At 39.4% G+C, this 144,179-nt stretch overlaps 1 protein-coding gene across 1 annotated transcript; it reads right to left on the bottom strand.

Moving 5' to 3' along the window:
- Nucleotides 1–43,489: 43,489 nt before the first annotated feature.
- Nucleotides 43,490–117,993, bottom strand: KCNN2 (potassium calcium-activated channel subfamily N member 2). The gene is made up of 8 exons (XM_064438847.1): nt 116,821–117,993; nt 116,419–116,514; nt 96,574–96,992; nt 66,411–66,552; nt 53,288–53,398; nt 50,663–50,790; nt 45,701–45,770; nt 43,490–43,819 (listed from the first exon to the last, which is right to left on the bottom strand). The coding sequence occupies exons 1-8, from the start codon at nt 117,991–117,993 to the stop codon at nt 43,532–43,534; spliced, it is 2,427 nt and encodes an 808-aa protein (XP_064294917.1). The 3' UTR covers nt 43,490–43,531.
- Between the last annotated feature and the right edge of the window lie 26,186 nt (nt 117,994–144,179).

The following is a 144,179-nucleotide window of genomic DNA, read 5'->3' as shown; positions in this document are numbered from 1 at the left end:
ACTAAAGCTTAAAAATTGTGACATAAACATTGCTATCCCTATTTCTACCATTTTTCAGATTATCTCCAAGCTGTGAAATCTGGACAATGCTTTAAAACAAAAAACCATGATGAAGTCTTGCTAAAAAAACCCTTATAAAGAGACAAACAGAAGTCTGGCAGGTAGACATTACTAATGTTTGGGTTGTTAAATGCCAGATTTTTCAGTTTAAGCTCATTTCTATTTTTAATGCAATCTAATGACTTCATGCTCACTGTAGTTCCATTTCTGAAATAATAAATATTACATCAGCTAATACTAATAAATATTGCATTCAATTACAACAATAAATGTATCTTAGTGGGCTAATTTGCTCTTTATTGGCGTATTTCCAAATTGACGATTCTTATTAATGTTAATGAAATTGCTAGATGGCATCCAGTGTCAATGGACACCTTGGCAAAAATGACAGTCTGTAGTAGTGTACCACTTCATCACACATGTATGTAGTTAAATTTAAAAATGCAGCTTGAAGAGCTAACTAAATTAATTATTGCATCTGAAAAATTAAAAAGTTTTATCAGCCTTTTGGCTTCTTTGCTACACAGCCATCACACAAAACTTGCCTTTGCATTTTTTCTTTGTTCATCGTGTTTTTGCATAATAAATGGTATGACATTAATATGCCTCTAATTGCTAAAGACAAGTTTTAGCAATTGTGTAATGCATGGAGTAGTCTTCTGTATAGAGGTAATGTATAAGAAGTATATATGTAGTCATGAGATTTCTTAGAGAATTATATTTAAGTTACCTTGCAATTAAATATTTTCTTATATGTTGTTGTGATGTTCATTTTGTTTTTTTTTTAAATTTCCTGATCTTCTCTCATCCAAATCTGGCACATAAACTCGGTAGTTGTCACCAGAAAACGGCACTCAGACTGGCAGAAACTGTGACCTGTGCAAGGTAGGTGTTCCTGTGTATAACATCTCCTCTTATCCATTCTTTGCTTCCATATCTCCATCTGTAATTTAAGGAAGTTCTAACCCTTCACAGACAGGTCTGGGAAAAGCAGTTGCTTACTTCTGGCTGAATTTTTGGATGCCTTCAGTTGCAGAAAAAGAAGAGTTTAAAAAAGATGCTTGTATCTATTGTATGAAATCCAAGTAGAAATATCTTAAGAGTCATGGCAAAGAAAATATATATAATACCAATGAGCTAATAGTCATATTACTATTTTTTCAGCAACAAACAAAGACAGTCCTTAATTTCTGAATACCTTTTAAAGAGGTTTATCATGGAAGGCTCACAATTACCCAATGAAAATTTTGACCTGAGAATCCTTGTTCTCTTTCATTGTACTTCCCTGAGAACTGCTATCTGACGGACTCAAGAAACAATCATGCCCTGACGTTTGAGTAGTCTCAGAGTTTCAAGCTATGCCTCTGAAATCCTTAGCTTTCTTTAAGCAACGTGTTAGTTATATGACATCACTATACACAGTTTAGATCCTCTTCTTCTGTATGTGATCGTTTAGTTGTAGGGTGAGTCTTATTTAAGCATTTATAATTTCACTACAATGTTGACACCTTTCTTTTGGAAAGAGCCCACAGAAGCCTCACAGTCTGTCTGCATCCAATAGTAAGACTTTGAATTTTCTGGCTAATATGCACTGCCTATTTTTGCTGATGAATTGAAATGTATTACAATTTTAAAAATATTAGAGACTCCAGAGATGGAAATTACCTATAATATTAGAATAGCCTTTTTGCTTCTGAGCCTGTACCATACCTGACTCTGCACAGTACTTTATCCAGTATTATGTTTTGTTTAGTTTTGAAGTTCTACCATTTTCCTTGGGAGCACGCCCCACATGCAGGCAAGGTAGTGAATTGTCATGAGCTATACCTTGTATGTCTTACACTTCTCCTCATTTCAGCTGAGCTAATACTTTTAATTACATTGCTTTATACTGTTCTAATTTCATGTCCATTTTCATAGTCTAAGCAATTCTCAGCCAAGTACATCTAGGGAATAACTGCAAACTTTGCCCATCAGAGTAGAGAAAAAAGAGCGTAGCTTTTTAATTATTTGGGGCAGAGATTCTTTTTGCATCTGTGGTTTACAGTGGCAAGCATGGTGGATTCTAGTCCACAGCTGAGTTTCTACATAATGCTGCAGCACAAACTAATATTACTTAATAGAAGTAGCAGTGGGTAAGGACATCTTTCAAAGTGGATAGGTGTGTTATGTAAGGTAGGAATTTTCCACCAAAATGTTTTTTTAATTTATCTGAGGAAGTCTGACATTAGTGACTGGTACTCAACCTACAGTGTGCACAGCAGGATTATAGCAGAGGTTTTGTATGTCTTAATGTTATTATCGTGAATGTTCAGCTGCAGTGCACAAAAGCCTACTCTAGTGATGTTTGATTGCTGAAGCAAAAAAAAGGGCATGGAGAATTACCAAAGTGCTAACCTCTTAATTATAAAACCTTGAGAATTTTATGTTAAACCAAACCTCTTACCCAGTTCTTTGATAATGCCTATAATTTACTCATAAATACAAATTTGCTATTTTTATGTTCTGTCTTTTGTAAAACTGTAATGGTTGTAATCCATAAGTGGTTGTCTTAGATATGACCTGCTTGAATACTCTGTATTGTTACGGTTAATAGTTATGCTTTGACTCAGCAGTGACTCAACTGAATGATTCCTTTGAAGTACTAATGAACACACACATAAAGCACATTTAATGTGCTATTCTTTGTTATACATGTATATTAAAAAAGAGATAACTATATCCTGTGGATAAATGTATTGCATTCTACCATTTCTGGATAAGATGAAATATTATTGCTATTTGATCTCTGAAAAAATTATAAGAACGTTAATCTTTTTCTAGTTTTTTCAATATTCATATCCAGAAAAGCATGTAGTTATGGTAGCATCTAACTATTCATACTGCAAAGCTAGATTTACTGCAAAATTTATACAATAGTTGCACTGCAACCAGGATCGGAGAGAATCAAACAGTGAATTAGACTTTAGTAAAGCCTTTGACACAATTTCCCACACCATTCTTCTGGAAAAACTGGCTGTTTATGGCTTAGACAGGCATACTCTTCACTGGGTACAAAAATGGCTGGATGTCCAGGCCCAAAATTTTCTGGTGAATGGAGTTAAAGCCAGCTGGTGGCTGGTCACAAGCGGGGTTCCCCAGGGCTCAGTGTTGGGGCCAGTTCTCCTTCATATCTTTGTCAATGATCTGGATGAGGGGATAGAGTGCACCCTCAGTAAGTTTGCAGAGAACACCATGTTGTATGGGGGTGTTGATCTGCTCAACGGTAGGAAGGGTCTGCAGAGGGATCTGGACAGGCTGGATCGATGGGCTGAGGCCAGTTGTATGGGGTTCAACAAGGCAAAGTGCCAGGACCTACACTTCGGTCACAACAAACCCATGCAATGTTACAGGCTTGGGGAAGAGCAGCTGGAGAACTGCCTGGAGGGAAAGGACCTGGGGGTGTTGGTTGACAGCTGGCTGAACATGAGCCAGCAGTGTGCCCAGGTGGCCAAGAAGGCCAATGGCATCCTGGCTTGTATCAGGAATAGTGTGGCCAGCAGCAGTAGGGAGGTGATCATACCCCTTGTACTCAGCACTGGTGAGGCCGCACCTTGAATACTGTGTTCAGTCTTGGGCCCTTCAGTACAGGAAGGACATTGAGGTGCTGGAGCGTGTCCAGAGAAGGGCAACGAAGCTGGTGAAGGGTCTGGGTCTGGAGCAAAAGTCTTATGAGGAGAGGTTGAGAGAACTGGGGTTGTTTAGCCTGGAGAAGAGGCTGAGCGGAGATCTTACCGCTCTCTACAGCTACCTGAAAGGAGGTTGTAGCAAGGTGGGGGTTGGTCTCTTCTCCCAAGTAATGAGTGATAGGACAAGATGAAATGTCTTCAAGCTGCATCAGGGGATATTAGGAAATATTACTTCACTGAAAGGGTTGTCAGGCATTGGAACAGGCTGCCCCGGGAAGTGGTTGAGTCAGCACCCCTGGAGGTATTTAAAAGATGTGTAGATGTGGTGTTTAGGGACATAATTTAGTGGTGGAGTTGGCAGTGCTAGGTTAATTGTTGGACTTTATGATCTTAAAGGTCTTTTCCGACGTAAGCAATTCTATGATTCTACGAATTATAACATAAAACACATGGGTAATTTATTCCTTTATGTATCTTCTTAGGAGCTTATACGGTGCTATTAAAAGTGATATCTGAGAACTTACAAAAAAGTACAGTTTCAGAAAACAGCAATGGAAATGCACCAGAGCTATCCAGAACTAGGAGGACAGAAAGTGAATCCAGGCATGATTTCCTAATCATATAAAGAGGTTCCATTCACTGTCAAATCTGTGCTTTCCAGTCATACGGTACTTAAGACCAAAAGGAGTTAAGCACCAGAAGTCCCTTCCACAATACTCTTGCAAGGAAAAGGCTAACTGGTGAAAGAAGCAGAAAGGTCAAATCCTCTGACAGTGCAGACCAGCATTGCACTACAGATAACAAGACCCTAATGTTCACTCCTGCTACCTGATGACGTAGTATACTAGATATACAAATAACATGTATTTGCTATGACTGTAGTTGTTACAGGCAAAGGAAATCCTTTCCTTTCAAGAGAAGCAAAGTGATATGTATGTTTGTCAAGTTTTGCACTGGGTGTAAGAGGATTGCAGGTGTGGTTTTTGTAACCTGCACAATGCAAAGCACAGATGTTACAGCCTCTTTTCAGCCCAGGCCTGGCTTGCTGCAGCTACTGCTGCTTTCTGACTTTCTGAATCCTAATGCCCCATCTTGGCAGCAAGGCCTGCATCAACAGTCTGGGAATCCCACTGATGCCAGCAGTGGTTTTGAGTGCCTCCTCCAAAGGAAGGTTTAGTTTTTTGGATTATGCCTAAAGGGCCTAAGGAGAGGAAGATGGGCTTGTTTTGTGATAGAAAGGAGTTATTAGGGTCTCTGAGCTGAGAGAGGAACAGGGGAAGAAACAGAAAAAGACGAAAGTCAGATGCCTTATATTTACTACATGTAGAATAATCCACTGTCCTCGAGGTGAAAAATAGTGATGTGAGAGTTATGGTATCCAAAGTCCAAGTGAAACATCAATGAACAAGTGAAACACTGTGAACGTTATCTCCCTCAAAAAACTGTCCACATTTGAAAGCCCTGCCTTTGTAACCTACCTCAACTGACAGTTTTTGAAAGTAAATATCCAGCAGTTCTATGAAGAACAGTGGGATATGTCCCCATGTTGGAAATATCACCTTTCAAATCTGATTCATTCATGAAGTACCTTGAAGTCTTTCTCCTTTGGGAACAATTAGTTCAAAAACAGAGCAAAATGTCCTGCAGACGCTCGCTGTCTAATAGAAACCATTCAGTAACATCATCAAGGACGGTATCACACAGTCTGCAGCCTTTTTCTCACTTCTCATTCAGACAAGGAGAATGCTACATGCTCATGCTGCAGCGTATAACTGGCAAGGCAGCAGCAGAGCGGAGCACCATACCTCTCTGCTACCAGCTATGACTTGGCAGGATACAGGCGTGCGTTAGAGCACTTCCTCTCATCAAGTGCATAGCTAAAGTGAAGTGATATTTTTTCATAATACAAAAATAAAGTCTTTGAAAAGGAAGAGTTTTGTGAATATCTCGCTTACCCTTTATTTCTGCCCCCCTCCCAGTGATAAATGAAGGATGGTAGCGATTTTTCTCTGTTAAATATTTTTTAATGTTCAGCTGATTTTTAAAGAAGCTTTTATTATGAAGATAGCACTTTTGGGCAATCATTTGTTTTCTTTAAGACTGACTTTACCTTCATGACTATCATCTGCAATATTGCTTTTTAAATTTGCTGAACATGCAATAATAGGATTAGTCTCAAGACATTTTTTTAGTTACAATTAATTATTGGTTAAAGTTTTGTAAAATTTATTTTAGAAATTACTTCTGACTACAAAATTTGAAGTTTGATTTCAGTTCCTGCATGCACAATATAATGTTGGAATTCACTTGCAGTATCAAATCAGTGATTGATTTTCAGTTAATTCAGTCGTAAAGTTCTTATCAGCTTCTACATGGACACTTGTACAATTTGTATACCTATCACCAGAAATATAAGTATCACCTGCTGTACTCTGCACTGATGAATAAGGTACCAAGAAATTCTTCCAGTTTTTCTTATCCCTCTCACAGCTGTTGTCTTAATGGCAAGCATATCCCTTGGTGAAAGGGAGGACAATCAAGCACCTGTGTATTCTAGTAATCTGTTGCAACCAGAAGAGGCTGCAGGGCCAAGGTACAGCTGTATATGAGTACAGACAATGCTGAGGGTGCTCTAATTGATTAGAGAGAATAGACTTTGCTTTATTCCTCATCCCATCCTCCTTCCCACATCTGTGAAGCAAAATCAGGGGAAAATGCAAGGATTAGTTTGTGACAGGAATTTTCAGCAATCATGAATATCTAGAATCCTATCAAAGTACAAGCATACCTCTGACTGAATGACTAAGAATTGTATATAATGCCCTTTATTTTACCACTAAAAGTGAAAAGCATATTTTCACAGTTATGTATATAAATTTGTTCAGTACAGCTGTATCACAGTAAAGTCTTCTAGATGAAGAACTGACCTCATACACTTCTGTTATTTTACTTCTGGGCCCCTATCATGATACTGAGCAAGAAAGGAGACATGTTATCTTTCTCATTGAAAGGATGCAAATTTGAGCCCCAGAACCTTACCTGGGTTATGTATATCTAAAATAATTCTTAACTTCTAGCAGCTGTGGTTAATGGATACACTTAATACTACAGCCACCTGGTTAAACATGATTAACTTCCATAGCTTTCAGGTTGTCAGTGTCTGAGTCAGATACTTCTGAAGCATTCAGGAAGACTTTGTTCTTTTTTGCAGGTGGGTGAAAGAAATTTATTCTGCGTCTAGAATAGCTTTATAATCCTGTTCTCTTGATATATGGAATTATTTTTTGTATCCTAAGCAGCAAAACTCTGACAGATGGGAACTTGATTTACAGTCATAATTCCTGGAAACAAAGCAGTAGAGAAACAGATGCCTTTTATTTTCCTGTTACTTCCAATTTGGAGACAGAAAATACCTAATTTATTAATCTGTTGCCTGAGTAGGAAGTTATGGTTTACTGTATAAATATGTGTAAGTGAAAAATTTTGAAAAACATTTCACTGACCCAGTAGAGAACAGAGTACAGACTTCTTGCTTTGTCCTAGCTACTAAGCATTATTTATAGGATAATCAAAGTATTATGTGTTGTAAGGACAGGAGGTGCTTCGTGTCTGCCTGCAGAAAAAAATCTAAATTAAGAGAATGTTTGATAATTGAGGCTTCTTGAGATTCCCGTATCCTTCCCTGAAACTCTTCTATAAGTCTGCATCACTTCTTAAGCAGAGAAATTCTGGTTTCAGGGTGACTTTGTTTCTGTTCAGTAAGAATTAAAAAAAAAAAAAAAAGCTATTCCTTTTCCTCTCATTTATTTCAATCTAGACCTTCCTAAAACTTATTATTAGATTGCCTATTTACTGGACTTGCTCCCTTCCAATTTGTCATATAAAAAGTAAGAATTAGTAAACGTAAGATGTTATAAACACAAAACTATTCCTTCACTGCTGTTCAGTAGTCAGGCAACAAAAATGATCATTTTGGAGGTAAGATTTCCTGAACATGCATCTGTTTTGACATCCTTGGCTGTTTAATCTTTTTAACGTTTGTCTAGTTTATTATAGCTGTTTGAGCAATAAGATTTTTAAGTATTTTAAAATGATATCTAGACTTCTTGCAAAAACCTCAGGACAAAAAAAAAAAAAGATTAATTTTGACCCTAATTCTGTGAAGAGACTAATAATGCAAATTATTTAGGAATCAAAGAATGATTGAGGCTGGCAGGGACCTTTGGATGTCACCTGGTCCAAGCCCCTGCTCCAGCAGACCACCTACAGCTGGCTGCCCAGGACCGTACCCAGACAGCTTTTGATTATTTCCAAGGATGGAGACTCTACTGCCTCCCTGGGCAGCCCATGCCAGTGCTTGGTCACCCTTTCAGCACAAAAGTGTTTCCTAATGTTCAGAAGGAAACTTCTGTGTTTCAGTCTGGGCCCGTTGCCTCTGGTTCTGGCACTGGGCACCACTGAAAAGGGCCTGGCTCTGTCTTCTTTGCAGCTTCTCTTCAGGTATTTATATACATTAATGTGATCCCCCTGAGCCTTCTCTTCTCCAGGCTGAACAGGCCCAGCTCTCTCACCCTTTCCTCCTAGAAGAGATGCTCCAGTCCTTTCATCATCTTGGTTGCCCTTCACTGGACTCTCTCCATTGTGCCCATGCCTACATCATCATGGGGAGCAGAGCACTGGACACAGCACTCCAGGTGTAGACTCACCAGTGCTGAGTAGAGGGGAAGGATCACCTCGGTTGACCTCCTGCAACCCTCCTCCTAATGCAGCCCAGGATACCATTCACCTTCTTTGCAGCAGGGACACAATGCTGGCCCATGTTAACTTGGTGTCAGTCAGGACCCCAGGGCCTTTTCTGCAAAGATGCTTTCCAGTGGGGTGACCCCCCAGCATGTACGAGTGCCTGGGGTTTTTCCTCCCCAGGTGCAGGACTTTGCACTTTATTTTGAACTGTATGAGGTTCCTGTCAGCCCATTCCTCCAGCTTGTCAAGGTCTCTCTTAAATCTTACTTGCTCTGCTAAGTGGTAAGGTCATGCTTGTCAAGGTCTGTTTGAATTCTTGTTCAGAGTATCTAAATCCTGGCAGTTGACATCCTTTTAAAGTCATTCACATTGGCTACATTTTAGTGGATCTTTAAGGGAGAATTAAAAATACAAATGAACTGAGTGGTCAATTTCAATATAGTGGCTTCATATCAAGAATGTTGAATATGATATAAAAGGAGCAGTAGAACTACTCAGCGAAGTGCTTGACTGCCCAGTGTTTTAAATAAAAATTCAAAAGCCTGTTTTTCCTTCTCAATTCATTCCTCTGTTCAGCACATATTTAAACTTTTCTTTCTTATGTGGGTGTCCATTTGGTACACTAATGAATTAAGTAAAACTCATACCTTTTACCTACAGAAGGCTTGTGATATTCTTTCTAGCATTTAGAAGTCTATCACTCATCCTTTACAACAGTTATCTTGTATAATCTGCATACGAGTTGGAGGTCTGTGGGATTCTCGTTCGCATGGAGAGAACACTGGATCAGTCCCTCTGTAGACAGTCGTCTAAAAATCTTGAGGCATTGTGATTGCAGGCGTGGGCCCTGTGGTGTAAGTGTCATGTATTGCTGTGCAGTGCAGCAGTGAGTTCCCATGCCAGCCTGTGCCCTGCAGCCTGCTGAGATAATGAAGTTCACCAGAGGAGGCAGAGCGTGGCTGGCTGGTGGTGGAGCTCATGCTTTCCTTTAAGTAACAAGTAATATGCCAGTAACTATGGCTGTTTACTGAAAATCGTTCTTAAATGTAGTAAATACAAGATTTTGTGGTTGGTTCTTTTCCCCCCCACCAAAATAGTTATACATGTGATCTAGTCTTGAAGGAAGAGAAAACAAAGAAACTATGCTGTGAATTTCTGTCAGGTACTAAGATAAGCATTAATGGCAGATTGCTAAAATGCTCATTTTCCAGCAAGGAAGTAGCATAGTTATTTTCCCAGTAGAAGATACCTCAGAGGTGTAATGCTGGGAGGTCCTTAATGGCAGCTAGTGGAAAAATCATGCAGAATATCTGTTTTAGTGCCAGACTTGCTAGGCAAGTCTTGCTGGCTATCCAGGAGGGTGAGGCTGGTGTGAGCTTACCCATTGACTCCTAGGATAACAATCTTCCTCTCAGTCTTCCCTTTAAAACTGTTGAGGCTATGACTCTCAACTTTAACTGGGGCTTGATATTTCATAAACTATTTATTCCCTTTCCATCATAAAAAGCTAAAGCTTCAAATTCACTTATTTGCTTCAGGATGTTAGTTTTTAATAAAATTATTGGTCCTCTGGCTATTTTGTCGTGAAACTCGGAACATAAAAGATGATGACCTTTGGATTTTTCTCTAATGACTTCCTCCTATATTAAGGATTTCTTTGAATTCCCTGGTGAAATGAAGCACGTCAAAACAGCAACAGGATACTGGTTATGTAGTAATAGGTTTGCTAAGCCTATTATTTTTTTTTTCCAGTTTATTTTATAGCCTGTTGAGCACACCAAGGAATAGGTCCTTGAAAAAAGATCGAAAGATCCCAGCAACCTCAGAAGAAAGATTTTGGAGGTCATTTAGTTTATTACACTGGCAGTACAAAGGTTTTTTTCGTAGTGTATAAGTAGTGCTGTTACAACTTAATTTTAAATCCTCAAGCACTGCTGTATGACTTGTGATAGGGTCTCCATCTCTTGTCACTCCTGTGGTGCAATATTTCATTGTAAAAATAATAATAAATAATAAGGGAAAATTTTTCCCCCCAAAGATACCTGGAACCTTGCTAATTTTTACATGACACCTTATGTTAAAAGTCATCTACAGTCCAATCAACCTCTCAAAATCAGTAAGAGTAACAAGGTGTGTCCTGAGGAAGAGTCACAGTAGTGAGTGATGTGGACTGTGGCTTGGGCCATCATTTCAGGGGTGCTGGAGCCCTGGAGCAGCACAGGATGCTGCTCCATTCTGAACCTTGGAGCCTCTCTGCAGCAATCAGACCTTTCTTGAGGTACCTGTATGTGCATTTCCACAGGTTCCCTACTCCAAGTAGGTGGATGTTCATCTTGTTCCTCAGCTCCAATCCAGTTCACCCCAGACCTGAACTCTGCCTGGCTGCTGCCACCGGAGGGGCCGACTCTGTTAGCTGTGCTCACATTGCACGCAATTGGCATGAAGGGACAGGAAGAAGCAAGCTATTCTGTGGACAGCTTGAGCATTTATAGCAAACAATGGGAACATGAGAAGGAGATGCAAGGCGTTAGCCAAGTATGGATGTTTGATACACAGGACTTTACCTCCAATGTGAGAAGTGGGAAGAAAATAAAAATGCTGGGGAAGATGCTGATAGCAATTAGATTTAAGAGAAGGAACAGTATGCACAAATAAGAAAGGATGTGGAGGATGAGAGAGCAGAGGAACGGATGACTCAGGCCTGGACATGTGACTTAACCCGTGGCACCACAGAGACAAAGCTTGTGTGTTTCCTCCTTTCTGCATGCCCAGTCTGAGTGCTCAGTCCTGCGCTCTTCACTGTAGTAGCTGCCATGGAAATGATAGTGCAGCACTGAAACCTGGAACGTTTCTTAGTTTTGTTACCATAGGACTCCTTAGAGGAGACTGGAAGGAAAGTGGTAGAGGAATGTGCTTTTTTTAGCAGTATGGTTGATTTCATACACCCCCACCCCCCAGCCCCCTTATATCTATAATATCAGACATACATATTTCTGGATTAGCAGTTCTTTCTTATTTTTCTGTAAGGCCAACTTCTCCTTAAAATTCTTCTTAAACCAGTGATTTTAGATTACTGATTTTGTTTGTGTGTAGGCAGTACAGTTTTCTCTCTTAATTGCTCCAGTTTGCCTTTATTTTCCTATAAGGGAGCATTCTAGAGATAAATGCTTTATTTCGTGTACAACCACAATAAAGCTGCTTAGACAGAATTTGTGACTTCCTTTTCCTCTGTATGAGAACCAAAACTGTGCTACTCCTTTTATAATACCCTGTAGCCTTGCAGATGTATGCATTTGCTATTTACCATTGCTACCACAATAAATCTTTTAGCTGCTTTACTGTCCAGGTTCTTCTATCTTTTCCAAAATCTTCTTCCCTGTACCTCATTGAGAAAGAGTTCTTATTATGGGTAGCAAGAAAAACAATTGCCTGCACTCTTTTCAGTTAATAGCTGTCGTGGTTTAACCCCAGTCAGCAACAAAGTACTATACAGCCGCTTGCTTACCCTTCCCCTGCCCCTGTGGGATGGGGGAAAGAATCAAAATTAAAAAAACCCAACGCCATGGGTTGAGCTAAAGACAGTTTAATGGCACATCCAAGGAAGAGAAAATAATAATAACAACAGCATATATGAACAAGTGATGCACAATGCAATTGCTTACCACCCATTGAACAATGCCCAGCCCAACCCTGAGCAGCAGTTACTGGCCCGCTGACCAGCTACCCCCAGTTTATATAATAAGCATGGCATTATATGGTGTGGAATAGCCCTTTGGCCAGTTTGGGTCAGCTGTCCTGGCTGTGTCCCCTCCTATTTTGTTGCATACCTGGCAGAGCATGGGAAGTTAGAAAAGTCCTTGACTAGTGTGAGCACTACTTAGCAGCAAGGAAAACATCAGTGGGCTATCAGTATTATTGTCATGCTAAATCCAAACCACAGCACTATACCAACTACTAGGAAGAAAATTAACTCTATCCCAGCTGAAACCAGGACAACAGCATTTCTTCTTCCCTTCTTACTTTGGCTTTAGCTTGTTAATTCTTCCAGAACTAGCCAAGTATCACTACTATTTTGAAAGTCAGAAAGTCAGTCCCAACTTCTACAGCTACATGATTTGACTTAATACATTTTTTTAAAAAAAGTTCAGATAAGTATCTGAACATTTTCTTCATTGATCACCTGTTTCTAGAACTTCTAGTAGTCTTTATGTAAGGATGAATGCATTAGTGTTAAAAAAAACCAACAACACAACCTTGAAACTTTGTGATGTCCTATCCTCCTTTGTACTCATAGTTTCAATACAGTGAAGACTTCCTACCTCAGTAATTTTTGTGCATTTTCCTTTTCTTAGGTGCTTGTATGCTTTTAGAGTTTTGTCGTATTTTTATGTAACCAAAGGTGAGTATCCTGCAGACCTTCAGGGACACTCATTAGCGTTTCCTATGGCTTATGGATTTAAGCAAAGCTTTAAAGAAATCTCCTATAGTAATAACAACAGTTTGAATTTTTTGTTGCATTGGTGATCTGTTTCTCTACAGTGTTGGCCTACGTATTGCTTAAGAAAAAACACAGAGTCTATATGAATTCAGGTCCAGAGTTCCAAGTAGGAACAAAACAACACAAGTTCTTTATAGCAAAACTATGAGATATGATCAGGAGTAAGAGCAGGATTTGAGGTGATATCTTAAGGGACAAGGTTAGTGTTACAGAATTCTGCAGTGGGACCTTGTGATGGTTTTAGGGGCTGGGATCATGCTTAAAGCTAGATAAATGAACAAAGGAAACATAGTCTTAATTGGGGAACTATGCACCATGACTGAGGTCACCAGTTCAGCCTATCTACAGCTCCCAAAGTGAAATTTTGAATCATTTCACTGAGGAAGGGTTGAAATCTTTACACCTGAGGAAAAGGACTATAACAGCTGTGATAGACCCTGGTCCTGCTAGAATCTATGTGAGTACTTTGAATTGCAAGACAACTTTTCCCTAAGATTTGTGAAATCCATGACACAATGGTGGCATTGATGGGGTGGGAAGAATCATGTATGAATAAAAGTAGCTGCAGGTAAGGAAGTATGGCCTTAAAGTAATCGGTTCAACCAGTTGACATACCAGGCCAAGGGAAAAAGAGTTTTCATGCCCTTCTGAAACAGCAAACTTGAAGTGAAGTAAAATTTAAGTTAGTTTGTTATTCAGCTAGACAATGTCAGGGATAGGAGTTTGTTGGTGTATGTGGCAGAAGAGGAGTCAGCAAAGAGGAAAATGACTTGGAATCAGCTGCAGCTTAAGGAACTGTTGCCTCCAGCTGGCTGCAGCTTCTGGCAAGATGAGTCCCATCAGGCAGGTGTCCAATGCAAAGGGATGTCCAAGGCCCAGCAGGAACACATGGGAGCATTTTTCAAGACCTTAACTTATGGATGGAGAGCCTGCTTGCACAAAGGAAGACCTGAATGAGAGCTGAAGACCCTGAAGTTTACACGAGTAGGTGCTGAGAAGGCACCGTTATACCTATTGAAAAAGTGACCTGGTCTGTGGGACCAGCTAGCTCCTTTTGTACTTTCCTTGTACTTTTGAAGATGTAAATGAAAAAAGGGTTATATTTTCATCTTGGGTGCTGCCATATTTCTGATATATTTGTTGTATTGTTACTGGCAAATGTCAAGATGACAACTTCCTACAATCCCTGTACAACTGTTCAGCCATAAGTGAGGATGAACTACGCAATTGCAGCACCTAAGTGCTGGGTCCTAAATTTCAGTGCTACTGTTTATGTTATGCTACTGTTTTAAGCTCACTTTATGGTGAGCTTAAAATATCTTCAACTCCCATGTGGATTAAAATAATTAGAAAAAAAACCAAAACAAAACAAATTTAAGCATTGTGAGAAGATTATTAGAAGCACTAAATAAACACTTATAACTGAAGAGACCTACCTCAGGATGAAGTATGCTGTGGGATTTGAATGGTGCTCATTGCCAGGTTGCAGCATTGGAAAAACAGACATTTCAGACCCTTGAGACTTCATGGTATCTGAATTTAAGGTATGCTAAAAGTCATAACATCCAAAGGCATATTGGCATCAGTGAGGTTGAAAACTGTCATAAATTGTTCAGTGTGGTCCAGGAGAAATCCAGGAATCTGGTGTCCACTATGAACAAAATTAACTGAGAAGCATGTGGTATTTTCTTGTCTCCAAATGACTGTCAAGTGTCCAATTAGAGGGAGAAAAGTTTTCATGCAAATATATTTTGTCTCTAAGTAGAAAAAACTAAGTTGGCAAAGTCTATGACTACTGTTGTAAGTAGTGCAAAATGCTAATTTACTGAGAACTTCTAATAAAAAATATAACCTCCCCTAAGACTCCCGGAACGTAGATTAAAAAGGGCGACTGAAGGACACAATCTAAAAGCTGAAAATAGCTGAAATAAACCCAGAAGCACTGGTTAACTCCACAGTAGAAAAGGAGATTGACAAGTCTAGGATATCATCAGGGAGCAAACACCCTGCAAGAGCTGGGAGTGAGAGCTGAGGGTGGCAGGAAGGCCAGCAGGACTATGCAAGGATCAGCTGGTGTATATAGCCACTATACCCCAGCAAGGAGAGCAGTGCAGGGCTGGGACATTGACCAGGGGTGGCCAAGGGATCTGCAACCTCTGCACCAGCCCCACTGATGAGGCGGGTCTAGGGTCAACCAGGAAGCCATATCAGGAGGTCAGAGACAGCAAAGGGCAAGGGCCCGAGCTGGTAGGCAGCTCACAAGGGAGGACGGAGAAGGAGAGGCATTCAGTGAGTCATCTCATGGCTTTTTCTCCCAAAACAGCTGTTTTCCCAGCAGTTTTGTCCAAGCCTGCCCCTCGGCAGAGCTGACCCTGAATGCAGGCAGCTAAACACTTGTGACGCAGGGGGAAAGCATTTAAGCCTGTTGGTGCTCTTAGTGCCTGACAGATACTGACTTTAAAGATGTCAGGACATGGAGCTGTTGTCAGTGTCATGTAAGTATAAATAATGCAGTCTTGTGTTAACTAACATTAATGCAGAAGACCCAAGAGAAAACAACTAGTACAGTTACAAAACAAAACCATGTAGAGAGATATTTTAATGAAGATGATGGAATTGTTTATGTCCCAGTAGCTTTTAATGTGCTACACAAGGAATGGGATTTATTCAGAAGTATAAGATTTGTGGTCTTATAAACCTCTTTGCTGTTTCTGGCTGCTTCTTCCACAATCATAAAACTGGATCAGCACAGTAACCAAGTCACTCAGTGATAAAATCCTGAATCGGGCATGATATGTGATCGTGTTCTGAAGCACTTGCTAAAGGATGTGGCAGAGAAAACAGATAAGACAAAATCTTGTCTTTCTTTCATTAGCCAGCATAAATCTAGCCTGAAGCCTGCTTATGCAAAATTGATCTTTCTGTGAGAATGTGATCTATCCAAGTTAATACAGACTGTGCACTACATGGCTGCAGCATTTTCTCATCCTGCACTGGGAGTCCAAGAGCTAAAGGCACAGCGTTCCTAACAGTGCAGCGTTAACCCTTTGGTTAACCATGGATTTGATGCCCCTAGAATCCCATCTAGATCTCAGCCAAGCCTGATGTTTACACACATACTTTACCTTGCCTTGAAAGAGACAATGTAGTTACTGCTATGCAAATATGAAACATATTTAGAACAGAGGTGGAATTTTGTTCTTTCATGGGGTTAGAAAGTGAACTGCCTCTAGTTCATTAGTGTGAACTTGTTTTTTAAAGAATGTGTTCCTTTCAATCATGTCTCTTTTTTTTATTAAATCTTTTCTGAATTAAGTGTAACATTTCAAACCCTTTGTGAACCTTTAATTTCAAAGGATGATGCAGGATGATTTCATGCTGGAAACCATGAACCTAACACATCAAGTGTGGTCTCCACAATGATGAATTCATACCTCTGAAGGAAATATCCTGAAATGCTGTGTTCTTCTACATTGGATTTTATATTTCAAACTCTAATTCTGGAGGTGTTCAGGCTAGTATGGGAAAAGATAAAGGTTTCAGGATCAAGAAGCTTCCGTTTTAACATCTCGGAGGGCTATAAGCAATTCTAAACCATTTTTCAATGCAGAGTAGAAACTGAACTGGGAAAAGATCAGTGCTAATCTCTGTAAAGTGTGAATCCGTACCGGACAGTGCATACCAAGAAGCTCTTTGTATAGAGGTGTATGATAAGGACCCAAGACCTGAGGTTGTTTCCTGCTGACTTGATGAAACTCAGTATGGGGGTTGCTATTACTAAGTGTTAAGGAAGAACTACCTCCTTGAGGCATAAGCCTGTGAATGTCTGCAAAAAGCAGAAAACTGAAAGGAACTCCATGTGCATGCACAGACTTAGGTCTTTGTGCTTCTGCACTGTCTTTCCATCACTGGTTTGCTGTTGTATCAAATTCAGTGTCCACATGTAACTTGTACATTTTACTGGTCTCAGGAGTTGAAGTACAGGGGCAGATTTGTTGTTGCACAGCAAGGTAATTGGAGGTGACACAAACAGAAACTAAACCAGCCTTCAGTGCTCGTGAATAGGAAGAATGTAAGTAAGACCTTAGTAACAAAATTCTAAAGAAATCTGCCTTGGTTGAAATTTCTCATAGGTAGAGTAAGGAAGTTGCTCAAACAATATCAAAACATTGCATGCTTTCCTTGTATATTGTGATAAATGGAGTAACCTGTACCTTGCCACTCTGCTGGGTGCCTTGCCTGTAACTCTAGTGGTGGACTGCAGACGTATGGATCACAAAAAGATGCCAGGTGAAAATCATCAGCTAATCACTATTTTGCCTCCCTTATTGTCTGAGCCTCTCCCAGTCTTCTTTCTGATATCTGTCTCTCTTTTCATTTTAGTAATGCTGAAAGGAGGTGAAAAACCCTAGTAGAATAACCAAATCAGAATATGAATGTGGAGTCCTACTGATGTACCTGAGACTTCTAGCACTTTCAGAAACACCTTTAGAATTACATTATCTTTATTCATTCCAACCCACAGCTTTTATAATCAGTGTTCCCTTCTCCAAAAATAAATACTAAGGGCAGGAAAAATGATTTAGTATCTGTTGGAATTAGAGAGACAGTGGAGAGAAGTAGTGCCTGAGTAAGTCACTGTTGCGGGTATTTTTATTTCCCGAAAAATAAAACTAGCCTTCTGTTTTTGGTACTAAAGTTTGTGACTGTATCAGATAGTTGCTTTTGCCTTTTCTCATTCCCTGTCTCCTTGGGAATTCTGTTCTCAAAAGGCAATAATAGCTTCTGATGGAAGTCTCTGGTAGTACAGTACGATTACACATAAGAGTAGTATCTCAAACAACAAGTAGAAACTCTATAGCTGTGGAGAAAAGTGCTTCTGAGTTTTTTGTTTTATTTATTTTTCTGCTGGGGAAGAAATTTGATGGTGACAGATCTCAAAGTTAAAACATATATCTTCAAGAAACAGTTTTGCTAAAGAATAGATGTCTTTCTAATTTGCAGGTAGAAATCCATTCCCTGCGTTAAGCTTCCAGGTGCCTGACTTCTTTGTCATGTATCCCACAGGGAATCTGACCGGGAAAGCAGACTTCACTGGCTCCAGGGCTCTGCCTAATCCTAGGAAACTGGAGAAACTTCTGAAAAAAATGCCCCACTGTTGCCCCAAACAGTATTTTGCTTTCTGAAACCACATTCTGCATGTAGCACTTGGGCAAAAAAACAATCCTTCGCTCTGATTTGCCTACCTCTTTTTTTTTTCTTTAAAGCATAGGGTGAGCAATGGGAGAGAAGAGCCTTTCTTAAATGCTTGCTTCCTTCAGACCTTTTATGTTATATTTCACTCTGCTTTATGTGCATGTTGAATAAACTTTGTCAGCAGTTTTAATTCTACTTATTTTATTTATCTTGCCCTACTATGAATGTTTTTGGGGTGAGAAAAGGGAACACTTCAATATAATTAAGGCATAATATTTGGTTTAGTTCTGTGGCCACCCAGTTGACCTTAGATTGCAACAAAGATTTTCAGAATGGGTTTGAGAAGACTATGTAATAACTGTGCTCAGCAATATTAACAAATATAAGAATTTTCGGCTCTCTTGCACTTTTGAGGGGAGGGGGTAGGTAAATCTGATCTTGCCTCTGAATTTGTATGCAACTGAAATGTGCAGTCTTACAAAGTCCTCATGATGACTTGGAGATTCATTAAGGAAGGTAAATTTTTTTATCTGCAAAGGTGTAGGGCAGGACCAATGCCAAAGCCCACTTGCTCTATAATCACTGTGATGATCTCAAAACACCTGAAGAGTAACTCTTGCTTATCCTGCTAGGTGATCTGACAAAGTAAACTTGTGAACAGCATACAGTCTGTGATCAATACAGGCATGTGGAAGAGTTGATTGCAGTGATGAGGAAAGCCACTTTCAGGTATTTTTTTTTCAGCTTTTCCAGGGTTAATTTATCTCAAGCATGCTATGCTCAAAGCTGTAATTGTTCATATGTATTCATAAGTTGCATCTCTCTTCCAGGATAAAGGTAGACTTGAGCTCTCCAGACCAACAAACTACAAAGATTATCAGAACTCTCACATCAAGAGAGAGCACACAAAATAGAACGAGCTAAGGAATAAATATAAAGCACGTAAATGAACTTGAGAAGGGTTGTCCTCTGTCTGCTCTTCCAAAAGCAGCAAGGGACTAGTCTTACACCTAGGAAGCAAGTCAAGTGTATGTGGAGCAATGTCTACTGGGCATGTCAATACATATGAAGCACAAGCCACTTCACTGTACTTCATATGAGAGTTGCATTACCTTCTGAAGTCCTTGATGCTTACAGTAATGTCTAGAGCTTATGTTGTACTGTGCCAAATTACTTTCACCAAATAAACATAAACAAGTCCTGATAATAGAAAACTTGTGTTCTACTGGAAGAAAACAAAGAAAAGGTGGGAAGTCTTTCTTAAAACAGAAAAAAAAAAACAACCCCAAAACCATGCTTCTGTGTTTCTGTGGTTTACCGTGATCCTTTCCAAATACAGAGAGTTTTGCCCTGCCAGATCTAGCCCACAGTATTTGGTATGTGCACAGAGATGTTAATAAGTGTAAAGCAATGGCTTCTTTGCAGTGTAATTCTTGCCATATGTATACAAAGGAAGCCAAGAGATGCAGTGGCATAACTTCAAGAAGGCAAAGGCTTCTATGGAAACACAGCAGTTCTCACACATGGAAAAGAATATTTGGCAGATGTTCAAAAGCTCTGGAAATATATTCCCCACCTTCTGCGCAGTGTGGTGGGTGCTTTCTAAAATAATTTGCTGAGAAAGAAGGTCAGCTGGGACAGAGTAGAGTACAAGAATATATGAGATGATTTTGTTAAATGAAAATGGAGGCAATAGGTTGGGGAAGAATAGAGAGCCTATCAAACTAAGAACTCCTTTTAATAACAGAGTGACTTCTCAATAAGGGGCAGTAGTGACAGGCCTTAGGGTCCAGCCCTGCTGCCAGTGGGACTCCTGTCAATATACAGCAGTTGTTGAAAACAGAGTCTTGTCAAAAATGTGTGAAAAACTGGATATATTTGTCAAAACAGGACTGTAATGTGTGTGTTATTAAACTAGTATAATCCTACCAATTGCATGGCTAAATGTTAAATTAAATTAAAACATGTTAAATTTTTTTCTTTGGAAAGCAAGTGTGAGTGGTGTGTGGGCAACTCAATGCTTACACAGAAACAGCTGTATTGTTTGAAAACATAGCGTTGCATGACAAAAATTTCTATTCCTGAAGGAAATTAGAGTAAAAAAAAGAAATAAAAAGGTTGAATTTGAAAGATGAGATAGCTCAGTGTAGAACCATTTATATGCCAGGAACTTGCAGTAGTTTTTCTGATTATGGAATATGGTGCTGCATTTTTTAAAAGCAAAAAACTGCATGCTTACCATAGCAACCTTTTTACTACAGAGTTCACATGCCAAAAAGATACACGGCAACTTGCTCAAGAAACTCCCACATATGCCTTGGCAATATGACATTATGTATTTGTAAAGATTTTGCAGAGATTGTTTAAAGAAACTATTCCCAGCATCTAAATACAGCTGTTGCGTGAGAGAAGAGGAACAAGAGCGTTTTCTGTTCTTCCTGTTCAGCAAAAAATTATCTCTTAGGATCACAAAAAGTGCAAAGATTTGGTGACCCAGATAGCATTTGACTTTTCTGTTGTGCTGAATGAAAGTGAATAGCAAAGTAGCAACTGCCTGATCCACTGGAGCTGATCAAAATGAGCAGCACTTTGAAAGTGCTCTAGATTAGACTAACTTTCCTGCATAGACAATCCTCACAAGTTAAAGAAATGAAGGTCTCCTAATGGGCACTTAATTCACTGGAATGATTGCAACCAGTCCTCAGTGAGTGTGTTCAGAGATTTCTGACATGTTCTGAAAACAGAACCAAAATTATTGGTTGATTTGATACCTACGAGCTATCAGTGCAACACAGCAGAACAAATAAGTGAGAGGGAATGTCCCTTCCCTGAAGCAGATATAATTTGAGAATTCATCCTAATTTCTGTTTTTCAGAACTCCTGGGATCCCACACAGGCTGTGCAGGCTGATTGTCATGCAATTTTAGAGGGAGGGTGAGAAGACAGATCTGCTTTTCATGGATTTCCCCACCTGCCGCCCACCACTTAAACATGAACAAATTCTGAAGGAATCCACCAGGCTGTCATGCTTTTCACCCCTGGAAGGCTGGCTGCTTGTTAGCCCTGCAAAAGAAAGTAGGCAGGGGAGGGCAGGATAGCAGCTGCTCAGAACATTTCAGGAAGGGCATCCTTGAAAGAAAGTGCAAAAACAACCATGGAAGTGGTAGCCTGGTGCATCCTCCAGGTAAGATTGTGATGTTGATACATGATATGTCTCTCTGGCTCAAAAGTTGATTTGGTTTTAAGACACCTTTTGTTAGGGACCAGCTGCTCCACAAGTGCTGGGAACCAAGGGAGACAGGGAGGCAGGCAGAGACATGCCCTCACCGAAAAGGACACAGGACCACAGCACCCCAACAAGAAGAGCTGCACAGGACCGGGACAGTGAGGAGGGGCAGTCAGGGGACCTGTGGTCAATGCTTCAGTGCCACCAATGAAGCTAGTAGGAGGTCAAACCAGGGAGCCAGGTCAGGGGACCAGGGTCAGCAAGGTGTGAGGCTAGGAAGCACACATCTGGAAGATGGCTCAGGCAAGGACCGAGGAGCAAGAGCCTGAGCTTAAATGCAACTGCTGAGCCAAGGAGGAAGAGGTGCTCTCACAGCTCTTTCTCACAACACAGCTGTTTTCACAAGAATTTTATCCAAGGCTGCATGGCTGCACCATGCAGAGCCAACCTTGGACACAGACAGCTAAATGCTGAGGAGCAAAGTGGAAGGATTGCAGTCTCCCCTCTTCACACAGGGCTCTGACATCCTGCATCATTTTTAACATCTTCTCAGTTAATTTTTGAATTTGAACAGCTTCAGCCTCATGGTAATATGATATTTCATGGGTTCTCTGTTATACTTATCTTTCAACCCACTGCACTACAGATTATGAACCTTGAAAACATACTGCAAATAGCAACGTATCAGGCATACTAATAAAGTTGATTTCCTTGAAATGCTTGGTTGCCAGTAAGCAGAATAAACCTGCATTATGAAGTTATGTTTTTCTGATTTGCTCCTCACAACAGGGCATTGCAACTGCAGAAAGTATTAGAAATGGAAAACTCTTAGCCTTGTCTTGGCTGACTTGCCTCCAGTACAATGTGCTGCCAACAGAGATCTGTGATTCCCTGCTCCCATTCCTGCTGAGTCTGCTCTCCAGTTCCAAAAATGAAAGTGGCAGCCACAGTCCTCCTCTGAACACTTCTCTTCCAAACATCCTTCTGGCACTACTTCTTCTAGTAAACCAAGCAGCAGAGAGAGATGCAACAGAGCAGCTGCAGTAATGGAGATGGAGGCTTTTTTGCAGGCATGTGGAGGCGGCAATGCTTTGCTCAGTCTTAGCCCTAATGCTGTGCTGTTGTGTTAACTCTGTTTGTTCCCATGTGAGCTTGAGATGCCCACATTGGCAGATACGTGCAATGTTGTGAGAACTGAGTTTGAAATGTTGTGAAGTGTTCAAATGGAACATGTTATAAATGTGGAAAGTATTGCTTAAGTTATGGGCGCAAGGACTGCTTATACTCAAATGAGCCTGACAGTTCCCAAGAATGAACTCCTATCTTTCAGTTTCCTCTCTTCTCCTCTCCCTTTTTGACCTGATGGAGTACCAAAATGACCAAGAAAGTAGAAAGGTTGGATTTTGGGAGCATACTATACTGACAGCTCTGTATTTGTTAGGGTGAAGTCAACTTTGATTTGAATTGGTGAGGAAAAATATCCCTCTTCTTTTCCTTTTTAAATGTGCCATCTATTATTATTTGATGTCGATTTATTATTTTTTTTTAGCTTTGGGTGCTGTGACAAACAAGGCTGGTTCTGACAGACCTGTCTAAATGCCATCTTCCTATAAATACACCCAGGAGCAGATGCAGCCCTCATGTTGGTGAGTCAACCCTTGTCCTGTCTCGTCTTATGGCAAATGACAGGCGTGAGACTGCAAACAGAGCTGCAGACAGCCAGCTAACCTCTCCTCTGAGGAGTGCTGCAGATCCAGTTGAGTGCCCCTTTTCTGGCTGATGGGATGAGAGCACTAGGGAGCTTGGGACTAATGCAGGGAGAGAGCTGAGCCCCCGCACTGTGTTTCTTTGCTCCTTTATTCTATCCACAAGCTGCTGGTTTGGGTTCAGTGCTGGAAAAGAGTAGAGGGAGGGCTAATGATACAATTCTGGAGGCTGTCACTGTGCGGAACTGCTGTGATTTGTTCAAATCCCTTTTAAGTGCTATGCTTCTCGAATGCCCCGAATCAAGGTAGGGCCCTAGATTGCCAGTTTGCCCTACCCACACATAGCTAACCTCACTTATTGCAAGTATTGCAAAATCTGTGCTGCCCTTGTATGCTCACATGATTTGTGATATCTGTGCAAAGAACTGTTTGGACTTTAAATGGCTTTATACTCTCTGGGTGTTTTTTAACTGGGTACGCATGTCCTCTCACCCTATATGTGCCAGCAGTTACAAAAAGAGAAGCTGTGGCAGGTGAGCTAGATATCATGCAGAATGCAACCGCTGCTCTCAGGTGGCCCTTCCCAGGATCTGGGTGTGTTGTGTTTCTGCAGATGTCTCATCAAGGAGTTCTCACATCCTTTCATCGTTCCCCCTGGTTTAGATCTTGCACAAGTTTTTGTAGAAGAGAATTTCTGGCCAGTACTACAAAGCCAATATTACAGTCTCTGCATAACAAAGCCTCCTATTTGTATTAATTGCGTATCTGGAAAATTCTGTAATGTATACTGCAATTCTGCATAAATGTATAGTGGCAACACCCAGAAAAATGGCTCAGAATTTGGAAATCCTTTTACAATACTTATAGCTGTCTATTTTATACCTCATTAGGGAAAAGCAATGTTTACGAGACTCCTATGCTCTGTTCTCTGGAGCAGAGGAAGTGGAATGTAAGGTGGTTTAACTTGCATTGTAAGTAAACCCTTTTTTTAAAAAAAAATATAAAAGGTCAAGTGTTGTCTCCCTGGTAGTTAGTCTGTTGGCAGCTTCAGTCACTTACCAGGGAGAGGACCACTATCAGTTCTTGACAGTCTGGTGGGTTAGTCTTATCAAGAAATCAAAACAGAAAAATGACCCGGGGGGGGTTTTAAAAATTCCTCTGATCCTGGTGTTGAGAGAATTCTTTCCTGAGGCTGAAAAAACTCTCTGCGAGGAGCTTGCAGTTTAAAAGCACTGAAGCTGAACTCCTCAGACACAGCTGCTCTTTACAGGCTATTTTGTTTCACAGCCTTCCCTCCAGTGCAGTTCAAGTTTCATGGTGATTTCAACAAGCTCTTGCAAACAGCTGCTGCATTTTAACAGAAAAGACTTCTGGTTTCTGACATTGCAGAGCTTTCCCTCTGAGCTCCTGACAGAACGGCTAATTTTAAAAAAAAAAAGTGTGGTATTTCATCATTATCTCATTTTCAGAATATGATTTTTGGGACCAGTCTGAGCTAATTGGACTTCCCTTTTATGACACTGGGATTGATGGTATTTATAGCAACTTAATTTAGGTTTTCACTTCCCCAAATGGATATGCTGTTAATACTAAGTTTAAAGAAGTACTTGGATCTCCCAGAAGGTTCAGTTTTCTGGTCTAGAAGGCTATTGTAAGTGGAATTTAGCCAGCTGCTGGAAGACAGCCTTGTGCTCTCAACAGTCCAGTCAGTGAACTGGCTGTAGTGTTTGTTTTTCTCCTTTCTTAATCAATTTGTTCATGTTAAACTGCTCTGGAATTTCAGGCCACTGGCAGAAATGAATGTGTGCTCTAGGGCTATGGACTTGTGAAGTTAAAAACAATTCTTAGGTGCTATAATATTTAAATGACGGGTTTCTTTTGGGTGTGCTGTGTGTAGCGAGGAAAGTTTTTGCACCTCATGATGATGAGCATCCCCTTGCTACACATCTCCAACTCCCCCACTCCAAACCTCTTTAAAAATGAGTTAAGCTTCTTTGATACAGGTGCTGATTTGAGATAGCATGTTTGTGTTCTCACGTTTTTCATTGTACCCAGCACTTGCCAGTAGCTAAAAGAAAAGCTAAATTAAAATTACCTGTCACAGATTGAAGACAGTTCAGAAGCTGGTCACAGTATCATCACCTGCATTTTGTTAATGAGCCTCTTAATCTCCCATATGTCACACCTTGCCTTTTCAACAACCGGTTACCTTCCAGCTGCAACCATAGTTTCAGAAAAATGTCCTGTTGACGTTTTATGATCTCAATCGTAAAACAGGAGCTTTTCACAGACTCTTCATAAATTTATAAAAAACTTTTCAGGTCAGAATACTAATAATTCCAGATTTTTCAGTATTTTGGCTGTGAAGAGACAGATTTTTTTAAAAAAATAATCTTTGCAACTCTTCAGTGATATCTGTCCTAAAGCATCAGTCATACTGTTTTATTCCATTTTCTTGAGTGCTTCCAAATTCACTAAGGAGAGTGAAATGGCCATTGTTAAGGGTTTAATAATAGTGGCCAAACTCTTGATATTCTTTAGAAATTTTCCTCTAGAAATGGATATTTTCCACAAGAGAAAAAAAAGTGCAGTTGTTCCCTGTTGTGTTTTCCATTACTGGATCTTCATGTTAATTCTTGGTTGTAGTCAGCATTGTATCTTGTTCTGCAGCTGCCAAGGTAATGCTTCACATGAGAAGAGGTAGAGGGCTGCTGCCTACAAGGGAGACTGTAGTTAAGATATATTTTGCAATATGATACTTAAACTTATTTTGCAATATGATGCTTAACATTCTTACTTAATATGCACTTAATATGAACTTCATATTTTCCTTTTAACATTAACTTATTTTAAGAAAAACAGTTATGCAGCAACTCAAGTAGATTCGATTATACCATCTAGGCTTTCAAACACATTTGAAAGAGACTCCATTTCTCTGTGAGAGAATACAGTAATAAAGGCAGAACTATTTATTTTCATGTCTAATTTACCTTATTGCTGAGGCCTTTTTTTTTTTTTTTTTCTGTTACTGTCCTGTCAGCCCTTTTTCTCCAGGAATCATTGAAGTTACTGGAAGGACAGCTGAGCTTTGTTCTTTCTGCAACTAATTTTATTAGCAGACAAAAGAAACCTTCCATTTCAAAAGATTGTGCAGGAGGACATCTGTCTTCTTTATGTGCTCTAGTGCTAAGCAACCCTTCCTCTTGCATTGCTGGTTGTCCTGGATTTGCTTTGGAGAAGTAAAAAAATGCACTATCTTCCATAGCCCTTCCTGGTTTTTTTACTAAAGCTTTACTGAAATTTGAAAGATTCAGAAAAACTCCTTGAGATGGGTACAGGGTCTGAACTAAAGTCCAACCTATTTAAGAGGATGGGGACTTAGTATCTGCAGTGACAACAGCAGATGATTCAAATACAGTTCAAATTCAGTTGTCTGGAGGGTGCAGCCAAAGAAGTTGTAGTTGATTGATCCTATTACACAATGCATTTTTGTTTACATTACAAGCAGCAGTTTCACTTATTTACAGAACACATAAAATAACTAATTTAGACAGGATTTTCAAAATTTAGGAGGGTATGCTGTTGCAGATGTGAACTACTATCCATGTGTTACAATATGTGAAGCATCAGGAAATTTGATAGAAGCTAATACATTCTCCAAGCTCTAAAATTAAGCTGGTAATTTATGCAGTGGCATGTGGGTTTAGGAGCTATATGTGCACACTTTTAAGGCCAACATGAAGAAATCAATATTTCTCCACAAACTTGCTCACCCAGAAGTGTGTGACCATGTAACTGTACAAAGGTTAATATTAAGTCCTGCTAACAGCCCTAAAACTTTGATGTTTATTTACTGTGTTTAGGAAAATCAAAGTGTACCTTGTACTACACCAAACATTTGGTTTATTTATTGACATCTTTTTTCTTTACAATTATTCTTCACAAGCACCATCCTGTCAATTTATATTTTTTTCCATATGTGGCAAATGGAAGCTAAACAGACATCCAGATCTAATGAACTGGGCCCTCTACTAAAAAATCTTGAGGAAAAAGTGTTCTAGAAAGGATACTTTGTAACTGATGTGCCAAAGTAATATTTGCAAGATTTTTATTTCCAGTGAGGGGTTAATGATACCTGGTTTTTTGGATAAGAATTTTGGTCTGTTTTAGTTCTTGCATGTACGAATGCAATGTACATCCAATGCATCGGAGTAACACATGATTAGTGTCTTCAGAACTGTAGACTTACACTGCAGAGGAGTCAGTGTTGGACACGACTGCCAGGATGTGCACAAAAAGCTGAGAATTAGTCAGAATACCTGTGAATTTTTGCCAGTTTTGCATATGCAGAGGAATGCATCCAGAAGATAAAGACATGTTTATTGGATGTAAATCTTTAGAAGGGCACTACTGTGGTGGTGGGCCGCCTTCTCCCACAAATGCACAGGTTTGGGGTGTCTGGTAGATTGGAGATGAGGGAGGAGGGAATTAAAATCTTCAGCTCTGTTGTCACACTAAAGACAATTGCACAACTTATTTCCCTTTCACTACCTACCCTTCAGCCTTCACGTCATAAGACCTTTAGGGGGAGTGGGCTGAGGTGTCCTACAATAACAGTGAATATACAAACATTAAAAACTCCAGGGAACTGCCAATGCTTTCTGAGTCGTCCTGTAGTTCATGCATTGAGTGTATGGTAGGAGTCTACAGGCAAAAATTCCTTCTTTTCTTCTACATCTTCTATATTCATACACAACAAATACTTGTGTATGAAAGGAGCCTTGAGGAGACATCTGAGCTAGACATCCATTTTAGGATTCTCTGCAGTTGTAGGGGAATGAGATTTTGTGACTCAGGCAGTGGTTCCCAGTTAGTTCTGTGTTACCAATAATAGCAATAGCTAGCTAGCTAGCAAGTTTTGGTTCAGACTAGTACCTCTGTAGGAGTATATAAAGTGTTTTGACCTGGCTTCCTACAGCAGTGAGGCATGCAGGAGTATACAATCCATCAGTCCCTTCTTTCCTCTTGAAAGAGTTGGCTAATTTCAGAAAAATTTAACAACGGAATAGAAGAGTAAACCCAAACATTTTTACAAAGCTTCTCGGACCTTAGCAGCTGGGAGAAGAGAGGACCTATTACTGTACTGCTGGTGAAGGGCTGTAGCATGGCAGCATCCGTGCAAGAGCTGGATCCTTGTGGTCCCTCCATGCCTGGAACTGTTTATCTGTGAATCTTTGTGAATCATGTAGAGGTTGTTGAGTGCTATGTTTGGAGCAAGGTGGAGGGCGTTTTCTGTTGTTGTTGGTTTGGTGGTTTTTTTTTGAAGCAAATGATGATATGAGACTGACTGGTCTGGAATAGTGCACCATCTTTCTTGGAACAGCAGACATATTTCAGTCATCTCTTCTAGACTCCTTTGTGACAACCACACTAAAACCACCTCTCTGAAGTTTGGTAACAAGTTAATAATTGTGCATATCCAGCTACACATGAGGAAAAAGGCTGCTGAGGTTTACAAGCATCCATGACAGCTCCAGTTTGATTAAGTTGATGTCCAGCAGGCCACTGTCTCCTGTCATATGATTGTGCCTGTTCATCTGAAAGACTCAGCTGTGGTCAGGGACCCTCTTTCTGCTCTAACAGCTGTATTAAGACTTGCAAGGATTTGTAAGGAAAATCCAGAGATCATTAAAGGATTTTCCAATATTCTTGTCTAACTGGCAACCTCTCTGGCTGCCTTCCCTCATGGGGAAGCAACTGTGCAAGACTGTAAGAACTGAAGCTCTTTGGCAAGAGATTCAAAGCAAAGAGAGAAATTGCACAAAATGACAGGAATTACGGAACAGAAAGAAAATATCAAAGATTAAATATGCAGGTTAATTTTAAAAATATATTTTTTTCTTCTTTATCCTTGTAAATGGGTTGTCTACAATCTTAACTTTGTATTTGGCTTTCTTAATTTTAGATAGACAGCAGGTATCAGGTGACTATGGTATTTGGTACCTTTCCAAGCTAGTCATCATGCCCAAGGAAATTGCAATGGATTTGTAGGCAGACCTCAAAACCTGAAACCAACATAAAATGAAAAGTGAGTGGGAAACTCCATATACAGCACAAAAATCCAAAGCCTTACTAACAGGGTTTAGAATTTTTGCACTATCACTTGCTACGGTCAAACAGTCTGCTTTGGACAAAAGATATCTTGGGCCAAAGGCACTATCTCTGTACAGGGTAAAAGTGGTACTGATAAAATTGGTACACTGACATATCGGCCCTTTGAAAACAATAAAAGGCAAAAAAAAAAAAAAAGGCAGGCAGGATCTGGCATAAGGAAAGCTTCAGTCATGTGAGAGTTGTGCACTTCCTTGTTTATCCTGTGTGACCCTGACTGCCAAAGTTAGGTGTCAAGGATTTGCAGGCAATGTATCTGAAAGGCTATGTCTTTTTGAAATATGATATGCAAATTCTATGTACTTAGCAGAGAGCTGCCAAGAGCTTGCTTGTAGAAATGCTGGTAGAGCAGCAGGCGGCCTATCAGCTTAGGGGTCCGGTCTTGATTGAGACCTTCAGATTCTGCCATAGTTTTATGAGGTGAATTTGATGGATGAGTTTCCCCATACTTTTAAACTTGTATAGACTTAGATATCTTTGGGACAGCATAGGGATAGTGTCACTGCATGCAGTGACATCCAAAACACAAGTCAACCTAAATCTATGCCCTATTGTCAACATAGATTATTTAGAATACTAGCAAAAAAGAAAAAAAAAACAGAGAAGGTGGCACATACTTTCAATGATGTAAGGATGGGTTGTATCTAATGATCACACTTACTAATTTCAGGAGCCTATTGCTTTGGTGTGATGCTTTCTGCTTAGTGTTCTTGTAGATGTCCAATAGCTTGAAGCAGAGTGAATATGGTAACTGCAAAGATTAACACATTTGTGTAAAGAAATGTGATTTTGTGCACATAAAATAAAAGCCAGGGAAGTACTCTACTGTTACTGAAGGAAAACAAATGAATAATGTATAAACACCTCCATTAAGTGAAAAAAAAAAATTGAACCTTAAGGGAAAAAATACTCGAAGCTGTACTTAACTGTAAAAAGATGTATTACACAGTTGAAAGGTTCTGGGCTTTTAAACAAAGATGTAACTGACAGAATAAGGTGGTAACTGTTCTAGGGGTTGAAGAAAATAATGCTGAACATCTCATGCCCTCTGAGCTATCCCATCTGCCATGTCCTGTCTCCTCACTAACAAAATCTGCTGGTATGATTAGTACAGAGGACAAATTATTTAATGAAGTGTTGTTCTTCTTCATGACAGAAAAAGTGGGGGAGACTTCTGCTGAATTGCAAATGAGTACATGGCTGAAATGTGCCCAACGCAAGTATAAACTACTGTTATTTCGTTTGTAGGAAAATGCTACTCTTATATTTGCTGCAAAACAAGGACTGGGCCAGCATTTCCAAGAATACTCGAGTCCTGTACCTTACCAGCACACTGTAGAACCACTTTATTTACCATGAATACATTTGAAAGACTTAATTCAATTTTTTTGTCTTTGTTCCCATACAGAATAAAATCAAGTGGTAAAAGATGATGTGGTGCTGAACTATTTCCCCCTGTCCTCAAGACCTGTGCAGTTAGATGGCCTCGCAGATCCTGGGGACTGCAGCAGCAAATTGGCAAGGGCTCTGTGCCATCCCCCACACAACAGCATAGTTGTGTGCTGAGGAGCCACACAACAGCCATCGTTTTTATTTCCTTTTTCCTGATGGCTGTTATTTGCTAGAGCTGCAATAGTAGTAGACTTCCCTTCTGTCCTCCTGGGGAAAAAACATGCAGCAAAATACCTTTGTTCCTTTGGAAGATGTAACAGGTCATGAAGATCTAGTGTGTAAATATGTCAGATTTTTACAGGACTTAAGAAACTTAATGCTGGCTGATAAGTTGAATTTGTATAATAAGGGAGGTGTATTAATCTTACAACAATGACAGGCGTTTTAGAAAGTTAAATCTTAAAATTATTTATTCCTTTAAGTATTGAGTCTTGACTGATTTTTATATATATGTGTGCATGTGTATATATATATATGTAAACTGAAGTTTGGGTGCTCCATTCTTCATTAATTTTTACTTATTTTCCCTCCACTACTGTCAGGGAACAGCCGCATACTCTTTTCTTACAGTACAATAAGGCCAGCAATTAACTACTCTGACACAGGGTGCCAGCTATTTAATTTTCTAGTAGTCGCCTCCTGGCACTACCTGACTTTCTCAGAAGTTAGTAACAACTGTTAAAAATCCACCGCGAGGATTTCTAGTTAGCAAGTGGGCAGCTGCTGCTGAAGTTAACCTTTGACAACTTGTGGAAACAAGAGAGTCCCTTCGAGAGAGGAGTGAAGGAGCTGTTCATTTGTAGAGAGCTGGCAGCAGTTGTGTTAACTAAACTTCCAACAGAGCTGAGAGTCGATGCTGTTGTTCATTAAGAACTGAACAGACTATTTCACAGAAACTGGTAAATATATTCAGAGTTGAAAGGCTGTATCTGCTACAGGTAAAACAGCAGTGGGTCTCAGCATCTGATCAAGAGGTGAGATGTAGTATTTACTCTTTCTGATCCTGTTAAACCACTAAGGGCTTTGTCTAAAGCCCATTGAAATCTGTTTAAAAGGCCATCATTAATCTAGAATGACTTTGTTTCCAAAATACTTCTGTGGGGTTTTTTGGGGGATGGTTTTAATTAATTTAATTAAGGTTAATTTAATTATCCATTTTAATCTTTCTGAATTCTATCCCCTAACTATTCCCTGTTACTGGCATAGTGGATATTTTTCCTCTGGTTCTCTTTCTTATAGAACTGACAGGGGCTTGCTCAAGTTAGATGAATGTAAATTTTCTGTAGTCCAATTAATTTCGAACTTTCTTGGCTGGGAGGAAGAATGAGGTGTTGAGTTAAGAAAAACTTGATTTCAGATCAGTTTATGTGCCATGGGTTCATTGGTTCTCATGCTAGACTTCTCCATGTTTGTCACTACTTCAAGAAAATACCAATGACAAGTGTGTGAAAGTCTGAAAGAAAGGTCATCAACAGTGAAGCAGGAGCCATTTTTTTGTGTCAGATTTGAAAGGATCATCCATATTTTAAAATAAATCTTAAAACTGCATGGACTTTCTTTTTCAAACAACAGTGCTTGTCTCCTGCCAGTAATTCAAGGAATATTGAAATAATGCAAATCTGCAAGAAGGGAGAAGCATAACATGTCAACTTATCCCATGTACTTCTTTCAGAGTTTAGTATAGTTGAAAACAGTGATGTGGCATAAATATTTCAGCAGCAAATCCCTATGTGATCGCTTTTAAGTGACTGGTTAATGCCCAAATGGTTGCATGTTAGAAATTACCTACGAAATTGCTGAACCTCTTGTAAAAGAAACCACTTACAGCATTTTACATATCATTAAATTCTTGCAATGTTTTAAGTGAAAAGTAAACAGCAATAATACTGATGGTTTAAATTTTCCCTTCATTTAATGTATAACCAAGTATTCTAGCATTTTTGTTTGTGTGTCTACTACAAATATTCCTATATTATGCCTCTATGTTATGCTCTGGGAGTTTAAAGAGACCCCATTTGAGGGGAAGTGAGGTTTAAAAAATAATTTTAATGATATTTTAGAATGAGGGATCTCAAAAGATTTTGTATTTTGTGTATCTTCTCCCAGGATAGTCAAGTCTAGTGGAACACTTAGACCTGAATTTGGCATCCGAAGCATCTTGGAAAATAACAGGCAGAACTAACTCATCATAGAAAGATGATGTAGTGGGCCAGCTAGGAAGGATGGTTAGAAGAAAAAGGCCCAGCTAGACAAAGATAAGTAGGTATATTGGGGTCTGGGGGAAATAATTTAGGCATTTAACAGGAAGTACTTCTTCCTAATTGGGTGCATCACTCCGCTCCTCTTGGAGTTAGGATTTTCGTGTTACATTCCACTGTCTCTTAAAGTACAGCTGAAGAGGAGACTCCTTATCTCCATCTTACAGTAATGAAATTTGGAGTTTAGGCATCAGCTTGTGTGCCAATAACCTTCACAACCTTCACTCAGTATCTAAGACTGTAATGAAAGTGGCCAAAACAATCTGATGGGCCTGATTCTAAGACAGGACATGCCTGATGCCTCTCAGGGCTGCAACAATACGAGGCACAAGTGGGCAGGTCAGCACGCTGGCCAGGTGCTGCCAGCTACAGTCAGGGAGCAGCATCATGCATCCAGGCAACATAAAAACACCTGCCAGACAGAAGTTGGTGCTCCAACGATCTGCTGGCTGATGGGACACATTTTGGTAGTGTTCATTTGTGGGTTATTACTGTGCTCAAACATAGTACTTGGACAGGTAAACAGCAATCTGTGTGTTGGAACAGATCAGCATTTACGCTCATAAAGCTAAAAGTATTGTTAACCTGTTGTGCTGGAGATGCTATAAGTGTTTCTGAATGCCGACAGGGCAATGAAGCTACTAGAAAGCAAAAACATTGAACTTGGTAGGGCAGCCTGTGAAACTGCCCGTCTTCACTGCTGGCTCCCTGTGGGATTAGTCCCCGAAGTACAGAATCATTCCATTATTCCTGGGAAAAAGACATATTATTTGTTCATTCTTTCTGTTACATAAGAATTTTTAAAGCAATTATCTTTTTGCTTCCTCTTTAAAAATTGTTATAGACTTTTCATTTTTTTCCTTTCTTTCCCGCAAAACCAAGGTGGGGATAGAAAATACCAGCACTAACTTCACAAGAGGCATTTAACAATGGCATTATTTCTCACAGCGCTTCTGGCACTTGCTTCACAGAGCTGCTTTCTGTCTGTTTGCATCCAAATCCCACCAGACACAGCTTCCTTTTTTTCCTAATATTACACTTCCAAAGGGTTGCCTGGTGCAAAAGTTCAGACTGTCTCTGACTCCAAAGAGGAAGGAGCAAAGCACCAAGTCATCAGGGCTTCCTCCCAGATAATAAGATAAGAAAGAAGCTGAAGGGAAATATATACTTTGTACTTTCTATGGGGATCTGAGCCTAGCCTTCCTGCTTTCTAGGGGACAGTATCCTGTCACAGGGAGAATGAAGCTGATGGATGGGTAGTTATTAGAGCATGCACCTGGAAAGGAGTAGAGAAATCTGCATCCCAGTTCCTGCTCTAAGAAGTATCTTTATGTTTGAGTCATCTGAGCACATACAGGAAATTAGACAGCTGAACCAAACCACTCTGTAGAAATGAAAAGTCTTTTTTCCTATGAGTGTCATTACTACCCAGCTTTTGGGTTAATTGAGAGGAGAGGAGAGGAGAGGAAAGGAAAAGGAAAAAGAAAAGGAAATGCCTTCCTTTTTGGCAGAGGCATGGAACTCCAAGTGTATTTACAGGTGTGGGTGATGTACATCCATCCCTGAGGGGATAGAAATAAAATCTCAGGGAAAAAAGTGGTATTTCCTACAGATCACTTTGGATAGATAACTTTATTGTTCTCAGTGACTTCCCTTCTATGGGAGAGTTACCTAGCAGAAATGCCAGGGCTTGCAGCAGAAATTAATTTATTTGCTGTCAAGATTTTCTGACAGTCATCTTGCAAATTACTTGGAGCAATAATACACATGCAACTTCAGGGAAGCTTCTGGCTCTGTTTAGGTGAGTTAAACAGAGCAGTGGGGTAGTGCTTCTTCTTTCACAAGACCAAAATCACCTCACCCTTTGCTGGGTTCCCTTGTGCAGTTGCCTTGTACATAGCCTTGGTGGTTAGCCTATTTATCATGCACTCAGCTGAACCGAGCCAGAACTGTTCAAACAACTGTGAAACAACTTGTGAAGCAATGCAGGGTGTGCTATTCTGTAGCTCCTTGCAGGGCAAATAGTATGAGTCAAGGCTGGTGGAACTTCATATCCTGAATTGTGCACTCAAATGCCACCAGCGAGTATTTGGCAATTTCATACACACATAAGAGGCATTTTCTCCACCAACCTAGAAGGTTACAAAAGGCCTCTGCATCTGACAATGTCTTTTTCACATCCACTAAGCAAAGATCAAAGGGGGGGGAGAGTGAAGACAGCTTTAAAAAAAAGAGGGAGACTTTGCCAATCTGCTTGTCATTTAGAAAAAGCTTAATGTATAAATGTCATGGAAACAAGCTGTTCCTACTGAATAAAACCAATACTGTTCATCATATTTCTTCTTTCTTAATCTTTTTAATGCAAAGGAAAAAGAAAGCAAATGTTAAACAGTTAAGAGCAAATATTTTCTATGGTAGCAGTCTAGCTGTCTGTATTTTTTTTTGTCTAGTCCACTTTGAATATTGTATCCTACAGCTGGAGATCTTTGAGCAGAAAGATGGCAGGGGAAGTAGATGTTCACATGGTCAAATTGTGGACTACAGACAGATGCCCTTGTGCTGCCACCAGACACCAGACCGTGTCTACATTATCTGTAGATATGGTCCAGGGCTTCTGCATGGCAGATGTGCACACAGCCTCCAAAGGACAATTCAGCTCTATCCATTGCCTACGAATAGACAGCGTGCAGGCTGCACCATTTGAAGATCAAACGCTTAATCTGTCCTATTTCTACCTCTCTAAAATATGTTGCAAAACTTATTTGGAAAGCCTACCCGCTACTTGCCCATTTCTCTTCTGTTTCCCTTCTGCTGAAGAGTATCTGCAATTCTGGAAATGCACATATTTAATGTTGCTGTATTACAGCAATTGCTCCAAGCTGAAAATAAATAAAACTGAATCACTAAACACATTTTATAGGCTGGAGAAAACAGGGTAGCATATAACCTGAAATAAAACCCTGAATAAGGGAGTTCTGGAAAAGCAGTCTATTTCTTATGTACAATTTTTATGTTTCTTTTCACGCGCTTGATAACTGAAATAAGTATGGTCTAATTTCCTACCACTGCCTGATTAGCTTCCTCTGTGTGTAGATTTTAACTAAAAAGTCTGAAAGAACCGAAACCCTTCCAGCTATTCCTGCATTACCTTCCAAAGTAGCTTGGGCAATCATGGGGAAGCATCTTCTTCCCAGACCTGATTGGGGATGATGAGCTGAGCAGCCCGTAAAAGGTGTTACAGCACCTGCTGACTAGGTGGGTTCAGTGGGCATAGATATTTTCTGGCATGTCTATGGAAACAGCCGGGCAGTGGTGCCAGCTGAGCTGCCTGAAGTTGATACACTCCTCAGCGGGTCCTGGGCCCAGCAGTGGGAGGTGCTTTCAACGTGTGTTGAAACCACAGAAAATGCAGTGCATTTGATTCATCGTTATTAGCCAAACTGACTGAAAGCTCTCTTTTAAGGGAAGTTAATGAAGCTAGGTGGCTTGCTAGCACATTTCAGCCTTGGGACTGTATTCTGAACTTGCGTGCTTGGGAGTAAATCTGCAGGTCTTTTTTCTCACTGTCATGCAGCACAAGTGAGATGCTGAACTCCATCCAACAGAGAAATCAAGAAGGGTTAATTGACGTCTCTCCTTGCACCATTTTTCCCCCCTCTAAATTTTTTGGAAGTAGACTTCAATGTTTAACAACTTAAAAGCTAAGCTCCTAAATCTCATTGCTCAGCCAGAACACCTTACTAGAGTTTATTCCCCTCGAATCTTGATAATTGGCACTGGTGGAGTGCTGTCAGTTTCAACCTCAAAAGCAGGCAGCTGTCTGAAAGGGTCCTGCTGAGTGCCACAGCATTGCCCTGTGCTTGCAGTGGAGCAGCAGACCTCATGCTTTCCTCACAGCAGTGGCACAGCCTGTCAAAATGAGTGAGGTCTTATCACGCTTGAGATGTGGTGGGAAAAGCATTTTTCAGTCCGTAAGACAATTTGTGAAATATAAGAATTTAGTGATACAGCGATGCAGGAGCAAGAACAGATGGAGTCATGGTAACCCTCAGGTTACAAGCCACTGCCCTGCCAAGGGGGCCACGACCACCTTCAGATTGGGTCTTGCTATCTGCTCTCTCCAATTACACGCACTGGGCCAGTGGCCTCTCAAGTACCCCTCGGCCACTTCACCTTTCAGATCAGTACTGGCAACTCTGTAACGGGGACACTGACAGAGGCAGCTGCAGCTCCCCGTGTTCAGCAGCTGCTGGAGGAAAATGCATAGAGCAAAATGTTGAGGGTGGGCTGGAGCAACAGAGGGAGTGTGGGTGGCATGTACTGTTGACAGACCTTTTAACCAAAGCGTGTGTGTGCACGTGGGTGTGTGGTAAGCGATGTTTGCAAAACTAAAATCTTGGAGCTCTGATTGTTACTAAAACATTACCCAACCACATATGTGCCACAACCATTTGAAACTGCAAGTTACGTTTAGGAGTGATTCTTAAGATAGATTTCTTGTTCTCCCACATGCATGTCAGGTTGATGTTCTGACCATTGAACAGTTTTAACTTCTCCAGCAGGGATCTGGACTCAGTCACTCTCAAGAGGCAGAGCAGTGTCACACTTCATTTTGCACAGATTTGTGCTACTCAGCACATTGTGTAGTTTGGGTGTGTGTGGTTTTGGTTTTTTTTTTTTTTGTTTTGTTTTGTTTTGTGTGTTTTTTTTTTTTTTTTAAATTCTGAGTGTGCAAAACTTCTCCCAAAGTTTTGGGTTTTTTTAATTGATTTTTGTTTGAGACCATTTGAAACCTCTTCTCTTGCAATTTTTCTGGAGCACAGATGCCTGTCTTATGAGACAATAATCTAGGACAAGCTCTTTCAGGTTTTCTCCTCATTCCTATTAGAGTTTGGAGTTCTTTGTTAAAAAAATGTTGCTTTATTTCTGTATGATAAGCAGTCCTCACACTTCTGTAATAACTTGACTAGTTCTCCATATAAGGTGGTAGATAGTATTAAACACAGTGTGTCCCTATTGTTGATTGTCAGGAAATATAATTGCTCAGTCTCTTACTTTTCATTGATACCCATGACTGACTTACAGACCTGGAGTGAGGCTTCATTTAAACCTCTTCTAAGCTCTAAAGCCTGTAGCTGGTCCATTCACCTACCCGAATCTTTCAGCTTCATTATTAGTCCTTGTGCCACATGATGTTTGACCATTTATCTTGACTGGAGGTGTTCTTCCACTCAGACACCTGCTTTGTTGTAACAACATAGCAGACCATGTGGCTTCTCTTTAGACTCAAGATGTTTGGAAATGCAGGTGTGGAAGGCAACAAGAGGTTAGAATAGGCATCACTTTAAAGTAGAACCTTTTCCTCTAACTAAAAGCTTGTTGCTTGCTTCATGAATAATTGAAAACAGTCTAGAGTCTCCTAAATATTTGAAGATACTAATGGGTTTAAGTGAATCTGAATGCAAGGGAAGTTAGCATAAAACATTTTATGCTTCGCTTCTCCATCTGGTTTGGTCACTTGCCACGTTAGATTGCAACAGGTTCATGTTTGTGGCTTATGGTTTTTCTTGCACTGCAGCTGTGTTGCAGAGCCTCTGTTATGCAGAAACGCTTTCCATTCCTCTGCAGGAGAATCTTTGTCATATAAAAGCCTGAAAATTATTGACCTAATGGAGCTTCAACTGTATCACTGCAATAAAGTCTAATATACAGAGGTATGGTCATGCTAATTCTGGCAACTGGCTCCATTTTAGCTTTCTCAGAGCATGTCTACACACCCTAGCCCAGACTATGCTGCACCTGCTCCATCCATGTGCTGTACTGCCCAGCTGCAAGCAATTCTTGGCATGGAGTCAAGTGTCTGCATTAGGTTTGGTGATATGCTAAGCCATAAGTCTTGCACAGAGTTGAGTAAATTAACTCTCCTGTTTACTGCGATCATCTTGTGCATCAGGCTGATCTTGAGAGATGAGGCTTGTTTACTCAGTGCTGTGCTCACTCTATAGTGAGTGAAAACTGTGGTTTCTGGACCAGAGTTGACATGCAGATGTTGAGGCACTTGGGCAGGTCAGAGCCATACCTGTGCACACCTAACTGCAAAGTGTCTCCAAAGCATATCTTTTTCTTTAATGTGTCAGTCATGGAAAGGGCAAAGATATTTATAGATACTCCTTACAAGGTTTGGAGAAAAAAGGCTAATGGACATTACAGCTCAGTCTTCTCTGCACTTGTGCTAACAGGTATAGGATTAGATTCATAAGCCCTGATTGAGAGATGTAGGTTAATTTTATTATGCATACACATAGTTCCACATACATAAATGGTTGGCTCTGAATGTGTGTAAGCTCCAACTCAGGGCTGTGCTGATACGGCAGCGCTCTTCCTGGGCTACAGCTGGCTTGTATCTAGGTAGCCAGGAGTGCTGGTGGAGGAAATCTGTGACTGTTTTCTACCTGAGCATGTAGATATGCCGAGGCAGGGGTAGGTTTCTTAAAGTGTGACACAGCAGTGTTAGCTCTTTCCTCCCTTCCTCTTTATTGGGCTGCTTCTCACCATTTAATAATTGAGAGGGGTGGACTAAAAAGGCAGAAGGACTTTTAAGGACTTTCTTTTGAAAAAAGAAACAATATGAGCAACAAAAAATTTGGCAGATGGGGAGAACAGATTTACTAATCAGAAAATCTTCCTTCCATACCAGGAATTTTTCTTAACTTTTAGTTAGGGAAAAGAGGTTTCAGACAATTTCCATTTGTAGTAATGGTATGGGTAACAAGTTTTATTCTCAATATTAGACACTTATATTTAAACCATTTATTCTTTTATGCTCAGATATGCTTTTAGTGTGGGGTGTATCTATTTGTATGTTCACATATCTGACATGGAAGCAGTCTTATAAACTGAGTGGCAGTAGTGTGCCTGTCACCTATCTTTGACCTCTAATGATGACAGTGATTCAGACCCAGCCTGAGGAGCCACAGGTTTTAAACAGCTCACAAGGAAAGGTATGGACTTCCAGAAGGTGTTCAGAGCTCCTAAGCTGGATGCTTAACTTTAGGATAGTGAAGCTCTTTCCACATTGGATCCATCCTTATAGAGCACCAGGAGGTAAAGCACGGCTGAGTCGCGCAAGTCTGTCCAGCAAGATCTGCAGGCTTACCACAGATAATGATTTGCACAGTTAAGAACTGCTAAGTATTTACAAGTATAGTATATGTGAAAGTATTATTCTGATCCTGCAGAAACTTAAATGTAACTAAAAATACTATTTAAATCAATGTACTTAGTTTTAAGCATGGAGAATAGGGCTATTTGTGACCTTAGATTTCAGTCTTTACAGGCAAGATACCTCTGCTTGGTGTCATTAAAAATGCAGGGATTAGCAACAAGACTCCAAAGTAACAGATAAATAGAATTGGTGTCTGGAATGCAGTGAAAAGGAGAAGTTCAATAGCACCTGAAAGCTGAATTTTCCTATTGTGATCATTTGTAAACAATCTTTCAAAGAAAAAGCTACGTTCAACTGTGTAAGCAGTTTCAGAGATCTGTCATAACTCTACTTTTTCCTTTTGATGAGCTCATACACTGAACACAGTGAGGAAGCTTAAGTTCTGGAAATAAAAAATCAGTAATGGAATTTGTGGTACTACAAAACTCAGACAAGGAAAAGTTTGAAAAGAGTTTTGTATCAGGAGTAAGAAAATAAAATCCATGCTGCTTTGTGCTCTCCTGAATATAAGTTTAAATCTTTCTTTTCTTGAACTGGATTCACATGTAGTGCCTAAGTGCTTTTCAAAACCAGGTATTAGAAGAAAAGAATCATTAGTACTAAAAATGCAGATTAAATATTTGTAGTGAGTTTTGCAGTAAATTAAGGAACTGGAGTATTCCATGGTGTCATAATTTGTTGTTTGCTTTAAAAACCAAGAAACAAATTAAAATTTGGCAGGTTGCTACAGAACCCTACTGATGGGGATAGTCCTGGAACCTCTTACAGCTCTGCTTGCATAAAGCTGCTGCAAGAATTTAGTAAATTCAGACTCCTGAGTCCTACTGTGTAAAAGAAATTGAGAGGTGAAAAGATGACAGTTGCTCTTTCACATCAGAATAAACCAGCTCAATACTTATAGCTAGATCTTAATTCAAACTTAACTCTGACAGATTGGCAGGAATTTTCAATGTGGAGCTACAGTTCTTTAAAAATCCAGTTGTACAATCCAGAGGACAAAAAAACCCCGTGTCTTACAAATATAAAAAAGATGTTGTACACAATGAAAGAGCTAGTTCAAGTTGACATGACCAAAAGGAATGTATTCAGGCTACAGCAAGTGTATTTCACATTCAATGACAGGAAAAATACTCTAAACACACACAAAAAAAGGGAGAATGGACAAACAAAAATCTTCAAAATGGAATTCTAAAACTTGACTAATAAATTCCAATATTATTAATTACTACTTCTACTCCTGCCAAGAGTATAAAGCAGGTGGCCTCATGACCACTCAAAATCTCATCTAGTTTAGGACTGGGCTAGTACGGTATTAGCACTATAATATCCATAGTTTCTTTTGGAAATAAACTTCATAAAAACAAAAGTAGAACTGAAAATACTGTGTATACTGCTTGTTATCTACAGTGACAAAATATCACAGTCTGTAAAAAAGGCAGTCCAAAGGCATGCAACTGTCCTACTCATCCAGGGGAAAAAATACTGGAAAGTGTTTTTTTTTTAAGTATCCTTCTCAAGGACATAAGTGTTTGGAGAAAATCTTGACCTTTTCATAAACAAGCAATGCCTCTGGATGTAACATATTTGTTAGTTATGCATTTTGTAGTCCCAAAAAAGGCAGACCCTTTCTATTAAATAGGCCTAAAGTGCCTGCTGTTTTTCAGTGCCTGCTTTTCAGATTAGGTAAGTGGCTTGGGGAATTTTTGTTTCTGGAGAGAGCAGCACTTCTGTCTTGTCCAGCATGGCTGTGCCCTGACTTCCTGCACTACTATCTTCCCTGCCTGTTGCTACCATCCAGAAGTCACAATGTCTCATTGAGCAATAGGCATTTCCTTCAACGTGCATGTTAGTTACTTCTAGGCAGACATAGTGTTCCTTGGAAACAGTCAGCCATGCCTACTTGATATGCTTAGCTATAGTGTCACCCTCATCTGTAAACTGGGGATGGGACAGGACTAGTATATTTCATAAATAGCAAGTACTATAAAATGTTTCATAAAATCAAATAATTTCCTGTTTATCATTAGGAATTGTGAATAAAAGTTGCATGTGCTGAGCATTTAAGCTCACCAGGTTTAGCTACTCTGGAATAAAAACCAGAAGAGAAGTCAGCCAAGAATTTTTTGTAAACGTGTATACTATGCTTTGTGGCTTTTGTTTTTTAAGAAAGCAGGAGACCTTATTATCTGTGTGTGAAAGTAAAGTACCACAGATACCCCACTACCGTAACTCCAGTCTACAGCAGGTTTTTTACAACAGTTTTTGGAAATATTGCTAAACGTGTCTTGCTAAGCATGACTACATAGCATAAAACATGGGGATCACCCAACTGTAATGTATACAGACACTGTGCTGCCATCACGCAACTGTGTATACTATAAATCCGTGTGTCAGTCATTCATTCCAGAAGCATTAAACAGAAAAAAAGGGAGTACGGAATATAGCAACCTAACACTTTCAAAACCCAAATTGCATTAATAGGGGACTTCCAGCTTGGAAGTAATGCTTCTGTCTGGACATACTTACCTGGCATAACTAAGAGACTCTGAATAAATGAACAGGACTTTACCTGTGCTTTGTGCATGCCAGTAGCTTTAGAAATAGTCAGTTTAAAAGATCTTTGCCATGGGCATTGCATAAATAATTTTATATACATACGTATATATGTATATATATTATCTATGTGTGTGTGTACAATGCATGTTAAACAAAAGCCCTAAGAAGATTTAAAAAACCCATAGCATACTTCATAACTTATTTTCTAGGATAAACTATTTTTAATTAATCACTTCAGAAATCGAAGCTGCCAGTGACCTTTTAAAATGACTATACATATACAGCACACTGTTAGATGAATATTGATTTTTTTCCCCCTCCACTGCAAGCAAAGTTTTCATACTGTGAGAGATAATTATTAAGCTTCAAATTTGTTTCTTAAAAGCTTACAGTTCGGCCTTTTGATTGTGAGTTTTTTTCAGTTGTTAAGTCCAAGTAACCAAGCAACTATGTGCAGAAATTAACCTTTTTATTATATTATATACTGTAGTAGTAAAGTTTGTTTGAAGTGCATGAATAAAAAGTTAGTGAAATTACAGGAGGAACAATCTAATATAGCAATAATAGGTGCATTCACTGTGCATCTGAGAGGAGGAGGGGGGAAAAAAGAAGAGTTTTCACTCATTTTGGCCTAAAATGTGTTCAGGTTTCCAGGATTCTGATATCAGAACCCAGATAACACTGGTTAGAACCATAGGGCTTTACAATAAAAGCTAAAATATTGACCATATGATGGCAAAAAGTCTTTATTTTGTGGTTAACTTATTCTCTTCTAGCTACTCTCTGATGAAGTTGGTGGTGCTGTGGAGGATGATCTCCTTCTTCTTGACAAAGATCGTGATCGTTCAGCACTGTAGGCAACGTTCTTATCATAATTTTGTATCTGAGCCTCGAGGAAATCCCTCTGTTGCTGGCTGATTGTCTGGCTAATCAGTCCAGGGAGAGCTTGAATGCTACCAATTAAGGTTTCCAGTTTAGTTTCCAGAGTAACAATTCTCTTCTCAAAATCTTCGCTTCTTTCATTTAAGTCAGAAATCATGTCATACATGATGTTTTGAGTCTGAAAGTAGAAGGACGTAAACAAAGGTTTAGAGAAACCTTACAAATATTGTAACAAGCAGCATAACTCTACAAGGGTTTGTAAATGCTTTTGCACTTCACAAAAGAAAGAAAAGGTATGAATGTTAATATCTAGTCTTGTGAAATAATTTTCCTTGTAGGTTCACAATAAACTTTCTACTAAATTTGTTGAGCAGAAATGTAATATATTTTGAGTAGCACTTTAGCTGTCAAGGTCACAAAACACAAGATCTTTTTTGGAAGTTCAGGTGCTTAGAAATGCACCGTGCTAAGCTTTGTTAACAGTCCATTCTGTACACCACGAGGAGACCAAAGGCTCCAAAGCCGTGACCCACCCTTGGCTCTTCTGTATTTGCTCTGGTTTTAAACACTGTCATTTTTCTAAGCAGAACACAGATATTGTTCATTTGCTTTCTCCTTAAGCTGACCAGGTTTTCTTGAACTGACTGTATTAAGAGTAGTTGGATGGATTGTTTTTGAAATGTAGTACAAGGAGTAAAAACTCAATTGTACGATTCTCTGCTTCTGTGTTCCCCAATCTATCTGCCCTCAACAACACAGTGTTTGGTTACGGCAAGTATATAGGGTGTACTTTAAAATGCTATTGTGGTCTGTAAAAATGTAATCTGAAATGTGTTATTTCATAGATACTTGGAACTGGTTAAAAATAATGACTGAATTTCTCCATCTGATAGACTAAAACATCAGATTAGACTTAAACTAGAGTCAAAACTGGATATACTTCAATAGACGAACTGGTTGACGTTTATAAACCCTCCAAAGGGAATGAAAATTAATTGAATGATTGGCTGCCTGAAGTAATGCACTTCAGTATCAGACGAGTGTCAATAACTCATTTCTCTGCCCCCTGTTTCAAGACGCTAGCATAACTCTTGAAAACAAAATAGTCTACATTAAATAGTATCTGAAAAGCCCTTATCAGTTGCCAGAAGCATTAGGCTGAAATGTATTTTCAGCAACTGAAGCTGTCACATGGTTCTCTAAAGCAAAAGGGGAATGAACACTGAAGAGTTTAATCTTTGCTTTGATGCACTTTAAATTGAGGAGGGTTTTGAGATACATGAAGAGGTGTACAAGAAACCCGTAGGAAATGTGCATTAACACCTCTAATGTAGCCTCAAATTAAGATCAAAGTAACTGTTAAATACTCAGGTCTAATGTGAAACCTGGAATGCTATCAGCTGAGCCCTCCAACTCTCTAGTTATTATTTTATATTAATGAAAAATCCCAGCAACAACAGACAAGCAGTTTGCAACAGAAAAGCCTCTTTTACCACATCTCAGATGGCTTTAAAAATATTAATAAAGCCTTATGATATAGAAGCAAAGTAGGCAGCTATTATTAATTATAAAAACTTGAACAATTGCAGACCTAAATTTACTTTTCCAAAGTCACTGTTGAATAAGACAACAGGAATAGAAAACCAGAACGTCTAATTCCAGTCTGCATGAGAGCCTGTGTACTATGGACCTTCACAGCACAGTCACTATAACCTGATGGGAAATCTCTTTACTACACAGCACTACACTACTATGGCCCATTCACAGTTCAGCGTTTACTATGACCACTGCAGTCACTTCAGGAGCTCTCAGGATCAGCCTGTGATTGTGAAATCTTTTTCAAATGTCAAAAAAAAAAAAAAAAAGGCGAATTCAAACTTTGGTCAGAGCCATAAAAAAGATATTTCATTCAGTAGGTGTTACCACAAAATACACACATACTTTCATTTTCTACAACTAACAAGCTTGTTAAAAATATTTGCATTTATAATGCATAACATTTTGATATGCAAACCCTTCATTTTTAAAGGATGAATGTTAACAGTAATTGCCTACTAACCTTTGCCAGGTCCACCAAAGTGTTGGCTTGATCATTCAGTTTCCTTTGTTCCATTTTTACACTTCTTAATCTAAAAAGTAGAGTTTTAAGTCAGTTTTTTTTGTGTATGTGGTCTTATTAGGATTTCTAAAAAGCATGCACAAAACTTACAAGAGCAAATAACTGCATGGACAATGTCTTGAGTAGTTTGTGTAAAGTCAGAATTGGTCATGTGCCTGCTACAATGAGAAGCATGCTTCTTCAACACCGCAAAAAAGGAAAGAGCAAGGAAATGTGATGTCCTTGAGAATACCATTTGCCATGGTCAAAGTTGAATTCAGAAGGGAGGTAATTTATCCAGACTATATGAAAGAAAGCCAAAACATTCCTCAAAGCCTCAGTATCGTGACAAGTAGATATAGGAAGAAACATAGAACAACTGTTTTTTGTCATTAATGTTGTAGCAATCAAGAATCTTCCCATGCCTACATGACTAGATACAGGTATTAGCCCTGTTCTGTCGGAAATGGATTGGGTTAGCAGGTGTTTGAACCTGATGGAAATACAGTGATAAGTGAGTTTCTCATTACTTTAAACAGAACTTATATCTGACCAGCAGCTAAATAACCAATGTACTTGCCAATACATTTGATTTTCTTACATAATTTGTGAATGTAAAGATGACTACATTTTAAACTTACATTAGATATTCCTTTTCAATGTACTATTTAAATCACAGCATTGAAAAACCGCAGCAAGGGTATATCTTTCTCTTTGATGCCTACCTATCTGTGTTGGTCTCTTCTCCCAAGTTACTAGTGATAGGACAAGAGGAGATGGCCTCAAGCTGCATCAGGGGAGGATTAGATTGGATATTAGGAAAAATGTCTTTACTGAAAGAGTGGTCAGGCATTGGGATAGGCTGCCCAGAGAGGTGGTGGAGTCACCATCCCTCGGGGTGTTCAGAACACATGTAGACGTGGCACTTTGGGACGTGGTTTAGGAGGCATGGTGGTGCTGTGCTGATGGTTGGACTTGATGATTTTAGAGGTCTGTTCCAAACTTAATGCTTCTATGATTATTGTTAGTTACGCACATTCTTTGAAAGATATATACATGACCTTTCTTACATGTTCCCTGAAACAAAGTCCACGTTTTTCAGATTAACTGCTAGAGGAGTGTTTTGTAGATGTGATTTTCACAAATAAGCAATTTTGCCCTGAAGTACAAATCATTTGTTCAACATTTCCCAACAGAGAAATACTTGGACTTCCAATGACTTTTCTGGCAGCTGTTCTGAACAGGAAGTAGCATTTTTCAAAAACAACATATCGATTTATAAACAATGTGTGATACAACACCATGCAGTCTACTCGTATGTCAAGGGCTAACCAAGCTCACCATTTTGTTAGCTGTCAAATGAAAATTTGGCAGCATTCTGTGGCAGGTGGATTGCTAATGCCTATACCTATACTCTGACTATTTCTCAGTGATGGCGTTACTTAGAAAGCTAGTTTAAAGAAAGAGTTCTTGGAGATATTCCAAAATCAAGACGTTTCTGTTCGTATCTTTAGAAGTTACCAAGCATTTCCTTCCATATGTAGGCTAACTGTCATGAGAAAATAAGTGGTGAAGAGCGAAATATCTTTTAAAACACATGGAAATAACTCTGTTATGGTAGTAATAAATTGTTCACATAAAATTGACATTCCAGCAGCTTGTTACTGGAATGTCATATGCTCTTCTTCCCCTGTAGGCTTCCTTCGGAGCACAACATAAATGCAGACTGTGTGAATGGTGCTTTCAAAGGCTATGAGCTGGAGCTATTCTAAAGCAAAAAATATGGAGGAGTCTTCAAGGTATGGAGTTATATCATTACAGTCTCAGAACAGAGTAATTACTCAAAGGTAAGCATGTAATGATTTGGCTGGAGAATGATAACCCTAGTGTTTTGGTGAGCATCTCTCAAATAATTTGCAGAATATGTGTTTTCTGCTTTTCTTAAGATTCATTGACTCATCTGTTTGCCAGTTAGTATTTTAATTTTAAAATTCCGATAAATCCATTGTTATTGTAGCAATACAAGTACCAGCGGACACCAACATGATAATTCCTCATGGTAACCAACCCAATACCTATCACAAATTGGAAAAATGTATCTCTACGTAATGGCAAGTCTTTAGCTGCAGCAGCCGGATTTAAAGAAAACTGTCAGACTTTCGTTCCTAAATTCATTAAGAGAAAATATGAAACATCTTGATTTTATGAACTTCACTTATCACAGCAAAAGATCATGATCTGGACCGCGTTTCCATGGCAGCAATCAGACCACTGAGATTCACAAATAAAGACTCTTATTTTTTGCATGCAGACAGTGGTAAATTCTGCAAATTTAGAAACGAACAGCTTATACAACTTACTTCCGAGCTCTATTTTCATTTTTGTTGAAATAAAAAGACAAAACAAAGGAAAACAAATTGTAAAATATACTAAAACAACCAAATGAGCACAGTGGGCTCGATTCAGCAGGTGGGAAGTCCTAGGGAGTTGCTGCTACTTTCAATCAGTAACTGCCTGAGGTGGAGTCTAACTCGCATTCATGATGAAGGAACCTGCAATAGCTTCAAACCTTGCCATTAACAACCATCTGTAGATCTTCTGATTCATATAATACATAAAATGCCTTTTAATAGTATCATTTAGAGTGATGATTTCACCTTCTTCTTACTTAGTGTGCATAAGGAGCAAAAAAGACAGATCTACTGAAGGCAGTTTTAGAGCTATGACCGTGAGTTTGAGACTGTTATCACTATCTGCTTTAGTTTCTTGTATAAAACTGGACCTGAAACTTCACTCCTTTTATTTCGCGCTCCAGTGAAATGGTTGGAAAGGTGACGGTGGAGGATCAATAAAAACCTAAGAATCTGGAAAACTGAAAAGAGCCATATACTGCCATGAGTCACTTGCGAAAAGTCCAAAGATGCAAAGGCAGAAAAAAATAATTTTTACCCATCTACTCTGCTACAGATGGAAGAAAGCAAACTGCTAAGCAATGTTTTAATCCATGGCACATTCTTCAGCATATTGAACAAATTATCTTGTTTGTTTGTTTGCTTAAAGACAAAAGTTTTGGGAGTGGGATGCGAACCACTAAAGGACAGAGGAAAATGCATTATTAACATAGCTGTTCAAAGTTTGGCTGGCACACCTAGGAAAAAATTACAGCTGCCATCTTCTTCACCCCACCTGACTAATGAATTTTTAAGGCAGGTGCAGAACATCACTTTACATCCTGTGAAGCTCTTCTGCGCTTGAATGATATATAAAGCTGCAGATCAAGCCTGCTGTGCTTTTTAGATTCTTTCAAAACATGTGTGCGCACACGTGTGCATACACACACACAAAAAAAATAATCAGAAAAGTTAAAATGTTAAGGAATAACCATTGCAATCAAGGATTCAAGTCCAGCAAAGGATGCACAGGACATGCCACCCTCTGTCCCAAAAAACCTGTCACTCCTCTCTGCCTCCCAATCCTTTAAGCTAAGCAGTATAACCAAAGTTGGAAAATATACCTTTTATAACCACATAAAAACGTCTCAACTTTTGTAATCTTTTTATTCCTTCAAATATTTCTGCAATAGCACAGTAATATTTAAACCTGCAAGTTTGCTAAATATAATATAGTAATCAAAGTTTATAGAATACTTCATGCTGTAAGCTTAGCTAGCCATTGCTTTAAAACATTGCTATGAAACAGAGAAACAATGACTGTTAGCCTAAATTTACTAACAGGAAATATGATAACCTGGCCTTTCCTTCCTGTCTTTCCTGCAAGATGACACATAGGTGTTCTTTTCATGATGGATGCTTCCCTCACATCTCATCACAGGTTGGCTCAGACACAGACTCACACTCAAAAGTTATCAAAACATCAGTTCAAAATTACACTTACTTAATTTATCGACATCTCCCTAGTATCGCATGAAAACTAATTTCATAGGCTGTACAAATGGCTGCCTCAGGCTGGATGTGGACATCGAATAGATCAGACAAACAGTGGCATGGGTCCTGACCACTCCTCAAGAAGAATCTATGGTTCCTGAGGATAAAAGTCTCTTTTTTTCTCCCATGTAGTCCAAGGAAGAGCAACTGAATCATTGTGCAATTCTGCTGGTTTTGATGTGCTTTATGACAAATATATATTATGAATTTTAGATAAATACATATAGTCTGGCTATACCACAATTCAGCTTAATCCTACTACTGGTTACAAATCTCAGACTTGTTTTCAGTCTCTCAAGATTTCAGTGGAGGGAAAGAACTAATCTGAATCATGCCAGATGTGCTCAGAGGTCACACAATGACTGTTGGCATATACTCCCATTTTCCCGAACAGACGTCAAGGGTCATAGCTGACACACTAACATTTGATTCTACGCACTGAGAATATATGGTGGAGAGAGGCAGCTAATTGCTGTTGGGCTGTACAATGACGCTGGATGAATATTCTTTTCATTAAACACTATGTACATACTCACAGGCTCTCTTACATAATTCTGATTTTATATTATTAAAATATCTACTAGAAATGAACTTTTAAAATTTTTTTTGTCTATTGTAGTTTGCATCTTACTACCTGTAAGCAAATACATAACAACAAAGGATAGTCTTAATGGCAAAAGCCAAAAGAAGTCTTAGATCATTCAAGAAGCATGAGAAACTTCTAATAAAATATAAAAAAGTTTGTTTTACACCATATTGGGCACACACACCCAGCATACTTCTATATTTTTGTAAACAGGTAATACAGTAAAACTTTATCTTTGTCTTAGCCTTAGAGAAAGCAATGTTCTATGAAGGCAGGGGGAGAGAGAAGGGACGAAGCAGGACGGGACATGGGTACTAACAGTGACTATAAGGGAGAGAGAAACTAAGAGAGAGGATAACCTGGAGAGGAAAACCAAAGCAAAACTGTACTTACTGATGAATAGCTTGCAAGAATTTGCGTTGATGTTTCCTTACTTTTGCATGGTCTATCTTTTTAACCAGCTTTGTGTTTTTATAAATTAACCATGTTTCCCTGAGTACATTGGCCGCTGCATTTTTCACCTGTTTAATAGAAGAAAAACACCAGGCTGACAAAAGTAGCATTGTATCACATTTTGTCTTTTCTAGTATAAATTTCTCTAACACGCTTAAACCTCTGCCTAACTATGGGAAGTGGGTACCTCAAGAAGCTGCAGTGATGAGGGCAGAAAACAATAACTGGACGAAGGGGACTGCTGAACAATTTCTGTCTTACTTATAAACATGATATTGGGACGAGCTCTCTCTGCATCGGGGAATAATTTGTCCCTCTTTAAAGAGCTAGCACCGTTTGGGATTATGGCAATATAAATTACAGTGAGAAAATTATAATGCATTATCTGTATGGTAATTAACAAAATATATTTAATAGGATCACAACATTTCTCTGTTTCTTGGTCTATGGTTAGTACCTTTTCATTCTCTAGTAATTTAACATCCTTTAAATTTCCAGACCTATTTGAACATAAGTTTTTTGTTTCCATTTTTATTCTTGTTTCTTTTTTACCTTTCTCTGAGGAGATGAAAAATATCTTGTCAATTAATGTGGCCAGTGTTCTGCTTCATAAGTGCTTTGAATTATTTTTTTAAATGAGGCTTTCCATAAAATGTTAAAGGTAAGAGTACCTACAGTTCCTTCTTAGGTCCTCCAAAATTTTCAAGAATGCTTGAAAACAGCAGACAAAGAATTTCAATATAATGTTGATTAATGACAATTCTGTCATTAGGTTACTTGCAAAGGAAAACTGTCCTTACTATTCATCTTTATTTTTTCTCCCTCCAACTTTATATCATGCTAGTCACTGCAGCATCAGAGCTAAGTCAATGTCTAAGTAAAGGCATTGCAGGAATGCCATGCAGTAGTTCTTCCCAGCAGAGGTCCCCACCTGGTACCTGTGGAAGTGTTGGAGAACCTTGGTCCTGACATCAGTGGCAGCACAATCACATTTTAGAGACCTCCTTAAAACCTTTACTTAGTCCTCACATTTCCACAAGGTATTGCTGCTGTCTTCAGGCTGTGAGGAAACCTCTCTAGTATCTGCGTAACCTATTTGTGACCTGATGTGCATGTCAGATTTGTTTTCCTAGTTTGCGTTTCATGGGTCTGAAGCTACCAAAGCACCACTTGGATACAGTATGAGACTGTTATTTAGATTTCTATGAAGGAGAGCTAAATAACATAAACTTTAAAAGGCACAAAATAACACCAGACTCAAAATCAAGCCAATCTTTACAAAACCTTTTTCCCTCCTGGGAGTTATTTTGAGCTCAGCTGTCGGATTACACTAGAAAAGTGCCTGTGTTAGGGACAAATTCTTGTCTGTGGTCTAGTATCAACAAGACTGTAAGTGACTATAACAGGGGTGTAAATGAACAAGTTCAGGTAGACACCTCAAGTCAGACACCCTTTACACCTATACAGTAACTGCCTTCCCACCCATCCTTAGTCTTTCCCCACAGTGACTGCTTAGGGAAGATACAGGCTGTTAGTGGTGACCATCATAGAAACAGGGAAGCAGCACAACCAAAGCAGTGTGCTGACATGTCCTGGAAACACCGCGTTTAGAGACATGACCTGTGGCAGCGCAGCCCGGCACTGCTGCATGGAGCTGTGCTGAGGCAGCCAACCTCCTTCCCACCCGGAGCAGAGCCATGGTTTCCAGCTCATGCATCAACATCCCTCTCCACCCATCTGTAAGGACAACCTCTGCTGAGTTCCTGTTGTGAGTGTAAGGACCTTCCTCTCCGTTTTGGCTCTTCTCAAGAATGAAGATTAAACAAGTTGAGAGGACTGTGTAGCTCCTGCTCATTTTCTTGTTCCCTCAACACTAACCTGTTTTATTTCAAGAAAGGATTTCTACCGCCTTGTTTACTGCATTCTTTCATTTTCCAAGATGTTATTCTAATTTAAGTTATATTTCATAAGGAAAATTTTAAAATATTTTTTATGAATTCTAATCATTTCTAGAGATTTCTTTTAAATAACCACTTCTAAAAACATTATTATCTACAAATATCTTTCAAGGCACTTTAGTACTGTGTGCCACTAAGTGAACCCTGTGTTGAGTACACAAAGCAATTGGAAAGACTGTCTGACTCACAAACTGTGAATACGTCTTTTTCTTAAGAACGTCCTTCATAGCTTGAAATTCTTGTGTGGATCAGTCATTTCACCTGTTTTATGTACAAAATTTTTATAGTCTTCTCATATGCCGCATGAAAGTTTTTTAGTTTAATACAATAATCTTTAGTTTCACAGCATTTAACTGTTGGTTATACCAGTCATCTTCCAGCTGCAAGGACCCTCTATAGAAGAATACTCAAATCCTCAAAATCTGATGACAACTTGCAGTTGCCCTCAATTCAGAGAAAGGCTCATGGCATTCGATTCCTCCTCCTTGCAAAATCACACCTGTGCAAAAGTTCAGTAAGCGAACGGAGCAGAAGACTATTTAAAACAAATGCAGAAATAAATTAACACACGTTTCCTTTTCAGTTGTGAATATAAAGTGTGACTTACTCTTTTAGTTAGCTGGGTGTCCATCATGAAATTATGCACATGTTTTTCAGCTTTGGTAAGTTCTAACTTCCTTGCCACCACAGCTACCACCAGGGCAGTGCACCCAGCACCCTGAAAACAATAAAACAAACCCCCAAGATGTTACTACTGCATTTTGCAGAGTTTTAGTGGAAGTTTCTCCTTTGCAGTAGAAGTATGGCAGGCATCAGGTGATTCACCCCTGGTAAGTCTAGTGAACACGCTACAGCTATTTCAGCTCAGAGTAATCGGAAAAGTCAGTAATTACAGGCTGGTAAACTGTCATGGCATCAAAATAATTAGTGAGCAGCATCATTTAAAAGTTCTGCTTTTTTTTTTCTGCAGGGGTTGAAGATTTGAACACATCCCATTTATAGTGCAGAAACAAAGAGGGTGATGAAAAAAACTTTTAAAACCCAGAATATTAGTAAATAAATGCAGAATACCTTGTTCTTAACAATTGCCTCAAGGTTACACCAATTGCTAAAGAAGAAATAAGATTAGATTAGTATTTTGCATACAAAAAAAAAAGTTTCTTAGCATTTTCTGTAGGGCCTAAAAATAATCATAAATTTAGTATTTAATCACTTTAGTATACTTCTCTGTTGTTCTGTGAGTCGTACAAAAATCTTTTCCTATAGTATTTATGCTTATCACTGTTTAAAATAGCACACATATACAAGACCATTTATTCAAAGCTTGGATGGAGCAAATATCAGTTTTCTTATTTGTGCTTTGTATATGTATGCATATGCATGTATATGTATGGACACGCGTGTTCACAACAGGACAAAGCCAGTAGGTGCCTGTTCCTTTGAAATGACAGTGCCTCTACCAGCACCACAAATTCAGATGTTTTCTTGGGGGGGGTGGAAAGGAAAGAAGGCTAAAATGATCCAGGTAATAAGACATATCTGGAAGTATCCTTTACTTTAATAAATTCTTCTGCCTTGTTTTTGTTTTGTTTTGTTCTGTTTTGTTTATCTTCGCAGGTTCTTTTTAAAAAGGTACAAAATCACATTAAATATACAATGCTGTGTTTAACTTGCAGGTTCACCTCAACCTAGTTGTTATTGCACCTGTGTCAGTTACTCTCCAGTATAAAGCACACTGAAGCTTACCACAATCTTCTTTGCAGAGCTTTCTTCCACTCTCTGTATTTCTCCTATTAATTTACTCTCTCTCCACTCCCCTCCTCTGTAACTGCCTTATGCTCTCCAGAAAATCCAGAAGAAATCTCTGAATCTAGCTTCCAAAACACAAATTCCATTAATAAAAACACAGGGACTACAAATTAAATTAACTCATTGGTAACCCTTATTGGCATAGTGTCCTCAAAAAAATTAATCTGCTGCCTCTACTTACTTATCCAATGAATTTTATGAAAGTCTCCAATTAATTAATTAATTCTCCGTTCCCTGGTAGATTGTTCCAAGAAATCCATCTGCTCCCTCACAAACACCTAATTCTCTGCAATTAGTTCTCAACTATCAAAGCTTCTATCCCCAACAGTCCCTTGAGTGAGTCCCTTGTAATTTTGCTACATTTCCTGTCTCTCTCCTGTCCTCAGTACTAATATTTCTAGCTTTGCTATTCCTTCTCCCTCTGCTCTCCAACCCTGTGTCAATAGAAGTTAATAGAAATTTACCTGAAGTTTTGCTCTCTCCATGAGATGAGTCAAAATGGGGCTATAAGTTCCTTTGCTTCCCCAGATCCCAGTAAGAGTTAAAAAGGAAGATGACAGCCAATGCACTTAAGGTGAAGGTTGAGGCCTTCAGAAATGCACTGAGCCTCCTGAAAAGAGGACTAGGAAGGTGATGCTCTATCATATGCCTTACCTCCCTGGAAAACAGACAGCTCTCCTTTGGTCTCCTTCCTGTGAAGGAGGGCAGGAGGGAAGTGCTAATATGCAGAATACTTCTCTGTAGGCAAATAAATAAATAAATAACCCTATAGAATAGTAAGAACATGAAGAGAAAAGCAGACACTTTTTAGCCCAGTATGTCAGGATAACGGGACCAGATGTTGATTTAATGACATGAGTTCTGCCTTCTTACAGCAAGAATGCTAAAATGGAATGAGATTGTTTATTAACACCACTGGCAAAGTGGCACAGAACAGCTATTGATGCCAAGTTACAAGGGGAGAGAAATATTAGATCCCCATTCCCAGCCTGCCCCAAAAAGGCTAGAGGAATGGTGACAGACAAAATGAATTTGGTTTGAGTTTAAATCATTCTAGCCTTTGCGATTAACTCTCATGCTTTTTATAAGGGCTGTATGCTGTTAAAAACAGTAGCTTTATATCTCATGTGAAAGATGCTGCCTGCAGCAGCAGAATATTATCACTGGTGAGCTACGACAACCACCTCTGTGGTGTATATGCACCAGTATCTTCCTTATCTCCAGGACAGGTTACTGCAGTGGCGAAGTATTCTACGTTCAGGTTACCCCTCTTGGCTCTCTGGGATATGATGGGGTATCAGGATATCAAAATGAGATCTTTTAGCATTTCTGCAAAAGAGGGAAGTATTGTGTTATCTGCAAGTTTGTTTCGCAGCACCTTGAAGTAAAACAAATTACACTCATTCTTTAAATTACTAACAGCTTACAGAAATAAGACTGAAATCCCACTTAAAGTACACGACACTAATTAATGTTTCATGTTACGGTGCTCTGCACTACTATATTGCTTCCCTAAAGACCTTAACATCAATAAAAATACTAATAAAGTAAGAATTATTCCGAATTGCAGAAATGAGAGAGGCAATACAGTTACTTTAAAATGTTCACTTTGTAGGCATCATACTTGCTATGTTTTTGAATACCCTGATTCACACAAAAAATCAGCTACATGAATTCAATGAATTCATACTCATATGCTCAGGGTTTTCTTTGTATCAATACTACATAATGCAGCGGCTACCTTTTTATTAAAATTACTTACACTAAGTAAAAGCACAATATAAAAAGTGTTATATTTTATTACTGCATTTTATAATTTCCAACAACATTCTTTTTATACTGTTTCAAAGTAAACAATAAACTAAACACTGCTTCAAGCTCTTGCTTAACTTTCAGGGGAATTATATATCACACAAAGGAAATGAAAAAGGCAGGAATATATATATTTTCAAGTATCAAGGCAGTAATCAATTCTACTTGGAATTTGCACTCCTCAGCCAGCCCCTGTCCGCCTCTCGGATTGCAGAGTTATTGTAGTGTATTTTGGCTTGGTAAGCATCGTGATTTTAAGGGCATTTAGGACTCCCATTATGTCAAAATTTGATGAAAAAGAGAATGAAAGAATGAATATTCATAACATTCCCACATCAGTCCACTGCAGTTTTAGCTAGAGATATATATGTATATCTGAAAACTACCAGCTTCTACCCCATTGAACAGTCCATTCAAGATGTGGCTAAGGTAAAACATGAGAAAGCAAGCGTCAGATTTCAAAGAATTAAAAAGCATCAGTTTGTGCTAGCTAGTAAAACTTCATAACTACATACATCAGAACTAAAAAGTCTGACTTAACACTATTTCACAAAAAAGTGAAAAAATGGCCAATATTTAATTAATTAATGTTGATTATTCAGATTTTCAGTGATTTCAGGCAAATTTGATAACCAGACAATTCAGCTTTCACAGTTTCTCAAAACTGCAGAATTCTTTTTCTATGCAGTAAAGTTTTGTATGTGTTCACACGAAATGAAGCATTAAACAGTTACAAGATGTGTTGAGAATTTAGACATAGCTGTTAAAAAATCTGGACACATATTATTACAACACATGCAGTGTAATCAACTTGGGCAAACCAAAGTTAAAGTTTGAGAATGTTGCTCATTTACCCCATTTAATAGAAATGGATAATAACAGAATTAACCATCCATTATTTTGATTTCTTCCAAGTACTTTATGATCAAGGGTTTGCTAGCAACCACCAGTTTTAAAAGCTGATCTACTTGAATTTTTCTGTTTTCCAGAAACCATGTGCAGGCTGAACAAACTTATCCACTAAACCAGGAGAAGCCCTTATAGATTGTATATTTAAAAATGGGCTTCTCTGAAACAAGAAGACCAGGACTCTGCTGATGAGCTCTGCAATGTCTATCTTCTATTTGCAAGGATCTGAAGATGAAGCACATGAATCTCATCCTGATGCACAATATTTCTTACTTGATATGAAACGGTACATATTAGCCTTCAATGAAAGCAAGAAGTCTGAAAACAAACATATGACACATCCTCAGGCTTTCAGACAGGCAAAGCAACAAACACTGGACTGCACAGTGGCATCAGATCTCTGATGGAGATGTAAAACTTGTGTTTGTGAGCAGTACAATTTTGAAGCAGAAGGTTTACAGCCATTTACACTGGACAGAACTCGCCTTGACTGTCAATCTGTTTAGCTGCTGTCCTGTATGAAAACATTTTGAGGTATCTGCAAACAACTTCAGGACATTCTTAATCTCTTTAATTCTAAACATGCTGCTCCTGTTCAGGACAAAGAATGATGCCTTACGTTCAAATGCTCATGTGGGTAAGCAATAGTCCATGAAAGCCCTCCTTCGGTACACTTTTTGATGCCTAGAATCCAAAGTAAGTTGCCCTGATAGAAATAAGTGTATATGCATATTTGACTCACACATACACTTACATGCTTGTTAAATACTAGTAGGCTAATTATTTCCTCAGTTACACAAGCCTAAATGATGACTGATGTTCCTTAGAAAAATGAATGGAAGAATGGACTAAGCTGAGGGAAAAAATATGTCAACAGGCATTGGCTTTTTGACATAAAGTCTATTCTATTTGGAAACAGAAAAGAAATGTGAAAGTCATTGTATTTTAAGTTTTACTTTAAATTTAGCAACTGAACAAAATGCTTAAGCACACCCATCAGAACAAAATAGCTATTACTTGGTGTTATCTTTCACCTTACCCTTAGGCATCATAAACTGCAACTTTCCCTATCTGTCCACACAGCATCTCCTCTGGGCACTCAGTTCTGACTTATTGCAAGCTTCCTTTCATCTGCTTTAATAAAGCAAATTATGTCTTTCTTAGCCATATCGGAGATGGCTGGAATAGTTATTTTCTTTGCCTGTCATTTTTACTATGTTACTCTGCCTTATGTCCATCTAGTCCCTTCTCTATGAAGTTTGGATCAAGACCATGCCTTTCCCACTGCTCACAAGTGCTAAGACTGAGGGTTCACATTGGTGCAACACACAGTGATTGCAAAAATGCAGGGTTTAGGCTTCAATGAAGTCTAGCATTTACATCTAACATTCTGGTAAGGGCTCAGTTTTAGTGATAACTGAAGAGAGGTGCTTGCAGCTCTTCAACTAAAGGGTTACTTAAGGCAAAGAATGGTTGTAACTGCCTGATAAGTCACACTGAAAACAGCATTTGGTCAGCAGAGAAAACCTGTACTCCTCTAAGTAAAGCCCCTGGCATTTCCACTTGGTTCTTTCTTTGGCAAGGTTCCAAAATACCTTTACAAAACAAAATGAATTGAGCCATTTCTGAAACTGCCTGGAGGTCATACATATGCCTGGAGGGTGCTATTGGTGAGACAGGAAGCAACACTGTGTTTCGATGTCTCAGCTGAAAGACTCCTGGCAGCTTTCGTTTACTGGACTGGAAGCGAAGTGCAGTCTTTAGTGCTGAAGTTGTCACAGAAATGTCCTGCTATACTTGCCTGTAGCTGAAAGAAGGCAGTTGCCACATTTCTTGCTCATTTCCCTTGGGATCCACTGAGGGAGAGAGAAGGTCCGCTTTGCAGACATATGGTTCTGGTGGGAAATTTAGCTCTGCACCAGAAAAGGCACAACATTCCTCCTGCTGCTCTGCATAAAATGAAAACCCTGTAAGAATTTAAACAGGTACTCTCTTCATTTGGCTCTCTAGAATTTGGACTTACAGGACCACCAGGGAAGGGGGATAAAAAAAAATCTTGCTTGAAGTAAAAAAAAAACCTCTCCAATGCAAGCAATGCAAAAGGTGAGGGAAGAATCCATCCACAAGACAGACAGAGGCTAAGGAAATGGTGTTGTATAAATGTGTTTTTGCATTTGTCATTGTTTACTGGGACAAACCTGTAACCCTGCAACACTGAAACAGAATAGGATGAGTAATAGGACAACAACTATGTCATCTCAGCCAAGGTGACCTAAAATAGTTTTGTATTATTTATTCTTTCATATATTCAGTATTTGCCTGGCTTCTAATTTCTTCGGTGGAGTTTGCACTGCACTACACTGCTAGAATTTTATGGCAACATTTAAACTTTTAGTCTGTACAAAAGCAGATGAGCAGATACTTTTATTTCTAATTAGTCTGTAAGGTTTTTAGCAATGTTGCAAAAATAAAAATTATGAAGAGCATTAAATGTCATACACAAATATGAAATTGATTCAATACTGTCAGACACAGTAACAGGTAGTGGTCGTGGGGGTGAAGTAAACTCTTCTTGAGTAATGGAAGCTGGGTACTAGAAAAGGCTTCTGAGACAGCACTGAAAATGATGATTTATAAAATGAACACAGTCTCTCTTCTACAGGGGATAGTACTGGTCTATATAACAGTGTTCTAGTGTCTTCTATAAATGACAGTAGTATTAACTCAGAGAATCCCAAGAATTGAATGCACCCTGTTGGCTGCGCTCCTGGGAAACCTTCAACAGTCATAACAGCTAAAAACTCTCCGGAGATCAAGACAGTTTCTGCTGATGCGCAAAAACCCTTTTTGCTTATCAAGGAGGTGAAATCTGACTTCACTAAGCAAGCAGGCTCAACAGCCTAAAATGCTGATGGGAACATTAGCTTAATAATTCAGAATGACGGCTACTGATAATGTTCTTGTCCAACACGTGTGGTGTAAATAAAAAAGTTTCATGAGAATACCTGTAAAAATGTATTAAAATTGCTGTATTAAATCTGAAGTTATTGCTGATGAAACCAAAACAAATTACATTTTTTCAAAACAAAGTAGAAGTTTTGCTGTAACAGTCATCAGCTCCAGTCACATCTATGTAAACAGAGGTATCATGGAACAATTGCTGTTCATTCCAGCCAGTAACTGGCTGCCTTTGAACTTGCTGAAATATATCTGTTACTCCTAGCTAGACCTAAGTTCCTCCGTCCTCCAACACTTCAAAAACTTCCCTGCTCTACTGCTATGAATTGAAGACCTTCCGAGGGAGGTGTTTTCCTTAATTTTTCTAATTCTAAAAGAGGGTTACACCTTCCAGGAGATTTTGCTTACTCAAATGGAGACAGAGCCTCTGCTGTCCTCCCACATTTCAGATTACTGGCCTAGCAACCACTGCTTTGGGGATCACTCTCTGGAGCTTCTCAACTAGAATTTGGTAATTTATTTTTCTTCAGTTAGGAATTTCATCCCAACATGCTATAGCAATAAAATAATCCCAAGCTCTGTTTGTTCCTTACAGAAGTTTCCATTTTGGCAACCTGGTGTGCTAGAACAACAATAATAGAGGAGTTGAAGAATTTCTGAGCAGCCCAACTTTTAATAGTTAACTTTTTAATTACACGCTTAACTTCTTTTTCTCTTTTTCAGGAATCATCCCAGAAGATCTGCAGCCAATGGTAACTATGCAGTTAGAATCTACTTTTTTTTTTTCCCTGTTTTTCTTACAATCTAGTAACTGTTAAATTTCAAAGTTATTACACTTCAGATTTTGCTACTCAGATTTTGCTACCAACAAAAAAATATATGGTTAAAAACTTTGACACTCTATATGCCATGTTCCTCTTGTTGATACTTCTCTGTATTTATTGGTACGATCCAGCCGGGGCTGAGATAAAACTGAATGCAGAAACACCACAATATAACCTTAGATGAAGAGTCCCCTGTTCTCAGAAACACTTCATCCTTGTCACTTTTTCATGATGCACAGAAAAGGAATTGTGAATTTTCTGAACTAAATGCAGACTTCCACAAGTACATTAAAATCTGTAGCATGAGAAGCTTCAAAATCAGATCTGATTAATTTTTTATTCACTACTTAATACTAATAAAAACTAGTATTGTACACATTCATTGCATTGCAACTACAATAAGAGTTCTTCATCCGCATGAAAGGTGTTCAAATCCTGTAGTTAAAAGATGCTACTTTGAAAATTTCCAAAAGAAACACCTAAACTTGTCCACCTTTATGATGTAGATTTAAGAAATCTTTCCTAATTTATTTGGTTCTTTCACAGGCTTAACAATTTCTTTGAAGTTCATTTCAGTAACAGAAGCATTTAAGCTTCACTTTCAGCATTAGGGAGCCAGACACTCTGAAATAACAGCTATTTCATTTAAAGCAATCTTCATCCAAGCAATAGCCAACAACCCTTCTGCATCCTGTGACAGGACAATTGCAACTCATCTCTTTTATTGTAGCAACATAGGTTTGGCCTACTAGTTCTGCATATCTGTTTCTAACTGTTGGTTGTTGGCTCTGCAGGAAGATTCTGCATCATACAATAAATGTACTAGCTCACTACTTAATGCTGGATGTAAAAGGAAAAGAATCGTCTTTAAGCCTTGCAAGAGATCCTTGCATTTAGAGTCAGAAGTATGGATTGCCATTATTTTATCTAGTGCAGGTGCAAAAGCGTATAAAGATCTGTTAAAATTATCCATCTCATAGTCAATAATTATGCATCTTCCCATATCTTCTCACACTTGTCCCCTCCTTTTACTTCTACTGATTCCTACTTCCCTTTAAATTTTTGCTAACTTGATTATACTCCTCATAAAGCAAGGAAAATTTGGCAAACCACTCTAAGGCCCTAACTCAAAAAAGCCATTAAGGAGGTGAAAGCACTGCGTATATAAGCAGTTCCACTTAGAACCAGCACAAAGTGCTCCACCTGAGTCTGAGCTCAGCCTGCTGACCACCATCTGAGAGATCTGCTTGGGTGTGCAGAGACAACCATGATGGTGGCACCTTCAGTGGGCAGACAAAACTCCTCATGAGCTGCATGGCACAGTGAAGATGCTATAGGCCTCCCCACCTCCTCTATACCATGTCCTGATAACAGTGACAGCACTCATATTTCTATCCATCCATCCATCACACTCTTGCAGACGTACTTAATATATACAGAGGGCAGAGGATGCATTTGCCATCTCATTTGTAGTCCACCTGGCCCATAGTCTACTACTGCTACCTAGTCAAATCTCATTGGAAAACACTGGTAGGCAATCGAGTTGAAGTACTCAGTGCAGTTTTACTTGCCTGTCTGTAATGCATGTCTGCATTAACCCATGCCACCAACTCTGCACTGTGCTGTGTCAGCATTTTCATTAAAGTTTCACATATTTAAGTGTTTTGCAAGATCAAAAAGTTCAATATGACAATATGTATTTTTTCAGTATTTGCCTTCTTTGTTCACAGGTTTCTGTTTTGAGGTTTTTTTTCTTTTTAATTTTTCTAATATATTAATCAGACTTCTTTGCTGGCTTACTCTTAATGATTCTCAAGGGTTTTTTCCTTCTAGTATAATCTGAATAAGTGTAAAGATTTTCCTATTTTCCAGCAGTGTGCATCTGCAGAATTTAAAAGATGTCACTTGAAACAGTGCCTCAAAATAGCAGTAGCTGCAGTTTCAATAGCCAGCACAACATGGTGCCATCAGCAGCCTGCATAAAGTCTACTTCCCAGGCTGGAGCACACTGCAGGGTTCAGCTTGAGCAGTCCAATTTCCATTGCAAAGAAAGAAATCCCTGAGGCAGAAGTGGGAGGACAGCCAAGGCACCTGGGCTCTCCCGTCACTGGGGTCAAGACACTGAAGGAGCCCTCGATGGGCCACCAGTTTTGCAAAGCCAGTATTAACTCTTCAGTGGTCTGTGTACTGTGGTATTCACAGCTATGTATATTTATTCTCCCTTCCACTCTTTTTAACAGGCACCTTATCCAAAAGCAAAAACTCAGTGGTATTTGGTATTGGTCACACTAATCCAACAACATATTTGCTATTTCAGATGCTAGGGAATTATATTTTCCCTCTTAAAATCACATGCACAGTTTGATTTGGTTACATTCATTCAACAATTATCCTGGCATATCTTTTAATTAGACCATCAAACACTCCTACTGAAATAAAAATCAGTAAGTCTGTTCTTTTAGGATCTTTTCCACGGCAAACATTAATTAGTTACAAGTTTCAGAAGAATAGCTGTTTTTAAAGAATTATATTCAAAACCTATAAGCTTTTTGGTATTGCAGGTTAGGCTGGAAGATGGTTCATTATTACGTTCACTGTTTCATAGCTCATATCTTTCAGATCCTTTATTAAAAAAAAAAAGAAATTAAGACTAATTTCAACATCTGCCTTTCTCCCATTGCTCCATAATTTTTTTTCTCAAAGGTGAGGTTTGCCAAAGCCATATTGTGGATGTCCTTAAAAATATATTTACAGAATCACAGAATCACAGGTTGGAAGGGACCTCAGGGATCATCTAGTCCAACCTTTCTAGGAAGAGCACAGCCTAGACAAGATGGCCCAGCATCCTGTCCAGACGACTCTTAAAGGTGTCCAACGTGGCCGAGTCAACCACTTCCCTGGGGAGATTATTCCAATGGTGACTGTTCTCACTGTGAAAAATTTCCCTCTGGTGTCCAATCGGGATCTCCCCAAGAGCAACTTGTGTCCATTCCCTTTGTCCTCTCCATGGGACTCTGTGTAAAAAGGGAGTCTCCATCTTCTTTGTAGATACCCCTTAAGTACTGGTACACGGTGATGAGATCCCCTCTGAGCCTCCTTTTCTCAAGGCGGAACAAACCCAGCTCTCCCAGCCTATCCTCGTACGGCAGCCTTCCCAGTCCTTTGATCATCTTGGTGGCCCTTCTCTGGGCCCCTTCCAGCCTGTCCATATCCTTTTTGCATAGGGGTCAGGCTTTCAGTATTGTTTTACCTATCATCACACACTAGCTACCTGGCTCGTTTTTTTGGTTAAGAATGCTTTCTGTCTCTGGAGGTATTTATCCCAAACTCATTACCATGAGGTTCTGATTGGAGCCTTCGTGCTTCCAAAGCAGCTGCCGAATTTTTAATCATAAAAAAACAATCAAAGACATGAAGATGAGTATCATCCATACATCTTACAAGTCTAATTTTCCACAGAATCTTATTTCAGTTGTGAAAAAGCAATGCCATGTGTGCAAATGGTACGTATTAATCAGCACTTTCGTTTTTCACCAAAGCAAGGGAAGCAGCTGCCATAAAAAATCTTACATCTGAATCCAAATGGTGCTGTCATAAGCAAAATTACAAATATATCTTATTTCTGCTTCCGTGTAGTTCATACACAGGTGTATAAAATAACATTTGCAATAATCTGGAGTCTGTTTTTCCAATTTTATTTGTACCTTGTTTTCATCATAATAAAATCATAAGCCTACCCCCACCTATTAAAAATAACCACCCAGATGCTGCTATCATTTGCACTAGCATAAACCTAACAGCAGTGTGAAACCCATAGATGATTAGTATCAATACTCCTATTCCCATTGTACTTCTGCAGAGCTTTGAAAGCCCTAGATTTCTGTTACTGTAAGTTTTTATCATAATGAAATGCCGAAAAGTACTGAACAATTTGAGGGAACAAAATGATCTGATAACTGCACCTTCAGGTACTTGCTTCTTATTTCTAAACAGTGCCTGGGAAGAAGAAAAGCTTTATAACAGGGTTCTGACCCCATTCTGTACCTCCCCATGGCAATATGTACTGCTCGTCCTCGTTTTTTCCTAATGAACTTATGACCACATTTTATTCTCTCTGGCATCAAAATCCAGCTCAGCAAGAAGAGCAAAGGCAAACACCCCAGAAGATGGCAGATTTGAGCTTAGCCAACAACGTTTTAAAAAGCCTTCTGTGTCATTCCTCTGCTTTCAGCCAGTACCTTCCAGCTACATTGCAAACTCTGTATTTAAGCATATGTGCATTTGCCACCACTGGCAAAATGTGCTGGAAGTCTTTCTCAATAAAGGTTAATGACCTGAAACCTGTCAGATGTTTAAAAAAAAGAAAAGGCATTTGGGAAAAATTCTTAAACATTACAGAAAGCCATTGATCTATTTTACTCTCTGGACACAAAATACACTCTTATAAATTAAAATTCTACTAAAATAGCTGTTCAAGAGGGGCAACCGTTTGATACCATTTGTTTTCAGCCATAATCCCAATATACCTGTTTTAACAGAAAATAGATATTGGAGCTACATTACTTATGATCAATGGCAAAAATTCAGAAACAAGTATGTGTCTTACTGTTATATATGGTATATATGATGCTCACTCTGCCCTTCTCATTCACAGGGACATTTACACAACAGTTGATACAAATAAAAGTGGCAGAGTCCAGAGCTTTTTTAGTTCTAATTTACTGTAGATATGCATAAATTTCCCAGACGTTATAATACACCACTTTACTCCCTGCTTACCTGATGAAATAGTCCACTACAGAGAAATTAAAACCAGATATTAAGTACAGTCAATAAATACATAATGAATATGCATAGACTTAAAATTGCTGGATTGTACCAATGGTAACAAAAACTCTTACAGTGCAAATTGCACTACATAAATCCACTTAAAGCAATGGAATGCTATGGATAGTATGTTGTTAGACTTGTAAGAAATAATGTAGAAAACTATGCTCAAGCAAAATGCTTTAGGAGATTAGCCAACATCACGTTTCCTTGTTTGTGAGTAACTTAATTTTAATAAAAAAAAGTCAGAACTGTAGATTCATTATTAGTACTGGTCAAATTACATGTCCAAAGATAAATGAGATTATATGATACATTAACATTTAATGAAAGACCTTATTGAGATTTTGAAGCTGTGAGTTACGTCAGGGTGGAATTTGTTTCTCTGTATTTCATTACATAGCTGCCACATTTTACCTGAAAAAGAAGAAAACCCTCCATTCCATTACCAGGAATGAAAGAGCATGGGAACGGTGCGAGTAAGTATATATACTCTACAAGCCAGCAAATAAATATTTCTTTATGACTACCACAAGTTTTGGGATTAATTGCAGCAAGCAATTTCATATGAATAAATTCAGAAACACTCACCATGATTCCAGTGAGTAAACAGACTCCTTTCCCACAGTATGTATTAGGTACCATGTCACCATATCCAATGGACAGAAAAGTTATTGAAATCAACCACATGGCTCCAAGGAAGTTGCTAGTAACATCCTGTTGATCATGGTACCTGAAAAGAAAAAGAAAATTATTTCTTTATCATGAAAATGTTTGTTAAACTTTTGTGCTGTCAGAAAGAAATCTCATTAACTGGTCATACAATCATGCTTGTGTTCTATAGTTACTTCCTTTTCAAAAGTACCTATAAGGAATTAAATAAAACTCAAATGCAGTGGCATCAGCAGTAAAGAAACAAAGCACAATAGCACCAGTAGTAGAGATATTCAGGATGGTTTATAATTCAGTATTTTGTTATTATTATTAAAAAAGCAGGAACCTCTTGTTTTTCAGTAGAATCTCTTCATCAGTGATAAGATTCCCGCTAAGCCTCTGCAGCAGCATAAGACACCAGTCTACTATAGTTGTTGCACCCTGAGGCAAATATAAAAGTCAGAAAAGGATGTGTGAGCAAGCAGACAGCAGAACACATCTCCATCTCCTTGCTCTAAATATAAGTCTGTGATGAGAAATCTCATCATGAACTGTCACGTAAATGATGACTTTGACAACCTAAGATCCTCTCTCTCCTTCAACATGTCCAAGAGAAATAGAAAAGTATGCCATTGTATTTCTCATCATCAAAAGATAGAATATACTATTTCAGTTGGAAGGGACCTACAATGATCACCTAGTCCGTGCAACTGCCTGTCCCCTTCTATGCTGACCAAAAGTTAAAGCATGCTATTAAGGATATTGTCCAAATGCCTCTTCAACACTGGCAGGCTTGGGGCATCAACCACCTCTGCAGGAAGCCTGTTCCAGCGTTTGCCCACCCTCTTGGTGAAGAAGTGTTTCCTCATGTCAAGTCTGAACCTCCCCTGGCACAGCTTTGAACCATTCCCAGGCGTCATGTCGCTGGATCGCAGGGAGAAGAGATCAGCACCTCCCTCTCCGCCTCCCCTGCTCGGGAAGCCGTCGAGAGCAATGAGGTCGCCCCTCAGCCTCCTTTTCTGCAAACTAGACAAACCCTGTGTCCTCAGCCGCTCCTCACAGGACGTGCCTTCCAGCCCTTCCAGCAGCTTTGTTGCCCTCCTCTGGACACACTCAGGTGCCTTCGCACCCTTCGTGAACTGCGGGGCCCAGAACCGCACACAGCGCTCAAGGTGAGGCCGCTCCCACGCTGAATACGGCGGGATAATCACCTCCTTTGGCTGGCTGGCTGTGGCTGTGTTTGATGCTCGCCAGGATGCGGTTTGCCCTCTTGGCTGCCAGGGCACACCGCTGACTCCTGTTGAGCCTGCTGTCAACCAGCACCCGCAGATCCCTTTCTGCAGGGCGGCTCTCCAGCCGCTCCGCTGCCAATTTATACTTGTGCCCAGCGTTACTCAATCATTGGCATGGTGTCCAGCACTTGTTCTTGTCAAATTTAATCTCATTAATCATTGTCCAATGCTCCAATCTATCTAGCTCCCCCTGCAAGGCCCATTGTCCCATGAGAGAGTCAACAGCACCTCCCAGTTTAGTATCAACAGCAGGCTTGCTAATGTGCATTCAACTCCTGCATCCACATCATTGATAGATATATTGAACAGAACTGGCCCTGAGGAACACCGCTGGTGACCTGTCACCAGCCAGAGGCAGCCCAATTCATTACAACCCTTTCAGCCCAGTCCTTCAGCCAGTTCTTCACCCAGTGCACTGTGAACCTGCTCATCCCCACAGCTGGACAACTCATCCAGAAGGATGCTGTGAGGGACAGTAACAAAAGCCTTACTAAAATCCCCAAAAACTGCATCCATCACCTTCCCTTCATCCACTAGGTGGTAGATCTTTACCTGAAATATGGAAAACCTCCCTTTTATGTCAAGTCAGCTATTAAGTGCCATTTCCTGATGTGCTATTTATTGTCTTACTTTCAATATTCTAATGGAATATGTTAATTTTCCCTTTCAAATAAAACACATTGAGATTAATAACCTAGTCTTCACATGACATATACACCTGATCAACTTGGAAGCCATAAGAACATGTTTTAGGGCTAAAACCTGTTGTGACCACTCACTCTGTGGGGGAAAAATAGCCTAATGTAGGTGGAATTTTGCTCCCTGGAGAGGGTAGCTCTGCAACAGAGATTATCCGTAGCAGCCACTGCAGCCTCAAGGTTGCAATATTCCCAGCAGCTGATGTGTCGCCTCAGGTTAGCTATCTGTACTGTGGATGCTCAAGGGTATTATATTAACCAGTTCCTAAATCTGTGTCGCACAGTGGGTCACTGAAGGCCATTACGGAATTAGTTCACAAATCCATAAGCAACCTGTTTTCCACAAATGAAATAATTGCTTCAGTTTTCTTCCTTTCTGGACTGCAGCCTCCATGCCGGAGCAGGAATGCAGAGTGAGCACAAGGACACTCTCAGGAAATTCCCTATCCTCTCACTTGCAAGATATTCACTATAAATATCTGCAAAATGCCTTCTCCCACCTATGCCCTGATGGTTACAACAACCTAAAAACTCTTTGCCAGAGTGTACAGCAATCACCCCAAACAAGTCTGTTCCACATTTTGCCTGTACTCTTCTCTCTCCTGGTGTCAGTGTTGCCTTTCTCACACCCTTTACACAAGCTTTCAAAGGCTTTTTGTTCTGCACGTAGAACAATGCAGTAACAGCCCACATCTGGAGCTCCTAAGGATGACAGTGACAGAAATAATGATAATCACAACAGCAACAAGAGCAGTAGAAGAATAACAGCAAACTTGATTTAACTCATGACCACAGAGCTCTGCACAACAAAAAGAGATCTGACATTGCTTTTTTTCCCAGTCTGCACTAAAAGTTCTGGACTTTAGTCTCCACTTAACAAGCTTAGCAAATCATGGCTCTGAAGTATGTGGATACAGGGAGGGAGACCTATTCATCCCATCCAGGAGGCAAGAAGAAAGCCTATGTATCATGCAAGTCCCTGCAGAGTATCATGTAAGTGATACGACCTTTGGATGAGCTTCACAGAAGGCCACTAAAGCCACAGCACATATTCTAAGGCTAGCAACTAATCTAAATACCAGAAAATGCTTACATAAATATTTATCATACTTTTCTTTAATGCCCCTCTTTGGGTTTTAGACCTGGCCATTTCCATACTTCAGACATAAAACAGTTTTCCTGTGAAGATGAAAATGCAATGCAATGCTTTTGATTTTTATTATATTTTGTCCAAATGGTTACATCCTTACCAATTTCAGCCCTACCTGGTGACAATTACAGAAATCTTGATGTGACTGAAAACAGAACATTCAAATCCAACCCAGTGAGCTCCTGAACATTCACATAAACAATGCTGAAACCTCTCGCTTAAGCCTTGAACAACACAGGGAAAAGATAATGGAGTCTTTACCCATTTATCCTCCTCTACCCATGCCAGAAACCACAGAAGCCAATCTACATATGGATCATTTAACAAAGGTGACATAGGGTTAAATTTTAAAAAGCACAACAGTAGTTTTTCAAGTTTCATTGGAGACATGGATCTTAATTAGTAAGGTCCCCTCAATGAAATATTCATTAAAGACATTTGCATCCATATGTAGCAGCACACTTTAAGGGCCTGTTCAAATGTTTTTATCTTGTTAGATCAGTGCTCTTAGATTTCCTACTCTGAATATTTCACCTGGTTGTGATTTTAACATTATAGTTCAGCAATCAAATGGTGCACACTTATTTTAAAAAGTATCATCAATACTTATAACTTTACTGTGACTAAGAAACAAAGAATACTTTGTACCCTCTCTATGGGCTCAACTGCCAAAGCATAGCAAAGCATGCAAATTACAAGCTAACTTCATCTTCTAACAAAACCAAAAACTTTTTCTCTCACGACTGTACAGGGAAAGTCGAAGGAATGACTTCTCAAGCTAAAAATCTGTAAGTAGAGACAGTCTAAAAGGGTGTGTGTGTCGCTGTCCTGAAACTCCCATGATTTCTATGCTAGATAATAGGAAGGTGGATTTGTTTTGTCTTGGTTTTTTGCAACCTCACTCATGATGTTTTGAATCTCTATGGTCAGTAATTCTGGTACACGCCTACATCCTTCTGATTTTCATATGGTTACAGTTTTGCCAGCATACACTTCCAAGTGCTCTGCTATGTCATTAGGCACCAGTATTGCTTGGGATTCCAGCGCGAACAAGCAAAGCCAAAGGAGTCTTTGGCTACCCTGCATCCACCATCAGGTAGCAAATGATTACGCCTATATCAAAACAGGAAAAGCAATTTATTTAAAAAGCAGGCATTGCAATGTCTTATTTGTCCAGCCATGGATGGGAATGGCTGAAAATGAGCAGTAGAGGCTTTTAAACTGCTTTATTTTGAGGAGGGGGAATGAAATCTACTCATCTACTTTATACTTGCTTTCAAAGTTATCGCAGCCCTGAAGACAGAACTTCTACGTTTATGTAGAGAACAGTAAAAAGAACACAACAGAAGTTAAACTTTTCCATGTTTTTCCATCAGTACACCTCTGTCATGGTTTAGCACCAGCTGGCAACTAAGCACCACAAAGTTGCTTGCTCACCCATCCCCAGTGGGATGGGGGAGAGAATCAGAAGGGTGAAAGTGAGAAAACTAATGGGTTGAGATTTAATATTTGAAATAAAATATAATAATAATCATTAATAATATTGATAGTAATGATAGTAATAACAACGACAAAAAACTGTAATGAAAATAACAAAAAGAGAGAGAAATAAAACCCAAGAAAGGCAAGTGATCCAAATGAAAAACAATTGCTCACCACCAGCTGACTGATGGCCAGCCTGTCCCTGAGCAGCAGCCACGCCCCAGCCAACTCCCCACAGTTTATATGCCAACCATAACATCATATGGTATGGAATATCCCTTTGGTCAGATGGGGTCAGCTGTCCTGGATGTGCCCCCTCCCAGTTCCTTGTGCACCTCCAACCTTCTTGTTGGCAGGCCAGTATGAGAAGCGGAAAATTCCTTGACTGCTCAGCAACAACTAAAACATCAGTGTGGTATCAACATTATCCTAAATCTAAAACACAGCACTAAACAGCCACTAGAAAGAAAATTAACTCTGTCCCAGCTGAAACCAGGATAGAATCCACACCTTATTCTATACCATCTACGTTATGTCCAGGTCCCACGCTGTCCAATATGTTCCAATTAATCACCACCCCTTTTCCTGTCTTTTGATATATACACACAGATATCATTCCCTTAGTCTATGAGCCATCCCTCTAAAACACCCAGTGAGTTCATTTAGTCCATGACTTTGGGCTCCATTTGTCATAACAGTCCTTCAGGACAGGAGACATGGTGCATGGTGTTGGATTGTGGAGTGCTGAAACCAGTTCTGGTTCCATCACTGCTGCACTTATCCAGTTCCATCAAAGTTCATTCTTCATTAATCGGGGTGACCCTTACCGTAATACCATTGATAGGACATATAAGTAACCATACTAATGATGACATACAGTATTATATAGCAGTTAACATCATAGTTATCATACTCAGCATATCCATAGTATATGCTAACTCCATAGTTATGATCCTATGATCCTAACTATGATCTATAATCATAGTTAGCCTAGCCAATTCAAATCACTGGCTATTCTCACTCAAAATCAAATCCCCTTGAGGTACACATAGGACTTTTCCATCCTTCTGCATCACCCACAAAGTGTTTCCACATGGGAAAAGCAGTCCCACAGATGAGTTTGCCTTTGCTCAGGGAAATGGGGCATAATGTGCTGGTTTTGGCTGGGATAGAGGTAATTTTCTTCATTGTAGCTAGTATGAGGCTATGTTTTGGATTTGTGCTGAAAACAGTGCTGATAATGCAGAGATGTTTTAGTTACTGCTGAGCAGGGCTTACACAGAGTCAGGGTCTTTCCTGCTTCTCACACCACCCCACCAGCGAGGAGGCTGGGGGTGCACAAGAAGCTGTGAGGGGACACAGCTGGGACAGCTGACCCCAACTGACCTAAGGGATATTCCACACAATATGATATCATGTTCAGCATTTAAAGCTGTGGCAAGAAGAAGGAAAGGGGGGACATTCAGAGTTATGGCATTTGTCTCCCCAAGTAACCATTACGTGTGATGGAGCCCTGCTTTCCTGGAGATGGCTGAACACCTGCCTGCCGTGGGAAGGAGTGAATGAATTCCTTATTTTGCTCTGCTTGTGTGCACAGCTTTTGCTTTACCTGTTAAACTGTATTTTTCATAACTGATGAGTTTTTTCACTTCTACTCTCCTGACTCTCTCCCCATCCCACCAAGGGCGAGTGAGCAAGTAGCTCTGTGGGGCTTAGTTGCTGGCTGGCGTTTAACCAAGACAACCTTTGATGTGTTGCACTCAAGTCACCAGAAGGCCTGAGAAAAGTAATTCCCATCACTGTATTTTTCACTTTGGTATTGAGACTATCCCCAGCAGAGACAATTGCAATGGTGAGGACAAAAGCCAACCACACAAACAGCTGGAGCAGAGCTGTGTCACTCACTGTCAGTCGTCATCAGCCACTACAAACATCTCCTCATTCCAGCTGGACTGTGAAAGACAGCTTGGATGTAACAGCCTCCAGAATTCAACTGCAGTTTTCCTAAACTATCCATTCACTCTCTCTCTGAGAGGTCTGAAATCTCACAGGAAAACACTGTACTATGAATAGCTCAGAAACCCAAAAGCTCAGGAAGTAAAGAAAAAGAAACAAAGACTTCCTTTCAGTGACAAGTTCCACAGAATGCAAAACCAAGTCATTAACAACCAAAATCCAAATCATAAGCTTTTTTTCATTAATCTTTAGTTTGATAAAGGTTTTTATTTTTTACATTTTTATTTTTAAAATTTGAATCACTACAAAAATATTTATTTAAATATTTAAAGCCCACTATTCCTAGCCAATAAACTCTTGCACTAGAAACAGTGAGCCACTTGAAGATAAGAGCTCCTATTTAACTGTGTTAAAACTGCAGCTATAAACAGGATTGTTTTCTGGATCACATCCAGTCTCACATGGCAGCAGAATAAAGGGTCATTTAGAAAAGCTGTGTACTCCCCTGAGGCAGGAAAATCCTTGGCTGAAGTCACACAGGCATAAGTATTATTTATCACTTTTTCTCTCCTTCTATAACAAGGAATGTGCTAGCAGGCACATTCTGGTGCACACATGGTGCTGCAGCTGGAACACCCTACTCACCAGGCAATCCTCATCCTGTGAAACACCACTATCCAGTTCTCACCAGCCAGCATATATAAGTCTTGAGACTAATTTAAACCAAAAATAGCTGAATTATTAGATTCGTGCAAAAATAGCATGGCTTGATTCCTTCCCAAGCCAAACTGAGTGGGAGTTTTACCATTCATCTCAGTAAGACATAAATATATTTTTCAGCTGACAACACTGCAGTGGCTTGGGTTGTCAAAGCAATATTCCAGATTCTTTATCAAACAACAGCTCTTTTCTGGTTTCACTATTGGTATCGCGATTTTCAGTACTGCTTTCCTTCACACCTATGCTCACATTTGATGAGGTTTCAGTGAACCAGTAAAACATCTGCTTTTTAGCTGCACACAGTTATCACACATTGACATCTTGACATCTAAAACACATTTGTCTTAAAAAGCAATGAATAAGAAAAATCAAGTATAACATTGAGCTTGACCACTGGTGCATTAATTCACACGTAGCAGCTTCATTTCAATTTATCTTGCCTCCACGGTCAGACCCTGATAACTTTGCCATCTTTGGTTTTGCTGTCTTGAAAAAGACAAGGAAAGAACTAAAAAAAACGGTTGAAAAGATTACCCTTTTTTGAAGGGAAGAAAATGGCCTGCTTTTACCATAATCATGAAGAAATTCCTGGCCTGCACTACAATGGCAATCCAAGCTGAGTTTAGTCTTGTCAAATCTTAAAAACTTTTAGACTAGTAACAGTTGGAAACGGGCTCAGCCCATTAAATCAGAAATCTGTCAAGACTCTGCTGAGGCGCTGATTGATCTAACCAGCTATTACAGCTCTCCCACAGTATCAGTCCATTCTGTTACTGAGTGCCTTTTTAGTCTTAGTTAGATGTAGGTACTGGCACCTTTTTTTCTGTTAATACAGTGATGATAATAGACAGGCCTTTTAATTCCTTCTCACTTCCTCTTGTTTAAAAGGAAAAAAAAAAGAAAACTAGAATGGCACTTGGAACGAACAGCAGGGCTGACTTAAGTCAATGGAAGATATTTTGCCTACCTTGAAGGGTTTAGGATCAGAGAGGCAGCTTGAAAAATGCATGCCACTCCTCATCTTTTTTCTAAAATGTCTGTTGACATCCCCCAAATATTTATGAACGGCACCAAAAATGTTCTTGTCATAAAAACCACTTCATGAAAGTGCAAAACACCATGGCAAATGTCTGGATTTCATACAGACAGACTCACATCAGTCGCAGCTCTCAACCCAACCAAAAGTAATGGATGTGAGTAAGCTGTCTGAATTGCTTCTACAAGGGTCAAAATGTTCATGATTTTTCTATTAAGAGTATTTCTGGACTATTTATGGAAAACTAATCAATCCAATAGAGAAACGTTAAATATCATTACATAAGTACCATATGTTACTATGTTACCTAAGGTGGATGGAAAAAAATAGCCTAAAAGAAAACAAGAGGACGGAGAGAGAAAACACAAAACCAGAAGGGTGAGATGGCATATTTTGAGAAATTTAATAATTACTCTTGAATATAAATTGCAGTTTAAGCATAAGTGTGAAGATATAAAATTATTTAAACCCCTAGATGCTGTCAGATATCTACCTCTCAATGCCTGGGCAATCGGCAACCTGCCAGTAGAGAGACAAGGACTAATTGCCATTTTTTCAGAGAGTACCAAACTTTTATTTGACCTCCACTGGTGAAGGTTTTGCCTTGTTTTCCTGGTGCAGTGAAGAACTGATGTTCTGCTAAATCAGTATAGCTTTCTGCAGCTGTGGTAGACAGAAAGATTTTCCATCTTTAGAAGAGAAGCCATTCAGCTACAAGCATAATCTGAAGATACCAAAGATGCTGAAGCTCCTTGAAAGTATTACCTGGTCGTTTGTTTTGTTTTTTAACCTGCACGCAATGAATGTGTAAGAGTGTTAAGGAAAATCTGTTTAGTCAATTCTACAGGTATTATGAAATTGGAAAACCTTTAAATTTGTGACAGACAGCAATCCACTAAGAGGAACAGCAGCAAAGATAGGAGAGCTCAGTATTGGTGTACAAAAAAAGTAGTGCTGTGAATAAAGTGATATCTACTGCTTCAGAATGTCTTAGATTATGTGAAAACACTAATGTGTCTTATAAAAGTTTTCAGAGAGTTTGCTCAAAGAGAATTTTTGCTTGCCTCAGTTAAGAAACACACAAGCACACCAAACCCCACCTTTGGGTCTTATCGACTAATATAATCATATTCTTACTCCCACCATGTTCTTTTCAGCAACTTCAAGCTCTTTTGTTCCTGCAGTGGCATAACTGAAGTAAAATCTTATCTCCACTGAGGTCAGCAGCAAAGTTCCCATTGACTTAAGTGGGACCAGGGTTTCTATTCTTTTTTTTTTTTTGCCAATGTTTCCACAGATCGTCCTTTAAAATGTTTCCATTTAGTGTCTCCATGGTTATCCATTTCAGAATTCTTGCTTTGCCTTTGCCTTTATCTCACATTTTGGCTGCCAATACAGCTTTGCTTTATTTATTTTATCATTATGTATACCAAGAAACATCCTAATAAAATTGCTAAGCTAATTAAACTAAAAAAAGTAAAAATGTATGCTTCTCCCTTTCAACATTTAGAAGCATAATAATGAAATTAATGATTCTTTGGGGATTTAAACTTAGCTATAACATACATTTCCTTCCAAGATGCTTGTTGTGACTCAGTAGAATCATGAATAACACTAAAGATCATGGAAAGCTGCACCCAGAGCCTTACACCAACCCTTAACTCCTAGAGACCTGAATGAAGTCTGCGTGCAGTAGGGTTTCTTAAACATATATCCTGATTGCTCTCAAAAGCATGTCTAAACATGCCTCATTTTAATAAATTATGCACAAGAGAAATAGAAAAGAAGGTCAGTAGGAACAAAAACAAATTTTGTTTGGGAACAAAATTGCCAATTGAACCAAACACGGACCCACCATCAGTGAAGGAAGAGTTAGTATATGAACTACTACAGGAGCTTGACCCCCGCAAATCAATGGGCCCTGATGCCATCCACCCAAGGGTGTTGAGAGAGCTGTCTGACATCATTGCAAGGCCACTCTCCATAATCTTCGAGAAGTCATGGAGGGCGGGGGATCTCCCGGAGGACTGGAGGAAGGCAAATGTTACCCCTATCTACAAGAAGGGCTCAAGGGAGGATCCGGGTAACTATAGGCCCATCGGCCTTACTTCAATCCCTGGGAAAGTTATGGAATGAATCTTCCTGGGGCCATCACAAGTCAAATGAAGCACGTGACTGGGAAAAGCCAACATGGCTTCACTAAAGGCAGATTGTGCTTGACAAACCTGATGGCCTTCTATGACAAAGGGACTTGCCCGGTTGACATGGGGCAGGCGGTGAACATTGTCTACCTGGACTTCTCCAAGGCCTTTGATACGGTCCCCCCCAGTCTCCTCCTGGAGAAGTTAACGCATTAGGGTCTAGACAAGTGGTCTGTGCAGTGGGTGGGGAACTGGCTGACAGGCCGCACCCAGAGGGTGGTGGTAAATAGCTCTTGCTCAAACTGGCAACCTGTCACTAGTGGAGTCCCCCAGGGATCGATATTGGGCCCAACGTTATTCAACATCTTTATAAGTGATCTGGATACCAACATCAAGTGTAGCCTGATGAAGTTTGTGGATGACACCAAGTTGAGTGGGGAAGCAGACACTCCACAAGGGAGAGCTGCTCTGCAGGGAGATCTGGATGGGCTGGAAGAGTGGGCCAGCAAGAACCTTATGAAGTTCAACAAGGACAAGTGTAAGATCATGCACCTGGGGAAACATAATCCAGGAGTGCAGCACAGACTGGGATCCACCTGGCTGGAGAGCAGCTCTGTGGAAAGGGACCTGGGGGTCCTTGTGGACAGGAAGCTCAACACGAGCGAACAGTGTGCTGCTGTGGCCACAAAGAAGATGGAGACTGCCTTTTTACATGGAGTCACATGGAGAGGACAAGGGGGAACGGACACAAGTTGTTCTTGGGGAGATTCCGACTGGACGCCAGAGGAAATTTTTCACAGTGAGGACAGTCAACCACTGGAATAATCTCCCCAGGGAAGTGGTTGACTCGGCCACATTGGACACCTTTAAGAGTCATCTGGACAGGGTGCTGGGCCATCTTGTCTAGGCTGTGCTCTTCCTAGAAAGGTTGGACTAGATGATCCCTGAGGTCCCTTCCAACCTGTGATTCTGTGAAATACCGTTCTGCCTCTCAGAGATGAAAGCTGGGACTAACAGTAGCAGCTGCCATGAAGGTTACATGACTGATTCCTCACATTTCAGAGAACTTACAGTATTTATCCTTTGTGCAAAATTTTGCCCAATGTTAAGTATTCGGACTAATACATTTTATTATATTCAGACAATCTACTTTTGGACAGATCTAGCTTCCTAATCCTATGGAGCAGGCTCAGGGATTCAGCTTTTACCAGCTCTATCGAAATTTAATTACATTTGATGTTATTTTGTCTCCAAGAAAAACAGTTTTCATGTTTCACAGGGTTGCCTTTGGATTTTAAAAACTCAACTTTCCCAGCTCCTATATACATGTCCAGACCATGAGAAAACCTAAGCATGGTTTGTATTGCTCAAATGCTAAGAGGCAAACTCAAGCTCGAATGGTTGTTGTTAGCTGCTGGATGAAGAGTAGCCACTGGAACTGAAACAGTAAAGCCTGGAACTATCTTTATTCGTGAACTTTGGCACACATTACAATGTGCTCCATATTTCCATGATCGTATGCTACTTTTTAGTTTTCACAAAAATGTTACCTTTTTCAATAAAAAGTACAGCTCTGCTTTAGGGATGGACAACCATAGCACAAAATACTTGATTGTCATACAGCTTTCTGCCTCATTTTTTGGAAATGAAAAGTCGTGTTTTAATTTTTCATAGCTCTCTGACAGGCTCCTTGCATGAAGTTAACCATCTTAATTACAGCTTATCATTATTTTGGTGGTCTTCACTTTCTGAGCTATCAGCTCTGTACTTCATAGTTTGATCAGCCTGGATGCTCAAAGCTCCAACAAAGCTCCAACTAAAACCCAATGAACTCAAAGTCGTCTATAACAATGTGTATGTTTAAAAATAAATCTCTTAAATTAGACATCCAAAAATTGCATAACACCAAAATTCTCCACTTTGTCAAAAATAACAGCATGTCCTGAAGCAGAAAAATAGCCCTTTAAATGCCTCAGTATCCATATGTGAAGCAACATGGATGACAAAATTCTTAGGGAACAAGTAGCTGATCAGGCTTCCCACAATGCACCGGAAAAAGTGGTGTTGGTAACCTCTTTTCACTTAAGCAGCTTAATGACAAGAGCATTCACCATGGGAACAAACTTGTTTTAAGTCTCCTCTCAAGAACAAAGCTGATAGACATCAGCATTGTCTTACTGCCCTACCTGTTAGGATACAGATGGTGAAAGTATCTCAGAATATTTTATGAAGCTATTTCAACTTTACACTGAATTCAAAATGGAGAGAGCATGATTCTCTAATCTAGCAGAGAGAGAGATATTGCCTAAAAGGTTTAGGACAGGAGCTGGAGAAGGGAACATGTCTGTTTCAATCCCTGACAAACCCCTCTTTTGAGTAAACAATAGCTCTGCTTTCAAAGCAAAATTCAACATGTAATCCAGAAAGTACTGAGTCTGCAAACACACTAACAGAAATAAAACCCAAATTATCCAAGAGCTGCCCTTTCTGTAGTTCTGTATATAATCTTTATCAAATGAGGTTCAGTATAAGAAGCTACTATAAATGCACAGTTAAAAGAATATTATATGCATGAATATTAAAAAAGTAAAGTGACATAAGCAATCTTGAGCGAAAACTTTTCAGCACTGCACTTCGCAATCTTATTTTAAAAGATATATAAATGCATGTATATTTCCTTTTTGCATCCATATTTTTTTTGCAGTATAATCTTGAAATTTGTCAATAATGTAAAAATGAAGCTTATTTTTAAGCTTTGCTTTAATTTTTTGAAGTCTGTAACACCATTGGTTAAAGCTGTGTTATGACAGAAATATGAATCATTCAAAATCAAAGAGTTTCTTAATGAGCTGTACTGTGAATCATTCATTATATTCACTAGCAACTAATTTACTTCTAAAATTTTCCCCTATCTTGCATTTTGCGTTTTCTCCGGAGACACCCTGTTACTATTTTATACACACAAGCCCCCATCAGAAGGAGGAAAGGTTTGCATTTTGTTCTTTTTTTTAAAAGTTGAGATAATCAGAATCAATTGATGTCTAAAGAATCTGAAGTAATTTGCTGGAGAAAAACTTCAGAAATAGAAGTTTCAGAAATTAGAAACAGAATTAATCATTATGCAGTTAAATTTAAGCCCACCCTTTTTTACAACATCAAATGGCATAACCAGGTAAAAGTTTGCCTTTCTTTTCTCCTGTATGTGGGAAAAGGAGGGAGAAAAGAGGAGGTGGGGAAATTATACAGCAAAGATGATGCTGAATTCTCAGAAAAGGCTTTCTGACAAACTGAGCACACTGAAGGCATTTTTCTCTCATGGAACTGATTTCATTTATCATGATGCAAATTACTATTTTTCAGTATTTGTTTTTCTACAGGAGAAGCTGATGTATTGCCCTCCATAAAAAGGAATAAAGTACAAGGTCAGAGCCACAAAGCCTGCTTTGTTTTGGTCCGAACTTCACAAGAGTATCAACAATTTTACCAACATACACACATTCTCTAATGAAATGGAAAAAAAAAAAAAGGCAAAGTCAATTTCATTTTCCTTAGAAATAAAAAACAAATTCATGAGATTTCTTCAAAACATATGTTTCGGATAAACTGGAGAATAAAAGTGTCTTATGTAGCACAGCACCTTACCAGTAACTGCAGTCAGTGGAAAAAATTTCATTGACTGTCTCAGATTTGGGACTAGGCTCACACCCTGCATCACGGACACTGTTGGAGCCATATGCTTAACTTAAATCAAGCTGAAGTGTATTTGTTCCTGAATATATTTTAAATTCCCTTATGAAAAGGAAAGGCTGTATTGAGTTTAGCTTCTATAAGTCACACTGCTTGAAACTAAACAGATTTTACTGAATATTTATAAAGACAATTCTAAACCCAAAGCCTGTGTACTTTTCAGAGTCATCTGGAAGTTGTGCCAGATTTCACCAACAGTTCGTTACTGATGTACTGGGGACAGTTAGTACCTTTAATGTTATGAAACGTAACTATAAAAACATAACTATATACTGTTATAGAGAAAATGAAACAAGGAAAGCACTTGTAACATAAATATTTTCCACTTTTATTTTTACGTATTAAACTTCAGCATGAGGCTGTCAATATTTAAAAAAACCCTATTCTCCCATTTTCAGTTCTATTTTTTTCCCCATCAAATCAATCAGAAGGCTAGGAAAATACTTCAGGTGAATTTTATGATTAATCTAGATACCTCCGTTTACCAGGGATCAAGAAATGTTATCTTATGCAGAAGACAAATTTTTGTGTCTCTCTGGTGCCTTACAGTGGAATGGGAGTGTACATGGGTCAACTACAGGACAGACTTCTGCCACAAGCCTCTCAAGGCAAACACAAGTTGAGGGAATAACTTAGTTTCAGTCAGGCTACCGGAAATGTAATATGGCTGTACATAGTGCTTAACTCTGGTGATGATAACAAAGGAACATCATCCTCATTTGCTTATAGAGACCTTTCCAGTGCCAGTCTTGAAGACAGATGTATAGCTTAGCTAAACGCACCCAAAAAGAAGATGATTAAGAGACCTTTACCGTAGTATGTTAAAAATGCCAGATGCAGTTATGGTTTTCTTTGCATCTTACAGTCAAATCTGTAATGCTGGGAGTGTGGGGTTATATGAAGTCTGACTCTTCTACTTTCTTCCCTGCTTTCTCATTAACATCAGGCTTTTTGGTTTTGCTCACTTTGCATTTTCAAGTTCATTTGTTGTTGGCTTTCAGCACAAAATAACTTTTAAGTTCACTTACCCTGTAGGGATCACCCTTATTTAGGACAAACATTTACCAAAAAAGAAAAGAAGAAAAAAGAAAAAAAAAGACCTTGCAGTATTTTCTCTAAAGGCCATGCACAGTGGGGAGATCTTTCTACTGCCGAATTATTTTTACCAAGACCATTTTATTGCCTGATATCTTGGCCTTCGTTCAAGATTTTCTGACTTTTCATTTCTACTGACTTCAGTGAAAGACTGAAGAAAGGAATGAAATTCTGTGTTCTGAAGGAACTCAGGCAGGTGATGTTTTCAGCAAAAAAAGGGCAGTTACATTTTGTCACTCTGTTGTACTGGAGGGGAGAAGTCTGGATGGAGTGGCAGTTGAAATTTTTGCATTATCTACACTTATAGCATGTGTCTTGCAGTCTACGTGTTGAACATGTTGGAAAAGTCCTTTAATACAACAGAAATCATCTAATGCCTATTGTTTGCTCTATTGGTAATTTCTATGCAAATATGTGAGGCATCTGTGGGATTTTCACACTTAAACTCACCTCTTTGGTCACAATTCAGGCAGGCAAGCACATATCAGGGGTCATGCTTAACTAAGGATGTACAGCATGGGAACATGCGAATTTGGGCATGCTGTCTGTAACTATAGTGGCTTGATATGAAAACTAGATTTAATTTCAGCTATTACTAATTATTCCTTTTCCAGACTCTGGAATGGTTCCTAAAGGCTGTCAACATAATTAGTAATAAATTGCAACAAAGAGTACAAGCAGGAAAATGAAATGTTAAACAAACTTGAAATTTAATTTACAGTGCTTGCTTGGCCCTAGAAATGATATGAATTCACTGATGGGACAAACATGAGGAGGTGTATATGCACAAGCAGATCTTGCTCTAGTGAGAAGAATGCTGCCCTTAGGGAGCTATTAATCCTCCTCCTTTCACTTGTTTGGCAGAATTAGCATCTACAAGACTTTACATATACAACAGAAACCAAATCCAATTGAAAAAAATTTTAAAATCACAGACATTTGTAGAACTCCAAATGTGACTGCAGAGCTACAACTTTTCTGGCATCTTAACTGTTTCAGCTGTCCTGCTTCATAAAAGGTATCTGAGATCATAATCTGAAAGCAACACAAAGGATAACAAAAAGAGGTTATTTTTTTATTTCTTGACTCTCATTTTAAATAAGTAATGACCACCAGCTTACATGTCAAAGACCCCTTACTCCATTAGCAAAAGTCCATGACATTAAAGAATAAACAAGTCAGAGATTCTCAGCAGAAGATATTTGGTTTGGGAGAAGAAGAAGAGGACTAGACACTGAACTAAGACATGTGTCTCATTCTAGTAGAGTTGGGACCACTTTATACCTAATGTTATATTTCTGCAGCTACAAATTATTCAACCACATTTGAATGCTACCTTTTATAGAACTCAAGAAAAGATGTGACTAAAAGTAAGATTATCTTTCATCTTTAAAAGAAAAAAATCTTGGGTTTCTCTAGATTTCCTTTGAAAGAGAGTGAAAATGTACTGCTTGAATGTGTAGCTCCTGGTGCAGATTGTTATATCTCCAGCAGACACTTCAACATCAGGCCATGGCATCTGCTACTTGGCCAATTATCTGTGCTAGATCTCATTTTCCAAAAATCAAGAGAAATCATACTCCTTGCCATCAGAAATACAGAAATACAATCACTGAAGGACACCAGTGTCCTGCTGCAGTACACTGATTGCATCAGCAGGTCTTCTGCTTCCCAGCCCACAAAGAACAAGAAAGGCAACCAATGTGATCTGCTTGCAAGGAGATTCAACTGTTTGAGCAAATACCACTCTAAGAGCAGTATTATCGAGAATTATCATGCACAACTTTTGTTATACACTGGTAGGCTTGGAAAAGGAAGAATTTTAATGCTGCAAGTACTACTGAGAGCTGACAAGTGTCTTTGGTGTTAAATTAACTAGATGTGATGTATAATTTGCTTTGAATGCCTTGGAAAGAATCTACTGTGAAAGACTGCACTTTAACACCAAAGTTTAAACAGTTGAAATTGCAATTTTAGAAGCTCATTAGTCTGAAGGTATATGATGATTTTCTCAAAAGATGAATGATTAAAAACAAAGTCAAAAGCAAAAGACATTTAGGCATGAATACTTAATCTGAAATCTCACTGTTCAATTTCAGGGAATGTTGCACCTCTGTGATTTCAGATTTTGGGAAGCTTTGCAGGTTACATCTGCTGCATTCCTATAAAATAAGAGATCACCCTTAACTCAAGGCATTAGAACATGAACTATCTTCTTCTGAAACTCAGTGAAGAGATAAATTGTTTTTCTTAGAAGACCATTACTTAATGTAAATCATTTGCAAGGTCGTTTCCCACATATGCTATTGCATGCCCAGAAATATGCAGTCCAGCCCCTGGACTGACACTAAGGTCACAAAGGAATCATTCTGGACGATTCTCAGGTCAAGCTAATTAAACTAAGTGTCTACACAACTGATAAATTTAGGTTATTCAGTAACAACAAAGAATGCAGTGGCCAAAGGAGACAGGACAAAGATTAGCGTCATCCCTCTGTAACTACCAAAAAAGCAAGCCTGAAGCACCAAATTGATGGTGCGCATGCCAAACAGCACCTACACCAGCGTAAGCTCCACATTTTTCTACCACCACCCCACTGCAAACCCAGCAGTTGGTGTACAATGTTTTATAAGCCCTTGTTTAAGTTTCCCCCTCAGATGTACCGTAGCCACATACTGAATTCAAAACAAAGCTATTGACCCTTCTGACATGACTGATTATTAACCAAACTACCTTCCATGCTCTTCCATACTCTTCTCCAGAGCCCAACCAAGAGAGAAGCTTCTCCCCTTTATATCTCATGTCCTATATTCAACCTATACCTACTAGAGAGGTGCAGCAGTAGAAAACAAGCCAAGAAAGGAAAACGCCCTTAGCCAAAACCCTCCTCTCCCCTCAATCAGCATCAAGCTGCAATGGGACTAAAGCATTTTTTCTTCTTTTTACATCAAATTCTTCTGTTTAACACTTACACAGTCAGCTAGGCCAACAATGCCTTCTGTCTCCCTGTTGTTTTGCTTCCTTTCAAAAACATCCAGACAGCAAGAGACTGCTAATATGCAGCAAACTAAGGGCAGAAAATCATTACTGCCTTGTAGTCCTTTTTGCACACAAAGACGATGTACTTCAGCTAGGTTTTTTAATATTATTCTCTCGTGCGTTCGTGAAGATCATGGACTTTAAAGATAATAATTAGGTACTAGTTTATGTCTTATAAAAATTACACTTCCGTATCACAGAACTGTTAACTTCTAGATAGTTGAGCACCAGTTATTCAATAAGTACCCATTCCTGAACACAGATTTTCACAGCTCTAGCCGACTTACCTTACAAGAGCATGAGGTCACTAGGTCACAGCTTGAACCTCCATAGGTTTTGACAGCTGAGCCCCAAATTTTTAAAGATTTTTAGTCACATGTCTACCTGTTCGCTCCACTGTTCAATGACCAGATGCATATTACTTTGAAACTGTGTCCTTTTTACCTTTATTGGTCTTTTATTGATCCTAAGAAAGAAACATCCAACCAAAGATGCAAGGATGAAATAAAATGGAAGTTCAGCTACTCTGCTCGAGCAACAACATGCAAATGTTTAATTTTCTACAAAGGAAGAACACATTCCAAAATGGTTATGCATAAACTAGCAGTGCCTTGGGTCATAATCACTAAATTTTACTCTAACTAGAAGGAACTACACCTCCTCTGCTTGAGAGGGACAGTTAGTAGTCAAGGATTCAAGAGGTAGAGACCCAGCATGGAAAGGTATAGTCCTAAAGGAAAAAAACAGAAGGCCAGCCAGGATGGCTGGTCTGTCTGGGGCCAGGAAGGATCATCCATCCATCAACGCCAGCAGCACAGCAGGAGGTGGCAATGCAGCAGCACAGCAAACTGTCCCTGTGAGCTGTGGAGGCCAGACCTTCACTGCCTAGCTCACACCTGCCCAGCCAGCAAAGGCTCTCTTGGTGCCTTACTGGGGTGGTGAGTATCCTAATGTTTAGTCTAGTAGTTCACTAAATTCCAGTTACCTTTTGGGTGCATTAGTAAGTAATAACTGCTTTGCACTTTCAAGCTGTGCATACCCTGCTTGTAGAGTCTCTTTGCACCTGCTGAAGATGTCCAAATAATCTGCCACAAAAGAGGGGTCACAGCATTATAGACAAGGAAATTACAGCATAGCTGTATTAAGTGAAAACATTGGATTGCAGGGATGGCTCTGGAAAAGCTAGTTTTTAGTATCCTAATCTTCCTATACAATATTCTGATCTTTGAATGAATATATATTCATTTTTCATCCCACACAACTCTCAATTCCTACACAACTCTCCTAGGTTTTTAAAACCTTTCTGCTTTGTACTCCAAAATTGCCTACAATTAAAACTATTTTTAGTACCAATGTCCAATGTCCAATGTGACAAAACAAATGCTATGTACCTACATTTGTATCTACTCAGGTTTATGGTTAAGAATACCCTTTAACAGATCATGGCCTGCTTTATTATGTCATCATAACAAAATAAACATCATAACAAAATAAACACTGGTGACATCATAACAACACAACAAAATAAATAACAAATAAATAAAATAAATAACAAAATAAATAACATCATAACAAAATAAACACTGGTGAGCAATACACCATTGCATTCCTAAGACTGGGACACAATCTTGCAGTCCTGGCACACCCACAATATGAATCCCATTCAGTTATATATTAAGTGAATCATTTGTTTACACTTCTAGGTGATCATGATTATCGCAGAAGACTACACTAACATTAATATCAGTAAAAATCTTCTGTCCTACAGTTCCACCTTTAATCATTCTGTCATTTCATGTCAGGTATTACAATATGTTTTATTGTTTCAAAGACAGCATACATTATTTTTTACTGCTATTTTCACCTTGTAAGTAGTCTTTTGCAAGTCAAAGCTATTTGTAAATAGTTAGTGAATTAATGAATAAATAAATCTTTTAAAAAAACCAAAATAGCCCAAAACAGCTGTTTTATACGCAGTTAGTGTCAGATACCCTTCTCCCTTTCTGCTTGCCTCTCACACAAATGCGCACTGAGATAAGACACTCTGAGGTGATGATAACATTGCTTTTCATGCACACTGATGCTAGTATGAGTGATTGCAGGTTTTTTCTGCCATGCAACCCTACTGCCTGGCATTGCAAAACCTATTGTCAGACCTATACACAATTCCTTACAACTGATACTTAAGTTTGTACCCATGGTTCATCCCAACAACTTGGCATGATTTGCATGATTACACAGTTGCAATCATTACGCAGCATGCAGTCATTTTAGCTTCATCATCAAAGTCCTTAAAAGCAATACAAGTCCACTGGCTTCCACAGATTTTGCATGAGGTTCCAAAGCAGGCTGTAGCCCCAGGGCAGTGAGACTATCTGTAACTGTTTCTGCTCTTATCCTATTCAGGTACTACTACTCTGGGACATTTAGAATATTTTTTTACCTTTATTGCACCTCCCCAGTGATCAGGGACTGGTCTCTTTTGCTGTCAAGCTTGGCATCAGAAGATACACTTAAGCACTGCATCACAGACACCTTACATGGAAGTATAGCACAGAGACCCCAGTTTAGTGCCAGGCCATTCCAACTTAACCTGATGCATGCTTGCAGCATAGTACTGTGCACAGTGCTTGCACACACCTAAAAGGAGTACAGTTGACTGACCCTACTAGACAGCGGAATTTAAGGTCCCATTGCCAGACTGACATGAACATAGCTTTCCCTCTGCAAGTCAGAATACAGAGCTTCTCACCTCAGCCCTCTCCATTTCAGGCAGTGAGTCTCTGTGCAGGAAACAAGCCAGCTAGCAGGGCCTTACTCCTGCCTGGGCAGTGTTCTCAGCGCAAGCTGTCAGCATGCTTGGCATCAATCAAAACTGAACAGTTTGTCATAAATTACTATATGAACACATGAAGGCATTAATCTTCATCTGAACACCACTGGTTTGCAGAAGCATTTCACTCCCTTTTTCCCTCGCTAGAAATTATTATTAGTACTACAATATCATACATGTAAGTGTTATTCTCAGGTACCACTGTGCTAAGCAGTGTGCAAACACAGAACAAAGACAGCCCCTGACCCAGAAGATTGCAACTTAAATAATCTGAGATATTCATCCAATTCACACTGCACTGATAGCTTCAGTTTTCCATTAACATACTTCAATTCAGTGAACCACTCTTGTGGAAACCCATAGGAATTTTGCCAGTGGATTTCATTTAACACAGGAAAAGGCTTAAAAAGAAATATAGGATATCACTGTTTTAGAGAAAAATAACTGCAAGTAGATTCATGTTCTATTTTCTAATTCAGGAATGTTCTTGATTGATCAGCCTACAAACTTGGAACTAGTATAACATCACTGTTTTTGGAAGCATGAGTGTAGGTGACAACATACACCAACACTTGCACAGTTAAAAGATTAAGAAAGTCACATATGATGGCCCTAACTCCACATTCATTGTTAGTGAGCACTGTGAATCTGAGAACACTGAGATCCCAGGAACACATACACACCCAATGGGTAATGATGGAGGAAAATGGTCCGCAAGCTTCGTTTAAAAATAAATCATAATGCATTCCTTCTGATTCAGTAACCCAAAGACAAATGTCTAAAACATACTACAAATGTTAGAATGTAGGATATTTAGGATATTTTTCTAAAAATATTTAAAATAATTCAGTATAAATAAAAGTGAAAAAGGTGTCTGGATTTCAGCCCAGAAATACCACTGAAGCTTTACACAAATACTTGTATCAGGATATAACAGGAATTCCTGTGCTTTGGGCCAAAATGGGGAAGAACCTTGTAACTTGCAATGAATATAGAAGGCAAAAATGCCCTTCCCTCTGCTACTTTGTCACTTTTCCTTTGACTAACAATCTTTTTTTTTTTTTTCTTATAGAAAACCAGTTAATAAAGAGATACTAAGGGTGAGCTCCTCGGAACAGAAGTGCAAGCTTTGGTCTGACTCTTCAGGGAGAGCTGCATGCAACAAGTGCGCCCATCTCACAAACTGACCCAGGGGGTGTCGTGTCAAGGCGTCTCCCTAATCCCTGCTGTACACATCACTACAGTTTGGTAGCGCCTATTTCCTGCAGCATTAACTTCTTACAGCAGCAATACAGACCAAGTCGTGCAGGCAGAGCTGTGCCTTTTTCCGCTAAAAGCAGGAAGCTGCCATTTCTAAACTTGACACTGATCTAGTACCTCAATAATATTCCAGAAGGGCTGGTGATGGGATCTTTCCACTCACAGGGCACTGGTCTGCAGCATGACACAAAATTAGGGCTCTCTGTAATTGCTGTTAAACTTTGTTGCAGGCTTAAATATCAAATTTTTCCATAGGGATTATGGGCTTGTGTACATAACTGAGCTGTACTGAAGGAAACACTGTTGTGGATCCTTTGAATAAGCAGTTTTAATATAAGCTTCTTTCAGCTCTGCATAAATAAAACAGTACCAAATTATGTGGTAAAAACTGAAGTAACCTGCAAATATGTAAAGCTATGGGACCTATTGGTAGCAAAGATTTGTCTGGTGAGCTGTACTCCCCATATATATGTTAACTATACGGGGATATAGCACAGCTATATCCCTAAGCAGAAGTTGTAAGCATAGGCTGGCCACTAGTGTGATGCCTTTGCAATACTTACTACTGATATGCTGCAAATCACTTACCACCTCAAGAACAGCTGTAGCAAAAACTACAGCTGATTTTTAACTTTTCAAGGCAAAAAACTTCCCAAGCAAAACAAATCCGAATATATTGATACAGAAATTAAAAGGGGGAGATGCACAGAAAGGGAAAATAAAGAACATATAAAAATATTTAAAAAGCACCTACTGATGTTTCCCTCTATTTAACCGTTAATTCCTTTAAACTGCGCAACTCCCCCCACACTATCTCCTGTAATTGTCCTTATAGACTTTTATTTTTAGGACTGAATTGTAAATTCCCAATAAAAGAAATTCTTTAATGTCTAAAGTCAGAGTTCAGTCAGCACATTGTCCATTTATTAGCACTGAAGTGACAACCATGATACAAACTCCTCACTGTGGCCTGATACCCAGATCAGGAAGCAAAAGGAAACCAGCAGTTAAGCCTAAATCCCTATTTCAGGGTGCATTATTCAAAACCATTAATCTACTGGAGCAATGAATTACATTTTGAAGCGGTAAGAAATTGATTTCTGCTTCAGTGTGATCATATTTTCTAAGGACTGCTTTTAAGGTATTACAAAAAATAATTTTGACTCCTTATGAAGCAAAATATTCTGAATAGTTTGAGGTGTTTGTTAAAATGGCGAGAAAAAAATGAACTGCATTTAGAAATGCAAAGACTAGAGGCTGTATCTTTGGATCCAGTAATGCAATAATGATAAAAAATGTCCATAAATTGCTCTCTTATCTGAAAGAATCTGGAGTGGGTACAAGCATTTTTGCTGAACAGAAGAAAGATTGTTCCCTGAATTATATTTTACAGATTCAAGGTTAATGAAAGAAAAAAAGGATATTTTGTACTTGAAAATGGGTAAGTTCTCCTTTATAGGTATCCTCATTCTCTTTAGGCTTTTGTGTTTAGAGAAATACTTATCGCTTTGCTCAGCATTCTTATGAGACCTTGAAACTATACATAAGCTTTTCCACTTCATTCTGTTCTCATACAACTGTTGTACGTATAAATCCTTTGTAAATAAAATGGAATTTAACCTAAAAAAAGTCTTCCTGCTCTAGTTAGGTGACCCTGAAAAACAGATACACTTTTTTTTTTTTTAAAGTAAGCAAGGAGACTTTTTTGTGCTGTTTTTTAACGTTCTGTCTTTTGCACTCCGTTCCCCCAAGTTGGATCTGCTATTTCTGGATTGCAGAAACACTAATCTATCTTGGCTTGATAAACTTTTGTGAGGGGATGACTATATCCACTGAGTTACTGCACCAGTTATTACCTTCCATAGTTATAAGGTTAATTCTATAAATCCAAATAAACAAAAGAGTATGTTCATATTTGTATTCCCAAAATGTTTTTGCTGTTAATACACAAACAGCATTGTTCCAAAGGGAAGCAAAATGTGAATTAAAAGAATAACACTCAAACTCTACATGCATTAGATTAGGTCCCTCTGCTTCCTCCATTAAATGTACACACACTGGTTTGTCTTCAAGCAGCTGAAAAACACATAATTTAGCTATTAATCTTTCTGGATACACCTGGCAAATAAATTTTTTATTTCATCAATTTTCTTTCTTGTATCTGGGTTACATATATTAGCCATTCACGGATGTACTTCTGGGGTAGACTCCCTTGTTGCTTCACGGTTTGATAAAACAATATACCTGATGTCTATCGGTAATATTTGCAACGAAAATGCAAGCAGTTACATCTGTTTTTAGTTATGAGTGGCTTTGAGATGTAAATTTCATAGAAGAGTAACCTAACATTTACAGTTAATCTACACTCAGTCTTCAAAACTAGGAATTAAGACTAGAAGGCAGAGAATCATTCATTCATAGCACAAAGTCAAGATGATGATGATGCGTGATCTTTCATCACCGTTGTGTTGAATATTTAACAGTTAACTTTTGCCACCACTGAAGAAACCTGACTGCAAGTAGCACATTTTAGTTTCAGTGAGCCAAGAGAAGGTCAATAACTGTGATAAACAGCCAGCACTGTCAATACATGAACATTATTTGATCTGTTGACAATAATTAGACATATTAGCTAGAAAAAACAAAAATGATACATCGTTGCTTCTGTGCTTTTGGGGCTAGAAATGGGTTTAAAACTAAACAGCCAAGCTTCTTGTTGTTCTGTTGTTTTGTTTTTTTTTTAAAGTACTAGCAAGAATCTTCATACTGGCACTGCAGAGACTGCTAAAGGCAATCTCCAGTTGACTGTGGCCTTCAGGTTATACCTGCAGTGTACAACATTAGATAAGGTCCTTAAGCCAACCAAAGAAGCCAAACACATACTGTGAGGAAATTAGATAGCTAAGAAATGATTTTTCCTACATGAATTACAGCTGCAAGCCTCAGTCCCTCCACCTGCTTGTACCAAATGAATCCTTAACATTTGCCTAGCAGTTGTCATGCGCGAGCTGCTTACTCAAAACTTTGTGATGGCATCACATTTCCGAGAATTAAGACAGATATTTATTTGTAGAAAACATAAATGAGCAGAGTGCAGAAAAGGATTTTGCCATGACACACAGATGGATTTTTCGTTCTTTGTTTGGCTTTTGTTTGATTTTTTATTAAATCAAGGAAAGAATACAGAGCAGAAGCTGATGGGAGGAAAAATGCTGACTAAACGAACTGCTCAGTCTGAACTGACTTCATTGCCAGAAGTTAGAGAGGTACAAACAGAACCAAAAATGGTGCCAAAAATGTGCTCTCTGGGGAAGCAGAAAATCCACTTCTCTTCTCAGTTCTGCTGCTGTAAATCCACAGTAACTCCAGGCATGTGATACGAGCCGTTCTGGACGTACAGCAATGTAACATGGGCACATGCGGCTCATGTTGCCCTGATACGTGGGCACATTATAGCTATATGTGCATTCAGAAGGCAAGGTTCTTTCTTCCTTTACAGAGAAAATATAACAAGATCAACAAGAGCAACCAACTACCTTCCAAATACCCTAGAAAAGCAGAACACTTCTCACAGCAGCAGAGACAGGTCTTCTCCACAAGAGCAAAGCAAATTTGTCAGACTTTTCAATGACATAATGCTGTGGATATTAACTTTTCTTTTTTGACAAACAAAATCTTTCTATTTTAACTGCTATAAACAACTGATGACCACACAGAGAGCTATTTCAGTAACAAGATCGGTATGGGAGACTGCAAAAAGTAATCTGCTAACAGGACTCATAATTTATATACGAAACTAACATATTCCTAAGTGTTCTAGATCGTGTGCCTCAGAGGTGTTATAAACACAAACATCTATTGAGTTAGACCTAATAAAAAATTTAGATTTTCATTATGAAGGCCATGTATGACAGACAGCAATATACCGATGCTGGCAATGAAAAGACAGGTATTAAAACCCATGTAATATAATCTTCCCCTGAAAACAGATATAAAAACCTGAGCAATAAAAAAGCACGGGTTCCTGACATTGTGTATACAGCAACACTTCCGTGCTTTCCCCACCTTTTACTCCCAAACTCCCTCAACCAGATCACTGTGCAGCCCTAGCAACCCATTTATGCTCAGCTGGCCATCCACCATCATTATCTGTACTACATTCTGCCCTCGTGGATGACCTTAAACTGCAATCCTGGAAAATACCTTGCTCACCAACCCTAAGTGTCACTTGCTATAATTAGCATTCTGGGAGCTAACAATACAGCCATTAAGGCACTGAGAAAGACACATGTCCTGCCTTAGTTTAGTGTATATCAAGTGATCAGCCAGATGACCATTAAAGCAGTGAAGTCTAAATTCAGGCAGTCAACTTTCCTGCCTCAACCCATAACCTATCTCAGAGGGTTTTCACCAGAGAGGTGGATAGTGATGCTCTTTCATGTTACCTTCCTCGCTATGAAATGCAGTGCTTCCAAATCTCTCTTCCTATTCCCAGGACAGCCTGCAATGAGAAAAACCTGACTTCAAATAGAACAACAGTCTTAAAATCAGGCTGTCATTCAGCAGCAACAGCTTTTGCTGAGCACACACAACTTCACAGTAAGGACACTGCCTACTGTGACTTCCCCACTCGCCAAGGGCATCGAATAACATGAGAATATTTCATCTCCATTCCAAAGGTTTAATATATTAAAATATTAAAATTTATCACCACCATCTTGTTCCAATTTGGATGGCCAGATAACTGATTTAATACACTGAAGAAATACTAAAACCGCTAGTGCAAAGCTTTATGTAAAACTACTACCATAAATTAAAAAGCTTGGTGCTAGACTGATGCTGAGTTCCACTTAACACCATCAAATTTCATTCAGGTAAATCCCCCCTCATAAAAAAAAAGCCACCACACTGCTGCCTAATTCCTAATTTCTCTAAGTATACCAAAATTCATTAGGGTTTCAAGTACAGTGTCAAGCAAAATAGCAAATTCTCTTTCTAATGAAAACATTTATTTCCAGGATCATTCTGTGTACACAAAATAGTCTATTTCAACAAATAAAGATGCTCTCTAGTTAAAACTGACAGAAAAGAACAAAACAAAAAAACAGCTTAAACGCAGACGAAAGAAATGTATTTTATTTGTGTTAACTAAACTTTTAACTACAGAGCAAATCAAAGCCATTAAGATCTCAGTAGACATCTTCTGAGGACTATGACCTCTACACACCACGAAATGGATTCAGTGGCCATATTTGTCCTTTCCCATGACACATGGCTATTACATCTCTCTCCAGCTATACAAAAAGGGTTGTTTAGCTTCAGATGGCAGACTGTTAAGAGCATTTTGATATGTGGGGGTTTGGGGTTTTCTTCTGGGAGCTTTGTTTAAAAACTTACTTCTCTACGGGCTACGGATCTACAGGTTTTTGGTGGACTAATCAGCAACTGGAATGAAGAGCCAGTATCATTCATTTGGCAAAAGACTTAAATACTCCCTCAAGGGAAAATCTGGCACAAAACACACAAAATTGGCTGTGCAACTAGCATGAATGACACAAGTAACTAATTCCCAAAGCCAAAATACAACCCTTTTAGTGTTTTTGAAACATAAAATCAATGATTTGGTTAAATGTGAAGGAATATAATCTTGGCCTGGACACCACTGACAGAAGGTAATTATGCTAGAGATATATTAATCTAATACTCACTTCTATATTTAACTTGCTTTTAGTTGTGTTTTGTTTCAGTTTTAGAGGAGTCAGTGGCTATCCAGCTTACTGTCCAAACCATTACAGTCACTTCAAGGACAGCAACTGCAAATTAAAATGTGGAAAATCCGTTACTAGTTTAGCAGACAGTTGAAGAAAAGTCAGCCTTGTTTGCAACCCTGGGTTCAGCGTACCTGACCAAACAAATAAGCATCTTCCCAGGATCACAGTGATGTAGAAGTGCCTCAGTTGTTTTTCAGTAATTTTCACTGAGAGAGGCACAAGTTTTATATGCTTATTTTGAATATGCATCTATTTAAAAGTTAATAACACAATGACTATTAAATGCTTAATGAGAAATAATAATAATAATAACAATAATAATAATACAGATTATTAACCAGTGATACGTAAAACAGTGACAGCAATGGATGCTGAAGTTATTCAGAGCCACTTCAGAAGTGACGGTTTGGGAAATGCCTGAGTAGACACTCAGGAATTCCTAAGCAGTAATTCTGTTGAAAGAAAACTTCTGGGAACAGAGGTGAAGAACATGAGACAAAGAGGAGAGGCTTTGCAGAAGCCAGCTACATCTGAAACGAGAACATTCTTACTAAAATACAACTATTGTACTTTCAGTCAATATCTAGAGTGCTCCATTGGCTCCCACTATGGGGAATATTTTGAAATTATAATATGTCACCGTTAACGTGGCATTTTCAGAATGTTCTTAAATGATTAGTCTTGCCATAACATGAGGAAACAACATTGACACAAAGCATCTACTGTAACAAACTACATTCCACAATTCTGGCAATTTTAACAATAAAAACTAAAATGTCAACACAATCTCTACACCTGGTTTACAAGACCAGTTATTTTCTTTGTAACAAATTGAGTAGTGATGCAAGGAGTAACCTCCAAAAGTAACATAAGCATAACAGTTGATGTGCAATTTAACTGCTGATTTAAATCAGTTAGCTGTCACAATTAACTCCCCTAAACTGCTTCTAAAATGGCCAGACGTGGAAAGGAAGAAGGAAAACAAAATGGTTAACAACCACCAGCAGAAATGTCTTAAGTATGCTGAAGATCTTCCAGCTTAACTAAGGAGAAATTCATTCCAGGATCTAAGAGCTGTGCCAGGCATTAAATCTTTCATAGCAAATCATCCTAATTGCCTCCATAGAGTTAACCTATCTTATATTCCTAAGCAATCCTACCAATGAGAAGGTCTCTTCTTTTTTGTTAAAGCTTTGTTTGAGAAATTCAATTTCAAGCTGTCAGCACTCATAGCCATTTATTCTGCACTTCCAGTGAAGTCTGTGGGAGTGGGAGGTTAGAAAACCAGCTGAAATGAATTAAAGTCTGCATCTCCAATGCAGTTTTCCTGATTTTTAAGGGAAGAAGAGTTATTACTGTAATTGTTATGCCTGTTCCCCTTTTTTGATCTTGCTAACTCCCCAACAATATTTTGCACTTCCTTTTGCACTCAAATTAACAAAACCCCAAACATTTTCCACTGGAATTTTACATGGCCGTTTTACCTACCTTATCCTCAACAAATATCTTACAAACAAAATAAATGAAAGCTGATATCAATCCAGAATATCAACAACCACTCTTAATAACATTTTATGGTACCTGTCCACTGTGTTTTAGTAAACGTACCTAAAATTATACCAAAACACTGAAATCATATCACAATGGTACAGTAAACAGTGTGGCACAAACCCCTCTGCAGAAGTCCTTCAGATTAAAAGGCAAAGCATTCCTGACAATCTGTGACACAGAATACAATCAAACCAACACTCAAAATATTAGGGATCTTGAAGCTCCATTCCATTACATATTTAGGTCCTCTGAATCCAACACTGAAGAGGCAAAACAAGAGAAAACTAGAAAGACAGGCAGAAAGAACTAAGCAAACAGAGCAACCTTACCTTTCACAAGCTCGGACTGTCCATGCAGCAATTATCCATAACGAGATACTAAAAACCAACAGTACAGTTCCTGGACATATTGTCATTAGAGTCTTCATAACAAAACGGGTATTGAAGTTTATCTTATTTAATGCTCCAATGCTTCTAGATGAGGCATCAGTGAAAAGTTTGCTATGCAAAAGCATAACTCTGGCAATAAGATATAGTCTTAAGAACATTGGTATAGATAAAATAATATCCACATCAGCTGTTGTTGTGGATGGAGCGTAAGAAAAGGCGAGCCGGGCTGTCCATGTGAATGTATAGTTCCCAGGTATGGGATGTATAGCACACACCAGTATTTCCAAGCAGATAAAGAAAATACGCTCATAAGTCATGGCTATTCTCCAGTCATCTGCTCCATTGTCCACCATGAACAACTGAAATAATAAAATATAAGGTTAACTTTAGTACATCATTAATAAACCTTGTTATAATTCTATCTTAAAATACCATAGTTTTCAAAGCTGCCAATGACTTCTAAAAAGAGAATAAATATGCCATTTCAGAAAATGACATTACTATGTCACTATGAAGCAAAATAACTCTGGTTAAGGTAAAAAGAATTTTGCCATGCGCTATTTTTAAATCTGTACGTGAAACTGAATTTTCCTATATTATTTCCTAAGAATTCCTTGTATTTTCTTTAATTGTAAATTCTGGTAAAACAAGACTCTGGACCAATTTAAGCCTTGTCCCTTCAAAAATCAATTACTTACTCTAAGTTCACAAAATTGAGACAAATTTAAGAAACTGTTTTCAGAATGGGTATCTAAATTACAAATTGAAAATACTTTCTAAGATGCAATGTTAAGCACACCCTACAGCATATCCATACTTCAGACAGAGTGATACTACAGCTTCTGTAGAACTATCTAAGCTTTCTTCAAGCTTCAGGCACCAATACAAAACAACATAGGATGCAAAAGTGCATAAGAAACTTCACAAAGACTCAAAAAGATATCTCATGGTGAAAATCTGAAAAGCAAAAGCTGGCAAATATCAGAGCAGCCCAGACAGCCAGGTGATATCTACTAGTAGGTGAAAATTAAATGCATATGTTAGTTCTTGCACAATCAAGGCCTTCAGTTTGCCATCCAAGAACAAAGGTATTGAAACATTCCACACTGTTTAGTAAATGTTGTTCGTAATGATTTACTAAACAAACAATCAAACAGCATTTGGCACTAGTAGAGAGTAGCAGTGTGCAACAAGTTGCACATAGGCAATTTTTCAAAAAGGACCATAACCCATAATGACAAAGATACAATCTCAGTGACAGGAGAAGACCTTCTCATCACTTCAGCTACAGTCTGAATCTAAACAAGGCTGTTCAACAGGGAATGAGGAAAGGAAATAAAAATACTTTTGCAGGATTTTAAAAATTAGATTATTAAAAAATTTCTAAGTAATTCAATAGGTGAGAAGACAAAGTATGCAAAGAATGCCCTCTTTAAAGTAAGAGGAGTATCTTCAGCATATACACAGCCAAAAAAACAATTACTCATCTGCCCTGCTCTTCACCCCTTTCCACCTTTCACGAGTTCAGAAATACAAGCCTGATCTCTCTGTATATGTTTTTAGAAATCAAAAACACACTCTACATCCTCTTCCCAATGCATTCAGTTTATCTTTCAGAAAATTGCTCCATTCATTTGTTTAGGAAAGTGAAAACCACAAATTAACTTTATTACAGTTGAACTGATACTAAAAGAAACAAGTTAACCACAGTAAGAAATAAAACAAAATAAATTTCTGTATTTCTGGACCTGTTTTTCATCCCTTTATGTTCTTTCCCTCCATCTTACTGTATTGAGTGTCAGTGACAAGGTTTTGGTACCGGGGCGGGCGCTGCAGCAGTGGCGTGTGCGAGAAGAGATCAGGGACTGCTCCACAGTGGACCCACTGCAGGACATAGCTGAGCTCATCAGTAAAGCTGGTGGTGCTTCTGTGAAAGCGTATTTAAGAAACAGCAAAACACTGCCCAGGCGGTGAGGAATGAGGGGAAAAATCAGTGGGAAACAACCCTGGAAATGCTAAGATCAGAGAAGAAGAAGGGGGAGGAGGTACACCAGGGACTGGAACAGAGATTTCCCTGCAGCCCATGGAGAGGACCGTGGTGAAGAGGTATTGCCCCAAAGCCCATGGAAAGGACCACACTGGGGCAGATACTGGGCAGATACCTACCCTGCAGCCCATGGAGGGCCCTGTGCCAGAGCAAGGTAGGTACTTCCTGATGGAACTGCCACCTGCAGAGAGCCCGCACTGGAACAGATTCTCCTTACAAGAACTGATGCCCACGGATGACCCATGCTGGAGCAGGTTTAGCCCAAAGGGCTGCAGACCATGGAGAGGATCCACACTGGAGCAGTGAAAAACCACAAGGAGGAAGGAGCGGCAGAGAGTAACTGTCGTGGATAGACTCCCATTCCCCATACCCCCTGTGCCACTCACGGGCGAGAAATAGAAGCGTTGGGAATGAAGGAGAGATGTTGAACTTGGGAAGAGGGGGTGGTGCGAGGCCTTTTAGTTTGTCTTTGTTTCTCACCATCTTACTATGCTTTTAACTGGCAATAAATTAAAATAAATTTCTGCAAGTTGAGCCTGTTTTGCCAGTGCTAGTAATTAGTAAGGGATTTTCCCATCTTTATATCAACTCACAAACTTCTTAATCTCATTTTCTCTCCTTGTGCTGTTGAGGAGGCAGAGTGAGAGAGCAGCTGGGTGGGCGTCTGGCAGTTGGCCAAGGTCAAGCCACCACACTTATGTATAGTTCCTACCTGCACTGCAATACTATGAAAGACAAAGCTAAAGACACACAGTCATTGAAATCAATGTATGCATCATGAGCACATACATTTTCTTTTACCTGTGGTCTTTCTGCAAACTTTGTATACTAAATATATGAATTGATACTGGAAGGCCAATTTATGTATATATGTAGGTATGCATACAGGTATTACCAAAAAAGTGATGGTTTGCACTTAGCAAATGTACTATTTGGTATGAAGGGCCAAACTTTCAAAGTACAGTATGGTTCAAGTGCATCTGATTCTTGTGACAAACCTCTAAGTGCTGTCAGTCAGATTACAGAAGTGTTACATCAGTTATGAAGAGGTCCAGGTATTTAGAAAACCCAGATTACAGATGAATAGTAAGAACCTTGACTGAAAAAGAGATAGAAAATTTAAAATCTTTCAAATGCTGCGTGGGTTTCTGAATAAAAGAATAGATTAACAACAGATTTAACTATTTCAACTCTCAGTTACATATAAAATATATGTCAAAATGGCAGTGTTTTTAGATTTCCTTTCAAGTTGCAAAATCTGCTGAAAAAAGCAATGGTCTTTTGTCCTCCCTTTTCATCTACCATCTTCACCAATTTAAAAAAGAATTCTATATGCAGAAAGGCAATTAAAAAAATTATAACTTAAGTACTGATTCAATTTCAAAGATGAGAACAGAAGAATGTGAGTTGAATTTAGGCATTAAAATTTGATCTTACAATTTTCACAGAAGAAAATGTTATTTAATCACTGAGTTTTTAAAAAACTTTAATATGTCCTTATGGAATACATACCTGATAACATATTCACCTGTCAGCAGAAGAAATCCTAACATGCTACAAAGAAAGGAGTTTCTCTGTAGTGCTCAGTGGAATGGGTTACTTTTGCAGACACAGAAAATCCCTATCAACTTTCCTTGACCTCAGCAGTGCCTATTTCTTCTAAGAAAAATAACATTTTAAAGTGATAATATCTTCAGCTGTCACATAATGAGATTTAGGAGGTTAAAACATGGACAGTAGAAAACACCAGAAGACACAAACGTCCACAGATCCAGTGCAAACATTTCCACTTCATAAAAATACTGACATTTCAAATCACATTTATGAGGAAAATCTCCTTACAATTCTCTGTCTCTAAATTCAAACTGTGACAGATATCAAACACTCTGGAACGAATATGAGCCTCTAAAAACAGGCCATGAATGACAATTAAATTGGGACATACCAAAATGACATGGAAATCAGTACAGGTTTTTATGTATATTTTATATACTTGCAATTATGCAATCTACTAAATGCAAGTTTCACTTTTAATTTGGAAGATACAGAGGTATTTGTGCATGTCTGCATGCTTGGCTGGGTACATTTCCTATCCAGAAAGCAAGGAAAGTATATGAAGGAAGAAGAGAAAGAACAGCTGAACAGCACAATTTAAAGGGAATGTACACACCCTCTCAGCTGCTTTCAGTCAATCCTGTTATAATAACCATGCATTAATTTCAAGATACTACTCCCCATTTGAATGGAGAACGATGCTAGCAATAAAAAGAGAACATAATAAAAGAATGAGCAAACTCCTCCTACAGATTTGAGTCCTGCACTCCACAGAGAAGGCCAAGCTCCAGTCAAGGTCAAAACTGTTATGCTGGTTCATAGCTTTCCAATTTCTTAAAATTATTCAGTGTTGAAATCTAATGCAAGTACTTCATCAGTGCTCTGCAAGGTTCTTCAAATACACAACTCTCACATACCTTTACTAAATCTGCACTCTATATGAAAAATTTTAAAGTTATTTTCACCTGAAATTATGTAACATATTTCCAGAATGTTACATGTAAAAGTAAGGCATAAATCAATCTTAAACTTCAAATAAACTTGATATTTTTAATGCCACACAGTAAAAACATAAAATATCATATCATAGATATTTATGTGTGTGTATTTACATAGCACTTTGTTAAATTTGTGTAACACCAGATGAGAAAAAGAGAAACACATTCAAAGTAGACAGATTGCACACAATGACAACTTAGATCAGAGATCCTAAAGCTACTTAAAACAAAATGAGATAAGTTAATTTTGTAAATCATTAGTATATCAAAAGAGATTCATGGCAGGCAATCAGAGGATGTTGGTGAAAGACAAGAACAAGGAAACTAGCCATTTTCTAAAAATGCCTTTAACATCCAGGTAGAAGAACAAATCTGAAAACTGTATCACTACCCTGCTGTAATACTATAGGGATACATTAACACAGGAGTAAAAAGGAAGCAACAAACTGTGATAAAGTATCATCAGCTGTGGCCCTAGAAGCATTATTTGCAGAAGAGGAATAAACTGTACTCGCAAACATATTGTTGCAACTGTTTAATTTAAAAATCCAAATTTAAATGTTTAAATACTGGAGTCACTTAAACCTTAAAAAAGAATCAATGGGACTATGATCCACAGTAGCAAAATATAGCCTCTGGGCATGCTTATTTACCAAAATTTGTGACCAGACATTTTTCTATAGTTTGTAGTCTCAAAAATATAATTTATACAACCAAAAAGACCATTCTGGTACTAAGAGGAGAAGAAGACAGAAGATATTTCTTTTGTCTTGCTACTCCAAACAGCCAAGTTATTGACCCACCGCACCCTATTAAATAAAAATGATTTTAAATTATATGGTGGTAGAAGATAGACATCTCAAGCCTTTAACACAGTTCCCCCCAGCTGGGGGATGAAAAAGATCTTCCTCCATCAACAGAAGGCACATAATCAAATGGTCTGTAAGCTATCTAAAGGCCTGCCCTTGACCTCGGAGAGCCTGCAGGAGTCCCTGATGGGTGCTGTACTCCTCATCCTAAATACAGTACCACAGGGCAGACATGTTGGTGGGTCCAAGTCGTACATAAAGTCATGAGGCATCAAACACCTTCTGCATGCAAAGTATGGAAGGCAAAGTATGTTTTTCACAAAATTACATGAGGGCTTGGCTATCTTATGTTTTCCAGAACGTTTGCCACATCCAGAGGCAAAACCAAACTTCCTAGCAGGTCATTAGAAATTGATCCACAAGGTCCTGTGGATATAGCTATCTACTGAAACATGCTTAGTTCATTCAAATGTGGAAGCTGGACTGCTCTATCACTTATACATGTATACGTACATACACACACACACCCCTCCCCTAGTATATAAAAAAGTCATTTTAAACACAGCATTGTAAAAGTTTGGTACTTAGCTTCAGCACAAAAATTATTATTTGCATAATATATTTATTTAAATTTAACATCTCTGTGAAAAATGAGTTTTTCATAGTTATTGACATTTTGCTACAAACACTGTGTACATCAATGCACGTAAAGAAAGATTCATGTTATTGTCTGCTGGTGGCTAAGAAGTGCAGCATAAAAAACTTCACTTTAAAATATATCTGAATAATACATCTTAGTTACTCTGACAGGCCACACATATCCATAGCCATTTCAAAAATTAGATATGTGTTAAACAACGCTCTTAACAGGTTTGTCTCTGTCTTTTGTTAACCTCTTTCTCTCAGATCGTTATAAAAACCCTACCCCAAATACTCTGTGTGATTTTTTTAAAAGAAAGGACATTTATGATCACATAAACTAATACAAGGTTAAATTCTGCCTTAGCACACAAAGGTTAATTCTGCCTACCCATATTTACATTCTGTTTTAAATCACATACTGACAGTACCCTTTTCAGCTTTCTCTTACCAAAGATACTTAGAGGCGTTGCTCAATATTTTTGAATGGTACTGGCCAGATTTTCAGTTCTATCATTCATCTCAAACAACTATGAAATAGCTTGACCTCCCAACAGCCCACAACACCAAAAGACCATTATACACTCAGCAATTGCTGGGACGTAATGTAATTTCTTTTCATATAAGTTTCTCCATATATGAGTATGTGTTCCAGGGACCCAAAGAAGGTGAGATGCTCCTAAAAATGCCATTCTTTCTACCCAGTAACTTTCCATGCAGGTAATAGTATTATAAATTGAAATCCAAGGACTACAAACAAACAAAAAAAAGGACATTCCAAGATATCAAGATTTCTTTACTAATGCTATGGAGAAGAATCACCTGAGAAAAGCATAATAACGCACAAAACTAAGAAATTCTCACAAGCTTCTAAATATATAACAAAATCAAAAGAATTAGGTAATGAACTTATTAATAGCAAGGGCTGATTTTTATATATATAAAAGATTATTATCAAAACAAAGTATTTTCTCACTTCCATTATTAAAGAGATATTTCACAAGGCAACCTCCTAATTTAATTTAATTTGGACACTTGCTGGAACAATCACAGTTCAGCTTCCTCAGATCTGTAATCAACAGGGACGTATTTAGTTTTAAGAATTTTTATGAACCTTTGAACCAAATCAGAGGTCCAGAAACAAAAGTCTACCACTCAGGGTTACCATATTCATTTCAGATACTCAGCAGATCCACCAGAAAGTGACTGAATTGATCTGACTGAATCAGGAGTTTCTACAAAGTCAATGTCCACAACATGTATTTCTTCATTTTAACAATATTCTTACTTTAACAGCTACTTCATTAGACCAAAGTTTCAGATCCCAGACTTTCCAGCTGCTTAAAACACAATGCAAATAAACTCCTTAAGTTACCACATGTAGAGGCTTCCATCCATCACCAGCAGTTCCCAAAAGTTCTTGTGACTGGGGTTGACAGTCAAAACTGATCCAAGCAGATACAGAAGGATCATGACTTAATAAAGCTCTGAATATTGCTTAAGTGCAAGAAGAATAACGCAGAAGGAACAGCTGAGATAGGTCTTTTGCATGAACATGCAAAACAGGAAAATGGGACCAGTTCACTAAAACAGCATGAATCTTGCTTTATACCATTTATAATTCTGTTATTTAAAAAGCAGGGAAGAAATAACAAAGAAAATAAAAATCATATGTTTCCTATTACATAACAGATGTACTTACTAGAGAACATACTGGGTGACCCAGAGCAATCCAGAATAGCAGCTTCATGCAATTGACAGAGATCGAATGAAAAAGATACATACTTTTCAACCACAGCTTTTTTTCTCCAAGAACCTAAGGACTGAGACAAAGTTATCTGGATGTAGCCAGCCCTTAGAAAACATTTCACCACCTAACCTAACCTAGCCTGATCACAATTTATTCAGAACTCAGCTTCCATCAGCTGCCACTCCATGCTACCCTCTGCTTTCACTGGCCTGCTCTGGCTCACTCTCCCTGCTAAGAGAATGAGGGAGGGCATGAGCTATGCCAGCTTTATTACATCTAAAAGGAAAAGCTGAAAAGAAATAGTGACTGAATTGCTTAGGTTCCCTTTGTACTTTCATAAATATAAACAAATGACCATACTGAACAAATTACCATGCTACTAAAATAATCCAAAACCACCAGCAGCTAAAATCTCTTTAAAAACTTCTGGTCTTTTAGGCCTGCTGTAACTACTACACTGATTTTGGCAGTATGGGGATGGAAACACTGATTTCTGAGTTAGGGATGACTTTAGTTTTGCACTGAAAGAGCAGTTCCAAAACTTCATATTCCAAGAACACGGCACATCTTCCCATAACATAACTGTGCTATTTTACAGAACTAAATTTTAGAATGCATTTTTTAAAAAACCTAGTGGTCTGTGTTATTTCTTTCCCCTTCTCGAGTACCTCAGGAATAAAGTAACTCTGATTCTACAGTATTTTTGCAGAAGCAAAACTCACCGGGGAGAACTATCTACATTTCAACATTTTTATATTGTTAATTTTAAATTATTATTTTACAATTCTTCATTCAGGATTTGTTTTTCTTCATTCAGTACTAAAATCAATTTGTTCTACAGATCACTGCATGAAGAAATGCCATCTCCCAAAACAGCTGCCATCTGCCACTATTCCCAATGCAAGAGAAGCCTCACCCTCTTAAGGGATGATCAGCTTCATTACTCCTAGGAAAACTGGAACCAATTTTAAAAAAGGATGTATTTTCTCAAGAAGTCGGCAATATTTTTGCAAGTGAATAGGGGAAACAGAAGTTTAAGAAAGAAGCACCGAATCTGAAGCTAGATAAAATGAGCTAACTCATTCATTCTGCCAAAGGAGTACACCAGTGACTCTAAACTTAGGAACGTGTTTTTAAGGAATGGCTGGTACCAACCTGTCATATACAAAAGAATCTGTCTTCTCAGTTCCTCCTTTAGTGTTTACTTATGATACAAATACTTCAGGTATTTGAGAAAGTTTGTGTTTAAACTGGGTAAATTTTTATTTAACTGACAATGGGTGAATACACATCAGTACCACAGGAATTATAAAGTCCCTGCTGTGTTTTTACTGTCTCAGAAACACAGTTAAACTGGGAACTTCATTTAAGGGTATGTTTAAAATAACTCCAAATACAGAACGCAAAATCTAAATATTTAAGCATTGTCCTAAAGCATGACCACTTAAATAAGGGAAACTAAGAACTGGGCAGCAGGAGAAGCAGAGTGGAGTTAGATGTACTTGTGTATTTAAAAATCCTAATAAACACAGTCACACACTAATCCTAAGAGTATAGCAGCATTCCTGCAAGAAATGCCTCTGTAATTCACCCTGGCAAGTAAATAAAGCACCAATAAAGCAGCTACTTACTTAGTATCTGTTACTCCTGAAGGCCTGAAGTGGGCTTCTGGCTAAGCCATATAGCAGATACAGTCTTCAAACTGCTTCAAAGATTAAGTTAAAATATCATTAAGAAAGGCAACTTTCAACACCAGGTTAAACATAGACTCAAGTTTCTTTATATTTCTATACATCTGAGTTTCTTTATAGGTAAAACACTGTTTTACTTCATCACTAATTATGACTGCAGCTACTTCCTCAGGAAAAAAAAAACAAACAAACAAACAAAAAAACCAAACCACAAAAACCTCCCCAAAAACCAACATCTAAGCATATTCTGTCAAACACCTCTTAGCACACACAGTTCTTGTTGTTGCTCCATTAACTATTTGAATGTTACAGCTTCATCAAATCTGTCTCGTTTACAGAAGCTCTCTCAGGTAATAGATGCTCTGTCCTCAAAGCTACTGTTTTTTTTTAAGAAGTCTGCAAATCAAATACACGAAACGAGTTTGCACTGAATGCTGCCAACCCCATTATCTCCACAGTTTAAACATAAAATTGCTATTCAAAATATTTTAGAAAGGTTTATTTTCACAACCATTATGCTCAACAGGACAGTCGGGCACCAAAAAGTCCAGCAGTGAATACAGAATGACACCAGCCACAACATACATACAAAAGTCACGGGTGAAATGCAAGAACTATTAATTTTGGATGAGGTGACATCTCTGATCACAAGCTGGATATAAAAAAACTGTTCATCTTTTTTATTTTCCTTCCAAGTGCCAAATGGCAGGGTAAAAGAATGGTCTGCCAGCACACAGCCACACTGCTAAATTTCTCATCTGGCTCGCTGCATCCAATACTGCTGCTGGGAGGTAGACAAATGTCTATTGATATATGGCTGCACATAAAGATGAAGAACCAAACATCTTCCTATCTGACAACCAAATCTGTAGAGCAGGCTGGCTATGTGTAGTCTTCTGTCAATTGGGTTTTTTACATAACTTGCCACTAAACTACCTTAAAACTATATGGAAGCCAAACTGGGAATACATCAGGCACAGCACTGGTCTATCTACCACATACAGATTTAGTTTTTCTGAGCTATCACACTGCAGGAATCACAACAGAATGCAAGTTATTGGTTTTTACCATGAAGCCCAAACTTGAACAAGAACAAAAATGGTGGGGTGGGCTTAGTGTGAAGCCACTCTACCCATGGCACCATTCAGATGAGGATCATGTTCAGTAGTAGCTATAATGGCGTACCTTTTCAGATACATTGGAATTTGGATGGGCAAGAATTTCCCCTGTATCAGCCCACTCCTTAAGCAGAGTCCAAGAACAACTCTTGGGCAGTATCCTACAAAGGCATCTACAGTCAAAGGAACCCACTACAATCTGGGTGTGGCAGCTTCATGGCCAAAAATGCATTTCACAGCTATTGCAGAGAGCAGCTCCGTGGGCAAAGAAAAAGCAGGTAAAGAACATCCTTAGCTTATTCATAAACCAATGTCTGTTCAAGAGTTTCCAAGTCTTCTTGAAAACATATTTTAATAATGACAAAGGTGTTGCATATAATGAGGATGCTCTAAAATGAAAGATCCCACTAATTTAGATACTCACAAATACAGATTCTCCTCTGAAGTCAAAACACACCTCAAATGTTTGTGACTGGTGTAAAAATGGTAACTAATGTTGTACCAGAAATGCAGTGAGAATACTTTTGATGAAAACTTCATTAAATCTGGATGCTATCAGTGAATGCTGAGTGATCATTATTGCTAGTTGTGTTTACTATTTGTTTCAGGTAGGAAACAATTTATTTTGTGCTGTCTAGCCACACCTGAATATTCAGTCTTTCTCCAGTTTCCCAGACTAAAATCAGAGTTCTATGCATGCAAATTTTATGGATGCAATGGTACAGACTGCACCAAAGCTACTATGCAATTTTTATTTTTAGTTAAGGACATGCCTCATTCCCGAGCTGCAACAGATCTTACCCTTAAAAGTGTAACAACCATCATGAACAAGAAATACCATTCACCGCCTGGGATGAATCTTTGTTTTGTTAAGAGACTGAAGATGAAGCATTGCTTCATAATGCGTTTTTCTAGTGAAAGACACTACTGTCAGAGGTCAGGGGTAGGGCAGGTGTGAATGTCTGCGTACACCTGCAGTGATGCTACAGAAGCTGCAGTGCTACGAAAGCTGGAATAAACAATTGTAACACAAATAAAATGCTTCATTAAAATTCCCAACAGTATCTCATTAGGGCATACTGTGGAGCACTGCATTAATTTTACATAGCAGTGTTTGGGACATCCACTAAAGCAGGTTGTTCTTGAAAATTATAGGCATAACTGGATGGCAACAACAGTGTCTTATTTACGTGACAAATGACTGATTTGAGCATAAGACTACAAGATAAGGAAGCCTGAGCTTCAAATGTCATTACAAAGGCTTCCCCAGATTATTTCCACAGCACCTGAACTCTTGGTCTCAGCCTCCCCTTTTGTAAAGGCATCATTTAAGTGACAGGAAAAAATGTGAGCATGCATCCAATTCCCTCTGACAATGAAAACTACAATATAAGTGCTTGTTACACACCTGTTTCCTTCTTTACAGGCTAACTTACACCTACCCATCAAACCACAGAACTGATGTGTAACTGTTTATGGAAGACACACAGCTACACTCTAAAATACTACAAGCAATAATATTTATTGCAGACTACAGGTAAGAAAGCTCAGGAAGCCCTTTACCCACAGGTGACAATAAAATTTATGGATATGAGCCCATATATATTTATTTCTCAATTATTTTTTATTTCCAATATGCTCTTTTACAAGCAAAAACTCTTCCTTTGCCCCAGATATCTTCTTCTGAATACCCAGACTCAGTATCAAGCTAGGTTCCCACCCTAGACACATCCTAACCAGAAGCAGGGTTTTTCACACAGATGGAGGAGCACAACTGCAGGGACTGTTCAACAGGGAAAAGCTGAATGCATCTCTAAGTTACAAACGTGCGATTCCCAGCAACTACATGAAAACAATATTGTATAAAATATTTATGTATGATATTAACTTAACATCTTTGACTGCAAAGGCCTAGGTTCAGAAACATCAGTTTGAAGTACGAAATGTTCACGTTTTACCATGCTCTTTACACATGAATTCTTTCTAAGCTGTAAAACATGTTCTTACTACAATCTCTTTTGATCTTCTCAAAACTGTAAAAAGAAAACAATGTAGCTTTCATTAAAATAATGGGTCAAAATCAATTTACATGACTTCATTAAAAATACACTGTGATACATAGGTATTTCACATATATTTTTTGAATGGAAGTTTTTCCATTCATATTTTTCAGAGTACTATAGCTTATGTTATTAAACAAAAAAAAAAAAGGCTTGACAAAGTGATATTAATTTTTTTTTTTCGTTGGTTGTAATGATGTGTAACTTTTCTCTTTTCTACAGAACACAGCTGTGGAAACTTCCCCAAGAAATTACTTGTTTTTCTGCGTACTTTACGGTTTATTTTCAGTTAATAAAAGAAACTTTGTACAATGACCAGTATATCCAGCTTACCTAAAAGCTAATTATAAGATCAATTACAGCCTTTTCCCTTAGGAGTAATTTATGTTTTAAAAGAAGCTTCATAGGCTCAGAGCAGTAATTCATCCTCTAGTAAGGGAGTGTGACAACAACTTTCATCACCAAAATCAAGGGTGAAAACAGCTGATTGAAGTTGCATAGAAGATTCCACACAGCTTTTTAATTCTCCCAAGTCCTACTCAGCAGCCATTCCTGTCTGATCTCTGCTCAAAACAGACCATAAACATGTCTCAAATCAAGTTCAAATCCCAGAATACTACATTTAGTAGATCACACACAAACCAGAACCAGAATCACAAGACCGTTAATCTACACTTGTCAGCCTTGGCACACTTGCACTTAAACTCAGCCAAACCAGAGCTGCAGTCAAGTACCTGACAGAATTTTCTGATCTGAAGTCCCCACAGTCAAAGGATCTGACACGTACAATACTTTCACATTAAGATGTGCATACAGAACACCTCTGAGAGAGCAGACAACAGTATCTCTGTTGATTTCAGCTAAGGTACACAATGCACAGAAATCCAGAATCTGATCTCTGGTTACAGATGCTTTCCTCCAACAAGGGCAACAACATACCATCTCACACTTCATTATGCACTACTGTGTCTTGATAAATCTCTAACAGCCTCCTTAAAAAATGTGCAGAACACTGGTGCATATGAATAGATAATCCTAGGTATGGCCAGGCCAGCTGTCCAGTGTCCGGACCATCAGGCACAACCTTCTTCTACATTCTGATGGAGCCTGTTGGAAACACAGGCATCTTCTACATGTAACTTCAGTGCGAAAGGTTTCAGATCCTTTTCGATGCTGACCAGCGTTAAAGGTTTTTCTAGCCTGCCTTCTGTTCCGTATGCATTACAGTGCTGCATTTCATAGACACTGGGCACTTGTAACTTTTCCTGGGTAAACACATTCTGCAGATCTAATCTATCAAAAATGTACTGAATGAAACTAAAACTAAGTATTTTTGCAAACATACTCTGAAGTGTTAATTTGACAGATATGGTGTTAATTTGACAGATGTGGTGTCCTTGGATTCCTACATGATTTTCTGCCATTTAATACACATATGGAATGTTCCGTTTAATACACACATGGAATGTGTACTAAACTTGATTGGTAGAAAGGAATTTTTGAGTCTGCACATGAAGTTACTGTATCCTGGATCAAAACTGCTACACAGTGAATTTTGTTGTTGCCTGATCCAAGGCCTATTAAAATAAATAGGAAAAAAAATAAATAATTCTCAATGGGCTTTAGATCAGAATAAAGTTACCACTCAAAGTTTATTTCTTAATTTTCACCTGTTATTCAACAGACTTGCTCTCTGTGCTTTTAATCTATCTCATTTGTTTCTGCAGCAGAAGTTTTACAGTCTGTGTGTGCAATCCCTGATGTTTCAATATACCTAAACAAAGGCAAGATACACTCAGCACAGAGACAAGAGATTGCCAATGAGACAGCTAATGAGATGCGCATGTACCACCCCAGTGAAGGCAAAACAATAATATAGATGTAAACAAATAATTTGGCCTGCAGAACACCCATTACTTCATATGACAGGAAACTGTATGGGAGTTTCACTTCGCATTTTTCATGAGTGCAAAATTTTTACTGCAGAACTTTCCACTGATGCCAATAAGGTAATCAAACTCCCACAAACAGTGTTTTTTACTATCATGCATCATGGGATTGATTTGCACAATAAACAGGTCAAGATATGTATTTATTACCATCCTTTGCTATTTCCTAATACTGCCTGTTCTGTTTCTTCAAGTTTTGAGAAAGAGGGAAAAGAAACAAAGATTCTTGATTCTTCAGCAAAATATTTGGGCTCTCAGCTGCGGTAACTTTCCATAAAGTTAATGAAGACTGGAAGTGTTTCACTCCAAATCCATTAGCAGCACATTATTTTCACACTGCTTCAGAACCAGCTCAGGACTGAAGGTGCTTTCTCCCTGGAGCCCTGGCAGGCTCTGCCGTGAAACGAATGGCTTAACCTTAACCTTGGAGTCTGCAAGACTTTTGACACGTGTTATACCCAAGTATGAACTAGCTATACATTTCAGAAGTGGTTAGAAATCAAAACAGACACACGAAAAAATAAATATTTCTATTCACTTCTACCAAATAACAACAACTTCCATGTTTCTGCATGAGTGACAGCATCTGTACCAAGGAGAAGGAGAAGATGTTCAGATTCTGTCCAGGACAGCACAGGTTAGCATTACTCAGGTTACTACTATTCAGGAGAGGAAATAGAAGGACAATGTTTATTTACAGAAGGGGTACACTAAGCAGTCCAGCAATAAAGGAGGAGTGTTCCAGTGGTCATATTCCTCCAGTGACCATGTACTCTCAGGCTATGGTGGAATGCCCAACATAAGACATTAAAGACCTGTTACTGGGCAACCTCAGAGCATTTTGATGTTAATCCTTTGCGTAATAAAAGGAAATGCCAGTAGAACTTCAGGAGTGCATACTTAAAAAGCATTTCCGTCTCCACCAATACTAGAGAGAGACACAGGGGTCTATTTTTCAAAAGAATTAGAAAAATTGCAGCTTTTCCATGTGAACTACCATCCAAAACTTTCTTAAATTCCACTTTTTTATCAATCTAACAGCAAATTCTGCTGGAGAAATATGGAATGGAACAATAAGTTGTCTAGGAACTACAGTTTTAACCATGCTCCATGCTGCTGCTTCAATTATGTAAAACAGTATTAAGTAACAAACTGTTTATGCATGAAGTGGATAATCTGTACACCAAAAATAATTATGATAACTGGATCATGCTATATTCTTAGCTCTTTCCTCCTCTACCTCTTCAAACTCTCAAGTGGAGTGATAGTCAGAGAAATACCTGTTCTAGGCTGGGATAATGATGAATTACATTTTTCTCATTGATGTTCCAAACACGGGGCACTTGCTCTGAAGAACTGAATCAACAACCACACAAGCTTGGAGACAGAGCAATGCATATTTCATAATCTCCCAAGTGTGATGTTTTTAACAGAATTATAGGCATGACAACAATGAACCAAAAGGAGAACACACAGATTTAGGGTCACTATCCTCAACTCAAACATCATATCATTACCATTGTTCATTTGGGTTTGTTGTGGTTTGGTTTTTTTTTTGGGGGGGTGGGGAGTAAGGACGGGATATGAAGGAAACTTGCTTAAAATTTTTATCCTCTTTTCTGGAAATTATAATATAAGTTATGATTTGTCATTTAAATACAGTTGGTTTCAATTGACTTTTATTATAGCCTTAACACTAACTCACATTTATTAAATTTAATAACAGATCCTTAAATTTATAGAGGATAATACAGAACAACCACTGAAAACCTATTTGATTAAAATAATTTAACATTTCTGATATTTTGCAAGACTATGCTGCATCCATACACTTACTCTTGTCTAAATACTGCAGCTATACCCTTCTGGAGCCTTTGGTCCGTCAGATGCAGAACTCAGGGCAAGTTCCAGGGAATTAAAAAGAGAGACCCGTTTTGCTAACAGGTTTTGAACGCGGGGCTACGAACATGCCCAGGGGGATGCACGGGGCGGCGGTCGGCGGGGACGGGCGGCGGCGGGAGGGGACCTACCGCCTACAGGGACCAGCCCCGCCGGGACCGGACGGGACCTGCCGGGTTGGGACGGGACAGGCCCCGCTGGGACGGGACCGGACGGGACGGGACGGGACCCACCGGGACCGGACGGGACGGAGCGGGGCGGGGCGGGACCCACCGGGCCGGGCCCCGCCGCCGCGGGCCGCGCGCAATGTGCGGAGCTGTCTGCGGTGCTGAAAAGGCGACGGCGGGAAACGGCCCCCCCCCCCCCCCCCGCCCAGCAGAGACTGAAGGTGCTCCAGCTCCTCCGCCGCACATCAACCGCGGTCTAACCGGGGGAAGAGGTGGAAAAGAAAACTCATTCGTCTCCCGTCGGTGTAAGGCTCTCGGGAAGAATCCCTGCAAGTCTACAAACTTCCCACTCCCTTAAAACGTTCAGCAGGTGAAGGACAGGCGAGCACTGGAGTTTGGTTTAACTGACCGTCTGGCTGTATGTTTTCAAAGCAAAACATATGGGCAAGGTCATTGTAACGGCAAGACTACAGTCACCCACTATGCTGCTACGCACAGTCATGGGCTTGCTCGCAGCACAGCTGTTCAGACCTCCTACCAATAAATCAAGGTCACAGGCTACCGAAAGAATGAAAAAGGTGATTGCTGTTTGCTGGCATTTTACATCACCAGGAGCTCCTAAATATTAAATCTACAATCAGTAATAATTACTAAACTGTCATCTTTTTGTTTCTCAACATGTTTTCGCTTGTACTTTGGAGAAAAATCTACTTACGTTTAGGTTGGTTTGCTTCTACTGGAGTATGAAACCTACCACACCACAAGCAGAATACATTGACCTTCTTCTGTTCTATGGAAGAACTTTTCTCAATGAATTCCTCCTTATTTACGATATATCCACTGGTAAAGTATAAGTACATATAAGAAATTTTCAAACTTGAATAGGATTGACAAATAGCTGGTGCAAACAGTCCTCCAGGACACAACTAATCATCTCTGTGCATGATTCTACAGATGTGATTCATTCTACTGCACATAGCAGGATATTTGCTTGAATTAAATGCAAGTGTCACTTCATAAAAACAATCAGCTTTAAAGATTATTTAAAAACTTTAAAAGATTATTTAAAAAACATTACATTATCAGGGTTACACAGTACTTTATATTGTCTGGAGAAGATTCCTTACATTCCTAAGCCAAGTACTTTGAAAGTACTTCTTGTTTTCAGATGTCATGTGTAACATAAATTTACAACCACAGATGGATGTAAATTTTGCTCTGCATGTTCTTCACCGTATTTTTTAAAAGTCAAGTCTGTGCACAAAAAAAGACTGTGCCTAAATTAAAAAGCTATCAGGTATCTATTCGCTAACGGTGGTACTATGCCCTTTCCTTCTAACAGGTTCCCTGAAAAAAAGAACTTCTTTTTCATTTTCGAGATGAATGACAGCCCCTCGAAGCTGCAGCTCACTCCAGGCCCTGCCTTCACTACTGCAGTTTTTGATGTCTGTCAGAGCAAAGCATAGGGCATTGCTGTTTTACAGGCAGGTATACTTGTGTTCTGTACTGTCAGGCAGCACTGAAAACTACATTAACCTTGATTAAGTCACATGATTGCATAACTCCTTCCATGTAGCCGCATACATGAGCAAGTTCTTTAAAACTAATAATTTAAATACCAAAAACCCAGAATTTTCTTTTGCGTTGTTTTTTTTTCTGTTCCATAACACACTCCTAAAGGAATGAAAATTTGTAAATATTTACCTGAAAAAAAACCCAAGCAAATCTTGGAGTAACTACTTAGTATAGGCTGATGCACACAGGGACCTACAACCGTTTGGTTATCCTGCATAAAATTTTCCATTTAAAGTTTCTGGAAAATGCATAGAGTAATTCAAATGTTTACAGAGATTTTTCTTCAGCTTTGCTCTTCATTACTGAAGCACCACTTGTGGGAAGAAACACGGGAGAAGAAGGCTCCTACATTGGAGCAGTGCTATTTATTTATTTTTATGCAGATAAAGAAACCTCTTCATTAGTACTCCAGTAGTTTATAAAGATGCTCTTTCACCAGAACACTTGTTTATTGAGTACAATATCATTAAACAGAGAAACTGGGTTCTGAGCCAGGAATAGAAATTTTACATGTGCAAGGACTGCACAACAGCATCTAATTTGGCAAAGAGTCTTCAGTAACATAATACTTCTCTAACATTACCCGAAGTAGGAGACTAAGGTGCCATTTCACATTGAAACTACAGCATTCTTTTGCACAGAAGCAGGGTACTGTGCAAGACTTAATTTTATTTTTTTAATGATTGGTACTAGTGGAAAAGTCATCTTTGCCCTTGAAAGCTGCCATTTCAGCTTGTAGATCAAGGCATCTCTAGCTACTCTGAAAAAGCAAAAGTACCAATGTATCTGTGAGCAAGGTGTTTTTCCCTTCAAAACTTTGAAATCTATCTGTTTTATGTTTTAGTTGAGCCGAAATACCAAATCTTAATTTCTTGGTCAAAAAAATTACAACTGAAATTAGAACTAACTCCCTGGGACAGAACCTGTGACAGTATTTGTAACACTTACTCTACCGCTTTGATCGTTACGTTCCCTCCACCTTTAGCCCTACCTTTCTCGACAAGTTTTCCTCTGTCACATTCTTAGTGGCTGTACAGCACTAAAAAAACAAGCCAAACATACGTCTTCCCCCTCCTCTTAAACATTAACCGAGACTATGCTCGTATCTAAGATAATGCAGTGAAGATTACATACCTTGCACAGTGAAGATAATTAACCTTGCTATCAAGAAACACACAGCATGAAATTTAGTCATTGGGAAATAAGGGACTGTTGCTGTACCTCTGCTACAGAAGACGGAAGGCATGTCACCGAGAAAGCATGTTATGACCTCGGGGCTAAGCGGGCCTTCAGCATAACCACAAGCAACAGTCCCTAGCAGGCAGAGCTTCCCGCATGCATACGCACGCCATGTCTCTCTCCAGGGATGGGGTCCATCCACCAAACTTCGGCAGGCGCGCAGCGATCACTTTTGCTCTCCAAGCCAGCGGGAAGTGCCAAGTACTTACCGCCACTGTGCCCCGAGACAAACCGCCTCGCAACCCCTGCCACGCCGGCAACGCTCGCTGACCCACCGAAGGAAACGTTACCTGGATTTCCCGTGCATGATACACGATGATGAGCCCGAGCAGGATAATCGTGGAGAGGCTAATAAGGCATTTCAGAGCGAGGGAATACAGCGACTCCTGCAAGAGAAAGACAGCGCCGTCCCTCAGAAACCCGGGCGCGGGGGCCACCGCCGCCCCACCGCCACCCCCAGAGACCCGGGGAGGGCCGCCTCGCCCCACGGCGCCGGCGGGGAGCGGGGGCCGGCGGTACCCCGCCGCAGCCCGGGGCGGCCGCCTCGGGACGCGGCCGGCGAGGACGGGGCGGGGGGACGAGCGGCCCCGCCGCCCTGGACTCTCTGAGGGGCAGGGGCCGCCCCTCCGCGGGGCGGCCGGAGCGGCTGCCGAGCCGAGCCGGGCCGGCCGGGCGAGGTGAGGCGCCGATACCTTGGTGTAGGCGCCCCAGGAGAGCTCGGTCTCGATGACCATGACGACGATGCCGAACATGCCGAAGATGAGCGCGTAGTCGCTGAGGCGCTTGCGCTTCTCGAAGAGCGCCCGGCGGTGCCCCAGCTTGTAGCCGATGTTCTGGTTCTTCTTCTTGCTGGACTTGCCCCCCCCGTTGTTGGCGCCGCCCGGGCCGGGGCCGGGGCCGGGGCCGGCGGGGCCGTAGAGCGCCAGGTTGTTGGAGTTGTTGTGCTCGGGTTTGGAGACCACGATCTCCGGGGCAGCGGGGGTGCCGGGGGCGGCAGGGGCGGCGGCGGCGGCGGCCGGGCTGGCGAGCGGCGGCTGGAGCGGCTGCGACTCGGAGTCCAGCTCCTGTAGGTTCCTGCGGGACGAGCTCAGGTTGCTGAGCGGCCGCATGACGCCGCCGTTGTACCTGCAGCTGCTCATGGCTATTTCGGTGAAGGGGTTGCTTTCCCGGCGCTGCTGCTGCTGATGGTGGTGGTGGTGGTGATGGTGGTGGTGGTGGTGGTGGGTGCTGCCGCTACTGACACTGCTGCTGGGGCTGGCTGCCTGCTGCTGCAGGCTGTGGCACTGGTGGTACTGGTGGTACTGGTGAAGCTGCCTGGACGCGCCGGCATGGCTGGACGGGGTGAGCTCGCTGACGTTCAGCTGGCTGCCCTGCCGGGAGGAGGCGGCGGAGGAGAGCGGCGAGGAGCGAGTCCGGAAAGCGCCCGAGAGGGGCGAGGACGCGCGGAGCAGCAGGGGCAGGTTATCCCCCGCGGCTGCCGCAGCAGCCCCGTAGTAGGCGCAGTTGTTGCACTGGAGGCATGGGCTCTGCTGCTGCTGCTGCTGCTGCTGGAGGAGGCTCTGCTTGTCCTGGCCGTGCTGCTGCTGCTGCTGCTGCTGCTGCTGCTGACAGTGCGGCGGCGGCGGCGGGCGCTGCTGCTGCTGCTGCTGCTGCTGCTGCTCGGGGCCGAACCCCGGCGGGAACTGGCGCGGCGGGTCCATGCCGGGGCCGTTAAAGCCGCAGGAGGACCGGGCGGTGGTGCACCCTGCGCAATGCGTTATGGTCGGCAGGGGAGAGTCCTGCTGCCGCCACCGAGGGCCCATCCCGGCTCCCGTAGAATCCAGCCGCCGCGTCCGATTGGTCGGGCGGACCAAAACAACGGGCATCACGTCACCTGAGGGGGGAGGAACGGGGAGTGGGGGGGACGGACCGGCCGCGGCGTGAGGCGGCGTGGGCGGCGCAGGGTCCCCCCGCTGCCCCGCCCCGCGCGGGGATCCCGCCGCCCGCCCGCCCTGCGCCGCGCCCGCAGGTAGGGGCTGCCCTGGCCCCCGCCCCGCCCCCGCCGCGGGGAGCCCCACGCCGCGGAAACCCGGGGGTTCCCGTGGGCGGGGAGCGCGCTGGCTCCCGGGATCGTCCCCGCCAGGAAGGGCCCGCCGCGCCGGGGTTCCCCGGCTCCCCCCAGCCGCTCACATCTGCGCCGCCTCCGGAACATGGGCGCCGCGCCGCGCTCCGGAGCTGTCCAGCGGCGCCTCCCGCCGCCGCCGCCGCCGCCGCCCTGCAAAACACAGCGTCGCGCTCGGTCGCCGCGGGGAGCGGGGAAAGGCCGCGGCCGTCGCGGGGCCGGGCTGCGGGGGCGCCCTCCCCGCACGCGGGGGCCTGTCACCGGCGGGGAGCGGGGGCGGGAGCGGGTTTGCGTCGGGCGCTCCTTCCCGCGGCTGGAGAGGGGAGAGGAGAGGGAGAGGGAGAGGGGAGCGGCGGCCGCCGGGGCGTGAGGCCGCCGCCCGGGGCACCGCGGCGGGAGGGGCGGGGTTGGGGTCCGGAGACCTGCCCCGGCGCGTCGGCAGGAGTTTTACCGTCAAACGGGGCCGGTGTCACTGGGCAGCCGCCTTCCCCGCCCGCTCCGGCTTCCTGGCAGACAGCGCCAGCGCATTCCTGAAGTTGGTCGCCTGCTACCATTTTGCCTCTTCCCCTTCCTCTCCCTCCCGAACTCCCACTGAGTAATTCGTTCCCGCAGCTCCCTTAGGCAGAGCAATGTCTCCACCAGGTAAAGTCCCCTTTCTGCATTTATTTAAGGCTTTTAAGATTCTTTAAGGGAAGAACTTTGAAAACGGTAAGTGATTTACCTTGTTACAGCTGTGCCATTCTTGTCACCTGGGTCACATTATAAGAGGGGTTTCTTTTTTTTTTTTTATTCCAGTCAGACAGGGCTGTCTTTGCAGCTTGAAAAATCAGCTGCAAAGTTCAACAGCATGGAAGGTTGCTTTACATCTTTAACTTCTCTCTGGTGTCAAAGACAAAACCCGCTAAGCCTTTATAGGATAAAAGCCCACATCTGTATGATTTCTGTGTCTCACATGACCTTCAGTTTGCTTTGAAACTCTACACCCTTGAATGGCTTGCGTTTTAGAACTTTGAGTGAGGCACCATCAATAAGGAAGTTTTTAAATGTGCTCTGCTATAAAATTTCAATGACTTAACTCCTAATCAAGGAATATGTGCTTTTAAAGCAAGCACATATTGCACACACAAAATCAAACAACCCTCAGTAATGTTTTAAATATAATGATTGTACAATATAGGTACGTTACTCGGGGAGTGACCAAAAATATAAAATCCCGGTGTATGTTTACATAGCATAGGTTATTTTGGAAAAAGCATGCATAAATAGCTGTATCTGTGATACACAGCATCATAATGCCTTGTGATAATCCACAATTTGTTTAACAGCCAATTTGTGAATAAAAATACACACACACATTCTTGTATGAATGATAAAGCACTTTCCAAATACATCACTCCGTGTTTTTAAATTATGCTATAGTGTATTTGGATGCTCTCCATTGTACTCAGTTCTCCTGAGCACCAAAGACCAAAAAGAGGAAAAATGACACTTTTATTTTTAAGAATGAACACTTTGTCTAACACAGGTTCAGATCTTCCATTGTTTGGTTGAAAAAACATGGTGCTATAATTCAGTCTCACTGGTCCTATTTTGCCTGTGTGCTCAAACACACACATGAATTACATGGATGTTAGAATATGAAAATCTTAGGGAACCCGCGCTTTTATCACACTGTACTTAAAAGTCCTGCACAAATATGCTGTCAGAATATGTATTTGGTGAACTAGTTAAAGATTTAGATAGGCCTAAGTTTTGTCTTTCCTTTTCCATGCACATGTCTTTAATATTTGCTTTAAACACTTTGGTTTTTTTTAAGTGTTCTCCTTAACAGAAGATAAAGTCCTCAGGACCTAGTTTACTGTGAAAGGCTTTTTAAGAAATTGGTAAATCTTCGTGTTTTATTTAGAAGTCACCAAGGTTCTGTCCTGTAATTTCGTCTCCTCTGGTCATGCAAGGTTTTATTACAATTGCGAAGAAACAATCTTTTTAGTCTTGGTAGAGTAACATACATGATAGCTGTCTTCTGTATGGGGAAACACTTGCATTTGTTTTTCTAATTCATACGTAAAAGTTACAAGTCCCAGTTGTACTACATCTACTGCTGCTATCCTGTTTATCTGTAGAAATGGGAAGGACAGCATTGTTAGCTTTTAGATATTTCATCTTCTTGCTTGATTGTTTCATTATGCAAATAAACAAATGAATATTCCTGTGTTAAACACAAGAGGTCATACTAATCACAGAGCATTTTACAAAACTAGTCAACTAGAGGTTTTATTTCAGTTCCATTGTGCAGCCTGGGATATCTCAGCACAAAGTCTAAAATAAGAATTTTTAAGAGTTTGCGTTTTCATAGCTAAAGCAGTAAACCTTCCTCTATGGCACTGATTAATGAGCTGGAATCGAAAGATGCTATTTAATCTAATATCTTCTCTTATAAAATAATTTTAAAGTTTACTTTTAAAAAATAATATATTTCTTTTCTGAAATAAACCACATTCTTCACATTAATTGAATTGTTATATTCTTCTGTATCACAAATAAATTAGCATGCGCAGCTTGGAACTGCTACATCATACTAAACTAGTAACAGTGAACCCCAAAGAAACAAACATCTGTTAGAGGTTGGGGGTTGTGTTTTTTTCCTACCTTTTCATTATATACTGTATGGAACTGCTCTTACTGATTATATCATAAGTCTTGCTGCTGCTTTGCCAGAGAAGCTGTCTTTTCACACGTGTGTGTGTACACATGTGTGCATACACCTCTGTATAAAGTAAGAGAGAATTACTGCAGACCCCATTTGATGAGTATGAATATTGGACATGTTTGGAAAACGAATTTTTTCCAAACTACTAATTGCAGAAAGAAGATAACTGCTGTTGAGCAAAACTCTATCAATAGCAGGACAGAAAGCTCAACAGACACAGGAAAAATAAGATTTCTGGGAGGAAAAAAAACCTACTATGAAATATTTGAAGAGAAAGCTAATGGCTAGTCGTTTGAAAAGCTCACATGACAACATCTAATGGAGATGCAACACCTAGAGGCTGCAATAAAAGGTAGTAGGAGGCTATTTTGGCTGTTACCCTATTGCCCCTACTCATGCCAGCCTCCTGCTAAAATCACTGAGAATTCTGCACTCATAAAAACGTCAAAAAAAAAATATAGAAAGATAGTAACAAAAAGGAAACAAAAGGAATTATAATAATAAAAAAGCCTAGGAAATTCCATTCTGGAACAGTATTTTGAACTCAAAGCATATTCTGCACAAGACCTGGGAGTTTCTAGAAAGCACTGAAGGAAACAGCCTTGTCCAGTTCAGAAAAAGCAAGCAGATACACAGCTCCATGTATACACAGAGGATGACATTCAGTGAAAGCAAAGTCATGTTAATAAATACAGAAGTAACACGGACAGCAGTAGGGTGTCGTGAGATCATTCAGGGGTATCCATGCAGCAGTAAAAATGCTCTGTGAGACAACACCAAAGTGACTGCGGTACAGCTGCCAAGACGACGGCATGGAAACTAACCATGAGCCACATGTGTAAATTACCTTTTGCATACCATCTGGCAGGGCTTTTGCTTACCAGATGTCTCTGGCATTCACCCCAGCAACTTCTCTTGTCAGGTAGTTATATGCCCTAACTGGAATCCTACCCCTGCTGGACCTGTGCTCGTTTCAAACACCTTTTGATAACGCCCACAGTCATGGGGGAAGGGTAAGAAATACCAAATGACGACTCCATGCAGATAGAACACATAGGTATTAGAAGGAGGCATGCTTTACTGTTTCAACTTTTGGTTCTATACTGTTCCACTAATCTACACTTTCTTCTGCTTCTCTAGCATATCACCAATGAAAATGCAGATTCAAAACCTACATCTGTTAGCTGAACATAGAGGATACAAAAGATAAGGACACTGGATTGACAGCTCTAAAATACTAACCAAAATTTTCAGATGTGGGGATCCTTAATTCATGGGGGTGCAACTTAAGGAATAGGTAGAATTGCCGCACACGTTTCCTCCCGTCAAGGGGCCTCCGTCAAGAGATGGAGTTTTTTCAATTTTTTTGCTAACAACATTTTTTATTGCTATTGAACGTGCTGAAAATATTGAATGGGGTCCACAAAACAGCTGGGAAAATATCTCTTCCCTTAATTCACTTTTCCATCCTTTATGGTTTTTTTATGGCACGTGGAGATCACACAAACCTAATGACTTCTTGTCTTGCCCCTACTTTTTTCTCATTATCAAGGCATACTGCCACCTACAAGGAGTTCCTGAGCTAGCTAATTGCATCAGTGTTAATACTATTTTGCACAGCCATCACGGGTGCTCAGCAGATGACATTAAATTATGTTTAATCTGACTACCTTTTATAATTCTCACAGAACTTTAACTCAGTTCAATTACTGAAATGATAACATCTTGCAGCATTTCTGTTTCAGCCTATGCCAAAGCACAGAGTGACTTTGAATGCGTGGGGTTTATCAGGTGTTTAGGCTTACTTTTAACCTTGCAGAATCTGGTATTTGAAGATTTTTGAACCATTGAGTCCAGTGAGACAGTGTTCACATCTAAATATAAGATCATCCCTTGCAAAGTTGGTGGTGCACAAATTAAAGATGTTAACAGCACTTTTCCTTTCCGTAAAATACATAATTTCTGATTCATGCAGCAATTGATTCTATATAATTAAATTTCTTTTGCCCATATTTGAAAAATAAATATTTTTTCCACTGGTACTTTACCATCACTGCTCACGTTTTACCATCTGAGCATAGTTACTATGGATTTGCTCTGGCATTTTTACATTTGGAAAATTAATTCTAGGTTACTTAATAACGTGATCCCTACTAGGCTGTAAAATGTGGGAGATGGACTTTGCTTTTATCAGGTGACAAATGTGTGGTGTGTATGATTGCTTTCAACTCTTAAATGCACTTTAGGTTCTTCCAGTCAGTAGCCCTCCCCATTCAAAACATGCATAAAGTGTAAGGTTGCCGCTTTGGTTGTGTTTACTGGGGGCTTTTTTATTAGTTTCTGCAGTCTTGAATCACCGACAGACTCTGCAACTTCCACAGCATGTTCAAATCCCATGTCACAAAAGTCCATTTGCTCATTGTCATCATTATACATAAAGCCTTTTGGATACATTCATAACACATACAAATGTCAATGTACGTTGTGGTCTTGCTCCCAGAAATCATATCTCTAACAAGTTTGGAAAATTTTTACACTTGCAGAACAAATGGAAGCAGGGAAAACATGAAAGGTAATGTCCAATTTTATGTTACCTGCAGTCCTACTTTATACTCAATATACACTTAATTGTATTTGTGCCGTTGTTTTCCTAATCTATGAGATGGCTGACTTGAGGAACGAGTTCGGGACAGAGGAATGGGGCAGTCACTGGGGGAAGAGCATCTCACTCCTGCCTTCCTAGCTAGGTTTGTCTGCAGCACCTTCTTTTCTCCCCTTCACATTGCCCCTCCTTCTTGCACTTCCCTACTGCAAAGGAGATGGGATGCTTACTCGTATGGTACGACATCGGTATGGTATGAGATCAGCCCTGGGTCAGGTGGCAGAAGACAGGGAAGAATTCTGTGGCTCTGCTTTTGTCAAAGTAGGGAGCTATTCAAGTGATCTGTGCTTCAGGCTGGCTCTAGCTTGATAAGCTCAGTGACTGAGCAATTATTTGAAGTGATACTCCAGAAAGTGCTGTGAAGTTTTATGAGATTTCCATTCTCTGAAGTATAATTCTTCTCACTTCTTTATCCCTTATATTTCCATACTACTCAACCAAAAATTAACTGTGTTTTTGAGGAAAGGACTAGGCAGTTTTCATTATAAAAACTAAGTTTAAGGAGAAAGGGCTTAAGACTTTTCACATAGCCCATAAAATCTTATCCCATTCAGAAAACATTTCTGTAGAATTGAACTTACTTCCTTCCAGCTGGGTAAAAGCCATCTCTGCAACCCAATATATCAGATTAGTATCTCTTGTATTAGCAAAGTGACATTTAAAAATACATGTAACACTGTAGACTGCTTTAAAAAGTTAGGATAACCAGACCATCTTTCAAAGGAAAAACTATAATTTTTTAGCATTCTGTCTACAACTTCACACATTCAGAATATATGCCACATTAGAGCAGAAATGGAAAATATATGAACAGTATGGTTTCTTCATTCCTGACCAGGAGTTTAGGTTCTTAATCTTTTTGGAAGGTCAAAACCAAGTCTGAAATTGGAAAGATCTTCTGGCTTTAATTATTAAATCTCTGCTGGAACTATTATAAAGTATGTCCTAGAAGTTCTTTCTTAGACTAATTTCCTCATATTAAAAACATATCAGTGTTCAAGCTGGTCCAAATAAAACTAGTTTTCCTGTCTCACAGAAGGCTTTCCTCTGGATAAGAAAGCCACCCATAGGTATGGTAGGAATCCATTTTTCCCTTTGCGATCATTACCGCAGAATAAACAAGGCACGTAGTAAGACATCTTCCTGCACCACCTCAGGACACAGCAATGCAGATATCAGACAGTGCTGAGAGCAACAAGTCACAAAATTGTCACATACTACTCGGTAATGCAGTTTCTTTATAAGGACAGAATTCCAGTATTCAGCCAGTCATGTTCTCTGAAGGGTGGAGATGCAACATCTGCCTGCACCTCCATGCACCTCATTTCTAGGCACCTGACCACTGCTGCAGAGCTCAAGCACATGGGTTAGAGGAGTTAGCAGTATGCGGAGCTGGAGCTAGTCCCGAGTGTGAACTGAGAATAGGAATATGACCTCAAGACCAACACTTAAATGACAACTCTTCTATTCAGAACTCTCTTATGATGGTGTAGGGGCCTAAGCATTTTCTTTTAAACACCATGAGCTGTTGTGTTCTCCTCTTAAATGTAAGCTAATTTATTCACCACGTAAACATAGTAGGGAAGAAAATGTTATTTTTCTTTTCTGCTAGCCTGGATGGGCTCATGTGCACACTCCATCTCAGAGACCAGGTCCTAAAAATCAAGCGGTGTTGTAGGTGGGGGAAGGGACAACGAATCCCTCCCCTTACAGTTTTCTAGCCACGAAATATGAGATGTTTCACTAGGTCAGGCAGAATGAAAGTACGCAAGACACAGGGATCTAGCCAAAAATAGTCACTCTCGTCAGAGTAGGAGCAGAAATCCCCCTCCAGGAAATTAAAAGAGACCCTTTTGCAGACCCCTCTCCAAGAATAGTGCGCAAATAACCACCAACCCCTGCAACATCTACCACTTTCCCCTTTGGAGGAGCCACAGGAGTCAACTGGCCATCTCTAGACTTTCTCACGTTCAGGCTTCTATGGCTGTTTGCACATCATAACAGCATTTGAGTCCTTGGGCAGCACTTTGAACCCCAGATCTTAAGGCTACTTTCAGAATTGGCCTGAGGTCTTGAGGATCAAATGGCATTTGCTAGAAATTTCTAATAATCTCTAAGGGTTTATTGTGACCTTCAAGAATCACTTACACTTTACAATACCCCAAACAGTTGTCACTGTTAGCCTTGTGCGTGAAAATTGATCATTTCATCTCTTAAGTATCTAGCAAAAAGAAGATTCACTGCAAGCTAATGTTGTCATATTCATTTGTCATTCAGTTAACATTCAGTTGTCAGTTTAGATAAGTTTTTGTCCTGCTGCCCTTCCCATGCACATGCTGCATAACTGACAGGACTGTCATTCCAAGAGGTGATGCTGCTACGTGACTGCTAGTTTAAAGCAATTTTAAGTGTCTGCATGTGCTCTTTACTAACCCTGGAGAGCCACTTCAGCTTTGGCCAATCTCTTTTTCAACTTCATCAATCTTTTTTACGATTTATGCTTTATGAGCATGTTTTGCATAACAGAAAAAGGAAGAAAAGACTTTATGTCTGACGTAAAGTATCCATGATTTTATTTATAACATGGTAAGTGTGGCATTGATGAAAAAAAAATTAAAAGCTACATTAGAAAATGTTTGGCTGTGTTTATTCACAAAAACTGCCTGGACTGTTTTTACTCTGATCTATCAGAAATTTACTCTTTAAACTCCTGAAGAAAATTTACCAAATCAGTATCCAATGGTAACTAACAGGAAATACTACAATTGTCCCTCTTAAATTTTACTATCTTCTAGACCTAGTGGCCAGTTTTAAAAAAGTTAGGAGTTTGGTTCTACTGTGTTTTGGTTTTTTTGACTGACGTGAATGTCAACATGGTATGACTTTGCAGAAAGTAGGCTCCAGGTTGTATTTGCCTATTAGGTTAGTCAGTGCTACCACGCAAATAAAAGCAGTATCAACAAAATTAGGTAAGATTGCAGAACTATGTGCTGTGGCGATTCCATAAGTCTAGAAGTAGTTATGATGAGGAATAAAAATAACATACTGCTAGATACCCTTGCAATGCAGGTTAGAATGAACTGTCACCTTTTCACATACCTGGTTGAAGCCGCAGTTCCCCCAAAGCTGGATGATTGTTTGGGGTTTTCTTTCCCCTGACAGATACATTTTCCACAAAAAAATGGTGCCTGTTCCCAAGCTGTTACATGACAGAAGTAAATCATCTGACATTGTCTTGGTAAAAATAATAAAGCCCAGCTCTGCTTTCTCAAATAATCAGCTGTTATTCGGTGATCCCAATTCGCACCCTTTTCATGCTCCCTTCTGTGCATGAGGGTATTAGAACAGAAGTTTTTTTTATTTCTCCTGAGGCTGTTACATTTAATGTTAAACAAAAAAGTCACAGAATGCAGTTATGCCTTTGAAGTCTGGCAGCTAAGACTTGAAGGTGAACACCATCATTTCTGCTCCTGCACCAACGAATAGCTATCTATCCAATGCAGAAAAATACCACAAGGGTGGCACAAGAATGCCTCTGCTCAGAGATTGTCTTGTGCTGTACTGTGGGCCTGATCCCCCAGGCAAAGCCAGAAGGGGATTGAAATTTTGCAGTGCTCTGGGTGACTTAGTGAAACAATAGGATTACTGAATAAAGGAGAGAATAATGCCACCTACTATCAAATTATGTGTTCATCTCTTTTCCTTTTATTGCAACAGCTAAAACTTTTTTTTTTTTAATTACATGATATTACATCTTGAGAGTTTCTGGTTTCATCAGGGATGAAGAAGAACTCCTAAATCTGGTTTGATGCGAACCTAAACTTCCTAACTTTCCTGCTCAAAAATAAATTATTCACAGTTTTACTCCTTCTAACTTTGTTCAACTCTGTTTTGAGTGTAACACTTCCATTTCTACAGGCAGGTATTTACTGAGACCAAATCTGTGTGCCAGACAATGTTTGTTCATGTCTTTCTACAAAAGTATCTCTTTGCAGATGTAAACATAGATTTAGTAGACATAGTCTAAATGTTTGCTTTTGAAAACCGTCCTAGAAGACAGTGGCAGATGTGATTGCAGAATCTAGGTTAGGATGATAAATCTACAGTAAGTGAAATACAGGAAGCATTAATAAAAAGCCATACAATTATAAGTGTCATTTTGTAATGAAATATAATGGCTTACGTTTGCAGAAAGGTGGCTGCTGTATGGAAGGCACAAACTCTGCCAATATATTTGCATCTACACATGTACCTGTAACTTCAGGGCTGCAAGCAGACTGGAAATTTAGGTTCTAAAGCACTGGAAATGGATGCACAGTTCCCACGCTGGTGGGAAGAGTGGCAGTTCTGCCTATTGTGTGGGAAAGTGTGAACCTGCATGAAAATGCCTCCTAGTATGATCATAAACAATTTTTTGTAAGCAGCTAAAAGCCATTCAAGTGGATAAGTCTTGCTTATTGGTCTCTGATCTGTAATATAAAAGTAACTCATGACAGCAGAGCTAGAAATGAAAATAAGACAGCAGTCACTATGAAGGAATATTGGCACTATAGAGATGAACTATGTGAGGTGGACAGAATAGTAATGAGGGGTAAAAAAAAGCTGCATTTCCAAAATAGATGTGACAGCAGATCTTGAAAAAAAAATCTGAGACATGGGAATTCAAAAGTGTAATTACAAGAATGAGAGGTGATGTTTTGGCCAGAAATACAATACAAATACAAAAAAAATTGTCTAAATTCAATGTGCCACCAGCACTGAATTTCTTAAAGTGCAAGAATGTCAGTAATTAAATGCCAGTGATAAATTCTGGGAACAGATTTTTTCCATGTAGAATACAAATATCATTTTGGCCTAAGTCCTGAACAACAAGAGCTGGCTTGCTGAGGTAAGATAGATGCTCTTTTTAGAACAGTTCTACCAGTGACATCTTGTTGTCTTTACAAACTTGATCTATGTCCTCAGTAGATGTAGGAGATGGCTCACATACCCCTCCTCTTGTGCTCAGCTTTAGAAGGTGGATAAGGCCAGTGAGCACCAGGACTGTCCTTTGTAATCTGTGGGGAGAAAGCAGTGTCCAGGCTCCAAGTTTAGATGACTATCCTTTCCCTGATGGGAGCTAATCAGAGATTCAGTAGACAGAGAGTGCTAAGGACTTGGCAGTAGAAACAGGCATAATCCATCCCCCTCACTAGGGTTGACAAGGGCAGGAGAACAGCGATGTATTCAGGCTGACTTTCAATTATGTCGGAGGCAGAAGTCTGGTGACCAGTGCAGAAAGATTGTTCCATGTGGAAGGAGGGAAAACCGTAGCTCTACTGCTGGTAGGATCCCATTTCCAGTGCACCTCCCTGTCAGTGAGGGCATGTCTGTCTGATCCCAATTCTGCCTGTAGTAGTTTTGGCAGTGATGGCTATGAGGTAATAGGTTGGGTCTCTCTTCCAAGGCCTCTTATTTAAAATGCTAGATATAAATCTAAATTGATACCCCAGCTGCCTTTTAATCTCTCTGAGCTAAAATCTCAGACTTACTAAGACAGTAATTTGCAAAGGTTCACATTTTATGAAAACAGAACCCCATTATCAATTTTAAATATTCCCATTTCCAAAATTTCATTTACTTGCCTCTAACTTTTCTGATAAAAGGGAGAAGACACAGGTCCTGTTCTGTTTCTCTCTAACGTGTATTTTATTTTTAGACCCTTTTATTTAAAACACATTTTAAACCACTGGGTTTTTTTTCTTATAACATTGTGGGGTGCAGATATTAAGAAGACTACTCAAAAAGGGTAAGTGAAGAGGGCACGTAGTATGTTTTTTTCACAAGTGTTTTCTATGCCTTGCCAATGGAAATTATCCCTTTCTCATCCTTCTTTAGCACTGAAGTGCCCTTATTGAAAGGAAATGCCCAGTGCAGCACTTCAGAGAAGGTGGCTACTGCCTTGCCTTCAAAGTTATTAAGCTATTCTCCTTGTATTCTTCATCCTTTTACTTATGCGTCTTTGGCTGTGACTGCATGCTGAGGCTGTTCACTTAGCTACCTGCAGTGACTGGTAATATTCCTACCCCTGTGACTTTGTAAAATAAGTTTAAATATTGTTCATTTTTGGCTATATTACAGCAGTAGTTTCCTAAGGTTCCCAACTTGATATTATTTGATGAAGCCAAGTTTATCTACACTGTCCAAGCAAAGAACTCATAACTAGTAAAGACCAGTCCACCCCAAAATCATCTATCCTGTGAAGACATGTGCAAAGATTAACCCTGTTGACTATTGAGATTTATGCATGTTTGGGTTTTTCTAAATGTATGTGTAACAGAGCAGAGCAGTCAAGGGGACAGATCTGGTTCTGCTATACCTGTGAAGAATATGGCTCAAGCACTCAGCAAGTTATGTCAAACTCTTGGAGGCAGTGTGCCAAATCTTCTGAAACTTCTTAGCTGATGCATTTTGCCAAACTGACAATTAGATCAGGAGCTGAGCAATTCTGAAAATTAAACCAATGACTATGATACTGACAGGTTTAGTACTCTTTCTTAATTCTAGCACAAATGTTTGTTTTGTGCTACTAGGCAGAAGAAGGGTGCAAGTGTTCCAGGCCTAAAGAAAATAGTGGCATGGTGGCAGTGCAAGCAAACACAGGTGATTTCCTTGGATGTAAAGAGTTTTTCTAAAAAAATATAAATAAGGCAGTGTCTTTCATAAGGTTATAGAGAAAATGGATACCAAATATGTGCTTAGTGAACCATCTGAGAAGGAAGTATTAGGATAATCAATAGTTTTGATTTAGGACAGCTATTTTTCATGGTGGCATTCATTCTTTTGTAGCGTTAAAGTAAGAGTATTAGATATAGACATAATATTAAAAATAGATTACTGAAATTACGCTAGTTCAAAGAAGAGGAAAATATATGAAAAGAGGTGATAAATACTGAAATCAGACGTACTGAAAACTGGAAAGTATTTTCTCAGTAACATGAGAGTGGACACAAATAAGATGGTAGGTGAGAAGAACTTTCAAGGAGAAGCATGAGAAATTTGTATGTAAAATTTGAAGAACTATGTACAATATTATTTTGTTTGGCCACCTGATGTAGCACTTTTGCATTTCTGTGTCAAGAGATTGCATAAATATGTTTACTACATTAACATGTTGTATAAGTTCTTGATTATATATGAATGAACGAAACGGGCAAGGAGATTCAATGCAGAAGACTATCTCTACTTCCTACAGAAAGTAAATCCTTAATTTAGGTTTATTATAGTTGCCTGGCACATTATAGCCTCATAGGCATCTCCAAAATTAAAATTACCCAATAAAAATTTTGTGTAATTCTAGACATTTCCTATGCTAAGCAGTTATCCTTTTGCATGTATTTCACTAAAGATAATCCCTCTCATTTTGGCTAACTGAAGGAAAATGAAAGAATAAGGTCCCTAATGAATTTTAAGATGTTTAACAGTAGACATTAAACTCTGAATAAATAGTTAATGGTAATGAATAATCATGAATTGGCTACTAGCATTTTTTCCATACAACTCCTGCATATAGAAATAATATTTATTGCAACACTGTTTTCAGTCCATCATGGATTTAAATATCCACTTTTTATGATAAACTAAGTAAAATTATTCTCCTTTAGCAAGATGAATGTCATCATTTTTATAGACTCTGTTAAAAAAATCCTTTTGCATTGTCTTAATCTTCTCTGAACACCTGCATTCCCTGAGTGTCTCAAGAGTGAAATTTCTGGGAGTAGTTTTTGGCCACTAAAATGCCCAGCTCCAATCAGCTTTTTCCAGTGATCCAGTTTAGCACTACGTACATGACTGTGCTGGAATGAAGATGTGTCATGATCCTGATACTTGAGAAATTAAAAAGAATCAGTGAAGCACAGAAGACGATCCTGGGCTGCATCAAAAGAAGTGTGGCCAGCAGGTCGAGGGAGGCAATTCTCCCACTCTACTCAGCTCCCATGAGACCCCACCTGGTGTACTGCGTCCAGCTGTAGGGTCCCCAGCATAAGAGGGACATGGACCTGCTCAAGCAGGTACAGAGGAGGGCCACAAAGATGATCAGGGGGCTGAAACTGTTGGGGTTGTTACACCTAGAGAAGAGAAGGCTCTGGGGAAAGTAGCCTTCCCATACTTCAATGGGGCCTACAGGAAAAAATGGGGAGGGACTTTTCATTAGGGAGTGTAGTGATAGGATGAGGGGTAATGGTTTTAACCTGAAAGAGGGTAGATTTGGATTAGATATTAGGAAGAAATTCTTTACTGTGAGTGTGGTGAGACACTGGAACAGGTTGCACAGAAGAATTGTGGATGCCCTATCCGTGAAAGTGTTCAAGGCCAGTTGGATGAGGCTTTAAACAACCTGGTCTAGAGAAAGATGTCCGTGCCCATGGCAGGGGGGTTGGACTAGTTGGTCCCTTCCAATTTAAACCATTCAATGATTCTCTGATTGGCACAAGAAGAAACTATTAGAAGATAATCCAGATTAGCATCTTGACAGTATCTCACAATCTTACTGTATTTACTTAGTTTTAGAAATTAATTTGAAAAGGTGTTAGACAAATACATGTTGTGTATCCTAGAACACCCTCTCTCATTTCAAAATTTGCCTGTTTTGAATAGCTGCTCAGTAGCTTGCATATTCTAAGTTCCTGGTTCCAGAATATTTCCTAGTAGATGGATTTCTTAATCATGATTTACATTAATAAGTCTCACCTGACTACATATTTACAATAATTATGTAACATGATTAAGTCTATAACACTAGGACATAAATGATATAACTCTAAAGCATTTAACCACTGAAAGTCCTCACTACTGAATTCCCGCTCTGCTCCAGAGAGCATCACTTAACCTTTGTGAGAAGAAATAGAGGTTCAAAAACTGCACCACATCAGCAGTAGAACAAATGCTGTATTTCTTAGCACTATAACAGTTCTTGGGTATCTAGTTACTAATATAAGCCAGAACCTTTACCTGCTGATTACAACCAGAACCTATACACAATACACTGGAAGAATTAGTTATTTAACTGTGAAACTGAGAAGCAACACGTGAACTTGATCTAGCCAGAAGACAACTGCCATCTGAGGGACGATGGCATTGCCTGAAATAAGATGCCGCCATAGAGTACACAGGATAGACCCCAAGATCCAAACTGTTCCTGGGGCACAGTATTCATCTCCACTTCCTGCAAAACAGACGGGTGGTGAAAAAGGGAGTAAGAGGATGCAGCAGTGCCTATGCCATGTTCTACCTGCTCAGCACATGCCCAGATGCAAAACAAATAGGGTCAATATCTTCCTCTGCTTGATGAGCATTAATATACATCTCTTAGTTCAATGCTTTAGCCACTAACCTAGAGGGCTTTCTGAAATGGGACTCTTAACAGAATACACTTTAAACAGTCATTAGTACAGGCACTGGAATCCAGGCTTCCAAGTCTCAAATTACTTCCTCAGCCATTATTCTGTAGAGCTTTGCAATAGCTATTTAATTATTCTGTTCAACAGTGAGAGTAATTGAGAAAACTTTGCTCCACGTTCTGGCAATTAGAGAATTTAGCTCAAGAGGGGTTTAAGATTTTTATCACACAGACCTACAGATTGGTCTCTCATGTGCTAGGGGGCAGTACTAGCCCCTAAGATTGTTTAATAAGTGAATTGTGGAGACAGGTAGCAGCACCTCTGTTTTGGGAGGGCCTGTGAGGAAAGAAGAGGAACTATATAGTGGGTTGCAGGAATGCCTACTGAATTTGGCTGTGGTGATTAGAGAGGTAGAAGAAGTAATCAAGATCAGTTTGTTGTGGGCAGACATAGATATGAGCTGGGGGCTTAGCTGATCATTACATGTAAGATTTTAGTCCTGAGCATCCCAAAACCAGGTGACTCAAGAATTTCACTATTAGAAGGGAAATAATCTGTATAAGTTAGTAGCAGATATGATGGAGGCCTTGAAGCCTTGAGTCCTGACTTACATCTTTCAACAAGTCCGCCCATAAAGAAGGGATCCGGACAGATAATTTTAATAACTATCCTATCCCATATTGATTTATCAGTAAAAGACGATATGGGAAAAATTAATAAAAGGGGCACTGTTAGCTAGTATTTACCTATGCATTTGGTGATTCAAGATGAAATAGCTGAATTACTAACTGCAGAATATATAGCCTCTTGCTGAAGACTGCATTGACACCACATGGCTGGCAAATGGTCAATATGACACCAAGGTTCCTGGGAAGACAAATGACACTACAAACCAGTAAACCTGATGTTGAGACTGAAAAACAGTAAAAACTATAATAAAAGATAGAATTAATACACACATGGATCAATATGATTTGGGGAAAGAATCAACTCTTTTTCTGCCCCTTAAGGAGAGGCCCTATCTAAAAATCCAGTGGATTTCCTTGAAGAAATAAGCACAATTGTGTTAAAAAGGGAGAATCATTTAATACACTTGGATTTTCAAAAGGCAGTTTAATGGGACCCTGAAATCAAGTTGTCGTCACAGTAAATAATCATTACTTCCCCCCCCCCATATAATTTTTCTTAAGCATTACATTAGACTGTTATGTGGCAAGGCCAAAGCAGTAAAATTTACTAAATCATATTGTTTATTGAGGCAGAATAGCAAGTTATTTAATCAAAACATTTAAAACTCATTAATTCTAACAGTGTTTTTCCTTCCCTCTGCATATACACCTTAAGATTATATTTGTAACTACTAAGAGGATGCGTAGCAGCCCTGATCATCTTGCTTCTCTTCCATCAAGACTCTACTGTAAATAAATAAAATAAAGGAAAAACAACAAGTGAATATGAACAAACTTTGCATTAAAATACAGCATCCCTTTATTTTGCCTGTTGTAAGGGTGTGAGTCGTGTGGCAGGAATACCCCTGCTAAGGTGGCTAGGTGACTAGTCAGTGGACAAAGAGAGAGACTCCTCCAGCAAACCATTCAGGGAACTAAATCCTGAAAAAGCTTTTTTGCTCTGATTTTAGAGGAAGGCTATTCATATGACTGAGTTAGCTGGATAATCAGAGCAATTAGATTTTAAAGTGAACAATAAATAGCCTTTTATCAAAAGTGATAGCTTTATCAAGGATGATATACAGAAAGGTTTCTCCACTGGTTTTGTACGCTGTATTTTTTTTCTCCCTTCTCTGTCACCCTGTGTGCATATAGTAGCAACAGCTTGACTTCTATACATAACTACATGCCATTGCAGGCTGATTTAATAAAAAAAATAAAAAGGGAGGGGGAATAGGAACCTTTAGTCACTTTGTGACTGACAGCTGGTCAATACTTTTCAAGCAACATTTTTCTTCACCTTCCTAAAAGGAATCATGACTAACATTTGTTTGTCATGGGCAGAAAAAAGAAGTTTCAGATTTTATTCCTTTTCCATTACACTTTATCTCCTTCAGTAAACTGGATTTGGAAAGCAGTTTTAGCTGACAATATTGATTTCAATTATATAAAGAGGGAAGATATACAAGGATTATTGAAAGAGAAAGAGGAAAAGAGGAACAGTGTTGCAAAATGCTGATCTTACCAAAAGAAAAGCACCACTGTAGTGGAGATATTCGGTTAATGGAAGATAAGCCAAATCCACTTTGTATATTAATTTCTTCTTTGAATTCTGTCTCTTTCATCTAACAGGAGTCGCATTAGCAATCTATACAAGAATAATCCTGCTTATATTGTAACCTTGTAAATGTAAGAAAAACAAAGGAGAAATGAAGAAATGGAACTTCAGCATTTGCAGCTGGACTATTTATATCCAATCTATAAATATATAGGACATTGTTTTGTACTCCCTTTGTTTTATTGTACTCCCTCACATGACTAAGCCAAAGACAAAAAGGATCTATTTTAGATTTAGTTACAGCTTTTGCAGCACACAGTATTGTGGAAAAGACAGCTTTCTACTTCAGTACTGCGTCCCATAATATGTGTACTTTGCAGATGAGTTACAAAAGCTTTGATTTTAATTTGGTGAGGGGAATTGAAAATTACTGAGGCATCAGAGGACTGGATAATCCTTCTAGATCTCTTCTTCATAAATTGAGTTGAGAGCTGGATAACACAGTATGGTTTTTTGGCACATAATACGTATAACTATACCTTATGTTCATTTGCTTAATTCATTGGTCTGCTTCCTGATAAGTGCTTTGCTGAAGAACCTAAAATTTTTGTCTCATTTAAACCTTTTTTTTTTCAGAAATGGCTTTTTAATTTGTCTGTCTTATTTTTTGATAGATTTACCTGCCACTTTAAAAAGGCCTGAGCTTCAGAAGGTGCTGAGAATCCAGTCTCAAATATCAGGCCTTGTAAAAGCATAAGGTTGAGCAATGAAAGCAGTCATTGTAGGCCTGTGAAAATCTTGGTCTTACTACATGTCCTATATAACTGCTGCTGATGCAGGGAGAAATATCATTCCCTATATAAAGTCCCTATCAGAATTGTGTTTGAGCCTACCTTTTAGTTCCCTTTGTTCTGAAGTGTGTAAGCCAAATTCCTCAACTCAAAATCTAATATTCAGTAGGATCAAATGCTTATGAGAGTGAAAAGATATTAATTTCAATAATGCTGGGGCAAAATTCTATGTACAGTAATATCAGCTACTCTACCCTCTCTTTATCTGTCACATTTTGCCCTGAAGCGACTCCCACTCTGGTGTCACAGTGCTGAGCACCGCAAAAACCTAACTTTCAGGTAGTGGAACCCAGCCTTAAGCACCTAGGCTCCCTGTGCAGGAGAAAGGTATTTCCAAATGGGATCCTCAAGAGCCAGCTAATAGCTAAATACAAGTGTAAATATTTACTTTATTTGTGGCCTGTTCCCCAGGTTAGTAAACACCAGAGGTGAGCACTTCTCTCCACTTTGAATTCAGAGCCTGAAACCTCTTCTGAACACACATCAGTATATAAAAAAAGCCAGAACAGGCACAGCATCTTCATTCCTACATCGTCATCTCAGGATTAGAAACTCATCTCCTACCCTTTGGAAAACCTCCCAGGCTAATATTTTACTGTCTGTATCTTTCCCCTGCCAAAGCATTGAATAAAGTATTTGAGGAAGAAAAAGAAGAGAAAAGGACCGTGACTGTACAGCCTACAGGTTCAGTAAGACAGGGATCCCTGACTTCTGAGGCTGTGATATTTGTCTTATACCAGTCCAGAGCATCTCCTCCATCCCCTTTTCCAGCCGTGTTTTAAAGAAAACAATGTTTGCCATTATATTTCATTAAAAGTGCAGTCCTCTAGATTTTGTACAAAATGTGTTGTACAAAAGCCTACCAGACCACTGCCTCAAAGAGACTGATGGAGTAACATCTAATTTCTGCGTCCCAGTGTTTACTGTTCAGCAAAGATAAGACATTGCTTCCTGGTGTAGGAAACATTTAGAGGCAGAAGATGATTGTGTATTAGGTCCTGTGGATTACCTCTGAACAGGGCCCTGAAGAGCTCCCAGATGGAAGTTAGTATTTATGAATACTTATCGTATTTTGCTAGTTGCTTTCAGGTAGACAAGGAGATGAAAGGGCATAAAAAGCCCTCCTGTCTGTGTATCTATATATCAACACAGCAGCAAAGCACCACTACAGTCTTGAGCTCTCTTGTGTTGCCATTTCTTGTCATGCCTACAAAGCTCCAATGATTCAGCATCTTCCTACATTTCCCATGTGACTGGTCCCTAATAGAAAGAAAAGACAAAATAGCTATGGTTCATTTGAGGTTTCTTATTTGTGATTCATCAGCAAAAGCTTTAGGGTTTTGTAAAAATATGTTTATTGAACTCCAGCGAGATGGCTAACAGCAACAATGATTCTGTCTCTGCTGGTGTAATATCCCCAGGGTTGAACTGTAAGTAATTATTTGTATTTGGCTATATTCATCCTTCTAGCTGCTGTTTTTCCCCATGAGAGCTGTAGATCTGTTAATGCAATAGATACAAATTGAATAAACAAAATTGTTGAGAGCACATTACCTTGAGCTAGTAAGCACAAATGGCTTGTCCAGCCAGCTCAGGTATGTCCCACAGCCTTGTTCCCTGCACTTATGGACTCAAGGTGAGTGGTAGAAGGCAGCAAGCCCAGGTCTGTTGGACCCCATTAGTGTAAAAATATTGTAAGTCTCACTGCTCTTCAAGGCTTCTGTCTTAGTCAAGAATCCTCTTCCAGTCACTTGTGATTCATGGTCTGGAGTTGCCTTTCTGAGGTAGGAACCTCTCTCCTTTTGAAAAAAAATAGAGCTGACAAAAATAGACATAAAACACAGTTTAGAACATTTTTTTTCCAGGACTTGGATGCAGTGCCTCCTTTGCTGAAGGTAATTCTCTGGGAGATCCCAGCTCATGCTGATCTAGGCTGGGCTTGGGCACAGATGGCACCCTCATGCTTTCCTCCTAAAGCTAGGCCACAATTTGTAAAGAAAGCAAAATTCACTGGGCCACAATAGGTGCTAGAAGTGCAGGCATATACACTGCATGGAAGATGTTAGTGTAGCAGTTGTTACAGCAGAGACTTGCACATCAGTGAAGCAATTCAGCAAAAGAAATTTTGCTACACGTTAAAAAAGACACTGATGAGGTGAAATTTCTCTTTTGTATATATCTGACTGAACAAGGGAAGCTTTATATCTTTCTGTTTATATCTTCTGCGTTTTCTGGCATGCCCGACAAGCTCAGAGGGAAGAATCACATTTATTTAGAACATCAAATGTCATTCTTCACTTGAGCTCTCCTGTGCTTCCTTATCCTGTGATTTCTCAGTGCTCCTGTCCATGCCAAAGCTCTTGGAGAAACTCTGGCCCCAGCCCACAGCCAGAACAACAGAGATGTGTGCTGTGTGTGCCATCACCATGGACCTTCACCTGGTATTCACCTATAAATACTCCTTTCTTCTCAGCCATGTTCTGCCTCAGTTCATGAAAACTGAAGTGTTTTTACATCATGCTGTAAGTGTGTTGTAATTTCCGTTTTCCCTTTAGCTACCTTAGCATAGCCAGGCATCTTTCTGTATGTGGCCCAGTTCCTGTCATGCCTTCCAGTAACTTGGTAAGTCTGTAAGCCAGGAAAGCAGGGCAGCTATGTTCCTCACATCTCAGGACTTGGGTACTTGATCCTTGTGCAACATACAGCCTTAAGCACACAAGGAAGCAGAGCGTGGCTACAATGGTATGTAGTCCACTCCCTCTTCTCCATCTACAGTAAGCTCACTAGAGTAACAAAGTTATTGAAGGTCAGAAAGCCACTTTTCAGCCTGAAAAGATCCGGCTTCTTTTTTCATCACTATTTGCACATACTTAGATACATTAGCAAGAATGTTTTGGTTGAAATCCTGCCTGTCATACCTATGTGATTAATCACATTATGAGATAAACTTTGAGGAGGACTAAACACTTGAAAGCATAATTCATTACATCTTGATATAATAAGTATTCGTTGTTCTCATTGATTTCAGCTATTGAGTTCAGTACCTTTCATGAATAAGGCTGGATTTCACCCTAAACATTTGCCTCTCAAAATAAAATCAATTGTAAACAGATTAAATTCAGTATCATCCAAGCTGTAGTCCCCAAGGTAGACAAATATTTAAAGATGTGATTTGTAGTTGTGGTCTACCATTCCCCTAAACCATTCTGAAGTGATAAAAATGAAACACTTTTGCCCCACTGTTAATTCTTGGCATCCTTCTAAACTGAAAAGGAAACAAATGCTTTGAAATTAAATTTGATAACATAGTGAAAAAATTAAATATTTCCAAATAGACAAACACAGGGTTCTACAACAGTCATTCTTGTGCCATTCAACATAATCAGGCTGTGCCTCCTCAGAAGCAAAAAGACAAAACTTCTTCACATAGCAAGCTCCCTTCTGTGAGCTTGGTAACATTATAGCAAGCTTCCAGAACATCCCTAAGCTGCCTGATGCATTTTTTTACAGTTAAAGACTTCCTTTTTGAGAGGTGGTGCTCTGTTTTCTCAGTATTCAAGACATATGTGGCTCCTGTATAGGCCCCAGACTTCCATTATTTATTACTCTACTATCACTCACTCTGTCACCTTGTTTTCAGCCATATAAAGCAATAATGCAGGCACACATGAAGCTAGGGAATTCTTCGTTTTATCTGTTGATATGTAAGTGACATATGTATTAACATTGAATGGGCATATTAAAATAATTGACAGCCTTATATGACAGCATGGTAGCCATCCTAGTAGGAAGACTCAAATCGTTACACACGCACTGCCCTTTAATGATACTCTGAGAAATTTCTCAAGGAGGTGAACATTAAACCAGTGTCTTGTACAACATGTAGATACTAAGGTTGATTCTTTATTAAAAAAAAAAAATTTGAAAAAGAAACCCCACAACTGTTATACATCAGAGTCAAGTTTGTGATAATACATCATATTGGAAGCCCTTAACCAGACAGGACAACCTAGTATGCACTTGCCCCTGCAAGGTCCTGGGAGATAATCACATCTCCTGCTACATGACTATAGAAGTGGATTGGGGTTTGCATTTAATATTGCACCAGACTGAATATTCATGTCTACACACACACACACACACACACCCCTTTCTCCCCCACACCTTTTAAAGAAGATAACCCCAGCTGGCAGTAAACTCGAGAGGGATGTGACACCAGAAGCGTACCCTGACACTGTTAGACCTGCATTATTTTCTAGAGTGGATCTGATATATTCCTTGAGCATTTTTGCATCCACAAAACTGTAAGCTAAAGATACTACCATGGTGTATCTTTCACCATGTATTCCAAGTATTTCTCACAAGCATTTCTGCATCTTCTATGAAATTACATCACTTAGTAGATATTGAAGAACAGGAAAAGGTTCTCACTTCACACAAGATTTCTAAAGATGATTATTCAGTTTTAACAATTTTGCAGTGGCTGCCAAATACTTTAGAAACCAAGTAAAAGCCTGGAACAGGTTCTGTTCATTGTTATGGGCATTGTTTTGTGCAGGTAATGCAATTATTCCAGAGGTGGTAACTCAGAGTAGAGTCTAGCCTTCACATAAGGGCTTCTGCTACCTAAGACTCCTGTATCTAGATGAATGAAAGGTGCCTGGCATTCTTTAGTACCTTTCTAAGAGATGCACTGTATTAATTAAACTGAGCAAGAGACTGAAAAACAGATTGTGCCTCTAGCTCATGTGTGGAACGCAGTGGAAATATTTCAGTGAGCAGGAGTTTCAGTCACCTGGATTTAAGCAGGTTTAATTATATTGTGATTTCACTAAGGCCATAGGTCGAAAAAGATTCAGGCCAAGGTGTAACTCCAAATATTTTTATCAGTACAATATCTCATGCTGTTCTCACAAGTTGCAGTCCCTGTGACCACAGGTCAGACTAGCAGCATAACAGCCTGGGCCTGGCAACAGTAGCAAGAAAGACATCACCCACCCTTGGAGTGAACTGCTCTGATGTCTTTCCAGCAGTCAAACAAGTCAACTGCATAGCTCCAGGGCAGCTGACTGTCTGAATAAGAGTGGTGGAACCCTAATACATTTATTGAAAAACAAAAATCATGCTATATCTTACATGATAAAAGAAACATTTTCATTTAGGTGTGAGAAGAATTTGACGCATTTTTGTATTTGGGAAGGGTGGGTAAAAGAAGAAGAAAAAGGAAAAAAGGGCAGAAATATGCAGCTTTTCATCAAAAATCAGTATAAGGTTATCCACAGTGAGTTTACTTATTTGCCAGTACTTGTGTTGCTAATCACAGGTATTTGAATATTCACATCTGTAGCCCCAATGTTTTCAGTACACGTGTTTGCATCTACAGTATAAGGGATGAGAGCTTACAAATCGTTTTACACATCAATTCTCAGCCTTTTTCAATATTTCAGACAGAATCAAGAATGCCTTTCTCTTGACAAGACCTAAGTTGTTGAGGAACTTAGACAAACTTAACAGACTGTTTGGGCAACAAACATTGGAAACAACAAAAAAGCCAACTTCTTAAGATTACTCCAGAATATCTGCTAAGTCAAAACAAAATGTCTTATTGTTTTGTTTGTTGACTACAACAAGAAATAACATAACAAATTCTACAATCTGTATTTGCTGAAACATAAGAATTGCCATTTTTTGCCCCTAAAAGAGAGATACACATTATCTTTCTTACTGGAAGAAGAAACCAGGATAGACAAGTACATGGTTAAAGGAATACTCAGCCTTCAGAAATGGCCTACCCAGAACATCAGTTTCTGCCTCTGCCCACCTTCTGTGCAGTCCAGTCTTGCTGTCTAAGCCTCATGGAAATATTAAAACAACTGTCATGCGGTTTTTATATGCATTTGTTTAATGTGTTTGTGCAATGGAAAACATAGAAATAAGGTGTTAGGCATCACTACTTGTACTATTGTTTTAAGTACCAGTTATAAAAAAAAAGTTATTGCGAAGGGCCATATTTAAGAAAATGTCTTGTTATATAACTCTTACTTGATGAAAAACTGCGTTTCGGTAGAGACAAAAGTCCAGCTTCTTAGCTGCATGTATTAAGTAGTACTAAGCTCTTCTACTGCCACAATAGTAATCACAATAGGGCTGAATAGGTGCAAACCAGGGCTGAGGCTGGAGGCAACTCTGATATCAACAGGAAGTTATCATATGCAGGTGAAGCAGAAAACAAAAGCTGTTTATCCACTCTATACTCCTTTCCCAGTATTTCTTTGCTCTGAGAGCTGTGAACAAAACAGCTATTACATCTATTTTCAGTGCATCTCAAAGCACTTGTCCTTAAAACATGGCTCATGTCTCTCCCTTTCAGCCCATTATTCATTCTGAAATGGCACACAGAATTATATCACACCTCAGCTCTGCAAAGAGAAAGGAGGACACAAGCGCAGGCCTGAACCAAGGATGTGCAAGTGACTCCTGTAACTCCATGGAGGCCACTTCAAGCTGAATTGGTTTCAAAACTTCGGTGTCAAAGCCCTTGGAAACTTGGTGGCGGATTTGCAACTAGAAAAATGACAGCAGAGCAGAAGGGAGCTAAGGGAGTCCAGGACAAACTGACAAGTTATTTGTATTGACAGAACATAAAATATACAACTACCAAGAAGATATGAAAGCAAAGAGTCCACTAAGATTTTACTCTGGGATCTATCCTTACTTAAAGGTAAGATGTAATCCTGAATAACTCCTCTCCATTTCCCAAAAGATTTTTTTCACTAATATTGCAATGCATCTCTTTGTTCCAGCTCTTTCCTGGAGCACATATAATTGAGTTTTATGTGATAAATCTCTGTAGGCTGGATTCATCAGGCTTATATAAAGCTAGCAGAGTGCCAAAGAGCAATCTAGCCAGCACTGGCTTTCTGTCACAGAAAACAGGGATGAAATAGACCTCAAGATGTCTTCAATTCCATTAGCCAATTGCCTTCTGGCATTCCTGACACCAGTTTGTCTAACCTAAAAGCCACAAGTAAGGGAAAATGCATAGCTTTCCAAGAGAATCTCGTAAAGACTAAAAAAAAATCTTAGCAAGCTGTGTAGATTGACAAAAGACACTAGATGCAATATCTCTTACTTTAGGGAGGGCGTTGACTGTCTCTCACAACCTTTCTATAAGTATACTGCAGAAATACAGTCCAGGTGGGAGCTACTATGAAACAAATATAGAAGTGATTAGAAAAGTCATAGTCAGAATAGTTCTTAATGGTTCACCATCAAACTGGAAAAATATATCAAATGGGTTTTCACATTAATGATCTGAATCCTTGTGCAGACAGTGCACTTAATAAGTTTGTGTGTGTATGAAGTGGAAGAGATTGCTCTCTGGCAGATAGAGGGCATTTAAAATGATCTTGACAACTCAAGGAAATATCTGTACACAATATTATGTTTCTGTGGGAATAATCAACTACAGAAGTTCAACTCGAACATTTATGCAGCTGCTTTGCAGGAAAGGAACTAGGGATGGAATGACTCACAGACCAAAGAGGTTTTACCAACTCATACTTTTGCAATAAGGCATTATCTGAGGTATTAATAGGACTCAGTAAGGAACCCACATGAGTAAAAGACTTACTAATGGGAATACTCTGCTCTAAGTACCACAGATTAAACTATTGTTTTAGTGAAAAGTTTCTAGAGGAGACTAACAACAACAGGAAACACATGGGACAGGGGGGTGGAGGATGTCAGAGATGGCAGGGATATTTTAGTCTAGGGGCTACACTGCAAAGAAAAAATTAATAAATATTTCCTTGTCCTCATGGATGTAGGAGGAGAAGCAATAATTCTGAATTGCATATAGATTATATGTTTTTGATTGTATGGATGGTTAAGGGCAAGAATGGATTATCTAGGAAAGACTATAAGATCTCCTAGAAAAAACTTTTTTTAGGAAACTTTCAGGCAGAGTTCCTGAGGTTGGGAATGAACTAGATAATCTTAAAAGGTCCCTTCTAGATGTATTCTCTGTTGTTCTATCTATAAGAGCTGAGCATTCAGCTCCTGCTCTCAGCTAGTTTTAGAAAAGCTTATGACATATTCTTGGCCTGATGTATATAACAG

The sequence above is a fragment of the Phalacrocorax carbo genome, chromosome Z (genome assembly GCF_963921805.1).
Source record: "Phalacrocorax carbo chromosome Z, bPhaCar2.1, whole genome shotgun sequence".
NCBI classification, from domain to species: domain Eukaryota; kingdom Metazoa; phylum Chordata; class Aves; order Suliformes; family Phalacrocoracidae; genus Phalacrocorax; species Phalacrocorax carbo.
Note: the sequence above shows the minus strand (reverse complement) of the source record. Positions and strands in the feature narration are given on the sequence as shown.

Excerpts from the sequence above, each read along its gene's own strand:
- KCNN2 (XM_064438847.1), bottom strand. The coding sequence starts at position 117,993 with ATGCCCGTTGTTTTGGTCCGCCCGACCAATCGGACGCGGCGGCTGGAT. Across the intron at positions 53,399-66,410 it reads GTTTACTCACTGGAATCATG|GGTGCTGGGTGCACTGCCCT; the intron begins GTGAGTGTTTCT and ends TATTGTTTTCAG. Across the intron at positions 43,820-45,700 it reads CTTTGGTGGACCTGGCAAAG|ACTCAAAACATCATGTATGA; the intron begins GTTAGTAGGCAA and ends TTCTACTTTCAG.